The sequence below is a fragment of the Pongo abelii genome, chromosome 17, assembly GCF_028885655.2.
Source record: "Pongo abelii isolate AG06213 chromosome 17, NHGRI_mPonAbe1-v2.0_pri, whole genome shotgun sequence".
Classification (NCBI taxonomy): domain Eukaryota; kingdom Metazoa; phylum Chordata; class Mammalia; order Primates; family Hominidae; genus Pongo; species Pongo abelii.
The window spans coordinates 89,316,281-89,460,459 of record NC_072002.2 but is presented as its reverse complement, the minus strand read 5'-3'; the positions used below and the strand labels follow the sequence as shown (position 1 = coordinate 89,460,459).

The 144,179-nt window shown below is 41.3% G+C and overlaps 2 protein-coding genes and 1 long non-coding RNA gene across 6 annotated transcripts; 1 reads left to right on the top strand and 2 right to left on the bottom strand.

The window, feature by feature from the left end:
- Nucleotides 1-922: 922 nt before the first annotated feature.
- On the bottom strand, nucleotides 923-41,921 carry C17H18orf63 (chromosome 17 C18orf63 homolog). The gene is made up of 13 exons (XM_009252478.3): nucleotides 41,788-41,921; nucleotides 39,226-39,304; nucleotides 37,084-37,140; nucleotides 31,786-31,897; nucleotides 30,808-30,849; nucleotides 28,909-28,985; nucleotides 21,010-21,119; nucleotides 18,033-18,129; nucleotides 17,835-17,920; nucleotides 16,454-16,637; nucleotides 5,827-6,849; nucleotides 5,545-5,634; nucleotides 923-3,629 (listed from the first exon to the last, which is right to left on the bottom strand). Exons 1-12 carry the CDS (start codon nucleotides 41,919-41,921, stop codon nucleotides 5,578-5,580), a joined length of 2,058 nt encoding a protein of 685 aa, XP_009250753.3. The 3' UTR covers nucleotides 923-3,629; nucleotides 5,545-5,577.
- Nucleotides 41,922-61,551: 19,630 nt separating this feature from the next.
- Nucleotides 61,552-68,371, bottom strand: LOC129051634 (uncharacterized). 3 transcript variants are annotated; one of them, XR_008516030.2, is made up of 3 exons: nucleotides 67,234-68,358; nucleotides 65,607-65,776; nucleotides 61,552-61,881 (listed from the first exon to the last, which is right to left on the bottom strand). It is a non-coding gene; the product is annotated as an uncharacterized LOC129051634 (long non-coding RNA). The 3 variants fall into 3 exon arrangements; XR_010137629.1 differs by lacking the exon at nucleotides 65,607-65,776 and having other exon boundaries at nucleotides 67,234-68,371; XR_010137628.1 differs by lacking the exon at nucleotides 65,607-65,776 and having other exon boundaries at nucleotides 61,552-61,878; nucleotides 67,234-68,371.
- A 173-nt stretch (nucleotides 68,372-68,544) lies between these two features.
- Nucleotides 68,545-110,170, top strand: LOC100456800 (cytochrome b5). Of its 2 annotated transcripts, XM_009252476.4 has the most exons (5): nucleotides 68,545-68,823; nucleotides 99,892-100,020; nucleotides 102,420-102,449; nucleotides 107,671-107,705; nucleotides 109,801-110,170. In XM_009252476.4, the coding sequence occupies exons 1-5, from the start codon at nucleotides 68,695-68,697 to the stop codon at nucleotides 109,880-109,882; spliced, it is 405 nt and encodes a 134-aa protein (XP_009250751.2). In that variant the 5' UTR covers nucleotides 68,545-68,694; the 3' UTR covers nucleotides 109,883-110,170. The 2 variants fall into 2 exon arrangements, with proteins under 2 accessions (XP_009250751.2, XP_024091824.1); XM_024236056.3 differs by lacking the exons at nucleotides 107,671-107,705; nucleotides 109,801-110,170 and adding an exon at nucleotides 106,582-106,605 and having other exon boundaries at nucleotides 68,574-68,823.
- Nucleotides 110,171-144,179: the final 34,009 nt, after the last annotated feature.

Genomic DNA, 144,179 nt, shown 5'->3' with positions numbered 1-144,179 from the left:
GAGTGCAGTGGTGATGATCTTGGCTCACTGCAACCTCCGATTCCCGGGTTCAAGTGATTCTCCTGCCTCAGCCTCTCAAGTAGCTGGGATTAAAGGCATGTGCCACCACACCCAGATAATTTTTGTATTTTTAGTAGAGACGGGGTTTCACCGTGTTGGCCAGGATGGTCTCGATCTCCTGACCTTGTGATCCACCCACCTCGGCCTCCCAAAGTGCTGGGATTACAAGCGTGAGCCACCGCACCCAGCCACTTCTTGGATTCTTAACTGGTGTCCCTGTTTCTTCTCACACCCACACCCAGCCCAAGTCTATTCATAACACAGCAGCCAGAAAGGTCCTGTTGAAACCTAAGTCAGATCACTTCACTTCTTTGGCCTCAACCCCATTTCAGTCAGGGTAAAGCGAATCCTCCTCTCTGCTCCTTTTACTCTAGCCTGGGCTCCCCCTGAAACATTCTGCAAACACACAGGTTATTCCTTATGCCTGGGAAGCATATCCTTCAGATGACAACTCCATGTGCTCTCTTCGTTCAAGTCTCTGCTCAAGGAAGCCTACCCTTACTATTTCTCTTACCTTGCTCTGTTTATTTTTCCACTGTACTTGCCATTTTCTAATGTATTATATAATTACTTATACTTATCATCTGTCTGCCTGCTAGAATGTAATTTCAGTGTTCACAGACATATTTCAAGTATCTACAATAATGGTTACACATAGCAAATACTAAAATATGTGTCAAATGAAAGAATGAAGGACTTTTGAGAATAAAAGTTCTATGAAGCACTAAGGACCTAAGCTAGTTTACATGGGTCCAGCAGCAAATGTATGTGAAGAAATGGAACCACAGAGGGAAAGAAATTTGTAATTTATCTAAGCTTTTCCATTCCTATACAGTCACTCTGACAAATGAAAACTACATCTATTAGAAATACCTTTATTATTTTCAATTTTGAATAAGACACTATGTAGCGTACAACAACGTGAACATTTTAAACATCAAAACATACGGACCATGACATTCTTAAATATTTATAAATACTGACTATTCCTAAGTATCAATAAATACCCAATATATTAGCAGTTTCAGCATAATACACCATCATATGCAATTTGAAAACAGAGCAAAATTGGTCAACTGGTTAGTCAAATAAAAGCTAATCATTATCAAGTCCATTTTTTTTTTACCTTTTTACTACAGTAAGCAACAAATGCAAATAAAAATGTGTAATTATGATATATAATAAAAATAAAAACAAATATAGTAAGCAACCAATACTGTGAAACCTAATATATGAGTATATGAGAAGCACTTTTGCATTCTTGGAAATATGATTCTTGGCATTTATTTTGACATTGCCATAGATTTTTTAAAGTAATCGCTGATTTCTTCAGCTACTGGACATAGGCAAACATAAAATTATTTGCTTATGGTTTTAAAATTAAAATGGTTCTAAAACTAATGCACAATTGGAATATAAGAATAATTTCTGGGGTGAGGGTGGTCCATACTGCATATAAATCACCAATAACTTACACAAACAAGTAAAATGTAGGTTTCCCTAATTAGATTTGGAATATATCTTGGCTTTCAAAAATTGCAATGTTTAAAATAAACCAAAATCTTAATTGATTTCTCTGGTGATTCTGAACACAGAAATTTGATCTAGAACCTCTTCTTGGAACATGAAATATGAAATCAACAATCTATATACCTAACTATATTAAATCTCACATATACATATATGCATATATTTTTATAACTTTCATTAGGATAAATATTGTAAGATGAAAATAAAACCTACTTTATACAAAAAAATACACTAATATTAACATGGCAGGTTTTGCCATGTAGGTTAACATTGATCTAACTCAAGTACTATACTATATATTCTAAATTTTAGACACCAATGGAGTATAGGAGGGGCTATCAAGATTATTTATATAAAGAACTGGAAGATGTTAATACCACTTCAGCAGTGGATGTATGGTCTTCATTATTTTGCTCAGTGTAATAATAAAGTAAGGGTCCATTACCTGAGGCCTAGTGACTGGGCAGTAGCAGGAAGCTGGCCTGGGAATGTACGGAACAGTGGGGAAGGCTGGTTTGAAGAATGATTACATGCTGTGGATGACTGTGCTCATCAAAAATGCATATTTACTAACGTTATTTTCGCCATAGCCTCATAAACAAAATGACATACCACTCTTTATAACAGTCTACTAGATATCTATAATACAAACTTTGGAATGAGAAAAGCACACTCAAAATGGGCTTCAGACAAAATGCTTATCCTTATGAAAATGGTAAAATAATTGGGAAATAGAGATAATTCTGGAAAACAGAAATGCTTACAATAAAGGTATATAGCAAATTAATTAACTAAACACAATTTCAGGAGCAGGAGTTACATTTAATGTTTGAAGGAGAGTTTGTGTTTACTTTTGCTTTTAATTGCAATGGTTTAGTAAAGTGGACAATAAATCACATTTACAAAATCAGAGTTCAACTTATACTTGGATCTCTAGTGGCTATTTTTATGTAATTATTGTTTCAGTGGAATAGCCATTGAAGATTTTGGTTTCTTTTAAATATATTACAACAATTATATAATATTTTGTATATCAAACATATAAAATGTTTGAAAGCCAGAATAATATTGTCTGAGAAGCTCCACTTCTGTTTGTCTTTTTTTCAAATGTTAGATAATTTATTTGTAATATGGACTAGAAGATCATTCTGGACATATGCTTCAATACATACATATCCCTAAGTCTGTGCCAGGAACCCAGAATGAATTTGCTTGAGACTAGACCAACAGCACTCAAGGGCTCAGGCCATGGCTGTCTCATCCATTTCTGCAGTGGACACAGTGTTTTCCCCACTGCCTGGCACACAGAAGATGCTAATGAGTACTGGTGGACACAGAAATCTCCACCCCAATAAAGGCTCCAGTTTTGTTGAGAAACAGGTTTTACATTTATTCAGGGCTTCCTGTTAGTTTGCATATAAAAGCAAAAGTGAAATTTAGTGAGCCTGCAGAGATATAGTAGAGATCCCCAAAATGTAATATATACACACATTCTTTTTTCTTAAAAAATATACTATATCTTATGTTAGAAATATATACACTTTGGTGTTTATGGGTAAAATTATATGATGTCTTGAATTTGCTTTAAAAGATTATAGCAAAAAAAAGCATGTCTGTGAGGAACAGATGAAACAGTGACAAAATATTAATAACTGGTAGATCTGGGTGATAGGTACTTAGAGGTTCTTCATACTCTTATCTGTGCTTTATGTGGTTTGAAAATTTCAATAAGGGCAAAATAAAGATATTTTCAACTATGAAAACTACTGTATGAGACCATTGGATATTTTGCAAAGATCTGCAGGAGACTATTTACATGACATTGTAATAGTGAAAAGTTGGGAAGAACTGAAGTGTCTATCAATAGGGCACTAGTTAAATACAGAAACCCACATACAACAAAATGCTATGCAAACAATAAAAAGAAACTGTCGAGTGAAAAAGGAGGTTCCACAGCAGTAAGTAGAGCTGATTTCATGGTCACAGGAGTGTGAGAGACGTCTGGAAGAGTGTTCATCCTATATTCAGAATGGTCATCTCTGCAAAGAGAAATTACAGATGGTTTTTTACTTTTTTCTTGAAACTGCTCTGTACTACTCAAGTACAGGAGTATGTATTAATTTTATATCTAGGGGAAATTATTTTCTATAATGATTCCTGTTACTGGGAGCTAAATAATGTATACACGTGGACATAGAATGCAGAATGATAGACAGAAGAGTAGGGGGTGGGAGGAGAGTGAATGATGAGAAATTACTTAATCAGGTACAATGTACATTATTCCAATGATGAATACACTAAAAGCCCTGACTTTACCACTACAATACATGCATGTAACAAAGTTGCCCTTGTACCCCACAAATTTATACAAATAAAATATTAAAAATTTTATCATTCTTTCTACCTGATGAAATTATTTTTAAAATTTAATATTTACTGACTTTGAGACAGGGTCTCACTTTGTCATTCAGGCTGGAGTGCGGTGGCAAACACAGTTCACTGCAACCTCCACCTGCCAGGCTCAAGCAATCCTCCCACCTCAGCCCCCGAAGTAGCTGGGACTATAGGCATGCACCACCACACCCAGCTAATATTTCTGGCGGGGGACGGAGTCTCACTCTGTCACCCAGGCTGGAGTGCAATGGCATGATCTCAGCTCACTGCAACCTCCACTTCCCGGGTTCAAGTGATTCTTCCGCCTCAGCCTCCCGAGTAGCACGTCTGGCTAATTTTTTTTTTACTTTTAGTAGAGAAGGGGTTTTGCCATGTTGCCCAAGCTGGTATCAAACTCCTGATCTCAGGTGATCCACCTGCCTCAGCCTCCCAAAATGCTGGAATTACAGGCGTGAGCCACCGTGCCCAGCCCTAATTTTTTATATTTTTTGTGGAGACAGGGTCTCACCCATGTTGCCCAGGCTGATCTGGAACTCCTGAGCTCAAGCAATCCGCCTGCCTCAGCCTCCCAAAGTGTAGGAATTACAGGTGTAAGCCCCCACTCCTGGATGACTTTTTAATTTTAAAAATTGTGTCAGGACTTAAGTAGTTCAAAGTGGGAAAGTGCTATATTTCTAAAACAATATGAAACTCAGAATAGATTTCATTTATTTCTAAAAATGCAAGTAACATCTTAAAGGCACGTGCATTTTTCCCTCAATCACCTACTGAGTGCATTAAAATGTTAAGATGTCAAAAAGTACATAAAATACAACATCATAACGTATATAGGAATAGACTCAAATACTTTTTGGTTAATTAAAATCAGGCTGAAAATTCTATTAGTTATAGGAAGAAATAGCAGTTGGAAAAGAAAATGTTTTCTAGTTGGTTCTTAAAGAATCTGAATTGAAAGTATTCCAATAATTCTATGTAAAAAAATAACTTGTGGGTATTTTAGTAATATGTTTGTTCTTAGAACAGAACAGATGGCAGAACAAAATAAAATGTAATTTCCAGATGTATCATGTTGTAAATTCAGTGCCATGAACTCGGCATTATTAACTGAGTATCAAGTTTAAACATAGCCAGCACTGTAGCACTTTTGGAGTAAATTTTAACAAATGATTAACCTTCGAAACATCGTTTAAGGTTTATTATCTAGGGTAGGTATCCCAAAAAGTGGATATTGTAGTAGCTGTTCAAATCTTCTGTTTTTGGATAGTCTGCTGCTGCTGTGTGAGCTCTTCCTAGTCTGCAAGGATCTCCAGAACAGAGTGAGGGGGAGCCCACAGTGGACCATTTGCACCCATCCCTCTTTGAAGTCGTTACAAAACAGCTGCTGTGTATGGTCCTTATTCAAGGAGTGAACTGTTCCCACCATGTCCTATTTCTTTGCTGATTTTACGGTTTCAAGAATTTAAAAGTAGCTGCTTTTCACCAAGAGGTTGGGGACCCCTAAACTTGGCAATCCCAATTCAGCTAATGTAAAAACAAATCAAAAGCTATCACTTCAGTTACCTGGTAGACATTTCCTTCTTTCAGGTCCATGTTCTAAGCATTAGGAATGATGAGAGATTTCTTAGGTTTTGATTTATCCGAGTCAAGTATCTGTATTAGATTGAAGAATCACATTTTGTTACAAATTAACTGCATATACTTACAGTTGCTCTAGGGTAGATATTCTGTTTATTAATTAGTATGGTTCTAAATGATCTTGGGGAAATCATTTAAATCCTTATTTAGGGGTTTTAAAGGTCTAGCATATGATAAGTAGTGCCAGATTAATTTTTTTTTTTTTACCTGCTTCTTAGAAGAACTGGATTGGCCATAGTGCACAGTATTGGAATGATGCTTCTTTGAAGTTTTGGAAGACTCTGGACATAATTTTCTTTTAGACCTGTGGGCTATTTTGCTTACTATCAACCTGTGGTCACTTGTACCAACTTCTTTAGCTTGATTTTCTGATTGCTGCTGTAGCAGTCGGGGATCTTCGGTTTCTCCATCTGATTCAAAAATGTGTGGCTGTCTTTTCAGTTTTAGTGACCCATGGCTTTTCCCTAAAATTTGTGTTATACATTTGCCTGTTAAATTTTCTTTTCCTTTCATTTGGAAGTCAACAGCACTTTTTACCACCCCTAAATTGTTATTTGACACCACAAATACTGCACTATTAGATAGTTGCTTATTTTTGTTTAAACTCACAGTCGATTTTCCACGAGAAGAGGGAAATTTTGTCATATTTTCAGAAGACTCTGTATTTTTTTCTTGCAGAGGTCTGGAATTCTCCTGATTTAAATTGTTAGCAGCCTGCATCTGAATGTTACTATTATATCGGTTTTTTATAGCTGGACCTAAATTCAGTTTGTCATGCTGGATCATACTAGTTTTGAGTGAAAACGATTTAGATTGTGTCACAACATGCTGTTTTCTTTTTGGGCTGCCAAGTACTGAGGTATTTTTGTTCATTTGTAACAATCTATTTTTGAAAACTGGTACAAACTTAGGAGTGATGTTGCTTTGGGAGCTAAGATCTGTGTGCTGAACTTGAGTATTTCCTCTGTTGGGCGTTAATACTTCTGAATGTACTTGTGGAGCCCTGATAGACAGGGATTTCTTTCTACCCTGAACAGACTCTGGCTGGAGATGCAAAGCGGAGAAAATGCCTGATGTTGGCTGGCTGACTGAAAGCTCCACCTTGTGGTCCACTGCTACTGAACATGGTAGAAGACTTTGAGCACAGGCAGGCTTTCTGGAAGTGGCTTGAGTCAGAGATGCCCTAAACATTTTTTTAGTGGTCAAATTGGGTGGCTTGACTTTGTGTTCCTGAAAGGATAGAGATTTAAAAAAAATTAAAAATGTTAATAATGTCCTTAATGGGAAAGAAATAAAATATAAAGTATCATCCAAATAAGAATATAAAGCAACACTATGATTTACAGAACAGGTAAAGAAAAACAAAATAAAAATGAGCCTTCTGGTGGAAATGTATACATTTCTTATGGTTTGTATCCTCCTTCAGATGCTATCCAAGATACCATCTTAAGATAAAGGTATATACTACATTTCATATAAATCTACCATAAAAACCATTCACACAGCTACCCATTGTCCTCCAAACATGCTCATGCTGCTGCCTTGCTCACTGAACAAGGTATGGCCTCCTTCAGATACTCAAAGTCCCACCTTCTCCCACCCATCAATCTACCCTAGAGTGACTGTTTTTCTGTCAACTCTCCAAGGATCTGCTATCAATTAAATGATATTTGTCACAAAAAAATAGTACAAGGTAAGCTCTCTTATCTTTTAGTGCACATGTTCCATCTTCCTAAGTAGGTACCAGATTCTTGGAGGGTAAGAACCATGATTTATTTACTCTTACATCCTTCACAGTTACTAAAAATCCTTGTTGAAAGAAATTAATGAAGAGGTGGCTGCATCTATACTAGGCCTTTAGGAATAAGTGGGATTTTGACTACAGGGAAGGCGCTATCTGTGTCTTAATCATGTTTATTTTTTCACTGCCTACCACAGTGCCTGGTACCTGGTAGCAATTCAGCAAGTATTTGTCAAAGAAATTTGTCAGATACATTAAAAAGAGCCAAGCGTTTACAGTCTTTTAAAGATGAACTGTGGATACACACACATACACACACAAATAATATGAAATTTACCATTTTAACCATTTTTAAGTGAACAATTCAGTGGCTTTAAGTACATTTACCACTGTACTGTGTTATATAACCATCAATACTATTTCCAAAAATTTTTTTTCATTCCAGACAGAAACTTTGTACTCTGTAAATAGTAATTTCCTGTTTCCTCTTCCTTCTAGCCCCTGGTAACCTCTATTTTACTTTCTATTCTATGAATTGGCCCATTCTAGGTACCACATGTAAGTGGAATCATACAATATTTGTCTTTTTGTGTCTGGCTTATTTCATTTAGCATAATGTTTTCAAGGTTCATTTATATTGCAACATGAGTCAGGACTTATTCCTTTTAATGACTGACTATTCCACTGTACTTATATAGCATATTTTATCCACTCATCTCTTGGTGGAATTATTGTCTTTTAAAGTACATATCTTGTCCTGTTGTCTGTAAAAGAGTGATAGGTAGCAACAACCTGAAACACTGAACACCAAGTTCTTTTCTCACTTTCCCCATCAAAATACAGGTTCACAGCTTGAAATAAACATTTTAAAACTGCTAGGAATAATATGCAAACTTGAATGACTGGTTTTTCTCTCCACTACTGGAGGTTCCATTGTTGAATTAGGTTGAGAAGAGAATAGGAAAGATTTTGGGAAATGAGAGTTGGAAATAGGCACAAGTAAGAGACTAATCCAATTATCTATTAGGCATAAACAAATCACACCAACATTTAGTTGCTTCCAATAATAATTATGTTATCATCTCTCACTATTCTGGGGGTTGGCTTGGCTTAATTTGGCATCTCTCATGCTGTGTGGTTAGATACTCTGCAGCTGGAGTCACCTTGGAGTCACTTCCACTTTCACATGTGATGCGTGATGCTGGCTGTTGGCTGGAATGCTGACAGGCAGTCTCTTCCTGTGCTGGGGATCTCTCACAGATTGGGTTCCAAGAACAAATGTCCCCAGAAAGACCAGGTGGAAGCTGTTTCTCCTAAAGACCTAGCCTCAGGGTATGTTGCATCACTCTGTCATAGGGACATCCAGACCCAAGAGAAAGAGACCCATACCTCAATGGGAGGAGTACTGTCCCATGACCAAAATGATGTGGAGAAGGAAATTCCAGGAAACTTAGTTCCATAATACTTAAGTTGACATAATAGAAAGTCATTATAGAGAACATACCCCTCCTTCCATGCTGACTATTCTTGGGAAAAGTGGAAAGTCCCCAAGAAAATACTGAGTGAGATTTGGGGGCGATGCTGAAAATAGGTGATTGGGATTCATTTCTTATCTGGAGAATACTTCAGTTGGAGGCTTATCCATGCCACCAGGGCAAGAAGACATCCTGTCTTAGTTTGTTTTGGCTGCTATAACAAAGTAGGTAGTTTATAAGCAACAGTTTTGGAGGCTGGGAAGTCCAAGATCAAGGCAAATCTCTCTTGGGCCTTTTAAGTAAGAGCACTAATCCTGTTTAGCACAGCTCTACCCCTGTGACCTAATCACCTCTCAAAGACCCTACCTCCTAATATCATCACCTTGGGAGTTAGGGTTTCAACATTTAAATTCTGGAGAAACACATTCAGAGCATAGCACATCCTTCTTAATTTGCCCATTTTCAAGGGCTACAAAGAAAACCCAGCTAAGTTTCATGACCCTGAATGAAAAAATACAGAAGTTAACAAGGAAGAATTACTGGCTTACTGCCCCTTGACATTGCTCAGCTGAGTGAAAAAGCATGCATCAAGAGGGGGTTTGTATTAGTTTGCTAGGGCAACGTGGTACAAAGTGCTACACACTGGATGGCCTACACAACAGAAACATATAATCTCAGTTTTAGAGCCTTGAAGTCTGAAACCAAGGTGTTGGCAGGGCTGGTTCCTTCAGAGGGCCAGGAGGAAAGGATCTGTTCCGGGCCTGTTTTCTCAGCTTGTAGATGCCCATCTTCACCTTCACACGGTGTTCTTCCTCTATGTGTGTCTGTATCCAATTGCCCCTTTTCATAATAACACTAGTCATATTGGATTAAGGGCCCACCCTACTACAGTATAACTTCATTTTAACTAACTATATCTGCAGTGACCCTATGTCAAATAAGGTCACATCCTAAGGAACTGGGGATTAGGATTTCAGTGTATGTATCTGAGGGGTACACAATTCAACCTGTAACAGGGTTGGATATACACTTCTGGAGAGAATAGAGAGAGGAGGGAGCTGTTTTTCTGAAGACTCCCTGTGCAAGGGAGCTAGGGTAAAGCTAAAAAGTAACTGATAAAACCTCATATACTATCTCTGTTGAGATACCATATGAGCAGAGACCACCACCATCAAATCAACCCAGGTCAAGAAGTGAAGGTGTGAAGGCTTCCTACTTCCACACTCCCCACAGCCAATCTCTATGCTGTGACTGCAATGGATAGGATGGACTGGTGTTCAACCTCCATTCCACCCTCCTCCTAGTGCTCCTACACAGACTAAAGCCTGGAAATCTAAAATTTATATTTCATCTTTTGCAGCTAGGGTTTGGATGTGATTTAGAACCAGCCAATCAGATGCACTCATAAAATATTTGGAAGTAGAAGTAAGGTCAAGCCACACTTCTGCTGTTTTTGCAGAAACGCTTAACTATGAATGCCTTTGATTTTCAGTTACAGAGTTAGCAGCTTAAGTGTAGGGGAGCAGAATGTAGGGCACCATTCTCTTGCTATAGAGGAGTAGTCCTCAACCTTTTTGGCACCAGGGACCAGTTTTGTGGAAGACAATTTTTCCATGGACGGGGTGGTGGGGGGGATGGTTTCGAAATGAAACTGTTCCATCTCAGATCATCAGGCATTTGATTCTCATAAGGAGCATGCAACCTAGATCCCTCGTGTATGCAGTTCACAATAGGGTTCGTGCTCCTATAAGAATCTAATGCTGCTGCTGATCTGACAGGAGGCAGAGCTCAGGAGGTAATGCTCGCTCGCTCTCCTGCAACTCACCTCCTCCTGTGTGGCCTGGTTCCTAACAAGCCATGGACTGGTAGGTCCATGACCTGGGGGTTGGGGACCCCTGCTATAGAGCATACTAGGCAAACATACCAATGCACTTCACCACATACCACTGCCCTCATCCTATGCAAGGTTTCTCTGCTCAGATGCTATAGTGAGAAGAAGGCTCTTAAATTGGATTGAAGAACATTTCTACCTTAAAGAGATGTTTTGTCATAAGGGACTGAGTCACTTTGAAGTGTCCAGATTGAATTTTTTTCCGTTTGATGAAAAAAATGTTAAAGAATTAAGTTAAAATGAATTATAGAAAAGCAAAGAACACCCACTGTTTGAACCCTTCGGTTCTATAAACTGCAGTAACATTTAAACAACATATCTACTACTTGAGATAAAAGAAAACTCATAGGCAGATTCATATAAGTTATTTGTATTCGAACATAAACTGTACTAGAATATGTGTGTGGTATATGAAATATGTTTATATTCACACACTCTTTCTTCTTCAGCTGTCTTTTGGAAATATACATATGGTGAACATAATTTCCAGAAGTTTCTTTTGCTCGCTAGCCTAGACTGTCAATATATTATTTACTCATTCTTTCCATTTTTAAGATAAAGTAAATAGCTCAAAGGGGGAACCTCTAGGTTTATATTCAAATTTACAAAAAGACTACAAAAGAGCCTATGTAAACAGCAGATGAGATGATAAATAATTCACAGAACTTAAATATACTTAATAGTCAACAAACTACAGCTTTGTGAAGTCACAAGCCAACAAAAAAACATATGCTTTATTATATCATTATCATTATTCTGCCAAGTGTCATTGGCAAATGCAACTTGGTTGAATTTTAATTTCTAGAATTTATATACAACTTATGTAACTTTATACATTAACATAACATTATAGAAGAAGGCCAAAAGCTTGAACTTAGATATGAACGAATATTTCCACAGAAGCTTAACATTAAAGTAATAATTAAATGAAAATGAAACTTGAGAAATGACAAAGATGACTAATCAAAAGTGTTTTATCGATCGAAATTTGGTTCAGTGCATTGCACCACCTCAGTGTATTTCTTGCTTCAAGTTGAATCAGAATTCAGGCAAGCTTAGATATAACCACAGGTTTACAGGACATATGGGTTTTTGAAGAATATTTTCTTTAAGTGACATGACACAACAAGGAAGTAGTCAAATTCAGAGTATGGGACATTCTCCAGGGAAAACAATCTAGTTTTCTAGCAAATAACTGGCCTAAATAAAAGGGGAGAGAGTTTGAGATGTTACAGAATAAAGAGATTTAAGAGACATACATAAAATTATGTGGACCTTTTTTTGGATTCTGATTTAAATAAAACTCCTAAAAATAAGTCTGTGTGAGATAAATGGGGAACTTCAGTGTGAACCAGTACTTAATAGATATTAAGAAACTATTGTTAATTCTGTTAGGTGTAATAATAACATAAGGGTTATATAAAGATATTTTGAAATGAGAGAGAATGTACACCATAGTCTTTACAGGTAAAACACTATATCTGGGATTGGTTCTAAAATCCCCCAGTGTACTCCCTACCCAAAAATATGTCAAGGGGAAACTAGATGAGAAGGACATGAGAGGTGATTATACTAATTTCCTTTATGTATCTTTGACATTTTCTATATGTTAAAAAAAACAAGTTTGACTAAGGATTCCCAATTTTTTTAAGCTGGCTGAGTTTTATCAAGTAGTCTGATCAATTTATTTTCCATTTTTTAAATTTATGCCTTTTACACTGCATGAATCTTAGAGTTAACATGTATATGGTCTAGTAATTACAACTTACTGAGAGCTCACCAAGAAACTTTTCTATGTGTTATCTCATTTAGTCCTAAAAACCCCTCTGAAGTAAGTACTGCGAAAGACATGACCCCCTTCAAAGGAAGGACTTACTGCCTCTGGTGGAGTGCTGTCAGCAGAAATCCCTTTAGGGACTGCTTTGGTTACAGAGGGCCAATGCCCAAGGATATGCCTGTCTCAGGATGGCCCAAATCCAATGACAGATACAGAAAGGGTTATAAAGGCCTGGCTATCTGGACCAGTGCAGAACAACTCTGATGGGCCATTTTAGTCTCAGAGCTCCTCAGAAGAGTGGCCAGGGTCATCTGGTGTCTGCTTTGTTTTTGACTTCTCCCTTTCTCCACTCGTGCTTCCTCCCTGCCTTCCACAGGTATTGTTTCCAAGGGCAGTCCCTAACAAACATCATGTGCACTAGACCACCTCAGAATCAGCTCCTAGAGAACCCAATCTGTGACAGGTTTTATCATTACCACCGCTAACCTCTGCCTCATTTTACAACTGAGGAAACTGGGGCACACAGAGATCAAATAACTTGTCCCAAATTATACAATTAATAAGAGGTTCAAATTCAGGCAGCCTGTTTCTAGAGCTTGAGCTCTTAGCTACAAATATAAACTTTTTCCAATTACAGGACTAAGAATCTTGAGTTTCAATTCTAATTCTGCAATGCATTTAACTGTGTCGCTTTGGTTAAATTATTTGGATGTTCTGAGCTTCGGTCTCCTCTTCTGCAAAATTGAGTGAATTCTTTATCCAAAGATCAATTTTGATTATTAAATGAAATAATACACATAAAAGCAGCTGGCATGCAGAAAGCACTCAATAGAATTGAGTAGGATAAATTCTTATTGTAAGGAACAATATAAAACCATAACTTCCAATTAAGTGTTATTTTTTACACTTATGAAGCAAATTTTAACAAGCACATTGTTCTGATTAACTATTTTTAAAACAGACATGGGCTGGAAATCTTAAGTATTCCAGAAATATATTTGATAAACATGCATGATGTAACAACATATCTTCTTTCAGATTCTTTAGGTTCAGACTTGGCCAGCAACTTTAAAAAATATTATGTCTGGACAAAACTTTAATACTATTTTAAAGATGTCAATGGGCATTTACCCACTCACTCTCCCTTCTAAGAAGATGACCTCGCCTGTAGGCCTTTGTGTCTAGATTGTCAGGTTTTTGTACAATTTTTCTCTAACTAACAGTAGGAGGAGTTGACCCCTGACCAGGAAGATAAACAACTCTCAATTCTAAATGTACATGTATATAATATTGTGGTCTCAGAATACATAAAGCAAAATCTGAAAGTAGGAAAAGTGATAAATCCACATCATGTTGGGAGATTAGAACACACTTCTCAGCAACTGACTGACAGGTCATAACGTATTTAAGCCAGAAACACATAAGAAAAAGATAGCTAGAAAATTCCCATATCTTAGAAAGTTAATAAATACATTTTAAAATGTCATGTAATTAATACATTTTGAAGTAATTTATGTATAGGAAGTACAAAAGACTTCCCTATACATAAAGTTATAAACTATTATTGAGAGAAATTAAAGAATATATATTTAATATGTGGAGAAATATACAATATTCTTAGATTGTAAGACTCAATGAAATTCCCATCAAAATCCCAACATGCTCTCTCTGTCTCTATGTGTGTGTGCACGAGTGTGTCTGTGTCTATGTGTAAGTTGACAAGTTGAAACTCAATGTGTATGGAAATGCACAGATCAATAGATAAGATGCTTTATCAGATTTCAAAAATCTTATAAAATTTAAGATTAAAACACTATTTAAAATAAATATAAAATTTAAGATTACATAATTAAGATAATTCTAAAAGCATGGTGCTGGTGCTAGGATCAACAAACTGACCAGAGAAAGAGATTAAAGAGGCCTGAAACAATACCATACACACAAAGACACTGGATTTATGACAAAGGTAGTGCTGCAAAGTACTGAGGGGAGAAAAACTATTGGGGAAAAAGTACTGGGGTAAGAATTGTGTTTTTTATTTTTGTCTTAGACATATGGATATCCATATTAAAGAAATCTGACTCCCTACATCACATCATATTACAAAAATAAATTCCAACTGCATTGCAGATCTAAATGTGAATGCAAAACAACCTTTTACTGGATGATATTAGAGGAGAATACCTTCATGACTTTGGGTACAGAAAGATTTTTTAAACAGGGTACAAAAAGTAGCAACCATAAAGAAAAAGACTGATCATTTTGATTATAAATTAGGACCTGCTGCCAAAAGATACTATTAAGACACCAAGACACCTTTAAGAGAGAATGCATGTTATAGAATGAAAGAAAAGAATTATGTATAACTGATGAAAAACTCATATCTGGCTTATGTTAAAAATACGTATAAATCAATAAAAAAAACCACATAACACAGTAGAAAAATGAAAGAATGGCATTTCAAAAAAAAAATCCAAATGGCCAAAATACATATGAAAAGATGTTCAATTTCATTAATAATCAGGAAAACGCAAATTAAAAACACAGAGTAATAAATACACCTATCAGAAGGGCTGAAATTAAAAACCAACAATACCAAAAATGGGCAAGGATGTGAAGCAGCATAAATTCTCCTATACTACTTTGGGGCAGAGGGGAATACAGATTAGTTAGGGAAATAGTTTGGTGTAGCCAGCAAAGTAGGAAATACCCATACCAATTCTACTCCTGGAGGTTTCATGTACATGAGCACCAGCAGACATATACAAGAATGTTCATCACAGTATTACTAGTAATAGCCCCCAAAGAGAAACAATCCAAATATTCATCAATAATATTCTGAATAAATTGCAGCATAATCACATAATAAAATGCTACATATAAAGGAAAATAAACCGACTATAGCTAAGTGGAGCTACATGGATGAATGTCACAAACATGATGCTGAGCCTAAAAAGCCAAGCACAAAGGAATACATACTCCATGATTTATTTTATATGAAGTTCAAAAGCATGCAAAATGCAATATGATGTTTAAGGACACATACTTAGTTGATAAAAACAAAACAAGGAATAATTTCCATAGTAGTGGTCACCTTTTGGGAGGAGGAAAGGAGTTATGACTAGGAAGGTGTTAAGTAGGCGGCTCCTAAGTCCTGGCAAGGTTCTATGTTTTATCTGTGTGATAGTTACATGGACGTTTGATATTCATTAAGCTATACAGTATTACTTTTCTATATGTGTGCCATATGTCACCATAAGAATAGATTTTAAAAATGCAGAGGAGACAAACTGAGTAGAAAACACCCTCCCTCCCCGATAGTTTCCAGCCTCAGCAAAAATAAAAACCGTGAATCCGATTTCAGGTTAAGTCTTCAACAGCTTTGTTCTGACAAACTCTGAGATGTAGGCCAATCCCCATATGGCCATTTCATCTTTAACTTGTCCATTAGCAGACAGCCCATTATATTAATTTCTTAATGAAATCAGACAGGAGCTAGACACCAGCCCTCTGTTTTCCTTATACAGCAGGGATCATACTTCAGTCTCGAAGTGGTTCCATAGAAGCCCCAACTTACTTGATTTGGTGACGGGCAGGCATCTTACCTTCCATTTAACTGAACTTGTACTGACAGCACAGTATCTCCAAATAAATACTCTTCATAAAACTCTGTCTCTTTTATCTCCAATAACTCAACTCATTTATATCCTTGATGTAGGTGAAACATTTCAGTAAACAACTACTACTATAATACCGTGTTAAATATAATAATAATAACAAATGACTAAGTATAGTAATAATAATAACAAATAGTTTTAGGGAAACATTGAACTGAGAGAAAAGAATTACTGCACACTGGGTTGGGTATTCCGCCCCAGAAGACAAGAGATTCAAGTAAAATAGATGGATAGTATGTCTTGGAGAATTAGATAGGACAAGAGATCTCTTACCTGCATATTAGGTTTAGTTAGTTCTTGTGTGTAGTAGCACGGTTTACTTGTCATCTTTATGGGAAATCCACATATATGGGGCAGTTTAGATTTTAAATCTGAAAGAAAACCTTTGAACACAGCTTCCGAATCTACCCTTGGAAAGAACTGCATGGGCTGACTTCTGATGCAACTGAGAGGATATCTGAACAATGTTAAAGAACAATGTCTGATTTTATTACATAAGAGGCCGAAATTTATATGGGATTTTAAAAAGTATTAAAGTAGCAATGTTAAAAAGGCACACATAAATATATCTTAACTCTTTTATATTGCTTATCTGATACCATCCACAGCTGAAAGTATGTTTTCTCACAGGCATCTTCATTCCTTCTATTCTAACATTCCAAATCAAGACAATTCATAATATCTTACTATATGGCCTTCTAAATGGAAGGGCAACTATGATATTCCAAAAACAATTTATAAGGAAGATACTATAAGCCTTACCAATTACAAAATAAGTATTATAATGAGCAATGAACAGGTTGCACCTTCAAAAACAGTTAAAAACTCAGGACAGAGAAACAACACATATAGACTGTATTCAAGCTGCAAAAGCAGTTCTTTGAGAAAGCAGTTACTTTTTCTGATGAAACATATTCTGAAGATTTTGAATAATATGTTGGCATGGCATCTAATGAAATAAAATAACTGATACATGTTCACCTCAGTTTTACTGTTAAAATAAGCTTGGCTTAGGAAACATAGAATGCAAAAAGACAACACTGAGGCTCTTCCTTCTTCCATTTTTAAACTCCAGCAGGTCAGAAGATAGAAATGGTGAAATCAGTACTAAGATTTAAGAGTTTCGCCTGAGTACTTATGCTCTTCTCGTGTGTATATTTTGATTTTAAAAAATATTGTTTAAAATATATTTTCTTAAGTCAATGGGGTGCAATTAAGTATAAGTCAAATCATCGAAAATTTGCCTATAAAATTAGATAATCTCCTCAAAAGAAAAATCTTGTTTTTGTTTACAACCTAAACTTTTAATTCAACCCTTTCAATTGTATCTGAAATGCCACTGGAGGGAGCACTTGGCTAAGGAGAATCATGATTGCTTTCTTACTTTCTAAGTACACATTTTTTTCTAACTTTTCTAAATTGTTGAAATGGTGTTTAAGGAAAATATCCTTATTAAGCTCATCCTCAAATAAAAATAGAAAGATATTCTAAGCAAACCAAAAACACTTGTGCAGATAAGAAGTAGGAGGAAATGTACCATAGTTTCAGTTAGACACAGAGAAAGAAGGTTGAAGAGAATGACATGAGAGTGGGAGCAAAACTAGATTATAAGGTGGGCAGACAGCATCTGCTTCAGTTGGTGTGTAAAGGATATGTGAAGGTCCTTTCTCCAAGCATTTTGAAATAGATGTTGCAGTATATTTTAATTTTTCCACAATCATCTGGAAGTTTATAGCCATACTAAAAATTAAGCACAAAATTTTAAATATCTCGGAGAAAGCTAAACTTAGGTTAAGTTACAATAAACAAAAATCAAATAACTTCTAATGTAACATATATTTCCATTCCTTACCAGGGCATCCCAGTGTCTCTGGAAATCTCCATATGAGTGAAAAGGACAGTCAGGGGGGATGGCATGAAAAATATTTATAATTTGTCCCATTTTCATACTATGAAAAATGAGAGGAAGCTATTATGAGCCAATGCTTAAATATAGTTTAATAAGTCAACTACACGATTTAGAAAGTGTTCAAAAAAGATTTAACAACTATCTCACTAGCTATATATAGTAAACTAAACATCTCAAGTTTCAAACACATTGTACTAAATCTTTTTATTTTGCTTTAATTGACAAATAAAAATAGTATATATTATTTATCATGTATGACATATTTCAAAATATGTATACATTGTGGATTGCTAAGTCGAGCTAATTAACATGCATTTACTCACATACTTTTTTTTTGTGGTAGACCACTTAAAATGTACTCTTAGTGCTATTGTTTATTTTTTGAGACAGTGTCTCGCTCTGTTGCCCAGGCTGGAGGGCAGTGGTGCGATCTCAGCTCATGGCAACCTCTGCTTCCCGGGTTCAAGCCATCATTCAAGCGATTCTCCTGCCTTAGCCACCAGCTGGGATTACAAGCGTGCACCACTATGCTCAGCTAATTTTTGTATTTTTAGTAGAGACAGGGTTTTGCCATGTTGGCCAGGCTGGTCTCAATCCTGGCCTCAGGTGATCTGCCTGCCTTGGCCTCCCAAAGTGCTGTGATTACAGATGTGAGCCACCTCACCCCTTCTTAGTGATTTTTAATATGTATTTAAAAAAAGTAATTGCAATTTTTGCCATTACTTTCAATAGCAAAAACTGCAATGACTTTTGCACCAACCTAATACATTTTTATTAACTATAGTCACTATGTTGTACAATAGATCTTTTGAAGTTATCCTTCCTATATAACTGAAATTTTGTATCCTTTCACCAACATCTCCCCAATCCACCCCTTCACTCCCACCTACCCAGCCCCGGTAAGCACTATTCTACTCTCTGCTTCTGAAAGTTCAATTGTTTTAGAGTCCATAAGGAAGTGAGGTCATAAGGTATTTGTCTTTCTGTGCCTGGCTTATTTCATTTAACATAATATCCCTTAGATTCATCCATGTTGCAAATAACAGGATTTCCTTCTCTTTTAAGGGTGACTACTATTCTGTTTGTGTATGTACCACATATTTCTTTATCCATTCATCTGTTGCTGGGCACTTAGGTTGATTCCATATCTTGGCTGTTATGAATAATGCTGAAATGAACATGGGGGTGCAGATATCTCGTCAACATACTGATTTAATTTCTTTTGTATGTATCACCAGTAGTGGGATTGCTAGATCATAAGATAGTTCTACTTTTAATTTTTTGAGGAACCTCCATACTGTTTTCCATGATGGCTGAAATAATTTACATTCTCATCAACAGTGTGCAAGTGTTCCCTTTTCCCCACATCCTTGCCAGTATTTGTTATATTTTGTCATTTTGATAATAGCCATTCATCAGGTATGAGGTGATCTCTCATTGTGACTTTAATTTGCATTTCCCTGATGATTATGGTGTTGAGCATTTTTTCATACACCTGTTGGTCACTTAAATATCTTCTTTTGAGAAATGTTATTTGAGGGCTTTGCCCATTTTAAAATCAGGTTATTTGTTTTCTTGCTATTGAGTTATTTGAGTTCCTTATATACTTTGGATAGTAGCTCTTTATCAGATGTATGGTTTACAAATATTTTCTCTTATTCTGTAAGTTGTCTCTTCACTCTCTTGACTGTTTCCTTTGTCATATAGAAGCTTTCCAGTGATGTAACCACATTTGTCTATTTTTGCTTTTGTTGTCTGTGCTTTTTCACAGATACATAGTTTTCAGTGTACAGGTCTTTCACCTCCTCAGTTGTTAAATTTATTGCTAAGTATGTTTTTGGTAGCTATTACAGACAAAATTATTTTCATTGATTTCTTTTACAGATAGTTTGTTGTTAGTATATAGAAATGCTACTTTTTTGTGTGATTTTGTATTCTACAACTTTACTGAATCTGTTTATTAGTTCACAGTTTTTTGGTGGAGTCTTTAGGGTTTTCTATACATAAGATCATGTCACCTGCATACAGCAACAATTTAACTTCTTCCTTTACAAGTTGGATGCCTTTTATTTCTTTCTCTTGTCTAACTGCTCTAGCTAGGACTTCTAGTACTATGCTGAACAGAAGCGGAGAGAGTGGGCATCCTTGTCTTGTTCCTGATTTTAGAGAAAAAAGCTTTCAATTTTTCACTGTTGAGTATGATGTTAGCTACAGGTTTGTCATATATGGCCTTTATTTGTATTCTATTTTAACAACTAGAATTACTAGAAAAAACTAAATTAGATTGTTGTAAACAACGTGCCAATTGTAAACACAAAATAATGACTAATAAATTTTTCCACCCAAAGATATTGCTGGTAATTGTTAGACTTTAGGGAAAAGTCTGTAAGGGGGTGAATGAATTAGAGTCAAACCTATGTTTTCTACCTACCTCCTCCCAGCTTCAATGATTGAATTATTATGTGTATGCTACTGAAGTTCTTTTTCCTAAGCAATTTAAAATTTTATCCCAATAGTCCTGCTTATACTAGTAACAAATTTTTTCCTGAAAATAGTACAAACTTAAAACTCAGCTCATATCAAATTATAATGAATCATTATTAGATACAAGTTTATGAGGTTTTATTAATATTATTTTGATAGTTTTCATTTTATAATGAGAAATTTAGAAATATTACCATTTTTGAAACTAGATCTAATAAGATGTGAATATATAATAAAATTAGTAATTTGATAAAGAAAATTCATGGCTTTTGTAAATATGACAATATTGTTTCAATACCTTTGTGAAGTCATAATTCAGTATTTTAAAATTCACCAAAATAGTTTATATTTTTACACATATCAATGTTAAGACAGCAAAATAAGGGAAACCACCATATTTTGAACCCACCCTAGATACTACAAATTGAAATCTCACCTTGGCAAAACGTAGCACCAGTTGCTTAAAATGGAATGTCTATCAATGACAGCATGCTTGTTAGCATGAAAATCCTTTATAATACTCTGGGAAATCTCAAACTCCTTTAGCTTTTAATAGAAATAAGATTTGTAAGTCCTCAAATCATTTGGCAAAAAAGGAAACATTTTAAAAGATACATATTTGTTACATGCACACAGTAGGTTCAGTTTTAAAGACTTAAGTTACAGTGAATCATGCATAACCACTTTACATAAATAGTCAAAGTTGCAGCTCACCCTGCTTCTCCTTTATGCAATATATGAAGTATTTCATGCTTTCCCTCTTACCATCCAAACCCAAACTCCTATTTTGCAGTGATTTTAGCTGGTTTTCAGGTGTTTTTTTAAATTATGTTAATTTGCAGGAAGTTGAATCTCTTCCAAAGGAAGGTGTTCATATTTTAAAATAATAGCTTTCAACCTCAATTGTTTTTTTAAATGGAGGATGAGTAAGGGAATTATACCTCCATCTGGTCTTTTGGAGGAGAAAAGACAGAGCCAATGCTCCAGTCTCCTTTTATACCCCTCCCAGCTTCCTAGAACACTTTCTTCCCTGTTCCTCCAGTGTCCTCCCTGTAGGGCATTTTGGCTTGTATTTAACCTACAAGAGTTTGCCAATTACAGCTCTCTTACCCTGGAAAATCTCCCTGAGAGGCACTGTTCCAGTTAGCCAAAGATATAAAGAGACCTCAAGGAGGGTGAAAAAATAAAGTATTAATGGGTGAAAGGACACTATATTAAGATTAGACAGAATGATTCATAAACCCTTACCCCATTCTTAACCAACCACCTAACATCTTTTGGGAAACAATGTTCTAACCTCACTGCCTACTACTTTTCGAGGAAGTCCAACTAAACTGGACAACTTTTTATTGCCTGGACTCCTACCAATAAGGTCCTAATGCCTGGATCTAGACCCATCTTCTCCATGTCCAGTGAGTGATCCTTCTCTGAGTTCCTATGTCATTCATTAAGACTAATGGAAATGGAGGAGCAGGGAAGAGCAGAAAACATGAATGCAGGAAGAGGAAGATAAGATATGCTAGTTACGTTGTGCAGTAAAAGAGCAAGGACACGCAGAATGAATAAGGACACATATTTTCCTGTGCACAAGAGATAAATCTTGCACTGTGATGTACTGTGCTTAAGAGATCAGTTGCCTGAAATGTGTGATAAAAACATGGTTAGAGGAGACATGGTTATGAATGTCAGAAAAGACTGGTTGCAGAGGGAGGACTAAACTGAGAGAAAACAGAACTTAAAATTGAATTCACAGAAGGTAGGTATCAGGTTCAAATGTTTAAAGTTTACGGGTTCCCACATACACCTACTTATATAGCTTGAGTATATATCCTCTGGGTACTTTCTACAGTATTCAGAGACTCAAGTCAATTGCTGCAGGGACCTCAATAAGTACCAGTACTTATTGTTTACACTGGTCTTTCTCAACACAGATTAAAGACTGGCAAACCACCCAACTGTTCACCATATACTCCAAGAGACTGTGAATGCTAACCCTTTGTATTTCTTTATTTAGCAAATATTTATAAAGTGCCCTTATATGATGACAAAAACCATACTGAAAAGCAGGTATTCAATAAATATTATTTTCTCCTTATAGCGCCAATCTAAAGAATTTAGACTTAATTTTCTCTAGGCAATGTCGAAATACTAAAGATATTTAGGCTGGGGACCTTTGTTTTAGAAAGTGAACTCTGTTGACATTGTAAGGAAAAATTAGATAATAAACTTGAAGGAGAAAGGCTGGAAACAAGGCCCATATGGAGACTGGTTTAATAGTTCCAGTAAAAAAAAGGGAGTCTGAATTAGAGCAACAGAAATGGAGGCAGAGAGGAGTCCATTTCAGAGACCAGAGTAGGCTATTAAAGACTAACTGGAAAGAGAAAGTGAGAAAGAGGGAAAGACAAGGATGACTCTGAAGTCTTTAGGTAGGTAAATTATTGACTGCTGATGCCACTAATGAAAAGAATAATTACACAGGAGGAACAGATTTGGAGTTGAGGAAGGTGACAAATAAATACATTCAGTTTTAGACATAATTGGGTCTGACTGCCATTAGTACATTCATTTGAAAGTATCCAAGAGACGACAGAAAAGTTACAACTATACAAGAATATCTGGGAGGTACTGGTGTATAGGCTGAAGCCACTGAAATGGGTAAGCCTGCTAAGGAAAAGAGGGTTGAAAATGGAACCCTAAGAAACAGCAACATTTAAAATGATAAATGAATGAAGATAAATGAATTCCAGGAGATTCTAGAAAAATTAGTTTCAGAGAAATCAAGAGAGGAGATTATTTCAAGAAGAAAAGGGTGAAAAATAGTATAAGTGTTCCAAAGATTTCACATATGATTCCCTCAGACATTTTCTTTTTCTCTTAATTCCTGAAGTAACATAGTTCCTATAACACAAATTTTGATACTCCACTACCAAACATTGTTTTTTAATTGTACTTGTATTTAACATATATTAGGTTTCTATTTCTGTAAGGCTCTATGGGACATTCAAATTTGAACCAAAAAACCTAAGGCTAGGTGAAGGAAGCAAGGTACAGCAGAAAGAACAGAGTTGAAGAACAAACTCAGATCCTGAATCTCTTACTACCTTTATGATCTAGAGCAATTTACTTAACTGCTTTGTGTCTTAATTTACTTATTTATAAGATAATAACAACAGCTATCATTTTTTAACCTCTACTGCCAGGTACTATGCTAGGCCCTTAATGTACTTTACACCATAACCTCCTTACAACCCTAGAAGGGATATCATTATCTCCAATTTATAAGAAAAATGGAGATTCTGCGAGATTAACTAACATGCCAAAGAGGCACTGCTAATAAGTGCGGATCTGAGAATTTTAATGTGATTCTAGGCCTACACTGAATTTTCTGGGTATGTGAATATTAACCAGTACTCAGTGAATGTTCCCTTCTTTTGGTAAGTTTTATGTGTGCATGCTCTTCTTTCTTCTGACCTAGATAAAACATTCTGGGAGGAAAAGGTGTTTTCCATCAGCACTTGGCATATATACATAGTAGTACCCAGTAAATATCCATCTATGAAATAAATAGAAATTTGTTTCGAGGCACTCATTTCCCAAATTTTCCATATAATTAAATTTCAAGGCAAACAGTTTAATACTACATAATGCTTTTCTGAAATATATCCCTCATGTAACTGTGGATTCAATTATAATCTCAATGCACCAAACAGTAAAATGGCAACTTCTGCATACAAATTCCTTTAGAAACATTTAATTACTTCCAGGAAAGTATTATTTTAAAGTTTAGCACAGTCCAAAATTTGAGAAATGAGTAAATTACTGTTTCAATTACCTCTTAAATTTTTTGATCTCTATTTAAATTGTAAAGATAAGGGCTGAAATCCCATTTTTCATAATGAATTATAATAAACTGCTTTAAAATTTGTCTAAATAGGGTCAAAGGTCAGGATTTAGAAAACTACTCCAATCTCTAGCCCAGAGGAATTAAAAAAGAATTTAGAAACAAAAGTTACCTAGTTCAAAAAATAAATTAGTCTTTCACTCCAGTCAATGCTCCATTCATTCCATAAATCTTTACTAAAGTGAGTGACAGGCACTAGAGTAGGCTCCTATGATAGAAAGATTAATAAGACACAGACCCTTCCCTCTAGGACTTCTCAGTTTAATGAGACATTTGCATAGATAATATGTGATAAACAAGGCAGAGCGCACCAAGAGAGATGAGACTTAGGAGCTGGGGAATTCTTCAAAGGGGTGATGTCTGAGATAAGCCTTGAAAGATGAACAGAAGAAAGGGAATTACAGGCTTAGACAACTGTGTGATCAAAGACATGGAAGGATGAAAGACCATACTATCTTTGAGAAACAATTCATAGTCCGGTTACTTGGAGAGCAGTAATGGGAGATGAGGCTATAAGTAAGGTTGGTTTGGATCAGTTTGCTGAAGACCTTGTATATCATAGTAAACAGCTGAGATTTCACCTTATAGTCATTGGAGGCCATGGTAGATTTTTGAAAGGGGGAATGAAAGCAAACAAAATAAACTGGAGGGAAGAGAAACCAGAAACATCCTCCTTCTTACCTCTTCATTCTTATTTCTCCCCTCCCCACAACCTGACCTAATAACTATGAAAGAAAAAAACCAGAATCTCAGAACCCCAAACTCACTATGTCAAAGGGAACATTTAGCTTGGTAACTGAATCACACAAAAACAAAAAACAAACAAAAAACCCCTGCCTTCCTTTCGTTCCCAGACAGCTTAGTTTCAGATTATTACTGTAAATGTAGATTTAGTGAGTGAGAGAAATGCATAATTGACTTTTCTGCTACCCCTTTTCATGTGTATAATGTAGATTCACTCAGCTGTAATCAAAGCCTTACAAGAATGTAACCATTTGCCTCATTGCCTACCCTCCTCCTCTTTTCTCCCCTTCCTCTTTCCCCTTCTGCTTGTTCTTTCCCCTTTAAATACTGAAGTCCTCAAAACCCTCTTTGGAAAAAGCCTGGGGCACGGATCCTATTGTAACTTGTATTTCTTTTCCCTGGGCATGTCATCAACCTTGGCAAAATAAACCTGAGTCAACTGAGATCTGCCTCAGTCACTTTTTGGTTAACATAACCAATGCCAGATTTTAATAAAAGGAAAATTAAATGCAATTATCTTTTAGGCTCCATGGGGAATAAAAATGAATAACACAGGACCTAGAATCTCAAAAATATTACAATTTAGTGGGAACATAGGTATATATGAAACTAATTTTTGTAGCAGTCAGAATGTGTAAGACACCTTATCAAAAACATAAGTAAAAGTGAGATTCAGAGAAGCTGATGAACAATCATAATTTAGGGAACTGATTTAATTTAACAAGTACATGTTGAGTGTATAATGTTGAATAGAGGAGAGGAATGTGTTTGCCCCATTTTTGGTGTTTCCTTCCATGCCCAGAAAGCTCTACTAACACATATTCCTGGAATCATTCTGCTCTGTCATTCATTCCTCCCTAGGGCATATGGATGGTGATATGGTTTGGCTGCACCGCCACCCAAATCTCATCTTGAACTGTAGTTTCCATAATCCCCACATGTTGTGGGAGGGACCCAGTGGGAGGTAATTTACTCATGGGGGCAGTTACCCTCATGCAGTTCTTGTGATAGTGAGTTCTCAGGAGATCTGATGGTTTTATAAAGGGCCTTTCCCCCTTTGCTCTGCACTTTTCTTTCCTGCCACCTTGTGAAGAAGGACGTGCTTGCTTCCCCTTCCACCATGACTGTAAGTTTCCTAAGGCCTTCCCAGCCATGAGGAACTGTGAGTCAATTAAACCTCTTTCCTTTATAAATTATCTAGTCTTAGGTATTTCTTCAGAGCAGCATGAGAATGGAATAATACAGACAGTAAAATTGGGATGAATAACCAGGCATGCTGGCTCACCTCCTCCCCTTCCTCTTGGGAGTTGGCCTGCTGGCAGAGAGTGGTGTTCTGCATTCTCTTTGTCATATCAGAACCAGTGCCTGGTCTCCCAAGGGAGGCCTGTGGTTTTTCCACTACTGCAATAAATGGGTGGGTAAGTCTGCCTCATTCTGAGGTTCAGATAAACCATGTCCTCCAAGAGCTGTTTTTCCTTTCCAGTAATGAACAGCATGACTATATATCCCAGTTCATGCATGCTGGGCCAGTATCTCATCAGGTTAATGCCCCTTTCACTCTCAGAAGCATCCTATTTTGAGGATAAATTATAATCTCATCCTAGTAATACAGGTGACATTCTGATCTCTATTTATGTCTTACTTCTCTGTCAATCTCTAAACTGGTTCAAATTGAGGGGTAGAATACAGAAGTATCATCTGTAGAAAATTCAAAGGTAAATAAGCCACAATATTAGTCTTCATGATGCTTCTTATAAGGAAATCAGAGGTATAAAAATAGAAATAAGCATGTGAGTATAAACTACAATTTGACTATCTGTCCCCTCCAAAACTCATTTTGGAATTTAATCCCCAATGTGGCAGTATTGAGAGATGGAGCCTTTTTTTTTTTTTTCCTCTAAGATGGAGTCTTGCTCTTCTGTAGCCCAGGCTGGAGGGCAGTGGCATGATCTTGGCTCACTGCTACCTCTGCCTCCCGGGTCCCAGTTCCAGCAACTCTCCTGCCCCAGCCTCCCGAGTAGCTGGGATTACAGGAATGCACCACCATGCCCAGCTAATTTTTGTATTTTTAGTAGAGACGGGGTTACACCATGTTGGCCAGGCTGGTCTTATACTCCTAACCTCGTGATCCACCCACTCTGGCCTCCCAAAGTGCTGGGATTACAGGTGTGAGCCACCGTGCTGAGCCATTGTGGAGCCTTTAACAGGTGATTGGGTGATGAGGGCTTTGCCCTCATGAATGGATTAATCCATTCATGGATTAGTGGATTAGAAGGTTAATGAATTAATGGTTTATCATTGGAGTAGGACTCATGGCTTTATAAAAGGAAGAGAGACCTCAGCTTCCACACCCTGCCCTCCTGCTATGTGATGCCTTGCACCACCTCAGGACTCAGCAGAGAGACCCCAACAGCAAGAAGGTCCTCACTGGACATGGCCTCTATAACTTTAATAAATAAATTCATTTTCTTTACAAGTTACCCAATTTCAGGTATTCTAAGTGACAGAAAACAAAGACAGTATGGTACAGGAGAGTATGAGGGTTTAAATGAGGGTGGGAGATCACACAGGGTTTGGAACTTTGGGAAGGTTCCTCATCAGTCCAAGATATACATGTCATGTTACCCATTCCAGTTATTTATATGCAAGTCATCTTCCCTACTGGCTTAAGTGATTCTCCAGGGCAGAAAAGTAGATCCTATTCATCTTGGACTTATCCATTGTCCTTTGTTACTTATCCACATAAGACGTAATCAAAGAATTAAATGGAAATAAATGAATAGAGGAGTAGCATTTGAGTTGGCCCTTAAATGATGAGCAGGACACGTATAGCCAATCAGAGGGGCATTCTAAGCAAAGGAAGCATCATTTGTCCTATGCCTGGGGTTTCTCAACCTCCACACTATTGACACTTTGGGCTGGATAATTCTGTGGGTGGGGATAAGATGATTGTCCTGTGCAGGGGAAGATATTCATTAGCATCCCTTTTCTGGCCTCTACCCACTAGATGTCAGTAGCAACACCATCGTTCCTCCATTGTGATAACTAAAATTGTCTCTAGACATTGCCAAATGTCTCATAAGGAGCCAATCATTCATTTCCCTGCCCTCAACCGCTTCCATTGAGAACTACTGGCCTAGAGGAAAGACAATAACATTGAGTGACACTAGTGTGTAAGGTTCTACGCTAGGTGCTATGGGAATCCACAAAATAAAAGACATATCCTTCTACTAAGAAGACAGAAAGTGTTATGTGTAAAAAATAGATGCAAAAAAGTGCTACCAGAATATCAAGGGCAGGAGAATTAATATTAAATTTAGTAAGAGCTGAAATCATGCTTTTTATATTTGGAGGTGAAAGAAGAGGCAAGAAGTGGGTGCTAAGACAGGATAGGTTGTGGAGAGTAAGACAGGATAGGTTGTGGAGAGTCTCAGACACCATCTTAACAAAGTTTTTGAACAAAGGAATAATGTGAAGACCGGTGTTAAATGGACAGAACAATATTTTCTTTGGGGAAGCAGATTTAGAATGATATAAATATATCAAGCATTTAATAATAGACTTTGATAATAAAAGCCTTTCTAGCACGCTTCATGTTAAAAATTAAAACCTAATCACGTTAGTAACAATAATAAACATAAAAAGTATACAGTAAATATAATAAAGTATAGAAATCACAATATGTGGTACCTCAGGTGCTGGCAGTCTGATTGTGCAAGCTTCTATACTTAGACAAACTTGAGTTTCTGTTACATTGATGTTTAATACTGAAAATAAAATATTTAACTGTGAACTATCTGGAATTATTACTCTACTATTAAATTAAGTATTTTAGTAACAAAGGAAACTAACTTATTCAAGTCAAAAACAAGAACAGATTTTTTTCCGCACATGGTAAAATTCAAATAATAACCACTTAATATCTGATAGTTTACAGATGAGACATCTAAAAGAGGACAAAGGTATGAAAGAGCATGAATATGTGTGTGGGGTGCAGGTCATAGGCAAGGTTACAATAAAAAAAAGAGACTCCCCACAGTTAAGAGAAAAATCCAACAAATACCTTACACAAATCTGACATATGTTATATATATAAATATGGAGGTTGTCCTCTTCTGTAATCTAAAGAGGTATCACACCGTGTTTCTGACTTGAGTAGTCTTTTACTAACAAATATCCTCAAATATACTGGCAGACATATTCCAGATCTCCTAGAGCCTTGAAGTCTTTACCTTTCTTTTTCATAAAGAAAACTATTTCTGAAATGTCAGGATAGTGGTGACTTTGGGAAGGGTTAGTACATGAAAAAAGCATGAGGGGGATTCTGGGGTGCTCTTAATGTTGTTTCTTGATCTGAGAACTGGTTACAAGAATGTTTAGTTTGTTAAAATTCAATGAGCTAGACACTTAAAATTTGTGTATTACATTTCAATAAAAGTAAAAGAAAACAAATCCTAACACAAGAGTGAGGAATTTTCCTCTCCTAAACTGTTATTTTTAATCCCTACAGCTGTAGTCTCATGACAGTGTTTGGAGATGAAACTAGATGTAGGTAATGAACCCATTCACCCAGAGGTAGGGCACACTGACTGACATTACACAAATTAAACATACAACTAGTGCAAGGAGAGCAAACAGGCTTCAGCTGGAAAGTCAACCCAGCTCTAATAGCTGTAGATTACAGGTCAGGATTTTAAGGCTATGCCCAAATGATGTGAAAAGCTACCATGATTGATTAATAATGTCTACGGTGGTGACTCAGGATTCTCATCTATCTGCTATCTCTGGACTACTGTTTAGGAAAGTGTCTATCTGAAACACAACTGTGCAAATCAGTGAAAGAACTGGATTAGGCCATGTAGTAAACTGTATACTTTAGATCATCTGTGTCTCTTTTTCCAATTTTTTAAGGAGAAAATGAATCCTATTCTTATAAGAAATAAAGTTTTGACTTACATCAGTACTAAAGAATTTTTGACGATATGATTCTGGAAACTATACATTATAAATGCCTACAGAATTAAACTCCTTCACAGTCATTATTTTCTTTAAGTAGAGAGAATAAAAATATAGTTTTTTCCAATTAAGATGAATTTTTCTCCTACAGTCTAGAATGTACATTTTGAATAAGAAGTGATTTCCCAGGTGAAATTCTGATTACAATAATATCTAATTAAGGTCTTATACAACCTAATTAATCAATAATTATACAACCCAATGATATATGTTATTGGCTTTTTTTTTTTTTTTTTGAAATAGGGTCTTGCTCTGTCTCCCAGGCTGGAATGCAGTGGCACAATCATGGCTCACTGCAGCCTCAACCTCCTGTGCTCAACTGGCCCTCCACTTCAGCCTCCCAAGTAGATGGGGCTACAGGCATGGTGCCTGGCTAATAATTTTGTAGAGATGGGGTCTTACCATGTTGCCCAGGCTGGTCTTGAACTTGTGGGCTCAAACAATCTACCTACCTCAGCCTCCCAAAGTGTTGGGATTACAGGCGTGAGCCACCGTGCCCAGTATATGATACTGTTTTCTTTAGCAACTATGAATTATATTGTTTTATCTATTGACTTACGCATTTTTACTTACCAACAGCACTTTGTTTTCCCATCTGAGAAAGAAAATCTCTTCCTTAAAAAATTCATAGAATATGCCATATTATTACAACTCATAAATAATCATGCTTGATATTTATAACTATGCTTGATGTGAAATTATCAAAGCTAAAGAAAATACTTTAAAATGCAGTTGTTATATAAAGTAATACCTGATGACAGCTGAAAAAATATAATCACTCAAAAGGTATCTCTTCAATTAAAAGGATGGAAATACTCAATTCTTCCCCCAAATATCTATTTCCTGCTATAAAATATTTAGAAAACAGTCAGACTTCAAGAAAAATTCAGGTTAGCTTCTCAGTTTTAACAGTATTGTGTTCATTTTATCATACTGCTTTGTAACTTACATTTATTCCTAAGTATCAAGCATTATATACTAATTTTTTAAAGAAACATCAGGCCTCTGTATATAATCCCAAAGTAAAGAAATGACATTTATGTTGTCGTGGGCTTGCTTAAGATTGCTTAGTTGGGTCAGTTTTAAGAATTATTTTCTAAAAACTGTATATCTTAAAATTAAGAACAGATGCACATTGATATGGTTTAGCTGTGTCCCCACCTGAATCTTGAATTGTAGCTCCCATAATTCCCACATGTTGTGGGAAGGACCCGGTGGGAGATGATTGAATCATGGGGGTGGGGCTTCCATGTGCTGTTTTCATGATGGTGAATAAGTCTCATGGGATCTGATGGTTTTATAAAGGGGAGTTCCCATGAGCACGCTCTCTTGCCTGCTGCCAAGTTAAGATGTCCCTTTGCTTTTCCTTCATCTTCCGCCATGATTGTGAGGCCTCTCCAGCCATGTGGAACTGTGAATCCACTAAACCTTTCCTTTATAAATTATCCAGTCTCCAGTATGTCTTTATTAGCAGCATGAGAACAGACTAATACACACATAACAGAAGTAATCTAGTTCAGAAAGCCCCAATGACTAAAAAGATAAAGTTACCTTGTATCAAGAGATGGCCAGTTCTATTCCAGGCTGGAGCAAGTCTAGCCATGAATGAATATGAAAGGCAGTTCTGAAGAATTACAGGAATTACTCTTTGTGGAGCCTCCATCTAAAAATATTAAATGGCAAAATATTGGCCAATTTAGAACAATTGCTATGTATGTATATACTTATAGGAAATGACTGCCCATTTAGATCACCACCCAACAAACTCGGGTATTCTAGGTAAAACTTATAGCCATTGCTAGAGCTAATCCCATCTGGTTCTAAAGTTAAAGAAGTGTTAAAATATATTCACTTCAAAACCACTACTATTGTCATTCTATCATGGCCAAATACTACCTGCTTACCCTGGCCAGTAAGTCTAAATCTTGGGAGTTCTGTGCTAAAACCCTTGATCTTTACTTTGTATTCTGCTCCACAAAGAGAAATCCAAACAAGGACAAACTTGTAATAGTTCTCATTATTGTTCATTCTGTTCCTGGACCAAACTAAACATCGGGCTGCTATTTTTTGCAGCCCAATAACGAGATGCAAATGAACTGGGGAGGAAGAGAGTTTTTATTTTCTGCAACTGGTTACAGGGAGAAGGCCTGGAAATTATTGCCAGACCAACTCAAAATTACAAAGTTTTCCAGAGCTTATATACCTTCTAAGCTATATGTCTATGTGTAAGTGTGCATTTATCTAAAGACATAAGTGATTAACTTCTTTTAATCTATAACTAAGGTCTGAGTCCTGAAGACCTTCTTCTGGAGCCTCATTAAGTTTACTTAATCTAAATGGGTCTAGGTGCTGAAGTGATTACCCTTATCTTGTCTCCTGCTAAATCATAAAGGTTTGGGGAGTTCCTTTAGACCCCAATAAACTTGTTTGTGGAGGCCTGGGGAGTTTCTTCAGACTCACAATAAAACTTGTTTAATCCTAAAAGGGGCTGGTTAAGAATTCCTTCGTTATGTTGTCATGCTTCAAGGCCCAGGAAAAGCCTAGGGAAAACTCTTGGTGGGCTCTTTGTTACATTCCAGCCTTTGTATAAGGGCATGGGCTCAATTAGCTTTTAATGTTTAACCTTGCTACTCAGTCAGTGTTGTGACAGTTGTAATGGAGGCCTGAGTTAGTGAGACCTTGCCTGCCACAACTGTAGAAAACAATACATACTTACATGGGCACACGCAACCAAGAGAATATCTCTATTTGTATAATACAAAATTAATTTTAAAAATTAAGATTTTCACTTACAATTAAGACCAGTAAGTAATAGGAACCAGATTTATCCTCCCACTTGAAATGCCTAAAACACCAGGCAAGTTATATGAAATAACGGTTCACAACATATCGGACATCAGGCAACAAAGAAAAGTTATCCCCAAAAGATGGGAAATAAACAAGATAAGCCCTAGGATTTCCCCAGCTTCTTGATGATAGAGGGTTTCTAGGCTGCAGTACAGAGCAGGGGAACCTAGGAACGGGCCAGAAGTCTCCCTGAATTGAGGAGACAGAGCTGAGAGTCTACGAAGCTAGAGTTTTCAGTACAAAGTATGGGAGCTGCACAGAAAGCAAACTCTGGAGGTCAACAGAGAGTCTCTTTTGAGTAATCAGCTGAGTATGGATTAGCATACTCAGGAAGCTACCCAAGGCTGGAGAAAGAGCCAAGGCTGTTTGGTATATAAACATCCTTGAAAATACAGTCCAGAAAAAATTGCTGGCTTTGCCTCTGTGAAAAAGGACATGCAGAAGCATGAGAAAGCCGAGGAAAATTGTCTCCCAATATTATCCATCTCTAATTTTTGTACCATTTTGACTTCTGGTGAATGTTTCCAGGACATAACTGAATAATCTGTTGGCAGAGGATGGAACCAAATTTCTTCAGTTTGTCTCATACAAAATTTAATTAAGGACTATCATTAGGACTCCATAATGCTGACCTCAAACATGGCCCCAGGGGCCCAGACCCAAACAGCTGAACAAATCCCATAAACCACCAGGGTCTTCCTCAGAGAGCCAGGTGGATTTCTCTCAATTTCTGTATTGACTTTCTCTATGGCCCAAGGAATTAATCCAGATACAGCAAAATCTATCAGCACAGACTCAGCCTCGGCATGCAAAGAGGAAGTATGGGGCAATTCTGTCATTCATAACCATCCTGGTTGGTGACCTGGATGCCTTGCAGTGCAAAGATGGTGTGAGTTATCACTTCAGCTAAAGTCAAGGACAAATTCTCCACCACCTTTTCTATGTAAGTCACTCTCATTGCAGGGAAAACTGCTTTCAGGATGTGCATGAACAATGGATTGTTATCTCTCTAAGAAGCTCCTCCAAAATAACCAAGGGAAGCCTCATTTTGGAAAGTTTGCGGCAATTGTCTAAGGGCTACGAACAGAACTTCAAGGAGGAACAGACAAATTCATAATTACAGGTAAAGACTTCAATACTGCTCTCTTAATAACTGATACAAGTGAACAGAACATAAGTGAGAATATAGCAGACTTAAAAACACTATCAACCACTGTGACCCAATAAACATTTACAGAATACTTGATGACACATTTATAGAATACTCATTCTTCTCAAATGGACAAGGAACATTTACTAAGATAGACTATATTCTGGAGCATAAAATAATCTCAATTAATTTAAAAAGATTCAAGTTATAAAGAACGTATTCTCTAACAACAATTACATTGGAAATCAATAGCAAAAAGATCCCTGGAAAATCCTCAAATATTTGGAAACTACATAACACACTTCAGAATAACCCATAGATCAAAAAAGAAATCAAACAGGAATTAGAATGTGTTTTTTAACTGAAGAAAATCAAAACAAAACGTGTTTAGGAAGAAATGTATAGCATGAACGTGTTTAGGAAGAAATGTCTCTATATTACAAAACAAAGAAATTCTCAAATCAATGACCTCAGCTTCCACAATAAGAAACTAGAAAAATAAGACCTATAAGATTACCAAAGGCAGAGACTTTATCTGGTTCACAGCTTTATCCCCAGAATCAAGTAGAGTGCTTGACATATTACAGATGTTCAATAAATATCTGCTGATTATGATTATGTGAAAAGTATTCATATAAAGAAAAACTGAGCATAACCATAAAGGCTCAATGAGGGTAGAAAAACAAGTGATACTGAAAGAAAGTTTGTGAATAATAAAGAATTCAGGGTTGGAAAGTCTAGTGAAGGTAACAAAAATTTAGTTTATAGGAATAGAAACTGAGATACATGGAAAAAGGATAAGAGTGTAAACAGAAAAACCTTAAACATTTTGGAGATGTGACACCTTGTACTGATGAGGTCACAGGTGTGAATTAACAAGGTGGAAGAAAAATATAGGACAAAGCATTTTTATTATTGTATAAGGACTATGGGTGATATTTTCTTAATTTTTCATTTTTTCTTATAAAGTACACATAAAAATGATGATGCTTAGTATAAATGTTGCTTTATTAAATCAGTACAGTAAGTCCTCATTTAATGTCATTGATAAGTTCTTACAAACCATGACTTTAAGCAACGACATATAACAAAACCAATTTTGTTATATTGGTTTTGGCTATTGCTAAAACTATAGGCTGATATAAATAAAAGTTCCTATGGCATAGTTCTGGTCACCAAAAATCATTAAGCTTTTAAATAAAGACCAAAAACACTTGTAATATTAACATTGAAATAAATGTAAGCTATACATACATTTAAGACAGATTAATAAAAACAAGTAAGAATTATTTACCCAATTTCTGGTGAATCAGTGAATGGCAGTGGTAGTAGCGGCAGTGGGTAAAATCAAGGAATAAATGTTTGCAAAGCGAAAATTGTAAGGAGCACCTCCTACTACCACACAGTTCAAAACAGTCACAAATATGACAGGCTCCCTGAGTGCTTTTGTACTGCATCATTTACTGTAGTGCATCTGTATGATTATTGTATACTTTATGAACATTTATTTTATAATTTGTATTCATGCAGCAATTTATTCATTTATTTTCCAACTAGCTTATTCTAGTTCAGGGTGGTGGGTGGCCAGAGCCTATCCTGGCAGCTCCAGGTGCAAGGTGGGCACCAGCCCTGGACAGGACTCCATTCCATTGCAGGGCAAACACATCATACCCACACTTACTCAGCCTGGGACACTTTATACATGCCAATTCACTTAATGTGTGAATATTTGGGATGTGGGAGGAACCTGGAGTATCAAAAGAAAACCCATTCAGACAAGGGGAGAAGGTGCAAACCACACAGATAGTGGCCTTGGCTGGGAACTGAATTATTTTCCTTTCTCATTAATGTTATATTGAAACAATGTTTAACAAAATACTTAAGGATCTGCTATACTAAAATGTTACCTATTCTTAGGCCTTAATAAATAATAGAATATGGTAGAGATTGCTTAAAGACCCAAGTCCTAGTTCTAGGTGAATGACATACTGTAAATCTGGTTTTCATAGCTAGCTTGTAAATGGCCTTTCAAGATAACCAGAATCCTTAGATGACCAAAGACTTGTCTCAGCAAAAAGATGTAAACATATTCTTTCCTCATTGCTCCTGAATAATACTGTTTTCCCACAGATTGTAACCGATGGCCGGAACCAGCTTTCAGGTCATTCAAAGATTTCTCAGGGAACTGGAAAGTGTTACTGACATTTTACTTCCCTAGGACCTAAAGGCAACATCTCATTTTAAAGATGACTAGAAACCTCATTATTCCAAACTCTACTAGACTTAGGAACAGAGGCCAGCAATAACAGCTGGATGGGCTTCTGGGATAACCAATGACACAGTGTCTCAGAGTTACATGCAGAGGCATGAAAGGAGCTCTAGTTAAGGCTCCATGACTCAATTAACTGAGACACAGAGAGGTCTCAGTAAATGAATACTAACCACTGTATTCATCTCTCTCTTTGTGAAGATCCAGAAGCTCATCATCATGTAGAATACAATCTATAATGTTTTATTTCTCTACATATTAGCTATATAATGTGGACAATAATCTCATCTCTCTGGGTTTATCTGTGAAAATGAGGAGATTCACTTATTTGAAGATGTATATGGCAAATAAGATTATGCCACACAAAATGCCTGAAATAAAGCATCCAACAAAAAAGCCTCTTCTCCTCTTTCTGCACTAATTGTGAACATAATAATTGTTAGAAAAAATTTGTTGGGTTCTTTCATATGCATAACAATGGTCTATGAGAAAGATACTCCAGTTTTTGTTTGTTGACAAAAGGAGTGGAACATATAATCACTATAAACAACATATGGTATTAATATCATTTTTTAACACTTACCTTAGCTCCATATTTTTCAACATAGGCATTCAGTTTTCTTGCTTTATAAAATGGTATCTGTAACAAAAACCCACGTTTATAAAAAGGACTTAACATAAATATATAATTAAATAATGCAATAAAGAAAGATTTTAAGCATTATTCTGCAGAGGGCAAAGAATCAAGCCATCATCCAATTAGGGTTTGTGCCTTGGAGAAGAAGTGATGATCATTCTCTCCCTGAATTGGAATCTGTGGGCACATTTTCAAAGTGAGGAAAGCCTTTCTAGGAGTGAAATGACCCCAGTATCCATATAAAGGAAAAGGTCAATAAATTTTGTATAATAAATATTTAACACCTTTCTTCATATAGAATTCTTAAGCATGAATAAGGAAAATGGACATAAATGGAAGATCATGTTCAAAGGCCTAAGTGCTCCAACTCATTAATAAAAGGAATACAAATTAAAAGAAAATATTATTTGTAACCTAACAGACTGACAACTATTTAAAGGCATGAATATCTACAGTGTTCGTGAGGGTGTGGAAAAACAGGTTTTCTCCCAGACTATTTGTTAACATGCAATCTAGCAAAAAGCTTTTCAGACAGCAATTTAGCAGTATCTATATTATAGTTTAAAGTGTATTACAAGCTACCTCTAAAAATGTAACCAACAAACTATCAGACAAATAAAAGTGATACAATTTCAATGACGCTTTCTGAAACACTGTAACAGCACAGACTCAGATGTGCGCTGTAAAGTATTAAGTAAATTACTATACATCCATACAATGAAATATTTCACAGCCTTAAAAATGAGGAAGATATGTGTACTGACATGGAAAGACATCCAGGAAAGGTTGTTAAAGGGGAAATGAATGGCAAGTTTCAAAATAGTATGTATGTAATCCCATTTTCTACTTTTAAACATCAACTTTTTTTTTTTTTTTTTACAAAATACCTTTGTAAGAAAGCAATACATTTTTTAAAAACAGCTACTTTCCTCTTATCGCCCTTGCTTAAATTCACATATTTGAAATTACTGGTACTCTAAAATAATGTCCTTGTTCCATAAAGATGTTTAGGTAGAAAAAGATATGAATAAGATATTAATTTACTTGTTCACCAACAGCTTGCCTTTAAAAAAAACTATATTAAGAATAAGAAAATATGGCTGGGCACGGTGGCTCAAGCCTGTAATCTAAGCACTTGCAGAGCTCAGGAGTTCGAGACCAGCCTGGGAAACACGTGGAAACCCTTTCTCTACACAAAATACAAAACATTAGCTGCGCATGTTGGCATGCACCTGTAGTCCTAGCTACTCGAGAGGCTGATGCAGGAGGATTGCTTGAGCCTGGGAACTGGAAGTAGCAGTGAGTCGAGATGGAGCCACTGCACTCCAGCCTGGTCAAGAGAGCCATACCCTGTCTCAAAAAAAGGAAGGAAGGGAGGGAGAGAGGGAGGCAGGGAGGGAAAATACGAGATGGACATATAACCAAGACCTAGGAGAAAAATAAAAGAACTAAACTTTTAGATGATTTATCAGCATTGTCAATAAATGCTGATTTCACTGGATTCTGGGAATTAAAATATCAGAAAAACAGAATTTCCAGAAAGATTTTTGATAAAAATCTCAGGATAATATGATTTTTAGGAAGGTTTTTGGCACTTCACTATAATTCAGGGTTACATACAGAATTGGGAAATATGTTTCTAATACTAATTTCAAAATTTTAAGTGTAAAAATTTTTTTAAATAAAATGTTCCATTAGAAGAAATGTTGATCCAAGTTCTTCAAAAACAATTGGAGATTTGTTGAAATGAGAAACTTTTTCCTTTTAGTCTAAAGAATAAAATATAATAAAATGTATCAAGCCCATGCTATCTTAAAAATTATACTGTAGCATGTTTTATTCATTAATAGTCTTTATCTTAGCATTTATAATGAGAAAAATAAATGTTAAATTAGAACCACAAAAATGGATTTTAAACATCAGGCATTTCAATATTAGTTTGTTAATAATCCAATTAACCTGTAACACATTGTGATTAATCAATTAATCCTCATAAACATCTTAACTTTAGCTATAATACCTAAATTATTATTTATCAATATTGTTCTCAACTAGTAATAACATTTCACAAAATATTAAAATACTAACCGCCATAACCACCCAAATTTGGTTTAATATTCCAGACACAGGTGATGTAAGAATATCTTGATGCAAAAACAGCAATTGCCTGTGGAGATGAAATATATTACAAAGTGGACTGGTATGGTTTGGTTCTGTGTCCCCACCCAAATCTCATGTTGAATTATAATCCCCAGTGTTGGCAGAGGGACCTGGTGGGAAGTGATTGGATCGTGGGGGCGGATTTCCCCCCTGTTGCTCTAGTGATAGTGAGTTCTCATTAGATCTTGTTTAAAAGTGTGTAGCACTTCCTCCCCCCACCTCTCTCTCTTGCTGCCATTAGAAGAAGGTGCTCGCTTCCCCTTCACCCTTCTGACATGATTTTAAGTTTCCTGAGGCCTCCAATCATGCTTCCTGTTAAGCTCGCGGAACTGTGAGTCAATTAAACCTCTTTTCTTCATAAATTATCCAGTCTTAGGTAATTCTTTACAGCAATGTGAAAACAGACTAATATACTCACTATCCATTTTTACTTTATTGGAACACTTTAAACCTTTGCTTAGCTAAAATGTTAAGTTTCTCCTAGGCAACAATTGTGTTAGAGACTCTCTCCCCACACTTAGCATAGCACCTTGAACAGTGTAAGTGTAGGTACTCAGGCAATATTTGACTTAAGAGAATTAGGAAGTTTTAGATACTAATGCTAACTTGAGAACTTGTCCCTGCATCTGAATTTCCCAACCTCTTTCATCTGTGAACCTAAATTCAACTTTTACAACTCAATTTTTGCCCTATATACTTGAAGAAATCTACACACAGTGAAGAATCTGTCTCCTTTAACTCCTATTTCTTCCATTTTTCCTTTAAAATAAAAAAAAGGTGGTGGGCAGGGGGCACCAGAGGCAAGAGTCTAAAGATTCACCTATCAGTGAAGTTACCAACCACTTAAACATTTAGAACTACTGACTAAATCCTTTTCCTTCAGAAAGGAAATTCTTCCCTAGCCAGAAAGAACTGGGTAGTGGTTTCAACAGCCAAATGAACTTAAAACAAACATCATCAGAATCAAATTACCATTATTTCATTTCAAGGTTCAAGGGAAAGATAGGAAAAACACAAAAAGAATACAACTGGAAATCTGAAAATATTCAACATTACTAATCATCAAAGAAACAAAATAACCATTAGGATGTGTATGGGGTTACCTTAAAAAGCAACATGGGCCAATCTGTTTCTGGCAGCTTCATATTTGTTGGAACCAAGGTATATCAGGTACTTGCCTTGGCAAGGCCTGCCGTTACCTGACACAGCCAAATGCTAATAGAGAGAGCAGAGCTCTCTCTATTCAAGACTATCTGTCAATTACCGGGAGGGTGAGTTAAGATAACCCCACTCTGTGGGCATGGCTGCCTTCAATTTGAGGACAAGCAGAAGAAAAACCTCACTTTAGGTTTTCTACCTATTTTAGTATTTCCAAAAGGAGTCAGAGATTAAGTCCTTAACAGGTATCAAATTATACTTTAGCAGGAAGGGTACAGGCTCCCTGATGCCCTTGGGTGGGAAAATATGCAATGGAGAGAAGAAAAACTTTGTAAATAAGACAAAAATGAAGGACACCCCAAAAGTGGCTTCCTTATTTCTTGCCTCTGGGTATCTTCTAGTTGTTTGTTCTTCTCTAAGCAATTCATTTAAATATAGAATCTTCTCATGTATTCTATGCCTCCAACAATTTAAAGGAGGGTCCTCAGTAATCATGGAATTATACTTTAGGTTTCCTCTAAGCTGTTTTTATTTTTTATTTTTTTGAGACAGAGTCTCACTCTGTTGCCCAGGCTAGAGTGCAGTGGCACGGTCTTGGCTCACTGCAACCTCTACCTTCCGGGTTCAAGCGATTCTCCTGCCTCAGCCTCCTGAGTAGCTGGGACTACAGGTGCCTGCCGCCATGACCAGCTAATTTGTTTTATTTTTAGTAGAGATGGGGTTTCACCATGTTGGCCAGGCTGGTGTCGAACTCCTGACTTCGTGATCTGCCCACCTCAGCCTCCCAAAGTGCTGGAATTACAGGCGTGCGCCACCATGCCTGGCCCTCTTAAGCTGTTTTTCAACGACTATGTGGGATCAGATATTTTGAGACAGATCCTAGAGAAATACTCCTCAGTGTCTCATACTGACTTGAGAATTAAGAAACTACTAATCTAAGATGTTTATGGGATCTCTAAGTGCCCCACCTACTGGAAATACCTACTGGAAAACAGTAGGTATTCCATAAATATTGATTAATTAGGACCTCTAAGTTTCTGGGAGCCTGAATTTAATTCATGAATGTCTGTGGAGATTTTAAACTTTTAAAAAGCACATAAGAGGTCACAGATATAAAAACTCAACAGTGAGATAATTCTATTGCAAGTATTTTAAATCCCTCCTTAAATATAATCCAATATGCCTGGTCAAAACAAAATCTGACTTCCTTTATTTTAAAATTATAAACACAAATTGAGTGAATGAGTATTTTGCTTTATAGAAAATTCCTCTAAAACAACTTTTATAGGTCTTAAAGTTTTAAAAGTGTTAGTTATAAGATGTATTTTTTACCTGCACATCTTCATTTGTATAGTCCTAATCTCAGTATCTGCCACCTTATTACTCAGTATTATTCTGACAGCACAGAGTTTGTTTAAATCTGGAAGTGTGATGAAGAACAGAGACTGCTGCCTAGAATCATTCATACTTTCCTGACCGAGTGTCTCAGCAATCAGGCCTTTAAAAATAAACAGCAAAAAAAGGTAGTAAATTATCTCACCGATAGAGTTCCAATACCAAGTCAGCACACAATATTTGACATTGTTTTAGAATAGGATGATACAAACAAGTTAGTTTGCAAACTTCAGCAGTTAAGTATCACTGCCATTTACCTTTAAGGTCTTCTAATGATTTTTTAGGATTTTTGGTACAAGTTTTACTAAGATATAGTTCACATAACATAAAATTCACCCATTTAATGTGTACAATTCACTGTTTTTTACTGTATTCAGAGTTGTGTAACCATCACTGCAGTAAATTTTAGAATATTTTCATCACTCCTTTTTCTATAACAATAACTATTTTTTAAAAGTCAAAATGTATAGCAAAGTATTTTGTTGTTTCAGATTTTTCTGTAAAGCACTTCAAGGTTGAGGAATATATTATTTTTCATTGTACACGAAAGAAAATGTTTACTGAAGTCTCTAAATTGTTACCTAGTTTTTGTTTCCACTAAATTATCCAGCTTTCAAATTCTATTGGAGGCACAGTTTACAGTTGATAATTCATAAGGTACACCTTGGAGGTCTACATTACATTTTACTACAGTAACAAAAACTGGAATATAAAAGTAAAGCAACCCAGTGAAGCTTCAGTACACTAACATGCACAAATACATCAGGGAAAAGTAAGCTGGACTCTAGTACTTTCAACTTTTCAACATCAACATTTTTTTTTTTTTTTTTTTTAAGAAAGAATAACATACTGGCCCGGGAATGTGCAGTGTGACCAGCCTTCTGATCACAGTACTGAAATGAATTTGTGGTGTCATCTGAGGAATGCTGGCAATGCCCTTTGGCTCCAACACATCTCCCTCACTCTAGCATCACAGTGTTTGAAATTCTCATCACTAGAGAACCACTTGGTTCTTTTAAAAATAGAAGTACTCTTACAAAGGTTAACACAAATTCACACGAGGTGTTGATGAATTAAGATGATTCCTGGTATCATTGAAAATAAAAATATTCCCTTTCTGATTTGACGTTTTGAAAAGTTAAAAAAAAAGTACAAAGTTCCAAGGTAAACACCGCTGACTTCACAATTTTAATTCTCTTCACCTGAAGGTTTTTAGTAGAGAGCATCAATAATGATCAAGGTAAAATATATGGCAAAGGCTGATTAAGGCTTAGGCCCAGGACAAATACATATTTTAAAGAAAATAGGTCAAAGACATGGGTGAAAGTTTGCGATCTGTTACTTTCATTTCTAACGCACATTTCCCACTAAAATTACTTTCTTTTTTTCTCTTTTTGAGACCGAGCTTCGCTTGGTCGCCCAGGCTGGAGTGCAGTGGCTCGATTTAGGCTCATCGCAACCTCCGCTTTCCAGGTTCAAGCGATTCTCGTGCTTCAGCCTCCCAAGTAGCTGGGATTACAGATGTGTAACACCACGCCCACCTAATTTTTGTATTTTAGTAGAAATGGGATTTAGCCATGTTGGCCAGGCTGGTCTCAAACTCCTGGGCTCAAGCAATCCACCCACTTCCGCCTCCCAAAGTGCTGGGATTACAGGCGTGAGCCACTGCGCCCGGCCTAAAATTACTTTCTCTCTAATTTTTCCTCTAAATTACAGTAGGAATCTAAATTCCAGGTCACCAAAAAATTTCTGGGTGCAAGTCCTCCCGTTTTGCCAATCTTCAAATACTCACGGATTGCAACACTGTATGTAAACAAGAGTGATCTGTTCAGGGATAAGCATGAATTTATTAGAGTTATTACTATTGTTTAATTTTGTGAGTTCCTAGTTGGCAAAACTTGCAGATTCAAAAAGAATGTTGTTTTCTTTGGCTAGGCTGTAGAACTATATTGTGAAGCTCAAAACGTGGGCCAAGCCTTATGATCTACGGATGCGCTATTAATGATCTACGGATGCGCTAGTGTCCAGGGCTTTGTTCCCAATCCCCAGCAGGGCAAGGAACAAGTGCTAGGAGCAGGCAACAGGAACCTACACAATTCTACACGTGAGGGAGGACTCAGAGAACCCCAAATGACCAAAACTCTGGGAGCGCCCAGCTCGTGCAGTGCTGTGCGCGAAGCCTCGGGACCGCGGCTACGAGGGACCCTTCCTAAAAATCGGCCTGGGGGGCGGGGTTCAGGGCGGCCCCAGACCCGGCTTCCCGCTGCCCCCAGGCGAGCGCCCACCCCGCTTCCGGCCTGGCTTCTGTGAGAACAGTAACGGACGTGAGTGGAAACGAATCTAAGGTCTTTGTTCGGCTAAATCCATTTTAAAAGGTGATTCTATAAATTTCCAATATAATGCCCGAAAAGTTGGGACTCATGGGTCTTTGCAGATGAATACATTTTTTTTCCTGATCCAAACCAACGTCCTCAGGGCGCCGGCGCCAGCACCGGGATCCTGCCCTCAGAAAGGCCCTGACCTGCTCCTCCGCAACCGTGGGGAAGAGAATCAGGAAAATGGTCTTACAAACTGGAAAAGCAACGCTTCCAACGCCCACGGCCTCCTGCACTGCAGATGCGCCAGGCTTCTCCTCAGGAGGAGGAAAGGGCGGGTGGGCGGCAGGGCCTCCAGCGGTCTCCCTCGCTTCCGCTCTGCCTCCTTCAAGCAGCTGCCCCCCAGGCCAGGCCTCCTGGTCTCTGCGGGCGTCGACTGAGAGCCCGCGCGCCTCAGCTCCCTCCTCGCGGCCCTCGGGAGACGCTCCCGGCTCCCGGCTTGCCCGTTGTGCCCTGCCTTCCTCGGAGTGTCCCCTCGTGCCCTCCTCACGGCCCTCAGGAGCCAATCCCAGTATCTCCCGTGCTCTCCCAGCGTTCCCTGCGCTCTCCCAGCATGCCCTGCGCTCTCCCAGCATGCCCTGCAAGCCTTGCGCTCCTGGCACGCAATGCAGGTCAACTTTTCCCGCCAAGGCAGGAACCGACCAAAGCCGGTCATGGATGACCCAGTGAATCCCTGAGAGATTCTCTCAGCCCAAGCTGGTGTGGGTGGGGCTGGGACACAAGGTTCTGGCCGCCCTCGAAGGCGGGAAAGCTGGATCAGCGCAACACGTCCAACTGGGAGCTCCGGCGCTGAAGCCCCGGCTAACTGCGGGCTGCACAGGGGCTGCCCAGCCTCTTGCCTCGGCATGTTTCTCCTTAGATTCTCATGCCCGAATTTACAGCTTCTGCAGTTCCTTTAGTGGTGGGAATCTCCATGACTGGAACATTTCACGCCTGGTGTGGAGGGGAAGCGTGGTGCAAGCTCGTGGGAGTAAATGCGTGAAGCACCTACTGTGTGCAGATGCATTTTTAGGGGCTGCTGCTAGAGCACTAAGCAAACAGCATTCCCGGTCCTTGTGGGACGCACATTTTACTTGGGAGTTGGGGGAAAACAGATAAGCAAGATAAATGTGCAAAATCTTAGTGTGGCAGATGGTGATAGGTGCATTGGAGAAAAATTAAGTAGGGTAGGGAGGCGGGGAGTGCCGAGGAGAAGTCGTTAGGTTTAATAGCGTGGTCAGGAAGGCCTCGTGGAGAAGGGGACGTTTGAGAAAGACATGAAGGCGATGACAGTGGGCAGTCTCGTGCATGTCTCGTGCATGTCTCGGGGGAGAATGTTTGTTACGAGAGAGGGAATCCTACAAAAGGCCAGGGCAGGAGGGGCGCCAGCTGGCTGCAGTAGAGCAGGAAAGAAGTGGCTTAGTGAGGCCGGAGGAGTTACAGAGAGCCAGACAGGGTTAGGCCCAATAAGCCATGAAAGTATTAAAGGTGTATCCAGACTGCTGTGCTGGAATGGACTGAAGGGGACAGGGAAAGGAAGAAAAGCAGTTAGGTGGCAATGGCAGTAAGGAGAGAGGTGGCTTGGATCAGAGCAGTGGCAGTGGAGGGGATGGGATGGGATGGGATTGGATTCTGGATATACTTTGAAATTAGATTTAATAGGATTTGGATATGGATTGATGTGGGGTCTGAGAGAGAGGAAGAGGAATCAAGCATCACTCCAAGGTTTTTATACTAAGAATTCAGAAGGATTGGGTTGCCATTAATTACAAAGGGGAAGACTAAGAGGAGCAAGTTTGGGGCTGAAGATCAGGAGGGTTCATGTCAGTTTTGGACTTGTTGACATTGAGAAATGAAGAGGAACAATTAGAGTTCTGGGGAAAGATCTGCATATAATAGATGCTATTTAAAACCTGAGGCCAGATTGGATCTCCAAGAGAGTGCATGTAGGAAGAAAAGGAACCCTCACACTGGATCCTGGGACACCCCAATATGAGGTCAGGGAGATGACAAGGAACTTCATGGGTGGAATGTCAGGAAATTTTCATTAAGTCAGAGATTTGCTACTTTTCAATCCCACATCTTCCCAGCTTCCAGAAGTGGTATTGTGAAAGAATGAGATTTTATATTGTGTTTAATGTCTAATCAGTTAGAGTAATTTACCTATTTTATTTGCAAAATAATTTTTGGCAAAGAGGAATGTTTTTACATCTCTTCCTATCAATAAGAATGTGTTCAATGTCTACAATTGTTTGGTTACTTATGACCCCAGATGTGAAATCATAGTAAGTGATTATCACAAGGTTGTTGAGACAAATCAGCCTCCTAAGACAAATACACTTTACATTAATTGAACAAAACACAATCTTCTGAAATGGTCTAACAAATGTAATGTCTCAAATTTAACACCTGCAGTCTGAAGGTTTTATGTCACAGTCCTTGCAATTATTAAAACAAACCTTTCAATATTACAGAAAATCTCTTTGTCCTACTTGGTATATACACATGGGGAAAGAAACCCCTCTGTTTTATGAAGACAGGTAAAAAGTAAATATAGATTCAATTTAAATTTTGTGATAACTGTGGATATTCACTAGCCTTTCCTATCTGTCTAAACAAAGGGAAGCCAAGTGTTCTTTATTCTAAAAAGCACGTGTATCAACACTTTATGTTCTTAATATCTGTGCTATTGAACTTATGGCCTCTAGTTTCAACAATAATTTTAACCAAGGCAGAATTAAAGACATTTGAAGTTTGTTTGTTTGTTTGTTTGTTTTGAGATAGAGTCTCGCCCTGTCGCCTAGGCTGGAGTGCCGTGGCACAATCTCGACTCACTGCAACTTCTGCCTCACGGGTTCCCACATTTCTCCTGCCTCTGCCTCCCGAGTAGCTGGGACTACAGTCGCGTGCCACCACGCCTGGCTAATTTTTGTATTTTTTAGTAGAGACAGGGTTTCACCATATTGACCAGGCTGGTCTTGAACTCCTGACCTCGTGATCCGCCCGCCTCGGCCTTGCAAAGTGCTGGGATTACAGATGTGAGTCATAGTGCCTGGTCTGAAGTTTTAAATTATGTTCACATTACCAAATACCCAAATACCAAAAAGGCCATTTCTAATCATATAAAAAGTGCTTAACAAATATTTATTGAATGGATTCACAAGGAGATGTCTCCCAATCTTTTATATTATGCCTGTGAGAAACTGGTAACGATTTTATGTCATGAATTCTGAATCTTGCTACCATCTTTGATTTAGCCGATAAGCTCAAAACCAAATTTGAGATCCACTTGGAGCAATTGTGCAGGACTTGAGGAAATGCATCTTTATATATGCATGAGAGGAACTGTTGTTTAGTGGTTAAGAGCATGGTCTTTGGGGCCAGACTGCCTGGATTTGAATCCTGGTTCTGCCAGTTACTAGCTATGTAATGTTAAGGTAGGATACTTAACCTCTCTGTACTGCAGTTCATTACCTTAAAAACAGGGATTATAATAGTACTTTTTCAGGTGATAATATACCCCTTAACATAATAAAGGAGTTAATGCACATTAAATACATAAAATACTTACATCAGTGCTTGATATAAGGACAATTTAAGTGTCAGGTATATCAGGTATAGTTAATATTAAAACCATGGGGAAGAAATATAAAACAGGCTATGGAGGCTCTGGTATTAATACTAGTCACGTTTACTATGTGTCCTTTGGCCTGATATTTTGCTTCTGTAAGATACAATTTGACCATATGACATATAGGAATGACAGTCACTAGCTCAGAGTCTTATTGTTAGGATTAAATGGGATAATGTATATATGTATATAAAATGTTTAGAAATACTTCCACATAATAAACACTTACTGAATGTTAATTCATCTTCCTACCAACTTCACTCTTGTTTTATCTTACTTTACCACCTTGGTCTTCCTTTGCTTTGGTTTTTATCTGCTATAGATTGAGTCATGTGTCTCCCCCAATTCATATGTTGAAGCTTAACCCGCTTGCATGTGACTGTATTTGGAGACAGGGCCTACAAGGAGGTAATTAAGATTAATGAGATTATAAGGGTGGGGCTGAGCATATGTCAGGAGGACAAGCTAGAGGAGCTACCCACTCCAGGGCCTCCTCTCTGTGGAGAGCTGCAGAGACGTCAGGAGGACCTGTCTGCAGAGAGAAGCTACACACTCCAAGGCCTCCTCTGAGCTATTGTGTCACTCAATAAACCTTCTCTTTGCCTTGCTCACCCTTCTTGTGGCCACATACCTCATTCTTCCTGGACGCAGGAGAAGAGCTCAGGACCTACTGAATGGCAGGGCTGAAAAAGCTATAAGACACACAGGGTTGAAACACACCCCTTGCTTGCCACGTTGCAGGTGAAAAGGAAACAACTGTGGCCCTTTGGGGACCCCAGACATGGGAGCTCCCCAAGCCTGGGTTGTGACTCCCTCTTTGGGGCCCTGCAGTTCCTGGAGTCTCCAAGCTTCTGGGCAACACCACATTCCCTGGTGGCAGCCATGGAAGCTGCTTGCAGGGTGCCTGGTCCAGCTGCAGCCTTGCAGAGAACCGGCACGTGTGCCAGCACCTGGAGCTGCCCCGCCCTGCTGCAGCAGCCAGTGTGCCTGACTGTGTGCAGTGGCTGAACCCCATGCTTGCTCGCTCACACACCCCTTGTCCCTCCACACGTGGCTCACCCTTGGCAGGCATGGGATCCAGCCAGTAGCGTGAGCTGAGTGCCTCCTGCCAGGCCAAGTGGGTGGAATAAGCCCAGGGGTCCTGCAGGCAAAGGTGCCACCAGCCACAGAGGTTTCCTGCCAGGAAAGTGACACCCCAAAGATCCTGTAACAGAATCATTGTACTTTATGCATAATTCCTTTTTTGGTATCCTTTAGTGAAGTTCGTTTTAATATTCTAACAGTGCTATAAGAAAGCAAGGTAAAGGCTATGCATCCCCACTTGTGCCACAGTAAAAAGAAGAGAAGAGTAGTGGTGGGTGGCAAGGAGTGATATTGGTAATCACTGAGGGAATTGAGGGAAAGAAGGATCCAATGGATGCAGTTGCATACTTGGACACTAATGTCCAGGGTTTAGTTTTGTCTCGAATCAACCTTAGAGTTCCTAGACTATTTTTATCAAAGTAGATAGCTGTGTATCTGACATGTGACTCCCAGCAGCATAGGGTATGAAAATGCCGTTGCCCTCTCCATTGTTCCTGTTGTGTTACTTAGCAAGCACCTCAGACTTGGACTTAATCAAGTCCAAGTTGATTACAGCACACATTTTCATTTTAAACTATGTTCATGCTGCTGCTGACATTAGCCTCCCTTTCCCTCTGTTTTCTATACTGGAAAAGAAATAAAACAATATTTCAGCTTTAGCAGAAGTCATGGAAAAAATTTAAAACTTTGCTGGTACTCTTGCTAGTAACAGATAAGTAAGTAAATCCACATTTCTCAGTATGGTTACAATACAATTATGATTTTCCATGTACTTAAAATCTATCTTCTGGATCACATTTGTGCTCTTATTCATTCAAAAACACTTATTGAGCATCTGCTGAGTGCTAGGCACTGTGATAGTGCTGGAGATAGCAATGCAACTAACCATCATTGTCCCAAAGAACCCATGATGCAATGAGAGAGACAGCCATGTAGATAGACAATGTAGTTGGTGTGTGTGATATAACCGAAGAATCAAGGAAGCACTGAGAGGGCACCTAGTGGAAGGGAAGGATGTGGTCAGTACATGCCTCCTCCAGGAAGTGACTCCTAAGCTGAGTCATAAAGAGTCCTCAGTCCTTGTCCGGTACAGAGAAAGTGGGAGAAAGGAGGTAAAGAGAGTACTCTGGCAAGGGAGAGGACTTGAGCAAGGGTATGGAAGTTGGGAAAGTGTGCTGTGTGGAGGACTAAAAATAGCTAATTTTTGCTGGGTTCTAAGGTTTGAGGCAGAAATGACAAAGGATAAAGCTAGAGAGTTAGGCAGGTACCAGATTTTGAGTGATCTTTTATGTTGTGGTAAGCAATTTGAACTTTGGTTATCAGGAGACATGGGAAGGTCTTAGGCAAGTAGTGATATGATCAGATTTTAATTTTGAGTCCACTCCTGTATGGAGGATGGATCTGAAGAAGTCAGGTTACAGGTGAGAATAACCTGTTAGGAAGTTATTGAAAGCAGGGTATGCAGGTAATCCTGGAAGGAATATCTGGAGCAAAGATTGTAGGAATAAAGAGAAGAGCACTGATTGGAGAGATGTTTAACAGGTAAAATCTATAGGACTTGGTGATGAATTCAGTTTTGATGATGATGTGGATGATTCCCAAGCTTCTGACTTGGGTCACTGATAAGGTTAGCCTTTGTGTCCCCACCCAAATCTCATCTTGAATTGTAATCCCCAAGTGTTGAGGGAGAGACCTGGTGGGAGGTGATTGGATCATGGGGGCAGTTTCCCCATGCTGTTCTTATGATAGCGAGTGAGTTCTCAGGACATCTGATGTATTTATAAGTGTTTGATAGTTCCTCTCTTGCTTGCTTCTTCTCTCTCCTGCCATCCTGTGAAGAGGTGCCTTCTGTCATGATTGTAAGTTTCCCATGGCCTCCCCAGCCATGCAGAACTGAGTCAATTAAACCTTTGTTTCTTTATAAATTACCCAGTCTCAGGTAGTATCTTTATAGCAGTGTGAGAATGAATTAATATAGTGACCTTATGACAGTGGCAGCATCAACTATTTCATGGAACTGTCTAGAAACCTGGACACTTTACAAAGTTAAATATGATATCTGGAATTTCCTTTTTACCATTTTACCCTTGTTCAATTTATGCTGGAGACAAAAAGAGATTTAAAAAATAAATTTTATATTTCAACCATGTCCTACAATTAAACATTTACTGTCCTTATTGGCCTTCTCCTACTTAAAGATGGAACTACAAGAAAAATGTGCTTAAGGACATATTTACAGTAAGATGCCTGACATAATTAACTTGTCATCGAAGTTACTGAGGAAAATTCCACTATGTCAGCAATGAACTTCAGACATTTGTTTTGGGTTTATGGTGAGATATTATCTGTTGCGCTCTGCTCCTTGTTCTGCCTCGGCAATCCAAATGATCAGAGGCTCTCAGCAGACATGCTGGTGGGTTACAAAGGTACATGAGGGAAAAACAACTTCAAGTCATAAATGCTTTATTTTAAAAGGAATAAAAACTTTAAAAATTTAGCAGAGTTTGGGAATTACTGCTAATAGATAGGGAATTGTTTAGAAATCAACTAAATGCAGTGTATCTACTAGAAATAGAAATATTTTTGGAAGGAAAAAAGTAACCTGTGCTAACATGATATTTAAAAGACATGGATATACTACAGATGATTTGTGTAGATATTTGAAGATTTCATTTGCATAGAAGTGCTCATTTGCTGAGGGAACCAGCTCTCTATTGTTGATATAACTATTTGCCTATGGGCAGGAAAGATCTGCTCAAGTAGGTCTTGTGGATTGAGTGACAAAAGGAATTAGAAAAAATAATTTAAAAAGTAACAATACTACTTTTTGGTATTATAGTAGAAGAGAAGAATGAGTGCTTTTTACTTTATATTTTTACCTGAGGAACTTTAGGAGTAGGAGTGGTTTTCTAAATATGTATAAAACTGTCTTTACTGTAGGGAAAGTCAGGAGGAGTTTGTAAATATTTGTGTTGCTTTCTCTGTTGTTTGTCTTTAAATTTGCCTAGATTAACTTCACATCAGAGTAACTGCCAGATAGGATGCTTCTTCATCTTTGTTTTAGAATAAGGAAATCTTTTGAGTAATAATAATAATAGCACAAGCTAAAATTTATTTTTTTAATGTTTTATTTTTAATTTTGGAGGGTACATAGTAGATGTATATATTTATAGGTTCCATGAGATATTTTGATACAGGCTTACAATGCATAATAATCACATCTGGGTGAACGGGTATCTGTCCCCTCAAGTATTTACCTTTTGTGTTACAAATAATTCATTTACACTCTTTTAGTTATTTTAAAATGTACAATTAAATTATTTTTTACTATAGTCACTCTGTTGTGCTAATACATACTAGGTCTTATTCATTCTTTCTGTTGTTTTTGTACCCATTAACCATCCCCACTTTTCCCCTACTCCCTGTTATTACCCTTTCCAGCCTCTGGTAACCATCATTACACTATCTGTCTCCATGAATTCAGTTGTTCTAAATTTTTAGCTCCCACAAGTAAGTAAGAACATGTGAAGTTTGTCTTTCTGTGCCTGGCTTACTTCACTTAATGACCTCCATTTTCATCCATGTTGTTGCAAATGACAGGATCTCATTCTTTTTGTGGCTGAATAGTACTCCATTGTGTATATGCACCACATTTTCTTTATTCATCTGTTGATGGACATTTAGGTTTTGTTAGACCCTTATTAGTGGTTCTGCTTTTTGCCCTTTGAAGCATGTGATCTTTGTACCTACTCCCTGCTCTTACACCCCCTCCCCTTTTGAAACCCTTAATAAAAACTTGCTGGTTTGAGACTCAGGCCAGCAGCACGGTCCTACCGATATGTGATGTCACCCCTGGCGGCCCAGCTGTGAAATTCCTCTTTGTACTGTCTCTCTTTATTTCTCAGCCGGCTGACACGGAAAATAGAAAGAATGTATGTTGAAATATTGGGGGCGGGTTCCCCCAATATCTGGTGTGCCAACATGGTTTTCTTTTTCCTAAGTGCATGTGGAAACCCGATTCCCTTTGGTAGGTGCGTAGAAACGTTCATCCGTTTGGTCCACAGAAACGCTTGTTCGGCTCCCTGACGATTGGTGAGTTGTCTGTGTATTGTCCAGGGTAACTATGGGGCACATGGAGTCTAAATATTATGCCATCTCTGCTATATTAAACTCCTGTTAAAACAGGGAGGAGTTCGGGTGCCCATGGAAAATATGGTCACCCTATTCAGGGAAGTGGAAGAACACTGTCCTTGGTTTCCTGAAAAGGGAACGTTAGATGTGGAACTATGGGATCGTGTTGAAGAATCTCAAATCAATAATCTAAACTCCCACTTCAAGAAACTAGAAAAAAAGAGAAAAGTTTACCCAAAGCAAGCAGAAGGGAGGAAGTAATAAAGATAAAAGCAGAAAGTTAATGAAATTGAAGGAAGAAAAACAATAGAAAAAATCAGTGAAACAAAAAGCTTTCCCTTTTAAAAGATCAGTAAATCTCTGGAAATGTTGACAAATAAATAAAAAGACAAAAGTCACAAATTAGAAATATGAGGAATTAAACTGAAGATACCATTACAGACCCTGCAGACATGAAAAGGATAACAAAGGACTACTGCAAACAACTCCATACACATAGACTTGACAACTTCAATGAAGCAGACCAATTCTCTGAAAGAGTATAAACTGTGACAACACACCCCATATGAAATGGGTAATTTGAATAGTCCTATAACTATTAAAGAAACTTAATTGATAGCTTAAAATCTCAAAAAGAAATCTCTAGACCCATATGGTCTCACTGGAGAATTCTACCAAGCCTTTAAAGAAGTCTAATGTTAATTTCACAAAATCTTTTTCAGAAAAATAGAAAAAATAGAAAAGAAGGTCCCAATTTATTCTATGAAGTCACTATTAACCTAACATTGAAACCAGACTATTACATTACATAAAAAGAAAACTATACACCAATATCTCTCATAAGTATAGATATACAAATTATTAACAAAACATTAAAAATAGAATTCAGCAATACATAAAAAGAATTATACTCCACAAACGAGAGCTTTATTCCAGAGATGCAAGACTATTTGAATATTTGAAAATCAATAAATGTATTCCATCATATGAAAGTCTAGAAGAAAAATTACATTATCACATTAACTGATACAGAAAAATAATTAGATAAAATTCACACCCATTTATGATAAAAACTCTCAGAAAACTGAGTATAGTAGAGAGTTTCCTCAGTTTCATAAAGAGCATCTAGAAAGATATACAACATTATACTTACTGGTGATAGACTGAATGCTTTCTGTTTAAGAACAAGAATAAGACAAGGGTGTACATTCACCACTGCTATTTAACATAGTACTGGATGGTCTAGCCTGTGTGAAAAGACAAGGAAAGGAAACGAAAGGCACACATCATTTATAGGTGACATAATGATCTATGTAGAAAATGCCAAGAAATTTACAAAAAAACCGAGTTCAGCAAGGTTGCAGGGTATAAGACAAACATAAAAATCAATTGTATTTTTATATATTATCAGTGAACTCATAGAAACAAATAAAAACTACAATACCATTTACAGTTACTCAAAAAAAAGAGGAATGTTTAGCTGTAAATCTAACAAAACATGTACAGGACTTATATGCTGAAATTAAAGAATGCTGATAAAAATATTAAGAGAGATTTCTAAATAAGTAAAGAGATATTCTGTGTGCATGGATTGGAAAAGTCAACGTAGTAATGACAGCAGTTCTTCCCTGGCATACAAGTTTAAAGCAATTCCTATCCAAATCTCCAATGCATCAATAGATACAGACAAGATTATTCTAAAATGTATATGGAAAGACAAACAAACTAGAATAGCTAAAACAATTCTGGAAAAAAAAGTGGAAAGAATCATTCTACCTGATTTCAGGACTTATTGCCTAGTTACACTAATCAAGACTAGATGATATGGTGGAAGGATAGATATATAGATCAATGGAACAGAATAGAGAACTCAGAAATAGCTTCATACAAGTACAATGAACTAATTTTTGACAAAGGTGCAAAAGCAATTCAATGAAGGAAAGATAGTCTTTTTAAACAAATGGTGCTTGAGCAACTAGATACAAGAAAAATGAACCCCAGTGTAAGTGACTCAAAATAAATTATAGAATTAATGTAATACTATAAAATATTTAGAAGATAGCATATGAGAAAATATAAGGCTTGGTAAAGTTCTTAGACATGACACCAAAAACACGATGCATACAAGAAAAAAAGTGATAAATTGGACCTCTTTAAAATGAAAAACTTTTGCTTTGAGGAAGAGTAAGAGGATGAAAATACAAGCTACAAAGAGGGATAAAATGTTCCCAAACCACATATCTAACAATGGATTCATATCTAATGTATAAAAAGAACTCTCAAAACTCAACATTTAAAAAATTTTAAATGGGCAAATTTTAAAATGGGCAAAAGACATGAAAAGACCTTTTATTGAAGAGGATATCCAGGTGACAAATAAGTACAGGTATATGAAAAGATGTCCCAAATTAAAACTACAGTAAGATATCACTGCATACCTATTAGAAAATTGAAAATAAAAAATAGTGACAATACCAATGTTGGTGAGGATATGGAAAAATTGGATCTCTCATACACTGCTGGTAGGAATATAAGATGGTACAACTACTCTGGAAGACTGTTTAGCAGTTTCCAAAAAAACTAAACATACACTTAACCATATGTCCCAACAGTCACACTTCTGGGCATTTATCCTAGAGAAAATAAAAACTTATGTTCACATAAAAACCTATACACTAATTGTTCATAGCAGTTTTGCTGTAATAGCCAAACACTGGAAACAACAAAAATGTCCCTCAATAGGGGAATAGCTAAATAAACTGTGATACTCTTGTACATCCATACCATGCAATAATACTTAGTAATGAAAAGGCACTGACTATCGATACATTTAAAAACTTGGATGGATGTCAGAGGCATTATGTTAAGCGAAAGAAGCCAATCTAAAAGGTCATTTTGTATGGTTCCATTCATATAACATTTTTTAAATGACAAAATTATATAGATGGGAAACGTTGCTGGTTATGAGGGGTTAGGGGTGGTATGGGAAAGGCAGTGGGTATAACTATAAGGAGGTAGCAACAGGGAGACGTTTGTGGTGATAGAACAGTCTGTATCTTGTTTGTGGTGGTTGTCACAAATCTACAGAAGTCCTAAGACAGGATGGAACTAACATAGTCCTCCTTAACCACAGTTTCATTTTCCATGATTTCATTTACCAACTGTGAACCACAGTCCAAAAATATTAAGTAAAAAATCCTAGAAATAAATAATTCATAAGTTTTAAACTGTGCAGCATTCTGAGTAGCAGGATTAAATCTGGCACCTTCCTGTTTTGCCCTCACATTCCAGCATGTGAATCATCCCTTTATCCAGAATACCCACACTGTAGGCATTCCACGCTCATTAGTTAGCCACTTAGTGGCCTTCTTGGCTATCAGATTGACTGTTGTGGTATTACACTGTGTGTTCCAGTGAACTTTGTTTCACTTAATAATGACCCCAAAGTGCAAGAGTAGTGATGCTGGCAATTCAGATATGCCAATGAGAAGCTGTGAAGCGCTTCCTTTAAGTGAAAAAAAATGAAAGTTCTCAACTTAATAAGGAAAGAAAAAAAATAGGCTGAGACTGCTAAGATCTAAAGTAAGAATGATCTTCGACCTGTGCAATTGTGAAGAAAGAAAAATTCAGGTTAGTTTTGCTGTTGCACCTAAAACTGCAAAAGTTATGACCACAGTGTGTGATAACTGCTTAGTTAAGATGCAAAAGGCATTACATTTCTCAGTGGAAGACATGAACAGAAACATGTTTTTATTGATAATTTTGAAGTCAAAATATAGAGATGAATCTCTAAATTTAAAACACTTTATTTGGGAAGCAAGAATTGCAATTCTGGCCACACACAGAACATTTTATTTTAGTCTTCAGTCTTTAGTATGTCTGAAGAACAAAGAAGGTTGGAGGTTTTATAAAAAGGGGAAATGTTACGTGTTATTCTGAAAGTTCATTGGCACTAGAAAGTTTGGTGAGTGACAGTAGTGGGTAAAACCGGTCTTAAGGTTGCAGCAGGTTGTTTCAGTAGTGAGTAGCTAAAACTGATTTCAGATTACAACAGGCAATTTCTGAAGCCAGCCTTGCAGATAATTACATTCTTAGTGCAATGTTATTATATTATATGCTCTGAGTGCTTTTTCCCCCTGGACTCTCAACTTTGTTCTCGTTGAATATAAAAAATGACCCAATTTGTATGATCACCTTTCACATTTCCCTTTTCTGATCAGGATTTTTCTCTGAAAACATCAGGGACCAACCATTATGTAGTAAGGCTTAATTGTTCCTCAGTGACAGGATGAACCTATCTAATATGTCTAACATATTAGATTTCTGTGAATTTATGTAATTTTTGAAACGTGATTATCAACAACATACCCATAAATGTAACTAAAAGATCCAGTATCACTTATTTGACAATGTTTCCTACACAGTTTACCAAATAAGCCTAACTAATATCTCTACAAGATGACATATATCTTTTGAGGCTTTCCATGGGCTCAACTGAAAAATCCTAAAGTTAATTCTAGGTCAGAAAGACTTAATTTAGAATTTGATTTTAGGGAAGTTTTTCAAAGATGTTAAAAAGCTTGAAACACTTGATCAAAACAGAATAACAGGTCACTGTAAAATAACAGTCATTCATTTAAAAAGAATGATAGTCAAAAGACTCTAAAAGCAATCCAGAAAGTTACACAGATATAAAAACCTTAACCCTTTCAAAGCTTAGTTTTCCTAAGTAATAAAAAATCTAATAAAGGCAACATAGAAAGTAACCTTGACAAAGTGTAAAATCTTTGTTTCTTGGACCCGCTACCAAAAAGGTAGAAAAAAAATTTCTGCAGGGTGAGTGTTTCTCCTTATGGAACGTCATTTAGATAACCTGGAAGTCAAGCCTGATGCAGACATATGAAGACTATGTCCAAAGTTATGAGTGTAACAATTCATATACATCAAGAAAAGCTAAGAGTACAGAATCAGGTTATACTGAAGGAAAATATTGCTTTTCTATGCCTTTAAGATAAATATTTCAGTGTCAGGCCAAAAAAGCAGAGTTAGAACTGGAAAAAAAAATGTTTTAGGAGCTGATAACAAAGTTGGAGAAGAGCACTCTTACCCCAGGCCTTCACAACGGGAGAAAAAAGGTGAAGGCAGGGATGTCGGACCTACAAGTCACGTGTAGCGAGATATAGCAAAAGTTGAATCACTGAGATGTGAATCTGAGAAATTTCAAAAGGAAAACTTTACCTCAGGAAATGAAATTACCATTTTCAATGAAAAGGGCAGCATTTTAAACCTGAAACTAGAGAAATTAAATAGATCTCAGGAAGAAATGGCAGAAACAAAAATTGTGCAGTTCAGAACATGGCTGTTAAACAGATTTTAGAATTAAAAATCAAAACTTCTTGCAGTTTTATTAAGGACAGATCAGTACTTCAGGAAATATTTGTTATTTTAAATATAGAGGACTATACTCTGGTCTGGTATCAGCAACTCCTGACACCAGTGTTTAATTTTTAGAAAAACACATAAACAATTTCTTTCTAATCCCAGCCAATCTGATCACAAATAAAACTTCCTTCATAAAGCCCATCTTCTATAAATCCTCTTCAACTTGTTTAGAACTTTCATTATTTTCCCAAGCCCCCATTCTTAGTCCTATAGTTTTTCTTTTTTGTAAATTTTGGAATAACTAATTATTTAATCTCAGGACAAAAAGGTACCACTTAAGATTTTTTTCTCATACAAAATTATTTTTCCCTAAATTCATATTTTGATTAATAGACCTAAATATATTTAGTATTTTTATAAAATTTAAGAAGCCAAGAAAGAACTTTTATGTATTTACCAATTTGGCTCAATTTTGGATATAACTTGGTCATTTAATGAGTATTATTATTTAATATAACTTTAAAATTTTAAATTGCATAAAAGTTTCATTTATAAATGTTAATTTCATTTCCGATTACCTAATTTATTTTTTAGTAATTACACCTAGATTACTTACAAAAATTAAAATATTAGAGCAAGTCACTATTTTATTTTTTATTAACCAATTTCATAGCCTATTAATATCAAGTGTTTACCTAAGGTGAAACCTTAAAGTTTAATACATAGGTATCCTGTTCATAACTCAGAAAATACAGCCGTTTTTATTAAATCAACAATATTAAACCTTATCAATCAAAGAATTGCATACACAAACATTATTTTGTTTTAGGCTGGGTTTATAGCTTTATAACCTTAAGAACTCTAGCAGAGGCAAATATAAAACTGAACAGTAAACCCAGCCAAAAATGTTGACAATTTTAAAGACTTTTCTAATTTTATTTAATCAACAATTTAAAAACCAATTGATTTATCAAGGATTTGTTTAAGTAAGGCAAAGCAAAAATATTTGGGGTTGTTACATATTTTATATGAGTACATATTTTATCTAAATAGAATTCCTTAAGGGATTTCTGGCCGACTACACCAGGTTTTATCATGTAGATGCAACACATCACACAATACATGTATACATGCATAAATACATCTAAACACATACACATACATATAAATAAAGATCTTACAGATTTTATTTTAGAATTTTAGTCATGAGATAGTAAAACATACATACTGGTTTCTTAAAAAGCAGTTGAATTGAAATTATTTTCTGACAAACTGGGAGAAGGCTAAGCTTTTAACTTGTTGTCTGTAGTCCTGATATGGCTGTGAAACAAATTTTGAGTAAAGCAGTTTGAGGCAGTTACCAATATAGTGGATTGGACAAGGAGTAACTGTGGAAATGTGTCTGAATTACGTGAGGAGGGGTAGAAGATAAGAGTTACTCTAACAAGGTCTGTACAGTGTTTTCTTGTTCTCAATTATTTGTCCTCGAAGATAAAAATGCTGCCATTCCTTATAGTATAGTGTTTTACATGAGAATTTAATCTTTAGCTTTAAGAAACAGCACAAAGGTCAAAACAATTTTATTTTATATCTGCTGGTTTCAAGTGTTTTAGAATAATTAATATGCCAGAATAGCTTAGCTGTTTTAGAAAAAGAAAGTTTAGGTTACAAAAGAGTGAAGAGGAGGAATTGTAAGAAGGGGAGGGGAAGATCCAGAGAGAAAAGCCTCCCAGCTACCTTTGAGACAGTATTTTGTAGTTAGACAATCTTTGAGTGCTGATTTTTTTTTTTTTTTTTTTTTGCCTCAAGGTATCAATTGAAATCTAAGTCTTATTTGCAGTGTATGATTTTATAGCTGTGGTTTTTTAGTTTAGTTTTAAGAACAATAGTCTGTTTGAATGATCTCTGTAATGTTTAAACATGTTACCAGGTGGAGTTAAAAAAAAATTTTGCCATGCCTCTGAACTTTGAGAGCCCATTTGTAACTAAATTTATCTAGGTGATTAAGCACTTGCCAATTAGATGCAAGTGCTAATAAACAAAGGCCAAGTAAATGCAAGAACTGATAGAAAATAAAGTACATATTTACCAAAAAAGATGACAGTCTTCTCCAAATGAAGAGGAAAATTCCCTCATCCAAACCTCAAAGCCAAGATGAGTCAGCTTTGGAATCCCACTTCGGATACCAAGTATGTCCAAGTCAAATACAATACGTTTTACTTGGGAAGCAAGAACTGCAAGTCCAAGCATACACGAGTGGTCTTTGGTATGTCCAATGAACAAACAGAAAGTTTGAGGTTTTATAAAAAGGAGTCATATGTATTGTTCTGAAAGTTCATTAGCACTTGTAAAATTTTGGGGACCTGGCAAGTTCTGATTGGTGAGTGTTGGTGGTGGGTAAAAAGTCTTATAGTAGAAGCAGGTTGTTTCAATAGCTATTAGATATAACTGGTTTTAAGTTAACAATAACCAGTTTCTGTGGGTGGGGTTGCAGACAATTACATTCTTAGGGTAATATATGATGTTTCCTGAGTGCTTTTCTCCCCTGGCCTCTCGACTTTGTTTTAATTGGGCATGATAAGAATGACCCAATTTATATGATCAACTTTCACAGTGGCAATCAGGTTTGGTACTATTGGTGGGTTCAGACATCTACTGGAGTCTTAGAACTATTCCCTGAGGATAAGGGGGGCCTACTGTGGGCACATACATTATACAATGCCAATTTCCTGGTTTTGATACTGTACTACAGTTATAAAAAGATGTAACCATTGGGGGGAACTGGATGAAGGGTACACAGCACCTCTACTATATTTGCAACTTCTTGTGAACCTACAATTATTTCACAATTAAAGATTGGAAATCATTTCAACGTATTTTTGTTGGTTAACGTGAAATAAAATATTTCTATATTATATATGAACCATGACTGATTAGTATATAATAGTACAAATAATTTACCCTCTTAACACTACTTAGTACTTAGAAATATCTCTGAATAACAAAATGTTACACTTGGAAATGTCTGCTTGATATGAAAAAAATGTGATCATTTGGAATGCTTAAAAAATGTGTGTGTGCGTTGTCATATGTGTCCGTGTGAAGGGACTACCAACAGGCTTTGTGTGAGCAATAAAGCTTTTTAATTGTAGGTGGGCTGAGTCCGAAAAGAGAGTCAGCAAAGGGAGTTATAGGGCTGGGGCAGTTTTATAGGATTTAGGTAGGTAGTAGAAAATTACAGTTAAAGGGGGTTGTTCTCTTGCGGGCAGGGGTGGGGGTCACAAGGTGCTCAGTGGGGGAGCTTCTGAGCCAGAAGGAATTTCACAAGGTAATGTCATCAGTTAAGGCAGGAACCGGCCATTTTCACTTCTTTTGTGATTCTTCAGTAGCTTCATACCATCTGGATGTATATGTGCAGAGTTGGGCTCAGAGTCTTGACATTCTTGTCTTCTTATATTAATAAGAAAAACAAAACAAGATAGTGGTGAAGTGTTGGGGTGGGGAAAATTTTGGGGGTTCGTATGGAGAGATAATGGGCGATGTTTCTCAGGGCTGCTTCAAGCAGGATTAGGGGTGGCATGGGAACCTAGAGTGGGAGAGATTAAGAGGAAGGAAGATTTTGTGGTAAGGGGTGATATTCTGGGGTTGTTAGAAGGAGCATTTGTCATATAGGATGATTGGTGATGGACTGGATACAGTTTTGTATGAACTGAGAAACTAAATGGAAGACATAAGGTCCGAATAAGAGAAGGAGAAAAACAAGTATTAAAAGACTAAGAATTGGGAGGACCCAGGACTTCAAATTAGAGAGTGCCTAAGGGGGTTCAGCATGATTATTTGCTTGGCTGGCGAGTTTTTGGCCTCTATCCTTGAATTTTTTTATGTTGTCATATACCAGGCCAGACTGATTTAGGTAAAAACAACACTCTTCATTTAAAAATATGCAGAGTCCTCCTTTTTCAGCAGTGAATAAGTCAAGGCCTATTCCTGTCTTCTTATATTAATAATAAGAAAAAATAAAATAATAGTGAAGTGTTGGTGTCATGAGGGGAACAGGAAGCTGTTTGGTCTTATTTGCAAATTGATTTTTGGGGGTAAGGAAAACTAGTGTACATGTGCCTGTCTAACTAACAGGTAGACACATGTAGGTGGAGGAACCACAAAGGAGGAAGAGACCTTGCGTAAGGCAAAACTGGAAATGTAATGTGGGTGAAAGAATTGGAGTGTGCTTTTCCAGCAAAGGTCATTTATCCATTCCAAGAGGGAGTTAAGAGTGGCAGTTAGGGGCCAAGACCAGGACCAGCTATGATGGTTTGGAGGAAAAGTATAAGCTGGCAGTGTAGATAAGGGCAGGGCATTTATGGATAGGTGAAAACGAACAATAAGAGTACGACTAGACAGAAAATAGCAGGGATGAAAAGTTTTTGGGATGCAGTCTAAGTAGTGGGGATGACTGCATAAAGCCCTGTTGCAAAGAGTCTGGTAAGGAAGGACAGACCTAACAAAATGAAAGGATGTATTAGGCTCATAAGGGTTACTACTGTTCTTCAGAAATGTGGGTGAGTTTAAGGGAAGTAGGGGTGAGTACTCGTGACTTCTAGGAGGAAGAGGAGAGATCAGGCTGGCTGTCCAATGGACACGGCTTTATTTTGGAATGGTGAACCCAATGGGGAGGGTCCTGCAGGAGGACGGCAGTTGGGGTATTATAGATGACTAAGTAGGGTCCATTCCATCGAGGTTGTAGAGTTTGAGGGGTCAGATTCTTAACAAGAACTGATCGTCCAGCTAGGGTGTCTTTATAAGGCTAGGAATCTGGAATAGGCAAGAGAAGATTAGCAGCCTGGCCAATTTCCTGTCTAGCCTGCTGGAGGACTGGAAGATAGTCACCTAGGGGGCTGGTGTCTGGGATGAGGTTGGGGCCAAGCAAGAAAGGGTATCCATATAAAAGTTCAAATGGGCTGTACTCTGTAGCATCTCAAGGACAGGCTCTAATTCTGAGAAGGGCAAGAGGTAAAAGTACTATCTGGTCCTTTTTAAGTTGGAGGCTGAGCTTAGTGAGGTGTGTCTTTAAAAGACCATTAGTCTGTTCTACCTTTCCTGAAGATTGAGGACGATAAGGGGTATAACGTTTCCACTGAATACCAAGAGCCTGAGAAACTGCTTGGGTGATTTGACTAATAAAGGCCGGTCCGCTATTGGACTGTACAGAAGTGGGAAGTCCAAACCAAGGAATTATGTCTGACAGAGGGGAAGAAATGACCACGGTGGCCTTCTCAGACCCTGTGGGAAAGGCCTCTACCTATCTGGTGAAAGTGTCTTCCCAGACCAAGAGGTATGTATATTAGTTTCCTGACTCGGGGCATATGAGTAAAGTCAATTTGCCAGTCCTGGGCAGGGGCAAATCCCCGAGCTTGATGTGTAGGGAAGGGAGGGGGCCTCAACAATCCCTGAGGAGTAGAATAGCAGATGGAACACTGAGAAGCGATTTCCTTGAGAATAGATTTCCACAATGGAAAGGAAATGAGAGGTTCTAAGAGGCGGGCTAGCAGCTTGTAACATACATGGAAGAGGTTATGAAGTGACGACAGAACAGAATGGGCCTGCGAGGCTGGAAGGAGATATTTTCCTTGGTCTAAGAACCATTTACCTTGAGTGGGGAGGGACTGATAGGTGGAAACTTCAGTGGGAGAGTAAGTAGGAGTGACTGATGAGAAGGAGAAAAACTGGCCGTGAGGAACAGAAGTAGGAATGCTAGCTGCTTCTTTAGCTACCTTATCAGCATAAGCATTGCCCTGAGCGACGCGATCTGATGCCTTTTGATGGCCCTTGCGGTGAATGAATCCAGCTTCCTTTGGAAGTAAAGTGTCCTTGAGAAGAGTTTTTATTAAAGAGGCATTAATGATGGAGGACCCTTGTGTAGTGAGGAAACCTCTTTCAGCCCATATAACAGCATGGTGGTGCGGGATATGGAGGGCATATTTAGAGTCAGTATAAATACTGACATGCAGTCCTTTTGCAAGAGTGAGGGCCTGGGTTAAGACAATGAGTTTGGCTTGCTGAGAGGTAGTGGAGGGGGGCAGAGCGGTAGCCTCAGTGATAGATGTGGAAGACACTATAGCATAGCCTGCCTTTGCCAGTGATTGGCAATTGGGCCTGGAAGAACTATCATCAATAAACAAAGCGTGGTCTGGGTGGGGAACAGGAAAGAGGTAATATGGGGAAATGGGGAAAATGAATGGTTTCGTTAGGATGGCAAAACCAGGTATCTAAAGGCGAAAGTACCTAACCATGCCTAGGAAGGAAAGGAGTTGTTTTGTAGAAGGGGTTGGGGTTTGGGAGACTAGCTAGACACGATTAGCAGGGAGAGCACATGTATTTTTATGAAGAATTATGCCGAGATAGGTAATGAATGACGAAGAAATTTGGGCTTCACTGAAGTAATGGGTGCTGTCCCTGAAGCCTTGTGCCAGTACAGCCCAGGTAAGTTGCTGAGGCTGATGGGTGTCAGGGTCAGTCTAAGTGAAAGCGAAGAGAGGCTGGGATGAAAGGTGCAAAGGAATAGTAAAGAAAGCATGTTTGAGATCCAGAACAGAATAATGGGTTATGGAGGGGTAAAATGGGAGAATTGTAAGGAGAGTTTATAGGATTTATAAGGCCATGCTGTAACAAGTGAGTGATAATAGGCTTTAATTCTTTTAAAGTGTGCTGTGGGATGGGATATTGGTGTTGAGCAGGGTAAGGGTGATGAGGTTTTAATGGGATGGTAAGGGGTGCATGATCAGTTGCCAAGGAGGGAGTAGAGGTGTCTCATACTTGTGGATTAAGGCAAGGAGATACAAGGAGAAGATGTGAAGGAGGCTTTGAACTGGGGAAAAGGGTGACAATGAGTTGTGGCTGTAGCCTAGGAAGAGTCAGGGAAGCAGATAATTTAGTTAAAATGCCTTGACATAATAAGGGAACTGGGCAGGTGGGGATAACTAAAAAGGAGTGCATAAAAGAATACCGCCCCAGTTGGCATCAGAATTGGGGAGTTTTAAGAGGTTTGGAAGCCTGGCCATCAATACCCACAACTGTTATGGAGGCAAGGCAAAGAGGCCCTTGGAAAGAGGGTAATGTGGAGTGGGTAGCCTCTGTATTAAGAAGGGGGCGGACTTATCCTCCACTGTAAGAGTTACCTAAAGCATCTGTCATGGTCCAGGAGGCTTCCAAGGCGATCGGGCAGTGTCAGTCTTCAGCCACTAAGCCGAGAAGATCTGGGAAGGAGTCAGTGAGCCTTGCGCCAGAGTTCCAGAGACTCTAGGAATGGCTGCCAGGTGAGTTGGACACTCCAATTTCCAGTGGGGTCCTGCACAGATGGGACGTTGCTTAGGAGGAATCCCGGGCTGCAGGCATTCCTTGGCCCAGTGGCCAGATTTTCAGTACTTGAAGCAAGATCCTGGGGGAGGAGGTCTTGGAGGAATGCCTGGCCACTGCAGTTTAGGTGTTTTGAAATTCTTGTGTGCTGGAGATGTGGCTGAAGTTTCTCTCACAGCACAGGCAAGTAATTGCCACTCTTCTCTATTATTGTACACCTTGAAGGCAAGGTTAATTAAGTCCTGTTGTGGGGTTTGAGGGCTGGAATCCAATTTTTGGAGCTTTTTCTAATGTTGGGAGTGGGTTGGGTAATAAAATGCATACTGAGAATAAGACGGCCTTCTGGCCCCTCTGGGTCTAGGATGGTAAGGCGTTTAAGGGTTGTTGCCAAATGGGCCATGAACTGGGCTGGGGTTTTATACTTGATGAAAAAGAGCCTAACTGTTTTGGGAGAGGTCAGATAAAGAAAAAAGGAGCATCAACCTTGACTATGCCTTTAGCTCCAGCCACCTCTTTAAGAGGAAATTGTTGGGCAGGTGGGGTAGGGCTAGTCACAGAACGAAACCGTAAGCCAGACTAGGTGTGAGGAGGGGAAGTGATAGAAGGATTATAGGGTGGGGGAGCAGAGGCTGCGGAAGAATTGGGACCTGGCTCAGCCTGGCGAGGAGGGGAGAGGTCAGATGGGTCCATAGAAAAGGAGGATTCAAAGTACTCAGAGCTTGGGGTGGAGACCGAAGGAACACACAGAAGAGAAAGAAAAAAGATTTGGGATGAGTCACATTGGGAGCAGAGACTAGGGCGGGACTGATGTGTAGAAGAATGCCTGGATGTCAGGCACCTCAGACCATTTGCCCATTTTATGACGAGAATTATCTAGATCTTGTAGGGTGGAGAAACTGAAAGTGCCATTTTCTGGCTATTTGGAACCACTGTCAAGTTTGTATTGGGGTCAGGTGGTATTGCAGAAGAAAATAAGGTGTTTAGGTTTTAGGTCAGGCGAGAGTTGAAGAGGTTTTAAGTTCTTGAGAACAGAGGCTAAGGGAGAAGAAGGAGGAATGGAGGGTGGAAGGTTGCCCATAGTGAAGGAGGCAAGCCCAGAGAAAAGAGAGCACAGAGACACAGAGGGGGTCGGTACTTGCCACCAAGGTGAAGGATCAAGGCAGGTGTCCCTGTGGTGATCAGACACCTCTGAAATGTGGGTGAATAATCAGACAGGCATCCCTGCAGTGATTAAACACCAAGGGAAGACTGTCTTCTCGAGTCCGTGACCAGTGCTGGAGTTTTGGGTTCACGGATAAAACACGTCTCCTCTGTCTCTACCGGAAAAGGAAAGGAACTGAAATTAAGGGAAGGGATAGATTAAGGGAAAGTGGTGCCAAAATTGAAAGGAGAAAGAGGTTGAGGGATAGTGAGAGAGGTTGGAGAAAAGAGTAAAAGGAAGCTGCTTACCCAATTTAAAATTGGTGAGATGTTCCTGGAGCTGGTTGGTCTGAGGACCTGAGGTCGTAGGTAGATCTTTCTCACAGAGCAAAGAGCAGGAGGACAGGTGATTGTCTTATCAGTTAAGGCAGGAACCGGCCATTTTCACTTCTTTTGTGATTCTTCAGTTGCTTCAGCATTTTCACTTCTTTTGTGATTCTTCAGTTGCTTCAAGCCATCTGGATGTATATGTGCAGGCTTGGGCTCAGAGGCCTGACATGCGTGTGTTTTGTGTTTTCCTGGATAGGCATGCATTCCTATGGAGGAGGTAAGCCGGGAAAGGGAGCTCACATTCATCAGACACCTAGTATGTATAGGAACCTTCTGCGTCCCTGGAAGGATGGATGACCCCACATGTGAAACCTCTCGTGTGATTCTTTTTGGAATTGACTACCATTGCTGAAAAGGGCCCAAATAAAATATCAAATTTTAACATGCTGGAATTTTTCTTTTTTTTCTTCTCCTTCAAACATTTGTAGCTCTTTATATGTGGTATTTCCCCTGTGTCAGAAGGGAAAGAGGGTGCCCTTTGGGGAGGTTCTCTTCCAGACTCCTAGAAGAGAATCTGATTTACCTTAAATGCACAAACAAGGCCTTGCCATGTCCCTGGTCAACCGCAGACAAACTACTTCAGTCACAGAAATAATTTGGACACTTTTGCTTTTTAAGGAAAAGATGATTTCCCTGGATTTTTTTCCTGGGAGGACGAGGCATTCCAAAACCCCAGCGGGGTCAGGCACAGTTCGCCAACTTTATGTTTTGGCGGGGCAGCGCATTTGCTTCCCGAAGTGAGTTGCGAAACCGTTTTCTAGCGCGCACGGGGCTTTCATCTCTTCGGTGCATGCCAACGGCTTCCCGAGATGCCCCCTTTATGGACTTGGCCATCGCTACTTTTGTTACAAATTAACGTCTGGGACTCGGATTGCTGCCAATAGGAAACTCCCGCGATTCGCTGCCTAGGTCGCCGCCCTCACAAGACTGGACTCTGCACAGGCCATCCATGCCCGCTGGTGCACCTCGCTCTCTTGCACGCTAACCCCGCGGGGACGCCCCCGACCTCCCACCTCAGTCCTCGCCACAGTTAGTCCCGCCCTTCCGCGCAGACTCCTTGGAGTTCTGTCCCGCCCTCCGCGCGCTGCGGCAGCCGGGAGATTGTGAAGGGCACCTCCGGCAGCCAATTAACACCAGCACACTGGGCGGGACCACGCTTGGGCAGGCGGAGGGGGTGGACCAAAGGCGGGGACTTTTGAGTGACAAGGATGATGGCCAACCGTCGGAGGTCCCTCTACTGCGCCCCGCCCCTGAGCCGCCCGCCCAGCGCCCAGTGGGGTTCCCGGCGCGGGGAATGTCCCGGGTGGAGCTGGCTGAGTCGCGCGCTCTGCTCCACACGACGGGGCTGTGTGTGCTGGGCCTGGCTCGCGGCGAACCGAGATGGCAGAGCAGTCGGACGAGGCCGTGAAGTACTACACCCTGGAGGAGATTCAGAAGCACAACCACAACAAGAGCACCTGGCTGATCCTGCACCACAAGGTGTACGATTTAACCAAATTTCTGGAAGAGGTGAGTTGGGGATGAGCGGCTTGGGGCGCAGGGAGCGTGGGCCGGGTTTGGGGGTTCACTGGCATGACCTGTCTTTCGCGGCCGCGAGTCCGCATACCTACGCCTAGGCGCACCCCCCGAGTTCGCTCACCTGCGCGTGTACGCCTGGGCGCGCTTCCGAGTCCGCACACTTGCGCGTACACGCCTGGGCGCCCCCCACCGCCCCAAGTCCGCACACCTGCGCGCGCACACCTGGGAGCGCTCCCCGAGTCCGCACACCTGCTAGTGTACACCTGGGCGCTCTCCTCGAGTCCGCACACCTGCGCGTGCACACCTGGGAGCGCTCCCTGAGTCCGCACACCTGCGCGTGTACACCTGTGCGCGCTCCCCGAATCCGCACACCTGCTCGTGCACACCTGGGAGCGCCCGGCGCGGCGGCATCCTCGCTAGGTGGTGCTGGAGCACCCTTCCGGGGAGAGCGCGCAGCTATGCGGGGGATTTAAATGATCCCTTTCTCCCTTGAGTTTGAATAGAAGGGTGTCCTTCCAGGACCGGCGGCATCCCCGGAGTGGCCGGCTGGAGACCACCCACCCCGAGAGCTGCGGATCCCGCCGGAGGGGACCCCCAGTGCGGAGGTCGGGTGTGGTCCGGGCCTGCGCTTCCCGCGGCAGCCAGTGGCCGACCTTGCGGTCCACACCCACTCGCGTTCGCGTTCGCGTTCACCTGGAAGAGGCCCGGTGTTAATTAACCTTTTCTGGTCACGCCTTGGCAGCCAGGTGCCGTGCTTGACTCCTGAGACCGCGGTGTGTGGCTCGAGCAAGAACACAGAAAGAGGCCAGGCAAAGCAGCGGACGTTCTGCTGTGGGACTCGCCCCTAACAGCTTTGGAAGGTGTAATAGGAAACGTTGGTTAACTTGAAGACATTCCTTTGATAAGATTCTTTGCATTCGATTATAATTTTTGCCGCACACGCTAAGGGGCGCTTTTGGTGATTGTCTTAGATCCTCTGGAAGTGTTTTACCACTTTTGGGGAGTCTCAATCATCAATCTTAACGCATGCTCACGCCCCTCTCCCAATGAGAAGGTTTAGTGATGGGAATTTTTTACATAGTCAGGGAGCAGGGGACAAAAATAGATGCCTGGTCTGAGCTGGATCACAGTTTACATCAGAGGACTTTGGTTTTGCAGAAAATGTTAAAATCAAAAGGCCTGTTTTAAAAAATGAGGCTGGGCCAAAAGCGGTGGCTCACACATGTAATCCCAGCACTTTGGGAGGCTGAGGCGGGTGGATCACTTGAGTCTAGGAGTTCGAGACCAGCTTGACCAACATGGCGAAACCCCATCTCTAACCAAAATACCAAAATTAGCCAGGCCTGGCGGCGCATGCCTGTAGTCCCAGCTACTTGGGAGGCTGAGACAGGAGAATCTCTTAAACCTGGGAGGCAGAGGTTGCAGTGAGCCGAAATCGCACCACTTTACTCCAGCCTGGGGGACAGAGTGAGACTCTGTCTCTAAATAAAGAAATAAAATTAAATAATAAGGCTGGAGTTGATGTTTCTTGGTATTTCACTCTGGAGCAGGGCCCGAAGATAAAGTCGTGTTACCATTTAGTAAGGAGGGGTTTATGTTAGGAAATCAGAGCTCACCTGCCCTCTCCCTCCTGCCCGGCTGCAGATCTTGTCATATAACATCAATTCTCATTAACTCTAAATGTGGAATTTGAAGATACAGTGTGTGCTTTGTCTATTTGTGCTTATAGAAAAAGTAGCATAAGAGAATATTAGGATATTTTATATTATGAAGCATTTTCTTCTTTCCTTTTGTTTTCTCCTAAAGCGAGTTTTTTCAACCCTGGCACTGTTGACATTTTGGGCCAGCTGATCTTTGTTGTGGTGTCTGTCCTGGGCATTGTAGGATATTGAGCCACCTCCCTAAATTCTACCCACTAGATGATCGGTACCACCACCTCCCCTATTTTTTTTTTTTTTTTTTTTTTTTTTTGAGGCAGGGTTTTGCTCTTGTGGCCCAGGCTGGAGTGCAATGGTGTGATCTCGACTCACTGCAACCTCTGCCTCCTGGGTTCAACCAATTCTCCTGCCTCAGCCTCCCAAGTAGCTGGGATTACAGGCGCACACCACCACGCCCAGCTAATTTTTGTATTTTTAGTAGAGACAGGGTTTCGTCATGTTGGCCAAGTTGGTCTCGAACTGCTGACCTCAGGTGATCCACCCACCTTGGCCTCCCAAAGTGCTGGGATTACAGGCGTGAGCCACTGCTCCCAGCCCTACCTCCCCTATTTATAGCAACCCAAAATGTCTCCAGATATTGCCAGAGGTCCCCTAGGGCACATAATCTCTCCAACTTGAGAATTACTAAGGTTACTGTGCATGACTTTAGGGGTAGATTTTCAGAGACGATAATAAGGAAGTGAAGATTATTGTTAAAATGTACTCAAAACTATTTACTTTCACATTTCATTCCTGTGAGTCAGGAAAGGAGGGATTGTGCAAAAATTTTCCGAGAAAAACTGAGAGATGAGAGCAAGCTCTTGAGTGGGTGAATTAGCTGAAAACAAATTTCTTTATTTTTTCTCACTCAAAGTTTTTGTGGAGAATGCATCTCAAATAAAATGAACAAGAGGGTGGCTGACCCCAGGAACGGCTAGGAGGATGGCGTGAGTGAGGAGGCTGGGGTCTGGGAGAAACACAAGGAGTTTGGTTTTGGTCCTGTCGACTTTAAGGGGTTGGAGGGATCTTCAGGCATCGGGAGAACTGCATGCGTTTCTGCCTCCACTGTCTGCCAACATGTGGTTCTGGGAACAAGCAAGGCCACTTAGCCTTTCGCTGGATTGTGTCTGCCCTCTGGGCACCTCCCGATTTGACCTTTTATGGATGTGTTTTTCCATTTGCCGTCTTTATTATTTGCTTTGACTTTCTGTGACCATCTCTTGCTTATTGCATGTCCTGGTCATTGGCTTCCCAGCCCCCGGCAAAGCCTTTGGGAGCCTCTGTCTGGGTTCTATCTAAGATTCTAGCCAGGATTCCTTGCAGGTGACTTCCTGTACTCCTGGGGTTACATCTCAAATAAGCTAACTCGCTCAGAGCTCTTCAGCACGCTGCCCTGCCAGGTAGCTTTTTATGAGGCTAGTCTGTTTGTCTCAAATCTACTTTTAAAACAGAAATGAGTGCAGAATGTCTCTGTCTCTCTTCCCCGCTTGCCCAGTCCTCTTTCCTGTCTTCTATTGTTGAAAGGCTCCAGAATTCATGAAGCATTTGTGTGTTAACTAAAAAATATTTTATCTCACCTAATTTACTTAAATATGAAAGATTTATCTTCCCCTTCGAACTCTCAAATGAACTTTCAGTCATTATGGGCTAGACCTTTGTTTACTGTAGATCCCCCATCCATATGGACAAGATTTCTCATGGCTGAATATTTTCCCTTCTTTCAGAATGTCCTAGATTTATGTGCATGTCCGTGTTCGTGTTGAGAAGGTATGTGGTGAGATGGTGGAAGGATCCTGCTCTGCTGGCAGGTACAAGCCAAGAACACAGGTTGAAGCTCACAGGTGCAGCATGTGCTCCGACCTCCTGAAATAATGGCCTCTAAAGCTGTTTTTGTTGTTTAGGAGGAGGGGTAGAAACCTAAGAGGGAAGACTGGCTTATTATTAATGGCAGTCTACATAGCAGCAGGTGCTTAGTTACTGTCTGATATTTAAAAGATTTTGAACTTTATTGCCTACATATTTTGAACTAGATTTTTTTTTTTAATCCTGAGTTCCAGTTTTTGAGTTTATATTTGTGAAATTGAGTCTTTGCTTGATCATAGAACTTTAAGGGACAGTTCTTTGAAATGAAAACTTAGGCATTTAGGGCCGGGGGAGAAATGTTTGCATTTCCCTTTCTGTGATTTGGGCAGCAGCATCTATTCAGTTTTTAAAAGAGCTGTGGAAGGGAGAGAGAAAGGGATCCTGTAATAAACAACAGTTCCATTAGCTGTTGCTTTTGGTTCAAGTCAGTGGGTGTTTGATTTTTGAAATAGATATTGTCCTGGAAAATTTTATAAAGCAGAATGTCTTTTGTGAAGTTATCTCCTCTCCCTTTACATCATAAAAATGGAAACTTGTTTCTGTAGAACATTTTCTAGTGTTCCTGGGATTCTGATAGTCTTGGACCTGAGCCTTAAATGTTCTTTACAGCATTCTGCCTCATAGAAGCTATTGGCTCCTGACTCGCTTTGATTTTTGGAGTCTTAAGAGTGTCCTTTCTAGCACGTTTTGTTGTAGGGACTTGCTCTTTGTTATTTTCCGTTGAACATGGCTGCCTATGTTGCGTAGACCAGTGGTTCCAAGGCTTGGGGATCGAGGAAGAGAGTATGGGTGTTGGAATTCATTGCCCTTAATTGTGAAAAACATAGAACACATATCTTTACCCTTGTTAAAGCTACCATATTTAGGGCTAAAATACTAAATGCCTTTGCTTTTTGCAAGAAAATTTGATAGTATTCTGAATCTCATGCTACTAAAAGGCTGCAGTTGGCAAATATGCCTTTGATGCATGTAAAATGGGAACATTATTATTTAATATATACCGTTTGGTAAATAAAACTTAGAAATTACGGAGTCTGTAGAAGGGAAATATTAAGTTATTGTTGATAGTGTTGGTGGCTTAGGCATCTTGGGTAAAGTGGTAGCAAAACCACATCTTAGAAGGCTACCTGGGGAATGTGAACCCGTGAGGCTTTTGTGTGTTTCTGCATATATCTCTATATTTTTTGGTAACCTGTTGCTACTTTTGAAAAGAGGTTCCGAGAGGCAACTTTGTTTTGAAACAGTAAAGAAAACAGTAAAGAAACAGCAAATTAACTTTTGCTTTTTGATTATCTTAAAGGTTGATGAAAATTGTAAATAAGGAAGGGAAAACATATGCAAGCCAGCTTTGGTCAATCAAGGAATAAATAATATGCACAATTTTACTGAATGTGAATGTCTGGTATTCTGAAAAGTCCTCCTGGTGAAGATGGCTGATAAGTGCCTTTGTAGTTGAGTGGAGTCTGAACAACCCTGTCCCGCTGGGCATTTATGGGAAAGCATTGGGCCGGGGTTAGGAAAACTAGACCTGGTCTTAGACCTATCATGGAGGTGACTTTGGGCAAGTCAGGTATTTCTTTCAGTCACTTTCCTTGTTCTGAAGTGGGGACTATTCTGTCACTGGCATCTGCATTGGGAGAAATGATATGTGTGAGAACACTGGAAAAAATATGTAAAGAGAAGGCATTTAAGTGACTATATTTTGATTGAATTGAAATTTTAAAATAAATTGTTTTTATGTGGAAGGTCCATTTAGTAGGAACATATCTCAGGAATTATAGTGTTAACTAGTAAACAAAATGACTCAAAATACAAATATTCACTTGAAATATAATTGTTCACGAATGTGTGCTTTGCATGATTGGAAATCATCCCATTCTGCGAGCTTTTAAACATACAACTTTATTGTGTAAGGGGAAAATAATACATGATCATGTTAAGGAAGTGGACAGCATGGAAAGCTGCAAAGAAGAAACTCAAAGCTGCCTGGAGCTCTGCTCCCCGAAGGTGGCCAGCTTGAGCAGTTTGCACACTTGCTACTACAACACCTTGCTCATGGATGTGCTTTACATCCATGGAAATGTGCTCTGCATGCTGCTCTGTAATCTCCCTTTTTCCCCACTGAACTAGGTGTTGAGGGACCAGTCCTGAATTTCAGTAACTCCTGTTCCCAGGCTGCCTCCTGATTGTATAGAGGGATCCTAATATACGGAATCCTCTTTCCTTCCACGTTTTTAGGTTCCCACCTGCAATTACCTCCTTATGGTAGATCTGTGTAAGTGAGATTCTTGGGTGAAAGGATGTACACTTCTACTTTTTTTTTTTTGAGATGGGGTCTTGCTCTGTTGCCCAGGCTGTGGTGTGATCTCAGCTCACTGCAGCCTCGACCTCCTGGGCTCAAGTGATCCTCCCTCTGGAATAGCTGGGACCACAAGCATGAGCCACCATGCCCAGCTAACTTTTGTATTTTTTGTAGAGATGGAGTCTCTTGTTGCCCAGGCTGGTCTTGAACTCCTAGGCTCAAGTGATCTGCCCCCTTTGGCCTCCCAAAGTGCTGGGATTACAGGCATGAGCCACTCTAAATTTTGATGGATGTTACCAGAGCACCCTGGGGTGGCACAGCAGTGTGTGCATTTCTCAGTTCTTAGGAGTGGAGGAACTTGGTTGCACCTCATTCACCTCCCTTCCTGAATTATTTGGCTGTGTACTTCTGTTAAAAAGAGAAATGTATGGAATAATTTTTTGTCCCCTTTAGCTTATAAATTCTCTTAAAAGTGCAGCTGTGGCAAGTAATACCTTGTCTATTCTATGAAAGAATTTCATTGTCTGAAGGCTCAAAACATCAGAAAAGTGACCGGAGGCAGCAGCTGACTACATGGGAAGCTGAGTAGTGGGCTCAGAGCCATTTTTGGAGTCTCAAGAGTGTCCTTTCTAGCAGGTTTTGTTGTAGGGACTTGCTCTTTGTTATTTTCCATTGAACATGGCTGCCTACATTGCATAGACCAGTGCTTTCCAAGGCTTGGGGATAGAGGAAGAGAGTATGGGTGTTGAAATTCATTGCCCTTAATTCTGAAAAATGAACATTTTAATCAAGTGTGCTTTCTTCCCTATTACCCTTGGACCTAGTTTTCTTGGGAAAATAGTCTTAAGTGTATATAGTAACTGGGTATCTGTGCCTTTTACTGAGTTCCAACATGGGGACCGGGAGGGTGAGCTGAAGATTGGGTGGGGACAACTCAGTTCTTGCTGTTGAATAGAATCTGGCCTGTGTTGCCTGTTGGCTTAGAGCTGACGTCTCTGTGGATGATGGCAAGAAGTTACTTTCTTACATCCATGGAATTCCGCCTCTAGCAGGCCCACGCCAGAATGATGGCATCTGAACCAGCACTGATGCTGGGGAGGCTCTGGAGGGGGCGAGGGATAAGGGATGTGGACTTAAGGGAAGGGGTGGGGTGATTAACAGCCTCTAGGCTCAGTTAAAGGTGGTCTCTGCCTGGCTGGTGGGCACGGGAACCTCTTTGAAATGGAATCACTTGAACTCTTCTGTAGTTGAGGGCCTTGGGAGTGTCAGTTTGCAGCTTGTTTCTTTCACTGCCTGCTATTGTTTGTTCTTGGCAGACCTATTCATCAAGCTTTGTGCAGCTGTGTCCAGAATTAGCCAGGTCACAAAATATATTCAGACTTCTTTCCCTCGTCTTCCTCAGAAAGTGTTAAGTAAATGCCATCCATTAATCATCCCCAAGTAAATGCTATTCTTTAATCCTCCTCTCCCCAACAGTCCCTAGTGAGCTAATAAGAAAAGTGATAGCAGTGGACATTGGCTGAATGTTTATGGACATTCAGTATGTGCTAGGGAGTATGCCAAGTGCTTTTTCTGCATAAAACCTTCTTTGCGTTTGTGCTTTTAATCTCTCTTTTTTTTTTTTTTTTTTTGAGACGGAGTTTCACTCTTGTTGCCGAGGCTGGAGTGCAGTGGTGCAGTCTCGGCTCACTGCAACCTTCCACCTCCCAGGTTCAAGCAATTCTCTTGCCTCAGCCTCCCAAGTAGCTGGGATTACAGGCATGCACCACCACGCTGACTAATTTTGTATTTTCAGTAGAGACGACGTTTCACCATGTTGGTCAGGTTGGTCTCAAACTCCTGACCTCAGGTGATCCACTCGCCTCGGCCTCCCAAAGTGCTAAGATTACAGGTGTGAGCCACTGCGCCCGGCCTGTGCTTTTAATTTTCAAAACAACCCTATGGGGTCAGTGGTGATAGTGTTCTCCCTTTTAAAGGTAAGATGGTGTGTCTTAGGGAGATTTTGCAACTTGCTCAGCAAGTCCCACAGACGATAAGGAGCAAAGCCAGGGCTTCAGTCCAGGCTGCGGGCGCTGCGGCCCAGTGTCTTCAGTGCTGAGTCTGCTGCTAAGGCTTGAGACCCAAGGAGTATTAAAGAGAACCTAGTGTAGCTTTAAAAGCAAAAGTCCATCCCACTGATACAGAGTTGCTGTCATTTGCTGGAGACCTCGATCACTGGAGAGTTCTCTGGAGGAACCAGGGAGAAAGCAAAGGGAATTTGTGATGCAAAGATCTGAACAAAGCCAAAACCCTTGGAAGGTTAATGGGCAAAAATTTGCCTTTCTTTCCATCTGTTGTCAGTTTACTATGTTGCCTTCTAGGAGGTGAAGGAAACAGCCATTCCTGTTTCTTGTAGAGGAATTTTTAAATAGAGGGAGTTGGGGTGGAGTCTTTACGGCCTCAGTTTGTTCGTGACCCAGATGCTGCTCTCACCTGGCAGAGGCTGAATCATCGGTGTGGTTTTGGTTTGGAAAGAGATCGTTTACCCGTGTGGTGGGTATGTGTGAGGAGACATGTGTTGTTTGGTAAAAGGCCTCTTAAATGCCTGCCCTGGGAAGGATTGTTTAAATGGAAATCCAAAGAGGTTCCTGCTCTGATAAATGCCTCAGTGGGTCCAGCTCATCTCTCGCCCTCCCCTTCCGGGTCCATATCCCCTCTGCATCTGCCACGCGGTTGGTTGCAGGGTGGTTAGAACATCTTTCTCCTCTAAGCTGAGAGCAGATGCCCTGGCGTGGCCTCTCTTGTATCTTTGCCACCTCTCATGGTGCCCACTGGGCAGTCAGTTCTCAGGATTTCATTGGTTCCATCAAATGGGTGGTGGTTTTATGAGTTTTCAGCTTGAGTAATAAATGCTATTTATCGCATTAAAAAGTGTGATTTCTAGAAGAAGCACACACAAAAAACTTCGTCTTTTGGAAACAGATTGTCATTTCTCTGTTCAGTTCCTTTCAATGGCTTCCTGTTGCATTTAGAATAAGATCATATCTCTTTGCCCTGGTTTGGAAAGTTCTGAATGATCCGGCCCTTACCTACCTCCCCTACCTCAGCAAATAACACTGTGTCCTCCCTGCTAATGCCCACACCTGGTCACATTGACCCTTTCTCTCTGTTTCTCAAACAAGCCAAACTTGTTTTTACCTTAAAACCTTTGCCCTGGTTTCCCCTGTGTCAGCCTTGGCCCTGTTCAGGTCTCAGCATGGTGTCCCATCCCGTTTTGCGCCTTTGCTAGCAGTTAGACCCTCCCGGCTGTGATATGCTGCCTATCTGCTGCTTTCTTCACGCGATGAGGGCTCCTGCCTGCCTGGCTGCTGTGCACCTGGCCCATGTCCGGGTGCCGGGAAGTCACTCTTCCGGGGATGGAAGAGGAGAGCCTGGTGGAAGAACAGACACGAGCCCCTGCTCTGTGACTATCTTATTTTACCCCCTTTTTCCACACACGGCACATGCTAGTGTGATCTCTTCCTACTCTGTAGGCCTTGGCCTGGGATTTTGTCCCTGAGGATTGCGCAGTTAGAAACTAGTGGGACTCTATTGTGAAAGTCTGGATTGTGACATAGTCTCAGAGCATGGAACACAAGAACAGCATCGAGGGAGGCTCCCAGGCAGTCAGTAGAAGGGAAGAGGAGAATTAAAGGTGAGGGGAGTACTTTGGTCTGCATTTTCCAGTCTCTTCCTGCCCAGAGCCCGGGCCTCCACCTGTGCCTGAGATCCTGTTTCCCTTCGCACTCACAGACGTTCCCTAAGCCACCCGATGTTCCCCACTGTAAACCAGGCCCCTCCAGACTGCACCCCGCTGGGTTATTCTCATCAGTGTTCCTGCTGTTTTTTTCCCTTTCCTGCAAAACACACACACACACACACACCCTCCTCCCCTCCTCTCCTGCAAAAACACACATACTCTCTTCTCCCCTGAAACACACACACACACACGCAGCCTCTCTTGACTCTCCTGCCTGCTCCAGGATTTCCTCATTTTTCTGCTCCCCTGAATAATAGAACCCTCTGAAAGGGTTGTTAAGCCTGGTTTCCAATCCACCTCCTCCATTCCCTTTTAAACCACACCCATTCACCACAACTTCTCTTGCCAAGGTCTCCCAGGGTGCCTTGTGTCAGCTCTCAGTTCTCCAACGCAGTGGCTCAGCAGACTCTGACATAGATGCTCACCCTCCTGGGTTGCCATCCTCTCCTGATTCCCTCCTTCCTCCACCTCCTGTTTCCTTTTCCCACTTCTCTTCTGTCTGACCTCCTTATTGGAGGGCCCGCCTGGGGCCTGGGCTTTTCCACTTTGGCAGGCTCACACAGTAGCATGGCTTTAATGTGCTAATGAATCCTGGATTGTCACATCCTGGTCAGAAAGACCTCTGTCCTGAACTGGCTCTTGTATCCCTGAGGCTACATCACAGTTAGATGTCCAGTAGGCTTCTCACCCTAATGTGGGAAACACACCTGCTCCCTCTGCATGTCCCCATCTCAGCAGATGGCAGTTCCATTCTCCCAGCTGCTCAGGCCAAAAGCCTGGGGGTCGTACTCCTCTCTTCTCTTGCTCTCATACCCACATCCAGTCCACCAGGACATTCTGTGGGCTTAACTTTCATAATGTCAGAATCTCACCAATTTTTTACCATCTCTACTGCTGTTCACCTGGTTGGAGCCTCCATCCTCTCTCGCCTGGTCCCCTCCTGCCCCTGACAGCGTATTCTCACCATAATAGAGTGACATTTTAAAGTCAGATCGGGTCAGTCCATATACTCTGTTTAAACCCTTCAAGGGCTGATTACACTGCCCGATTTTAAGAGTTAGGATATGGCTGCAGTTGTCAGGAAAGTGTAGTTCTGGCAGAGGGACACATACATATGTCCATGTAGCAGAATAGAGAGGCCAGAGATAGGCTCACAAAAGATTTCCACCTCATTGTTGACAGAGATGGAAAAGCAATTTGATAGAGGAAGGGTAGCCTTTTCAGCACATAATTCTGGAACAATTAGACATCAATAAACAAAAATATAAACCTTGACTTAAACCTCACACCTTATGCCCAAATTAACTCAGAGTGGATCATAGATCTAAATATAAAATGTAAAACTTTTTTTTTTTTTTTTTTTTTTTGAGACAGGGTCTTACTCTGTCACTCAGGCTGGAGTGCAATGGCGTGATCACGGTTCACTGCAGCCTCCACCACCTGGATCAGGTGATTCTCCAACCTCAGCCTCCCAAGTAGCGAGGACTACAGGTGTGCACTACCACGCCTGGCTAATTTTCCTTTTTTTTTTTTTTTGTAGAGACAGGGTTTTGCCATGTTGCCCAGCTGCCAACTGGTCTCAAACTTCTGAGGCTCGAGTGGTCTACCTGCCTTGGCCTCCCAAAGTGCTGGGATTACGGCATGAGCCACTGCACCTGGCCGACATGTAAAACTTTTTAAAGTGACTTAGGATTAGGCAAAGAATTCTTTGATGTAGTAGAAATGTGATCCATTTTCAGTTCTTTGCACTGGAAGGTTATTCCCCCAAATAACATGTGGTTCCCTGCCTCACCTCCTTTGAGTACTCACTCACTGTCACCTCAACGAGGCATATCCTGACCACTGTATTTAAGCCTGGATATTGCCCCAGCCCCCTGCACTGCTGAGCCCAGTTATGCTGCTGAGTTTTCCCCTGTAGCATGTATTACCTTGTAACATACAGTATAATTTACTCATATATTAGTTTTTGCTTCTCTGTGTCCTTCCACTAGAAATGTATGCTCTGTGAATGCAGGACTTTTTCTTTCATTCACTGATAAATCCAGTTCTTAGAACAATGCTGGCACATAGAAAGGACTAAATAATTATTTATTGATTGAATAAGAATTAAAAGTTTATAAATATAAAATACTAGAAAGCTGATGTGGAATGGCTGTTGGGTGACATTGAATAATTTTCTGATACCTTATTTTATTTCTCCTTTGTCTCACCTGCATATTTCAACCCAGTTTATTATGATTAAACATGAAAGAGAGGCCTAGTTATTTGGTATTGAGAGAAAAAAAAGAGAGAGATGGGCACATGCCACTATCAATCCTGCTTTCTTTCCACCTCTGGGCTCAGCGTAGGCTATTCTATTATGTCGTCTTTTGTTTTTATTTATTTTTATTTATTATTTATTTATTTTTGAGATGGAGTCTCACTCTGTCGCCCAGGCTGGAGTGCAGTGGCACAATCTCAGCTCACTGCAACCTCTGCCTCCCGGGTTCAAGCAGTTCTCCCTGCCTTAGCTTCCTGAGTAGCTGGGATTACAGGTGACTGACACCATGCCTGGCTAATGTTTGTATTTTTTAGTAGAGATGGGGTTTTGCCTTGTTGGCCAGGCTGATCTCAAACTCCTGACCTCAGGTGATCCACCTGCCTTGGCCTCCCAAAGTGCTGGGGTTATAGGCGTGAGCCACTGTGCCCAGCCTCGTCTCATCTTTTGACCATTCCAGCTTAAGACAGATCGTAGTTAGAGTAACAGCCTGTCTTAGGTCATCACTCATCTACCACTAGGCCCCCAGTTTTGGTGGCTTGCATATTCCTCTGAGGACATCAGGTTGCATTGGGTTACAAAGCAGGAGGTAAGCTGTGGCAGCTCTGGGCCTGGCAGGACTGGTGCCACAGTGCCCTCCTGCTCTTGTCCCTCAGAAGCAGGCCTGTCCCTGGTCCTTCCCTGTACCCCAAGGCCATCATGTCAGAATTGGTGGCTTATGTACTCTTCAGAGATTAGAGGAAGAATTAGCACACCTGCTTTATTTTATCCAATGAGACAAGTGTAGTAATGGTAGAAGATGAAATACTGGTCAGGGCATAGTGACCAAAATTTGGTTCCCAGTACGTTTTAGACCAAACGTTTACTAATTCAGTTCTAAAAGTAATTAAGAAGAATTTTCTTTCTCTTTTTCAAGAAGAGGAAATTCTAACAGCATTCTGCAGGATGATTGCCAGCTCACAGGCTGTGTATAAGACCTGTCTGCCCTTGGCCTAACTAACCTTTAAGAACTATCTCATGTAGAAATGTCTATTATTTTTATCATAGGATGTTTCTGTGAATGTGTGCCATTTGGTTCTGTGGTTCAGTGGAATCCAGCCAGTTGATTAAATCCAGAGAAAACTTTTGAAGATGAAGGAGAGATGGTGAGAAGGGGGTCCCTTGGGTTTGGTGCTGGAATTGGCCTTCAGCAATTTACAAAGGCCAGGAACTGTGCCAGGGACTATACACAGTCTCTGTGGCAATATAAAATGGGGATGGGGAAGAAGGAAAAGTGAACTGGTCTTTCTCGAACATCTCTTACTTGCCAAGGAATCTACTAATTAATTCACTTAATCCTGCAGATGGGTAGCTGCTAGATAGACTGTGCCTGAGGGACTCAGGAATCATCTGGACTTAGACCCCTGTTAGCAGATCTCAGGGAAGTGGCTCTCCTCTCAGTACACACAGTGGTCAGGAGACCTGGCATGGAGTCAGGCGGCCTGCGTTCATTTCCAGGGCCTCCCCTAACTGGTTCCGTCACCTCTGTCTGTAAAGTGGGGATAGTAATGGTAATGCCTGCCTCTTGGGCTTGTGAGCTTTAGAAGGGTTCACACAAGTGCTCAGAACACTTCCCTATACACAGTGAGCATTTGTTAAATGTTACCCACTGATATTCATCATTATTTGTCCCTAGACTTTTTCCCTGGCTGCTAGAGTGGAAAGGAGAGAAATTGAAGGCATTTGTTCAGGCTGTGAAATGCGGAGATCTTTGGCAGGAACTCCAGGTGCTCTCTTCCAGTCTGGGCTTTCTGGGTTGCTTTCTCACTGGAGACCCAAGCCCTCACCTGAGCCATATAAAGTTACCCCTGTATCCTCCATGACACCATTGTGTTCTGCCTCAGGGCCTCTATGTGTCTGTGTCCCGGGCTTGGGATGCCTCCCCTTGGTCACCTGGTGAGCTCCTGCTGAAATGTTCACACAGAGTCTAAGCGTTGCCTCCTGAGTGACCCCTCCTGGGCCCTTTCTCTGCCTCACACTCCTGGGAGAGTTAATCCCTCCATCTTTTGTGCCATGACTCCCGCACCTGATGCTTGCCACATTTAGCTATTTGTTTACATGTCAGTTTCCTTACTAGACTCTAACTTCTTGAGGGTGGGGCCATGACTTTGCCATTTTGGTAGCAACAGAGCATGGCTTGGCATTCATCAGATGTTTGAATGAGTTTGTGGGTCCCATAGGCAAGCTGGTTGACTGCCAGAGGGCCTCTTTAGTTTCATGCCATGACCTTCAAGGTGAAATGGGAAGTAATTCCATCAAGGCTTGTGGGGATTCAGTGAGAGGGTGGATATGAAGCCCCGAGGTGGTGCCCCATGCAGATGCTGGCCCCTCCACAGAGTCCACAATGGAGCAGGACAGAAGTCTGATGAACTCAAACCAACTTTAAGTCCATCACCCTTTCCCGTCTTAGAAAAACAGCATCCAGAAATGATAGGCAACGTTTGGTCAGGGCATCTTGTTATCTTATTCTAAATCTTGCATCAATTGTTCATTCTCCAAACTCTTTTGAATTGTTTTCATTTTGGGCTTAACTATTGCAGATAAGCTCTTTAAATAAGGTTGTTTTTGCCTAGTCGTTGTTTATGGACAATCTCTGTACTCCGCCTTTTTTGGTATGTTAAGCATTTGGAATGAAAGATCCTGTTTAAAACTCCAGAATGGATGGACTTCAGTCACTTAGCATTGCATTTAGGTGAAAAGGGTTTTTTGTTGTGGTTGTCTTTCTCGAACATCTCTTACTTGCCAAGGAGTCTGCTAATTAATTATATGACTTAATCCTGCAGATGGGTAGCTGCCAGATAGACTGTGCTTGAGGGACACAGGAATCATCTGGACTTAGACCCCTGTTAAAGTGGCTCTCCTCTCAGTACATACAGTGGTTAGGAGACCTGGTGTGGAGTCAGGCGGCCTGCGTTCATTCCCCTGGGTTCGGTTCATTTTTGCTTGGTTATGCAAACCCTCCGAAGGCATGACTTTGACCTCCTGCAGATTGTCGTATTGTAGTGTTATTTTGCATACGCTTTTGACTGTTTAATAGGGACAACCTTGTAGTCAAGTGGAACCCTGACAGAAGGGGGTGTGTGTGTGTGTGTGTGTGTGTGTGTGTGTGTGTGTGTGTGTGTGTGTGCGTGTGCTGAATCTTTTGTACTTGGTAAGACCCAGAAAGGCAGGGCAGATGACAAAATTTCTTGAGGTTTAGAAGTCTGTGAAATTTTCTCCTAAATTCTCAAAAGGGAAATTTATGAAGAAACTTTATTTTTAAGACATCTTTTTATATTTAAAGATACTTTGTTCAGAAATGTAAAAATGGTCATTTTATTTGCATGTTCAGAAAAAAAGGTGGGGGGAACTGAACTCTCAAAGTCAGAAAGCAGGGTTCTCGTCCCACCTCCCTCGTGAGCTATTAGTGTGGCACTGGGCTTCATTCCTCTGCGTCCCATTTTCTGTGTCTGAAAATTTAGGATGTCCTTTGCACCTCTAAGCCTCTGGGATTTTTCACCTTCACCCCACCATTTTGAGTCAAGATCTCCAGCTCAGTTGCCTGGTTTTGATGCCGGGCTCACAGAGGAGGTGGAGGATAGCGGGCTGTGGAGGATAGTGGGCTGTGCAGGAAGCTGAGGGAGTTAAGTATTAAGGCTGGAGCTTGTGTTGGGTCGAGGGGGAGAAATGGGGTTGGAGAAGCCTCCAGGCTGGGTCAGATTCCGGTGCCGCACTGGTGTTGGGGTATCTGGTCTGCGCACCGCCGGGTCCTCCCTGGCCACCCTACTCGTTGGCGATGGCCCCTCTGGCATGTTCTTCAAGCCTCTCCTTTTCAGCTTCTTCATCTTTATTGATCTGCTCTATTGATCCACATCCTAACTATTCTAAAGGGGCTGAGGGTATTTTTTAATAGCTCCTGCTTTTCCAGACTCTGCTGTGTTCAGGCAACAATTCGGATGCCCCTTCATGTTCCTCTTATTGCTTGGTGCATGGCAAACCCTGATTGGTAGGAAGCTTCTCGAGGCTCGGGACTGTGTATTCGTGAGTTTCAGATGCTTCTGCATGTTTACACAGGTCACTTTTCTTGACTAAATGATTGATGTAGTAATTAGGATTAGGCTCAGGAGATCCTCTAATAACTGGCTTAAGCAGGACAGGAGTTTATTTGCCCTAAAGAAGTGATCTTTGCCACCAGAGCTGTGTGATAACTGCATCCCGCTCCCTTCTCGACCAGTCCTGGGGACAGCCTCATCCTGGTGCTCGGAGGCGGTATCTCAACTCCAGGCAGCAGGATGAAGGAAGAGAGGACACAGAGGATCCACCACTCCAGAGGGAAGACTTCTGGAAGGTTCTTCCATTCCATAAGCCAGAGTTTAACCACATGAGATATGTAGCTGCAAGGAGGCTGGGAAGTATCTCTAACATCTTTCTTTGTTGGCCATTCCCAGCTCAGAGTTTTAAGTGTTAGGGAGGAAAGGAGAAACAGACGTTGGAGCAATGAACAATTCTGCCCCCCTCCCCCTCACCTGATTTGTTCACCTGATTTGCTCAGCTAAGGGTACCTCCTGTGCTGCATAGGTGTTGACGTTCTCTTTGAGAAGTTCCAGAGGCATTTGATTTAGCTGCAGAAATTCACCACCGTAGGTTTTTGAGGAGGGTACAAGAAATGGTCAAAACAATATTTGAGGATGAAATCCCAGCAGCAATATATGCAAGGGACAAAAGTGGGGTAAGGATTGGAGTGAGGAAGACCAGCTGGCAGCTGCAGCCAGAGGCCCTCCCTGGTTTCCTTTACAGGAATGGAAGGCTCTGCTGTCAAGTGAGCCAGACTGTTAACCTTTGACTTTGAGATTTTATAACTTGTTTCTCCAAGGCCACTAAAATGTAGCAAATTTAGGAGTTAAGGGCAACATTAAACAAAAATATTATTATGTGTCAAGCTTAAGACAATCTCATTTGACCTAGTTATTTGAAGAATATAGCTGGCAAAGACAATTCCAAAAATATAGTTTATACCCATTTTTACTTTCTGGGTGGAGTATCTAAGGAACTATAAAATGGCCCTAGAAACAACAGGAATGAAGAATGGTCCTGGTAATTGTTTTCACTTAGTGACCAGCTTCTGAATAAGTAACAGTTATAGACTGCATATTTAAACCTAGAGTGACTGATTTTACCCACAACATTTTCTTTCTCCTTACGATTATTGCCTTCACACTAAGAATTTATTATTTATTGAAATCATCTGTATCAAGTAGTATCAAATTTATTTTATCTTGCCAGTTTTTATAGATCCACTTTTAGTGTACACTCTTAAGTAGAAAATAGAATTTTCTTGCAGTTTTAAAAATCCTTTATACTGTGGAATCTCTAATAATACATTTATTTAGCATTTCTCTTTGGCCTCATTCTAAAAAGAAGTGGAAACATCACTTGTTGTGTATATTTTCTCATTTTTGGCCTCTTAACATACAAACCCATCCCAAGATCATGTCTTTATTGATTGTACTTATTTTACAGCTGACTGTGACATATTCGCACTATTGTGCTATTATAAATCACCTTCTGCTATTTTACTCTGCTATTCATTTTTTCTTGTATGGGAAAGTGGACTTCTCATTTTCATTTCAGCCACTTGTGCGCTCTCTCACTGTTACTTATTACTGAAGTAGGGAGCATTTGGGAACTGGAGAATGGCGTGCAAATGAAGAAGGCCTTCTAGGGATTGGCTGTGCCATGTGAACAGTCCTGAGCTTGCCATCCATGGAGCATGCCAGTATTGCCCAGAAGGTTTGGGTAAGCTTTTTTGTGTGACCTTGGTGGAAACCACTGAGCTCCATGGCATTAAGTGGGCCACGTGTCTTCTCAGTGAGGTTCTTATGTAGATATGAAGGAAGGAAGCCCATTGTGATGGGAGGAGGTGTGAGTGTAGAGCTGGCCCTGAAAGCCTTGGCATCTCTCCTGCAGGAAGAATCCCAGGAGCAGGTGAATCCCACCTGCATTGAGCATTTTTTCAGTTTAAAGCAAATCCTTACTGCTAGAGTATGTTTAGAAAGAGGCAGGGCCAGGGCCATGGCTAGGCCAGCTTCGTAGGTGATGAGCTGTATGTTGGCCATCAGCCTTAAGTGTGTTGACTTTTCACAGCAGGTCACTCAGCAGTGTTTATCTGAAAATACTGGCTTGGTGCTATTAATTACGGATGAAATGAAAAGCTTGTTTCTGTGTGTTAGCATTGTCTAAAGGACTGTAAATAGTGATTAATTCATTATGGATATTTGGTGCCCAGTGAAGAATAATTTACCAAGTTTGTAAGAACAGTATTTTCTTCCTTTTTAAACTCTTTTATTTCTTAGGGAACCAGGGCTGTACCTCTTAGATCACTGAATAGTGCAGACATGCAGGAAGTGCCGTTTATTGGGATGACTGGTGTTGGGCAGAGGGGTGACCTTACCCTCCAGTCGGTCACTCAGCACACAGGGGCTTCTTCCCTTGACTGTCTTCCTAGCTGAGATGACCTAGTCTTTCCTTGAAGTTATTGACACCATTCAGCTAACACTTCATTTTCTGCCATATTTGCATTCCTTTCGTTTTTGTGTGTATGTATTTGGTGGACCGTTGACCTTGATAAATCCTCAGCTTTACAAGTACAATTACAACTGTGTTTCTCACATTACATGAAGTATAACTGAAAAGGTTAAGACACCAGATTTTTAGTGATAGTAAAAACAAGGACTAAAGCCATAAAACACTCTTTTTTTTTGGTTTTGTTTTTGAGATGGAATCTCGCTTTTGTCGCCCAGGCTGGAGTGCAGTGGCGCGATCTCAACTCACTGCAACCTCTGCCTCCTGGTTTCAAGCAATTCTCCTGCCTCAGCCTCCCAAGTAGCTGAGGATACAGGCGCCCACCACTATACCTGGCTAATATTTTTGTATTTTTAGTAGAGACGGGGTTTCACCATGTTGGCCAGGCTGGTCTTGAACTCCTGACCTCAGGTGATCTGCCAACCTTGGCCTCCCAAAGTGCTGGGATTACAGGCGTGAGGCACTGTGCCCGGCTGCCATAGAACCCTTAATTTATATTGAATTAGTGTAAATAAGAGAAACTCTGCTTGCAAGCATTCTTTGCCTTGTCATTATCCAGACAGGAACTTCTTCACTTTACCTCGTTAGAAATACCAGAATTGTTAGAAATAGATAATTGGTACCACGAGGAAACGTCAGTGTGGAGCTAAAACATCTCTCAGCAAAGCAATCTTTACTTTCTGCAGAAAGGGTGCTCAGTGGCAGCTGGAACAATGGCGAGAGCACACCTGAACAAAGGAAAAGCAGACATATTTATCCCTTACACATTTGGGTTGTCCTTACTGCTGTGTCCTGCATCCATTGGCTGGAGCAGGACCTCACACTCTTAAACTGATACCCAGTTTGCTAATTGCCTAAAACTTTCCTAAATAGGTAAGTGCAAAGAAGAACAAAGAAGTTGCTTAGGAAAGGTTTAAGGAAGCAATAACAATTCCAAATGAGAAAGGGGCATAGGCTGTGAGCTGGAATGTGTCTGTGAGCATGTCCAACAGTTACATAGGATAGGGCTTAACAAAGAGTTATTAGCACAAAGCAGGGAGGCTTGAAGAAAGTCTTTAAAATCATCTATTATTTCTAACACTTATGATTTATTCTTTAACAAGAAGGGGAGCTTTAAAGAGGAAAGTTTTTACTTTCTACATCTCTTTGTGCCTTAGGGTTGGCAAGATGCTGAAACAGGTCAGGCTTGATCCTAAAACCTGGCTCTACAGAGTCATAGGAGACTCATTTGGTCCTTGGCCATCTGCAGCTTTTATGTTGGCCTCTCCTTGCATGAGTCAGTTGACAGCAGCGTATTATGCCAGAGTAGTTTGGTTTGTGGCAAACTCTTGTTCTGGAGATAGTTTGCACACAAGGTAACTACAGTTAATGTTAATGTATTGTATAGTTGAAGATTGCTGGGAAAATACATCTTAAGTGATCTCACCACACACACACACACACACACACACACACACACACACGATAAGTACATGAGGTGATGGATATGGTAATTAGCTTGATTGAATCATTTCACAATGTAGATGTGTATCAAAGCATCACACTGTATTCCTTACATATATACAATTTTTATTTCTTAAGTATACCTTGATAAATCTGGGGAACATTTTGAAAAATTAAAAAAGATAAGATGAGAATCATCAAACTACACTGTGGGATGAGGGCTGGAGAGTCAGAGAGGTACCCATGGTAGCTATGGGGCTCGTTCATTCCTGCCCTCAGGGAAAGTCACTCAAATCCACACTTCAGTGATATCTCAGCTACTGCGAGTTTAGGACCCATTGAGTCACCTGTAGACAGTCAGAACTATCAGGCTGTCTCAGGGAAGCCCAGAAGTCTCTTCTGTGCTATTTCTTTATCCCCAAATGAACTGTATGCTTCTTCAAGATTGGATCATGTTGATTTCTCATGTATTTTTTCTGTCCCACACAATGCCTTGCACATAGTAGACAGTAAAATATTTCGATGAACTGAATCAGACAGCAGTTAAGTACAAAATCATATGATCTGAATGGGAAGAACTGTTAGAGCTCAGGAAAAGTAGAGTGCTATGAACTGGAGGAGTTGGAATGAGAGGGAAAGTTCCCATCAGCCACTGAAGTGGTTATATATAATAGTTACAAAACCAATGTGTAAGAATGATCTGTGCTTATCTCATTTATTTATCTAATGAATACTTATGGGTATTGAACTAAGAGTTAGAGAAACAGTGATGAACGAGACAGATTCATGAATCTTAGAAACAAATTGATATGAAATGTCACTGTCACTAGGTGTGCTCCAGGGAGTAGCTCTAGGACCTCCCTCAATACGAAACCCTAAAGGTGCTCAAGTCCCTGATATAGAAGGATGTAGTATTTGCATATAACCTATACGCATCCTCCTGAATATTTTAAATCTAGATTACTTATAATACCTAATGTAATGTAAATGTTAGATAAGCAGTTATACTGTATAGTTTAGAAAATATTTACAAGAAAAGCCTGTTCATGTTCAGTACTGAAGCAGTTTTTTTTCCTGGATATTTTCCATCCATGGTTGGTTGAATCTATGGGTAAGGAACCCATGGATATGAGGGCTGACAATAATTGTAGGTAGTGACAAGTACTGAGAGGGAAATACAGCAGTAAAGGATAAAGGCAATAGTGTGGGGACACAGGCAGGCTGCTTTAATTAATTATTTAACTTAATGAATGATGGGGTCTTGCTCTGTTGCCTAGGCTGGAGTACAATGATGCAGTCATAGCTCGCTGCAACATTGAACTTCTTGCCTCAAGCAATCCTCCCACATTGGTCTCCCAAAGTGTTGGGATTACAGGCGTGAGCCACCACACCCAGGCAGGCCGCTTTAGATGGGGAAATCAGGGGAGGGCTCTGAGGTGTTGACATTTGAGCAGAGCATAAGTGAGGTGACGGATGAAATCTTGTAAAGGTCTGGGACACCAGCATCCCAAGCAGAAGGCAGATGTTGGGTTCTGAGATGGGGACCGAGTGTGGCCAGCTTGAGGGCCTGCCAGAGGCCGTGCAGCCATGACCATGAGCAAGGGCCTTGTAGGACATGGCAAATACTGGATGTTTGTTAACAGCAGTGGGAACCTGTTACCGTTAGAATATTACTGAAGGCATCTGTTTCATCTCTGAAACTCCCCTACTTTATCTTATACCTCTGCATCACCATTACTGCCACCCCTCTAGACTACGCCAGCATGATTCTTTCCCAGGGTACCATAATCAGCTTCTAAAAGTCTTCATGGCATGGCAATCTCAGGGGAACTGATGCTAGGGAGGATGGGAGACCAGCTCAGTGACAATTGCTGTTGTCCCTGGGTGGTAGCAGGGGAAGTGGTGAGAGGTGGTTAGATTCTCAGTCTGTTTTGAAGGTTGCCAACTGGATTGGCTAATGGAATAGATGAAGAAAGAAAGAGGAATAAAGCTTGACTCCTAGGCTTTTGGCTGCAGCAACTGGGTGTGTGGTGGCAGCATTTCCCATGAATGAAAGACTGGAAGGAGTGTATTTTGGGGGGGAAAGTGAGACATGCCATTTGGTCCTGTTACACTGGGGTATGCGTTAGCTATGGAGTGGAAGTGCTGAGTAACTGCTGTGTGTGGAAGGGACCTGGGGCTCTTCCACTGCTTTCCTTGGCTGACAGATGATACTCTAAGTGGGGAGACTTGATAAGATCATCAGGAGAGCCAACGCAGATGGAGGAGGGGTGAGGGCCAGGGACTGAGCCCCAGGGTTCTCCTGTGTTTAGACACGTAGATGATCAGGAGAATGTGGTGGCCGAGAAGGTTGGGAGAACACGAGCAGAGCCTGTTCCCCTGGAAGTCAAATAAAGAAGGCAATTCAAGGAGAAGAGAACCACTGTGCAAAATTCTGCTGCGAACTTTTATGTGTGAGCTGTATAAAGCTATGGAGCGACAGGAGCTGGGAGCCGACATTACTGTTTACAATGCAGGGGTGTACTGTGTCTTCCTGAAAGTCACTTAGTATTGGGTAGGGGTGTGGCAGTTAATGTCTTCTGAATTTAGACTGTGCCGACCTTCAATCTTTTAAAGCATATTTCCTGTTTATTTTCCCATAGCTAACCTTTATAGATGTAAAAAGCAAAAGCCATTTCCAGTTATTGTATTGGTATTCCCTGGGTTGTATCTGGGGATTCTCATATGCTGTCGAGAACAAGGTATATTTGGGTAACTTACAAAGTGGAGATTTTGCAAAAGCATGTGGGAGGCATTAGGAGCTACAAGATATGTGGGCACGATGAGTGAGTTCCAGTAAGTGGTTTAGCCCTAAACCTGGTCTCTCTGCCTGACACCTGTTCTCAGCATTTGGCCCCGTCTTCCATTCAGTAGTGCAAACCAAACATTGGCTCCAGTGGCGCTTCCTGTCTCCCCTGCCATCCTTACTGTCCGGAAGCCCTCTCGTCCACTCTGCCTTACACCGTGCACACCCTTGCACCTGCAGCTGCCCCCACCCTACCCTCTGGAATGGCTGCAGAGAACAGCCTTCCCTCACCCTCTCTTGCCCTTTAGTCTGCTGTCCACTCTGAAGCCTGGGTTATATTTTAAAATTAAATCTGATTGTGTTACCTCCCCTACTTAGATCCTTACCATGGCCTCTCATTGCTCACAGGACAAAGATCAGAATCCTTGGAGAGGCCCAAAAGCAGCACACGGCCTGGGCCTTCTCCTACCCTGGGGCCCTGTGAGGCCTTCTCTCCCAGGTCCTGAACTCGCTGTTCCCTGCCCCTGCAACACCTTACCCGGACACCTCTTGGCCCTTGTTGACTGCAGCTCCCACCTTGTGGTACAGCTCAGCAGGGCCCGTCCTGACCCCTTTGTGTGGGTGGCATTCCTCTGTCATATTCTTCATGGCACTAAACTCTTTCATTTGAGGACATTTCCTTTCACTTGCAGTGGCATGGTCATAGTTATTCATGTTTCATCTCTCCGGCTGTGAACTCCCCGAGGTGGGAGCCGTCGCTGTCTTGGCTCTGACTGTGGCTGCCACATGGAGACCTTCATGTGTGTTTGTTGGGTGAATTAACTCAAGTGCATAATAACAAAAACAAATGGAAATCTTCCTCTGGAAAGACGGAAGACTGTTAGGGGGCAGCTCACGTGGAAACGGCTTTGCATCTCCATGCCCATCCTCACTTCCGGGTCCTCCTTACTGTCCCACGACATCCTCTCCTCACCTTTCTCCCTCTCTCTGGGCTCTACAGCTGGACACTTCCCACACATGGTCACATGAGTAGAGGTTTAGCAAGGAGTGCGTTATGTAGGACAGATTTCTGCTACCGACTTCACCAAAGTGGAACCACAGCTTCCATTTGGCTCAGGCCGTTTGGGAGAATTTCACCTCTTTTGTTACCTCTAATCTTACCTGTGTGTAACCACATATTTTGGTCTCTTTCTTAAATCTTTTAGATAATCATCAGATAATTTTACTTACCTGTTATTCTACTACTTTCTGCCTTGCCTTTTCTTCAGGCCACCCCCAAGTACTATAACCTGCCCAAAGGTTAGGACATACACGCTGCCACACGTTTATCTCTGGGCATAATCAAGATGGCATAAACACCAGCATTCCCAATTTTTCCTTGTCTCTTCGGAATGCTGACAGGCAAAGAAGAGCATTTTCTTTAGTCTCCAAATGTGTGGCTCACGCCTGTAATCCCAACACTTTGTGAGGCCGAGGCAGGTGGATTACCTGAGGTCAGGAGTTCAAGACCAGCCTGACCAATCTGGTGAAATCCCATCTCTACTAAAAATACAAAAATTAGCCGGGTGTGGTGGCAGGAGCCTGTAGTCCCAGCTATTCCAGAGGCTGAGACAGGAGAATTGCTTGAACCTGGGAGGCGGAGGTTGCAGTGAGCTGAAATTTTGCCACTGTACTCCAGCCTGGGTGACACAGCGAGACTCCGTCTCAAAAAAAAAAAAAAAAAAAAAAAAAAAGTGATGTGTGCTTATTAAAATTGCTGCATATCAATAAAAAATGATAAAGGGGATATCACCACTGATCCCACAGAAATACAAACTACCATCAGAAAATACTACAAACACCTCTATGCAAATAAACTAGAAAATCTAGAAGAAATGGATAAATTCCTCGACACATACACTCTCCCAAGACTAAACCAGGAAGAAGTTGAATCTCTGAATAGACCAATAACAGGAGCTGAAATTGTGGCAATAATCAATAGCTTACCAACCAAAAAGAGTCTAGGACCAGATGGATTCACAGCCGAATTCTACCAGAGGTACAAGGAGGAACTGGTACCATTCCTTCTGAACCTATTCCCATCAATAGAAAAAGAGGGAATCCTCCCTAACTCATTTTATGAGGCCAGCATCATCCTGATACCAAAGCCGGGCAGAGACACAACCAAAAAAGAGAATTTTTAGACCAATATCCTTGATGAACATTGATGCAAAAATCCTCAATAAAATACTGGCAAACCGAATCCAGCAGCACATCAAAAAGCTTATCCACCATGATCAAGTGGGCTTCATCCCTGGGATGCAAGGCTGGTTCAATATATGCAAATCAATAAATGTAATCCAGCATATAAACAGAACCAAAGACAAAAACCACATGATTATCTCAATAGATGCAGAAAAGGCCTTTGACAAAATTCAACAACCTTCATGCTAAAAACTCTCAATAAATTAGGTATTGATGGGACGTATCGCAAAATAATAAGAGCCGTCTATGACAAACCCACAGCCAATATCATACTGAATGGGCAAAAACTGGAAGCATTCCCTTTGAAAACTGGCACAAGACAGGGATGCCCTCTCTCACCACTCCTATTCAACATAGTGTTGGAAGTTCTGGCCAGGGCAATTAGGCAGGAGAGGGAAATAATGGGTATTCAATTAGGAAAAGAAGAAGTCAAATTGTCCCTGTTTGTAGACGACATGATTGTATATCTAGAAAACCCCATTGTCTCAGCCCAAAATCTCCTTAAGCTGATAAGCAACTTCAGCAAAGTCTCAGGATACAAAATCAATGTACAAAAATCACAAGCATTCTTATACACCAACAACAGACAAACAGAGAGCCAAATCATGAGTGGACTCCCATTCACAGTTGCTTCAAAGAGAATAAAATACTTAGGAATCCAACTTACAAGGGACATGAAGGACCTCTTCAAGGAGAACTACAAACCCCACTGCTCAAGGAAATAAAAGAGGATACAAACAAATGGAAGAACATGCCATGCTCATGGGTAGGAATAATCAATATCGTGAAAATGGCCATCCTTCCCAAGGTAATTTACAGATTCAATGCCATCCCCATCAAGCTACCAATGACTTTCTTCACAGAATTGGAAAAAACTACTTTAAAGTTCATATGGAACCAAAAAAGAGCCCGCATCGCCAAGTCAATCCTAAGCCAAAAGAACAAAGCTGGAAGCATCACGCTACCTGACTTCAAACTATACTACAAGGCTACAGTAACCAAAACAGCATGGTACTGGTACCAAAACAGAGATATAGATCAATGGAACAGAACAGAGCCCTCAGAAATAACACCGCATATCTACAACTATCTGTTCTTTGACAAACCTGAGAAAAACAAGCAATGGGGAAAGGATTCCCTATTTAATAAATGGTGCTGGGAAAACTGGCTAGCCATATGTAGAAAGCTGAAACTGGATCCCTTCCTTACACCTTATACAAAAATCAATTCAAGATGGATTAAAGACTTAAACGTTAGACCTAAAACCATAAAAACCCTAGAAGAAAACCTAGGCATTACCATTCAGGACATAGGCATGGGCAAGGACTTCATGTCTAAAACACCAAAAGCAATGGCAACAAAAGCCAAAATTGACAAATGGGATCTAATTAAACTAAAAAACTTCTGCACAGCAAAAGAAACTACCATCAGAGTGAACAGGCAACCTACAAAATGGGAGAAAATTTTCGCAACCTACTCATCTGACAAAGGGCTAATATCCAGAATCTACAATGAACTCAAACAAATTTACAAGAAAAAAACAAACAACCCCATCAAAAAGTGGGTGAAGGACATGAACAGACACTTCTCAAAAGAAGACATTTATGCAGCCAAAAAACACATGAAAAAATGCTCACCATCACTGGCCATCAGAGAAATGCAAATCAAAACCACAATGAGATACCATCTCACACCAGTTAGAATGGCAATCATTAAAAAGTCAGGAAACAACAGGTGCTGGAGAGGGTGTGGAGAAATAGGAACACTTTTACACTGTTGGTGGGACTGTAAACTAGTTCAACCATTGTGGAAGTCAGTGTGGCGAGTCCTCAGGGATCTAGAACTAGAAATACCATTTGACCCAGCCATCCCATTACTGGGTATATATCCAAAGGACTATAAATCATGCTGCTATAAAGACACATGCACACGTATGTTTATTGCGGCATTATTCACAATAGCAAAGACTTGGAACCAACCCAAATGTCCAACAATGATAGACTGGATTAAGAAAATGTGGCACATATACACCATAGAATACTATGCAGCCATAAAAAATGATGAGTTCATGTCCTTTGTAGGGACATGGATGAAATTGGAAATCATCATTCTCAGTAAACTATCGCAAGAACAAAAAACCAAACACCGCAAATTCTCACTCATAGGTGGGAATTGAACAATGAGAACACATGGACACAGGAAGGGGAACATCACACTCGGGACTGTTGTGGGGTGGGGGGAGGGGGGAGGGATAGCATTGGGAGATATACCTAATGCTAGATGACGAGTTAGTGGGTGCAGTGCACCAGCATGGTACATGTATACATATGTAACTAACCTGCACATTGCGCACATGTACCATAAAACCTAAAGTATAATAATAATAATTAATAAATAAATAAATAAAATTGCTGCATATATTTGCTAACAAGAGAAGATTGACAAGTTTCAAAACATGATTTAGATTCAGTTTACTTGGCAAAGTGTCTCTGTCTCTCTCTCCATAATACATATATTTCAAGGAAAATATTAGATATTACAAAAAGCCACCCTCATCTTTTACTGTCTTATCAAGATGAGTTTTTTTTTTCCAAAATATCAATTTTTAGGATTTGATCTTCCTACCAATTATTAAGATAGACCTTTAGGTGGAGTGAAAATATTTTAGTGTCAGTTTATTCTATTTTTTTTTTTTTTTAGTTTTTTAAATCTTTAAAATTTTACATGAGTTATCAGTGAAACCAATGTAATCCAAGATGTTTCTCTCTCTCTCTCTCTCTTTTTTTTTTTGTTAGAAAATTGCCCCACAAATGGTTTAGGCAAGGTAAAAACCAGAGGTCAATAGGTAGATTCATACATACCTATCCCTTGTTGCTGTTCTTGGTCAAAAATTAAGGTGAGGAGTTGCCCGTTGTACTTCTGTTTCAGATTAAGACTGTCGAATTACCCCATGAAATCAAATGTGTATTTTCTCTGTTTTAGCACTTTAAAGATCAGAATTCTGTATCTAAAAACTTGTCTAAGTCTGCGATTCTTTATAAAGGGCCAAGTCCATGTTTTTAACCTCACTTGAAGTCGTCCTTTGAACATCGGCTGTCCCTGGCAAATAATGATTGACTCTGGGAGATTTGTCTCCACTGACATATCCTTAACAGGAATCAAAAGTTACGGCAGCTCCTGAATTCAGCGGTCCCCATGCAAGTAACAGCAGTCTGTGAGTTTACATAGTTGTGGGTCCTGGCTGAGTCATTTTATATCTCACCATATGGCTTCTCTGTACTCAGTAGGTGAGTAGAAGTGTCCAACCTTAAGTAGACTTTTCCAGAATCAACAAAACCATGTTTTTATTGCTGCAGCCTTGGCGAGGAATCCAGAAGTTTCGGGTTGGCTTTGAGGTAGCCATTCTGTTGTTTGCACATCTAATGTGCATTCCCATGCCTGTTTAAGGTGGACTTTTAATAATCTAAATGGCCCCAGTAGAAGACATTCAGTAAATCGGGGAATGCCTATACAATGTAACAGCATGTAGCCATGTCAAAGTCCCGTTGAGGAAGAATACTTAGTGACTGACATGGTTTGCACCTGTTCCCTCCAAAGCTCGTGTTGAAATGTGGCCTCCAGGTTGGAGGTGGGCCTAGCAGGAATGTTTAGGTCATGGGGGCAGATCCCCTATAAATGGCTTTGTGCCATCCTCACAGTAGTGAGTGACTTCTCACTTCGTTAGTTCAGGCAGAGTTGGTTGTTTGAAAGAGACTGGGACCACCTCCTCTCTCGCCATGAGATGTGTGGGCTCCCCCGGGCCTTCCAGTGTGTGTAAAATCTTCCCGAGGCCTCACCAGAGCTGAGCAGATGATGGTGCCGTGCTCGTACAGGCTGCAGAACTGAGAGCCAGAGTAACCTGTATTTTCTTTGTAAATGATCCAGTCTCAGGTATTTCTTCATAGCAGTACAAAACAGACTAACATAGTGACACTGGAAAGTGTTTAATAAAAATGCTGGGTAATAGTTATTGAGCATAAATGATGTGCCAGACACATGTTAATACATTTAATCCTCAAAAACTATATACGTATTTTCACAAGTTCACAGAGTGAGTGGTAACCACTAGGCACCCCTGCCTCTGTACCATGTATCACCTCCTTTTTATTTTCTAAAACAATGCATAGGATAACAATCACAGTTTCTATCCAACATTACATACACATACGTGTGTGTGTATGTCCAGCTCTCTGGAGGCAAGATGATCGGTGATTTTAATTTTTTTCTTTGTGCTTCCCAATTTTTCTGCAGCATAGATGGATAAATGTTATAAAAAGAAAAAAAAAAGAGTGGATTTCCTTAGCACTAGGTATGTTTAGACAAAGTAGGAAGAGAAACAGTTTCAAAACAGAATAATGATCCACCTTCCTACAATGTTATGTGCCCTGATGTCTTCATTACTGGGAGAAATTAAGTACTGACCGCAGTCGACTCTTCAAGGGAGACCGTTTTTGTCCAGTTGTTGGACACTTGCAGGTGACTTGCTCAAGGTCAGGATGAATCTAAGATAACATTCAAGCTCAGTTAAAGAAGTTTTTTTTTTTTTTTCCCCTACAAAAGTACGTATTTAGGATGCTTTGCCCAAGCTCCACTTTCTTTTTTATTACTCTGAGAGCTGCTTCCCTTGCCTGAGAATCCCCAGACCTCCTTACCTCTGTCCTGTGACTAAGCCCCACTTGTCAATCATCTTGGAGAAAAAATTTCCCTCCCTGCATCATGACCATCCTTGTTTCACACATTAAAGCAGCTGAAAACACTAAAACTCTTTTATTCCACAAGAGGCTCTTCCCGCCTCTCCCCTCCCCAGTGTGGAGTCGAGCCCCTGCCTCCGTGCCTCCATTGTGTCCTGGCAGCACTGTGTCCTGGTGGCAGCATCTTCAGCAAGTTACTTGTTTTGTTTTGTTTCATTTTCTTTTTTCCTACCAGAAAGTGAGTTCTGCAAAGGCAGGGACTTATCTGACAGTCTGTGCTGCCTGTGCATTGCTGGCACGCAGGGTGCTTTCCAGAGGGAAGTGACACACACGTGCCTCTTGTGAATCGTCATCTCAGGCATGCCAGCTCTTGAGGCCACACTTAGACTAAGACGTCAGAGTAGTCAGTCTTAGGTGCAGGAGTCAAGAAAAAATAGATTGGGTAAAGAATAAGAGCAATTTTGAGAGCCTTATGGAAAAACAAAACACATTACCAAAGGATGAAGGACATGAGCCTCATGCTTTTATTAAGCTGTATGAATGACATGGGGAAGCAACTTATGCTATTAGTGAAAGGTTCTTTCTTTCTCTCTCTCTTTTTTTTTTTTTTTTTTTTTTTGAGACAGAGTCTCACTTTGTCACCTAGGCTGGAGTGCAGTGGCGCAATCTCGGCTCACTACAACCTCCACCTCCTGGACTCAAGCGATTCTCAAGACTCAGCCTCCTGAATAGCTGGGACTACAGGTGCCCGCCACCATGGCTGGCTAATTTTTGTATTTTCTGTAGAGATGGGGTTTCGCCATGTTGGCCAGGTTGGTCATGAACTCTTGAACTCAAGTGATCTGCCTGGGATTACAGGCGTGAGCTACCGTACCCGGCCGGGAAAAGTTGTTTTTAAATTTTTTTTATTTTTATTTTTATCTTTTTGAGGGTCTCCCTCTGTTACCCAGGCTGGAGTACAGTGGTGCAGTCACTGCTCACTGAAGCCTCAGCCCCTTGAGCTTATGCCATCCTCCCACCTCAGCCTCTCATGTAGCTGGGACTGCAGGGGCGTGCCACCATGCCCGGCTAATTTTTTAAAATTGTATTTTATAGTTATGGGGTCTCACAGTGTTGCCCAGGTTGGCCTTGAGCTTGGGCCCAAGCAATTCTGCTGCCTAGGCCTATTGTACTTGCATGATGGAAACTGAATATAAAGGCCTGTGTTGTTTTAATCCACGTTTATGGACAAGTTACAGTCTCCTGTTGTCATCTGTGTCTTCTGAAGGAGTCACCTGTTTGGTTAAATAAATTCTGGCCATTTTCTCTTAATTCATTTGCCTGAAAAAAAAATTTTTTATTCTACCTCTCCTTTGAACAGCATCCTGGTGGGGAAGAAGTTTTAAGGGAACAAGCTGGAGGTGACGCTACTGAGAACTTTGAGGATGTCGGGCACTCTACAGATGCCAGGGAAATGTCCAAAACATTCATCATTGGGGAGCTCCATCCAGTAAGTACATTTTGGGGGCCCTTTCTTATTTGTATTTAGGGCTATCAGATGACCTTACCCAAGTCTGTAAGCTTGCATGTATACACATTTTAAAAGGAGTAAAGCAAAAACAACTCCTGATTTTAGGACGCCATTTTTTGTTATAAATAAATTGACCAAAAATGTCTTTGCATTTCACTGTCGCTTTTTTTTTTTTTTTTTTTTGAGACAGGTCTTACTCTGTCACCCAGGCTGGAGTGCAGTGGCACGATCATGGTTCCCTGCAGCCTCAACCTCCTGGGCTCAAGCCATCCTCCTGCCTCAGCCTCTTGGTAGCTGGGACTACAGGCACACACCTCCACACCTGATAAATTTCATAGTTTTTGTAGAGATGGGGTTTCACTGTGTTGCCCAGGCTGGTCTCAAACTCCTGGACTCAAGCGATCCACCCACCTCGGCCTCTCAAAGTGTTGGGATTACAGGCGTGAGCCCCCACACCTGGCCTGATTGCATTGTTTACTGGCACTTCGTTTTAGTCAGCATGCTCCACCCCACAGCCACGCACTGGGGAGTCTGCTCAGTCCTAGAAATTCCATGGGGCAGCATGTTTTACAAGGTGGGGAGAATCAACCCAGCATTGCTTTCTTTCTTTTTCTGACCAAAATATTTTCATTAAGAACCCCCCTTCTACTTTCATTAGACCAAGGATATTTTAGTTCTAAAAAATGATTTAAAAAATATAAAAACGGAGCTACGTGAAATGAATAAGCTCTACCTTCTGTAGAACTAGCACATTGTCCATATTCCGCTCACTGTACCTCAGACCTTCGAGAATATCAGCTCTGGACCAATCCATTGACCAACTTTTAGAAAACACTGGCCTAATTTGGCTTTTTTTTTTTTTTTTTGAGACAGAGTCTCACTGTGTTGCCCAGGCTGGAGTACAATGGCGTGGTCTTGGCCCACTGCAACCTCCACCTCCTGGGTTCAAGCAATTCTCCTGCCTCAGCCTCTCAAGTAGCTGGGATTACAGGCACCGGCCACCACGCCTGGTCAGTTGTTTTGTATTTTTAGTAGAGATGGGGTTTCGCCATGTTGGCCAGGTTGGCCTCGAACTCCTGACCTCAGGTAATCCGCCTACCTAGGCCTCCCAGAGTGCTAGGATTACAGGTGTGAGTCACCGCACCTAGCCCTAATTTGGCTTTTCTATAAACACTGTGCTGTGTTATGGTTTTAGACCCCTCTGTGGCAGTTGTAAATGACCATGTTAAATGTTACTAGTCTATCAACCTAAGTTATCAGGAAAATCGCTGAAAACTTGGAAAGAAGTTGCCGAGCGCTCTGAGCTTCTGGAGTGGATCACGGGGCCGCACACTCAGCTGCCCTGTCCACCTCTGGGAGTGCCTGGCTCCGTCCTGCCTTCACACTTGTGGTGCATGGTTAGCAGCCCGCCAGAAGGGGACAGAGGCCTACTAGGAGCCCGCTCTGCTCTCATAAGAAAAAAATGGAGAGGCAAATAGCCTCATTCCAAGTGAGCAAACTGAGAAACTCTTAAAGAATATAGGAAAAGTCTTATCATATACCACTGATGCTTCCTGTAATGACTGTGAATGAAGAAGAGGTTACATTAGGTTCTTTGTAGAAGGCTCGAAAGTAGGAAATCCATTCGAGAACAACTTCATTGAGTGCGGAGGTTTGTTTGATTTTGTTTTTGGTGGTAGGAGATATGTACTTTGAGGGAGTAAGCTTCATTTATCTGACAAGTTTATTTGCCCCTATATTTTCATCCCATACTTCACAAAGGCAAAGTTGTTTCAGGGTCATCAGGGAGGCCTGCCCTTACACATGCCTGATCCCATCCTTGTTTCCAGCTGTGGGTCAGGTTTCAGGCCCTGACCGTGGCACTTCCGCTTCACCTGCCCGCTGGGCTTCCCCCTGGCCAGCCTTTAAACACACTGTATTTTTGACAGCTTCAGCCTGAAGTTGAAATAGTTTATGACTCTAAAACTGGGAGATGGCAGGGCTTAACTGAAGATATCACACACGTAAGAGATACATGCACAATCTCAAATGGAATTTGAGAGGACAGAAGGGAGGAATTAGTCTTCAGCTCCTCCCTGAGTTACGTGTCACAATCTGAGTCTAATAAATGTGTATGCACATCAACATGTACAGAGAGCTGTCATGGGTGCTGTTCTAAACTTTGGAACTCTAGATAGAAAATATCTCTTGGCACTTAATCTGCTACTAATTTTTGCTGTTAAATCAGATGGATCAAACTTTGTGTTTAATAGCTAAATGTTGAATCTGAAATGGTAATTACTGAATTGTAATTTAAAAAAATCTCAAAGTCAGCATTTTGGAAGTGGTGCTTTCGTAGATTTTTAAACTCCATAATGTGCCTTATTTTTTCATTGCAGGATGACAGACCAAAGTTAAACAAGCCTCCGGTAAGTGTGACCATCTCAAGTGTCTCTGGATGTTCTCATTGTCTTTAATACTTGTCAAACTGAAGGCAGAGGGTTTTTATTTACCTGACTGAGGCCAGCACAGGTCTTTCTAGATAAATGAATATGTAACCTACTGGCTCAGCAAATACTTTTTATTTACGGAAACCTGTCAGTATGATTTGTTAGGATGGCTTGTGTGTAATTTTTTTAAGGCTGTCAATAAACTACTTTTTTCATCATAATTATCAATATATACCCTTTGAAGAGCTACTTTTTATAGTAGCACATGCTTCTGATCTAAAAGATTTGACACAAGCCTTATTTTCAGAGAAGTTAAAATCTGAAAGGATAGTGGTTTTATTACTTAAATCTTTAAGGGTGCGTCTCATGTCTTCTTCATCTTTAAGTCTCTTGGGCATAATAGGTGTTCAATAAATATTTGTCAGATGAATTTAATGAAATTAAATAATACCCTTTTGACTTACTTTTCCTTGGGAAAGGAAAATAACTCTGGCAATACTAGTTTTATGTTCTGATTCACTAGCCTTTCTCTCTGAACTGACCATCTCACTTATATTTGAAGATAAATGTAGGGTGAGAATGGAAGAGCACAGCCTAAGTTCCTGAAAAGTACAAGTAGGCAAAATAGTTTCTAGTGTCTAATTAAAGGACTATGGGGGAAAGTTTTGCTTAGAACAAATGACAAAACAGAAAGTATAATTTTTCGTTTTGGTGTAAATTCTTGGTTTCATTAGAGAAAATGCAACAGCAAGACCCCACTGAGCTTGTGTCGAGAACTGGTGAGCTGATTTTTTGAGCTGTTGCTGCCAAGATATCTTCTTTAATCTATTAAAGGATCAAAGCAGTTAATCCAATAATATAAGCATAAAGGCCACATTTACCTCAACATCCCTGATAGTGCAATAAAAGTCTTGTGTAATACTGTTTAGTACAAAGCAATTTTATTTATATTCTCTCCTTATTCAAGAAAGACTTAAGTTCAATGTTAATGATATGAGTACTTCCAGAAGATAAAAAATTGACTTCAGAATTTCAATGGCCTCTGTGACAATTGCTTAGAATCCTTGCTGTGAGTTCATTTGACTTTAGCATCTTTTTTGAGGCTCCTTTTTGGACAGCTGAAATTCTGTGATGCATAAAGTTTTTCCTTTTTCTCTGAAGTCTCTTAAGGGAAGAATATATATATATATTTTAATCACGTGTTCAGCATGTTAATCATTGTGGTATAAGTCATTTAGCTATAGCAAAACAAAGGTTTAAGATTCATCAGATGAACTTAGATGACCGCAGGGCCAGCTGTTTCCCTAACCATAAAGACACAAGCAGAAAACACTTGTAGGTGTAAGATTGTACATGTGTCTCCTGCCATAACTACTTTCAGTTTGAAGGACAAAGACTTTCCTCCTTTATTTGCTTTCAGAACACGTGTATTACAACCTATACTCTGTTGGATTAATTGCCCGTTACTATTTATTGTTCTTATTAGATTAATTGCCCGTTGGATTAATTGCCCGTTACTATTTATTGTTCTTATTTTCTATTTTATTTATTGTTCTTATTTTCTATTTTAAAGTGGCAGTTACTTTGATACTGAGAATATTTTGGGAACAGAGCAAGTTTATGTGGTAAATTCCGGAACTTTAGCTTTTAGTATCAAAGAAAGCTTTCCTGACAACATTAAGTGACAGCCTTTTGTGCGTTAAGACATGACTTACTTCATTCCAGCATTAGCAGCTGATATTTGATCAGCTTGTTAGATGTAGAAGGTCTCACTGAAGTTAAAGTAGATTTTTGTTTGCTTGCTTGCTTGCTTGTTTTTGAGACGGAGTTTTGCTCTTGTCACCCAGGCTGGAGTGCAATGGTGTGATCTCGGCTCACTGCAACCTCCACCTGCTGGGTTCAAGCGATTCTCCTGCCTCAGCCTCCCGAGTAGCTGGGATTACCGGTGCCTGCCACCATGCCCAGCTAATTTTTGTATTTTTAGTAGAGATGGGGTTTCACCATGTTGGCCAGGCTTGTCTTGAACTCCTGACCTCAGGCATTCGCCCGCCTCAGCCTCCCAAAGTGCCGAGATTACAGGCGTAAGCCACGGCACCTCGCCTAAAGTAGATGTTTTTACTCTCTTCAGAGATTTTACAGATTAACTAACTTCTGAGTATTTTTTAAACAACTCTTCTTTATTGTGACTTTGCTTCAGTGAGAGCAGAACCGGAAGAACGTGGGACAAGAACTTGCTGGCCTTTTTGAGAGGCCATAAGCAGATGAAATGAAAGGAAATACATGAACACTTTTCTGGATATATCTTTCTTGTGCTTTTGGTTTAGCAGAAGTAAAGAGTGTCCTTAGAGATTTCTTTTGTCATGTGTCTGTATAACCATCCACCGATCTCCAGGTTGAAGAATGTACACTGTGGTCTGAAGTTTTGAAATGTTGCCTGCTTAAAATATCTAGTTGAATAGTGAAATAAAATGCAGTAAAGATTATTAGCTTGAACCTGCCCTATGGAAAGCGTAGTGTTAAGTTACCAAATTAAGATATTTGTAGACCTAGAAATCATGCATTTTAATCGAACATAAATGTTTCTATCACATTTGCTTACATAGAGAATATTAGTCGTAGCAATACCCCTTCTTGGTTATAGTTTTTAAAGCACTCTTGTAGAAATTATTTGGTTCTCACAGTATCTGCATGTTAGACCTGCCAAAGGAGGTAAGTACATTGCAGCTGGGAAGTGTTAAGCACCCGGCTCACAGACATGCTCCAGAACCATCTAGCACCCATCTCAGGCTGGTCAGTTGCAGTCCCTTAAGCTTCTCCTTTAGGTTCTGGGCTTGCCGTGTTAGACATCACTCTGTCAGTATTTTAAGGGAGCTAGGCTTCCCACTAAAGTTTACGTTAGATGAACTTACAAATGAGATGACTCTGATTCACAAAAGCTTGTTGGGCTTTGCATGCTTTTCGTAATTTATGGAGCTTACTGTAATTTACACCGATTCACATGACTTTTATAAGTCATTATACATGACATACTTATTTTACTTTTTTGAGACGGGGTCTCACTCTGTTGCCCAGGCTGGAGTACAGTGGCATGGATCTCGACTTAACGCAACATCCACCTCCCGGGGTCAAGCAATCCTCCCACCTCAGCCTCCTGAGTAGCTGGACCATAGGCACACAGCACTGTGCCCAGCTCATTTTTGTATTTTTCTGTAGAAACAGAGTTTCGCCATGTTGCCCAGACTGGTCTCAAACTGCTGGACTCAAGCAACCCGCCAGTCTCGGCCTCCCAAAGTGCTGGGATTATAGGCATGAGCCACCATGCCCAGACTTTGACACACTGATTTAATTGTTAATCTCTTTTTACTGAAGCTGAACCCTCGAAGTCATGGGGTGAACAGGTGACAGAGCCGATCATAAAAACCATATTCTTTCTCCTTGTTCATTGCTGACATTCTTTGATAGTCATGTCCCTAAACCCAAGTGAGGCCCTCAGGGCATTGACCACTAAAGACCAATTACTTTTTCATCAAAAGTGCAAAGTGGTAATTCAAACTTCCTTTAACTGTCAAGCATCCTGGGCTACAGAGCTAAGAAGATAATCAACAATCAAAAGGTGATATGATTATTTCAAGTTCCCCTCTTTAGAGTTCATGGCTGTTGCTGATGATGCTGGTGCGAGAGTAGTGTTTTAACCTTAGCGCCCACCCATGGTAACGACGAAGGCAGCAGGAGGACAGGTGGGAGGTTCCAGAGTTGTCAGCACGTTGGTGAAATGCCTGCGCTCATTTTAACGATGCCGTGGATGTTTGTGTTTGCCTTCCGTTGGCTGTTTCAAACTTAACTTTCTAGTTTGACAATCATATTTTACCTTCAGTGATTCTTTTGTTTCAGAACTGATTGTGTCCTCTAATAGCTAACTAATATCTTTGTATATTTTGATTATTTCTAGTAATCTTTGTTAATTTTATTCATATATACACAATTTGGAAAACCCTCTTGCTGTAGTTATGAATACTTTTTATAGATGCTAAGATTTTAAAATTGCTGGAATAGATAATAAATTTGCAATTTTCTTTTTAAATGACTTACCTTTTTTCCCCTACTGTGTCAGGAACCTTAAAGGCGATGTTTCAAGGTTGGTGGGTCTCATAACTGCTTTGCTTGCTTTTCCCTGAAAGGTGTCTGTCTTTTCACGGGAGTTTCTCTAACATGCTTTGCAGAGTGATGCTTTGCCTCACTGCAGGCCGCTGATTGTTTTGCTAATGCTTTTTATCTGTGCTTTAGGAAACTGCAGATCTGAAGCTGTCTTATTTATGGCAACTTCTCTTTGAGGCACTAATGCTGATGTTGGTGTGGAACATCAAAAGAATGCTTCTTAACTCATTTTCAAGCCCCGAAAAGTTTATATTTCACTAGACCTTAGCTTTTCAGCTGTTTGAAGAAGTATGCGTTTTTCGAGAATCATTGTCCATTCACTTTAGTGCTACTCAAAAGAGCTGCTCCCAGAAAGCCCTGGAGGATAAAAACAGGGCTTCCTTATTTGGGGATTTGCTGTTAGGCTGACAGTGACCAGCTGGTGACAAGTGTGATGCCAGGCACAGCAGTCCTGTGAGGCTGGTCTGATGTCTTGCTGGTACCGTCTGGTCAGAATTAAAGCAGCCCCCCGGGAAAGTTGGCCTAGAATGTAGAACTTAAAATGGCAGTCCTCTTTTTTCTTTTTGGTTCACATGTATTTAATGTAATTTAGGTACACTTTTTTACATCTGTCAGATTTGAATGAAATAACTGATTTTTTTATTGAACATTGTGTTCATGCTTTTGAAGAATTAAACTGCTTTTTCTAAAGGTGACGTGGGATTGTGTGTATGTGAACATGAATGTCTGTTTTCAGTTTCTGCATTAAAGTATTTAGATGCCTAGCGTGTGCAAGATATTTTATGTAGCATATTAATTTTGAATGTTTTTAAATTATTGAGGTTATGTCCTTAAATAAATATAGATAATGATTAAAATGTTTTATTCTGGAAAAAAACAAAGTTAGGCATTTTAGTGAAAAGAAGTTTATAATTTTCCCTTTCGACATCTTCCGAAGAATGCATTGCATAAAATATTGTGTTCTTATTTTCAAACAGGATTTTAGTCAATGGAATAAGTTCAGCATTCCCTTGAACTTACTTTACTTTTTCCTCTCGTGTTTCAGGAAACTCTTATCACTACTGTTGATTCTAGTTCCAGGTATGTGGTAGCTTTCTTTTAAAGCAGTGGTGGGTGGGAAGGCTCATGGGTCCAGGCTGGACAAGGTGCGTCCCCCACCTGCTGGGTTCCTGGGCCTGACACTGTGCTGTCTCAGCAACTTTCCACTGAAGGCCAGACTGTTCAGAGCACTCAGCCTTAAACTTTCAGGCAGCTGACTATGAACACCGTCCACAGCCACGTGATCTAGCCGGCTGGCTGCATCCACCCCAAGGAACAAACAGAACAATTGCATTTCCTTTTCCCCCAGGGCAGCATCTTAGGCGGCCAGTCCCACAGCGCCTCCCTGGCTCATGCAGGCAGACATTCCATTTCCTTCCTTTCAATCCATGTCTGTTTCTTAAACTCTAGCGATTACATTTCCCTAAGCATGGGTCAGTTTTCCTTTGTCATTTTTATTAGCTTTAAAATTGAAGCTGGTAATCTATGTGTAGCACGACTCAATTGTTCTAGGCACCAGATTTGTTTATGACAGACCAATTGCATATTAACATCTTTGGCAGCTCTACCATATTGACTTCTGTAGTAGCCACTTTTTTGGACCCAAGCTCAAAATCACACATTTGTATTTCATCCTGTCAAATTAACTGCCTCAGTCCGTTGGTGTTCTGGAATATTCCCTGCCTGCAAGCAGTATTTCACCTTACTCTTCATTAACAAGCCAGTTTCTTTCTAAAGTGAAATTGAAAAACCCCACCAAACCCCACTAAGACAAAAGTTACACTTATAATTCTTATGAAAGTTACACTTGTAATCCTTATGAAAGGATTATACTTATAGTCCCTATGAAACACATATGTATACCAAGCCTATTTCTAAAGCCTACACATTAATTTCCATTTTTCTAAGAAATTAAGTCAAAGATCAAAATCTAAAGATTCAAATCGAATTTAAAGATTCAAATAGAGGCCAGGCGCAGTGGCTCATGCCTGTAATCCCAGCACTTTGGGAGGCCGAGGCGGGCGGATCACGAGGTCAGGAGATCGAGACCATCCTGGGTAACACAGTGAAACCCTGTCTCTACTAAAAAATACAAAAAAATTAGCTGGGTGTGGTGGCAGGCGCCTGTAGTTCCAGCTACTCGGGAGGCTGAAGCAGGAGAATGGTGTGAACCCGGGAGGCGGAGCTTGCAGTGAGCCGAGATCGCGCCACTGCACTCCAGCCTGGGCAACAGAGCAAGACTCTGTCTCAAAAAAAAAAAAAAAAAAATTAAATAGAAATTATAGGTCATCCCTCCTTTGTCCCTGATTTGATTTGTAATCTATAATTTATAGATCGAAATTCTATGCATCAGGACTGTCAATTTAGGCTTTTTTTTTTTTTTTTTTTTTTTTTTGGTGAATTTAGACCTGTGGACCACACACCAAGTAGTCTGGCCATTCTGTTTCTTAACCCTTTAAATCCATTTCAGCACAGGTTGTAAAGGTTAGATTTTCCAAACCTAAGCTTAAAGCTGTGGTGTTAATGGCAGCCTTAATAATCACAGGGCCCATATTCTTCAATTTTACAACTGGTGGGGCATTCGTTTTTTGGTTTGTTTATTTTTGTTAGTTTGTTTTTGAGACAGTCTCCCTCCGCTCTATTGCACAGGCTGGAGTGCAGTGGCATGATCTCGGCTCACTGCAACCTCCGCCTCCCAGGTTCAAGTGATTCTCCTGCCCCAGCCTCCCCAGTAGCTGGGATTACAATTAGCTACCGCCACCACGCCCAGCTAATTTTTGTATTTTTTGGTAGAAGGTTTTTACCATGTTGGCCAGGCTGGTCTCAAACTCCTGACCTCAAGTGATCCGTCCGCCTTGGCCTCCCAAAGTGCTGGGATTACAGGCGTAAGCCACTGAGCCCAGCCAAGTGGGGCATGAGTTTTCTCATAAAGCCAGCAGGGCAGAGTGATTCCTAGTATAGCAGGGCATGTGTTACACTCATGTCACTTTTAGCAAATCCAGGTTGCCTTTTCAGCAAAATTCATTACAGAGTTAAGAAAAACAAGCCCTGGTAATTTTCTGTTAGAAGGGGAAAAGAGTTTGAGTTCACCACAGTGCACATCATGTCAGCATCATTGCTTTTTGTGTCTTTCTAGTTGGTGGACCAACTGGGTGATCCCTGCCATCTCTGCAGTGGCCGTCGCCTTGATGTATCGCCTGTACGTGGCGGAAGACTGAACACCTCCTCAGAAGTCAGTGCAGGAAAAGCCTGCTTTGGACACAGGAGAAAAGAAGCCATTGCTAACTACGTCAACTGACAGAAACCTTCACTTGAAAACAATGATTTTAATATATCTCTTTCTCTTTCTTCCGACATTAGAAACAAAACAAAAAGAACTGTCCTTTCTGAGCTCAAATTTTTCGAGTGTGCCTTTTTATTCATCTACTTTATTTTGATGTTTCCTTAATGTGTAATTTACTTATTATAAGCATGCTCTTTTAAAAATATATTTGGCTTTTAAAGTATGCACCGTGTTTGCCTGTTTGGTGTATAATTGTCTTTAATGTTTAGAATCTGATTATTTAGAGGAATCCTTCAAAGTGTTACTCATTCAGACCCAGGGAGGCCATATGACTGGAGGTGGGGGAAATAGATTTGAGTGTCTCCTTTCACATCGTCACATCTCATTGAGTAACCATGTATTGTATGCTTCCGATGTAGTTTATTTTTTCAAGGAAATTAAGAAAGGCCAGAAATTATAGTTTAAGGATTTCTAATAATTGTTCTACTTGAAATAGATCTTAAAAAGAAAGTAGCGGCTGGGCATCATGGCTCACACCTGTAATCCCAGCACTTTGGGAGGCTGAGGTGGGTGGATCACTTGAGGTCAGGAGTTCAAGACCAGCCTGACCAACATGGTGAAACCGTGTCTCTACTAAAAATACAAAATTAGCAGGACATAGTGGTGCATGCCTGTAATCCCGGCTACTTGGGAGGCTGAGGCAGGAGAATTGCTTGAACCCAGGAGACAGAGGTTGTAGTGAGCTGAGATCGCGCCATTGAACTCCAGCTGGGCAACAAGAGCGAAACTCCGTCTCAAAAAAAAAGAAAGTAGCCTACAGGGCCTATAAGAGAGACTTCTTATCTTCACTGATTGAAAAACATCAGCAACTTAAAAACACATGAACCATTGGAGGGCATCGCAACTGTCCATTCTCTCAGCTTACACGTATCATTGCAAAGACACTCCCAGCTTCATAGGTCCTAAAGTTTCAAGAATTCCTCATTCAGAGGATAGGATTGTTTATAAACTCTTCTAAAGAAAGGCTGGTTTTCTAATTTGTAAGGAGATTGTGGGACACTGGAATCTGATCTTTGAAGAAATTTAGCGGCTAGTGTCAAGCTCTGAAGAGTTCTGGTGTGGCTCTGTCTCCTCCTGGGAGCTCTAAGGGGCTGATTCAGTCATCTTACTTCCCATTTACTATTCTCTGCCTTATGTGTTATTGTTTTAAATGTGGAAACTTGAAAGCTGAATTTGTTAGACCCCAGTACATGTGTCATTGGCTGTGACTGCGTTTGCACTGGCATGAGCTGACAAACCACGAGGTTCTTCAGAAGTGACCGCGTGCAGTGGAAAGGAATTGTGTTGTTCTTACAGAGTACAACCTTTATAATCAAATAGCATGCACCGCCTTTGCCTTCTTTAGTCACTGAAAGTTGACAAGTAGTTTCTATTTCAAAATAAATTACAACACTTGTTAAGGGACCTGTATAAATATGTCAATATTTTTGGTTGTGATTTTTAGCTATAAAGCTTCACATTTTAGTAGTTTTTAAAACATTGCTCCTAAATCAACTATGAAGTGAATCGAAGTGGGTCTGTCATACCTTAGATGACATTAAAGGGTTAACTTGTAAATCATTTTTAAGATGTTGAGTAATAGCATCTGTGTATCGTTAAGAAACCTAACAGTTGAACTTTGACATTTTTATCAGTGACTCAGCAATTTGCTGCTGTGGCTGGCAATTTTTCTTGATGTGTTTTGGGAACAACATCTGGAGTAAAGGAGAGTTTACTTCCTAATTTTAACATTTACAGTTTGTGCAGCCAGACTCTCAAGGAAAGATATTTGACACTTTTTTCTCTATTGCTTTCCCTTCAGAGAGGTGAGAGACTTCAGAGGCTGCCCTTTCTCTTCATCTGCTGGTTGTGAAAGGAAAACATCTCGGGCCCCCAGAATCACTAAGGAAAACTTAAGCTGGAAACTGCTTAGGGCCAACCTGCCTCCCGTTCTACTCAGTCACCCTCTGCTCACTGAGAGAGAGGCATATCTGATTGCTTCCTTTGGAAAGGCTAACCAGAAACTCAGAAGAATGCAACCCTTTGTGTCTCACCTGTCTGACCTGGAAGCTCCCTCCCGCTTTGAGTCTTCCTGCCTTTGCTTCAAGACGTCCCGCCTTTCCAAACAGAACCAATGTACTTCTTACATATATTGATCAATGTCTCATGTCTCCCTAAAATGCATAAAACCAAGCTGTGCCCTGACCACCTTGGGTACATGTCATTAGGACCTCCTGATGCTTTGTCACGGGCATGTCCTCAACCTTGGCAAAATAAACTTTCTTTCTCACTCTGTCGCCCAGGCTGGAGTGCGGTGGTGCGATCTTGGCTCACTGCAACCTCCGACTTCTGGATTCAAGTGATTCTCCTGCCCCAGCCTCCCGAGTAGCTGGGACTACAGGCATACGCCACCATGCCCGGCTAATTTTTTTGTATTTTTAGTAGAGACAGAATTTCACCATGTTAGCCAGGCTGGTCTTGACCTCCTGACCTCAGGCAATCCACCCGCCTCAGGCTCGCAAAGTGCTGGAATTACAGGCGTGAGCCACTGCGCCGGGCCTATTCCTTGACTTTCTTAAGTTGTTTTCACTTTGCACTGCGGACTTGCCCTGAATTCTTTCATGAACCCTCTCCTGGGGTCTGGATTGGGACCCCTTTCCTGTAACACAGGGACTGTGTTGGGTGCACGTGTGTCAGTTGCTCACCTCCTGGGTTTGAGTTGATGATTAGGGCTCTGATTGGAACAGGCATCTCCCTTCCTCCGGAGGTGTCTAGATGAAGGCAAGTGTAAGTTCTGGAAGCAGATTCTCCTTTGCAGGGTAGCCTTTCTAAGGGGTGTGCAGACACAGATGGGGTCCGGATCCTCAGCTTCTACCTAGATTGTGGGAGTTTCCCTAGGCTGCTGTAACCAAGTACACCACAACTGGGTGGCTTAGAGCAACAGAAATGTCTTCTCATAATTTAGAGGCCAGACGTTGTAAATGAAGGTTTCAGCCGGGCCACTCGCCCTCCGACACTCTGGGTGGAATCCTTCCTCACCTCTTCCAGCTGCCACTGGTGGCCGGCAGTCCTCACCTGGCAGTCCCCACTTCACAGTCCTCACCTCACAGTCCTCACCTGGTGGTCCTCGATGTGGTCCTCACCTGGCAGTCCCCACCTTGTAGTCCTCATCTGGCAGTCCCCACCTCGTAGTCCTCACTTCGCAGTCCTTGGCTTGTGGCTGCATCGTGCAGGGCTCTGCCTCTATTGTCACTGACATTTTTCTCCCCTTGTGTCTCTGTCATAAGGACACATTGGATTACCTACCCCAGCATGACTTCATCTTAACTAATTACATCTTCAAGATCCTGTTTCCAAATAGTCACACTCTGAGGTGCTGGGGTTAGGACTTCAACATATGTTTTTGGGGGACGCAGGTCAACCCATAGCACGTTCTTTTCTAAAAGTGACCTGATGTTTATGCCTGCGCTTCTTCCTTTACTCTCTTTCAACTCAATTCCTCTTCTCCCACTTTTCAGGAAAGAGGCAATCTTAGCTCAGGCCACTCCAACAAAATACCTTGGACTGGGTGGCTTAAAAAGCGAATATTTGTTTCTCACAGTTCTAGAGGCTGGAGGTCCAAGATCAAGGTGCCAGCAGATTGGGTGTACTCACATGGTAGGGAGAGGAAGCAAGCTGTCTCGGGACTCTTACGATGACACGATACTACCCCACCTCCTCATACCCGCACATGAGGGGACAGGGTTTCCATATGGGAATTTAGGGGAGACATTCCATCCGTGACAGAGACCTATTTCTCATCCATCCTGAATTTTAATATTGGATGTGAAAGCTACTGTCAAACATGGTACATAGTAGGGTCTGTGAGTCTCTCTAATCGAGACACTTCTTTAATCAAGGTACCCCACCCCAAGTCAGGCTTTGTGCTTTCCTTGTCTGGTGTGTGCTCTGCTGACAGTGAATCACAGAGTAGGAACAGGGCGATTTAGCCTTCTGGAGGGTGGTTGGAATTCACATGGACAGTCAGCAGCAGGGGTGATGACATTGCATTGAGCAATATCTGTTCTACCATGCTTTCACTGTCTTTGATGAAGGCCTCCCTCCCTCAGGAGTGCCCTGGGAGACTGGTCAGATACATGAAATCATCTTGTGATATGGGTCCACAGAAAATCAAAATCAAATATTTAATTTCACTGGTATGTGTACATTTCTATTATGGACAATGTGATTGGGAGGTAAAAGACTGTCATAACAATATCTATCACTACGATAAAACTGGGGAGAAGAAATAGACCTATGAGGTCAAGGAGAAAAAGGAACAATGTACAATTTCTTTCTACGAGGAGTGTTTCTGCATCTTTTACAAAAGGGTAATGGCAAATTGCATTGATATTTAAATTCCACTTAGCAAATTTTAAAGAGTGATATTTCAGCTTTATTTTAAAATGTCAATATTTCAAATGTTGCATAATGATGCCCTTTGTAAATATCTAAACTCATTATGAAAATTTTAAAGGGCAACTGAAGGTGTTTTTCAACATTCTTGTAAGGGTAATTTAAGTAGAATGTGTGAAGAGCACTGGCTCGCGGCAGGAGCTCGTTCTCACTCGCTGCCTCTCCCCGCCACCGCCTCACACACCTGTCCCCACATCCTTTCTCCATGGCCTGGCCACACTGTGAAATCAAAACATAAGTTTCAAGCATTGATAGTGTATGTTGAGTGAGGTTATGCACTACATACTTAATTTTGACTTCAGGCTGCCTGAATGTTTTTCTTGCAAAATATTTTAAAAATTGGTTTTTATTTGTTAGCTCGTCAGTCCAAGACCTCAGCACATAGCCTCGCTCACAGAAACATTCAAGGTTTTGAGTTGAAACTAAATTGTGAATTGTTTTAATATTTTCCATGGCTTAGAAGTCTTTGATTTGATTTTTTAAGACTCTCTACTCCTGACTGTAAGTTGGAATCACTAAATCTGAAAGTATTGTTTTAAAATAAAGGTAAGGCATCTTTGATACTATAAAGCAGGGACAGAATGAAAAACACCTTCTCTTTCAGGAAGACATCTGTTGTACTGAAAATCTGAAGTCACTCTTGGGCAGAAAGGAAGGCTTGGGAGGCTTGGAGACCGCGGTTGGAAACCTGGCCCTCCTGCTTGCTAGCTGCATCGCTTTGAGTAATTACTTATCTTTGTGGAATCTTACTTTCCTATTGATATAATTCATGAACAATGCTTCCCTTAGGCCTTGACTAGAGGTCCTGCCCACTCGGAGGACCCCATCTGGTCCACTGGCTGTGGGCTTCCCCATGGTCAAGGATGTGCCCACCTGGAGCCTGTACCCCTCCAAACCCTAGTACCCCCCACACACAGCCCAATCCTGCCTGTAGGTCTGGGTCTCTCCAGCTCATCCTCCTGAGGGTCACCAGGCTGTGGGGGATGCACATCAGTGCCGAAAGAGTAGCCGAGGGCTGGTGGTCTTCAGAGAGGATGGACACCCTGGATGAGCCAGGTGGGGTCTGCAGGTAGGGTCTTCATGAGTGCACTTGGACTCTGCATGTGGGTGGACTGGCGCTGAGAAGGGAAGCGGGGAGCTGGGAGCTGACTTTTCCAATGCCACCACCATCTGGCACAGAACTTTGATGAATCTGAAAATCCTAACTTCAAATGTGACCTTTCTGGCCATTTGTCAAGGCAGGCGGATGGGGTGTATTTTAAGACTTGTCAGTGGCTGCGCAACATTAAAACCCTCGGACACACGAAGTGTGCTCCTCCTGCCCCACTGATGTGAGGGGATGGTGGCTCCTCAGCAGGTGAGGATTGAAATGACCACCGAGCAGCTGTCCACTGCTGGCCCACGCGTCTAATTTGTGTTTGCACTTTCCCATCTGGACCTCTTAAAGATTGCTTTATGTTAAGATGAGGTGTTTGGTGTATAAAATTTGAGCAAAACAAAGCTGATTGCAGTAATTGCAGCTAATAATCACATCCATGTATAGCAATCCCTAGAAGGCCAGGCTGACCCAGTGTATAAAGCTCCGCTTTCTCTCTCCTGTGATCCCTGTTGTCCACTCTGTCGCCTTATCTGAAGGCACCATTTGGTTTGGCTCCACATCAGGGTGGGGAGCACTGGCATTTGGGGTCGTGCTGTCACCCTGGAAGGTGAGTGTCACTCCTTGGTCATCAGCATTACCAAGGGCAAGGGAAGAGGAATGGCAGGGCCCCTGCTGAGAGCTCTGCCATCTCCTGGGAGGAGCGGACACAGAAGCTAGGAGACAATGGGAGGATGGGGAGATAGTGACGGGGTGGGGAGACAACGGGGAAGTGAGGAGACAGGTGGGGGGTGGGGAGATGACAATGATGACAATGAGGGGATGGGGAGATAGTGGGGGATGTGGAGATGGGGGTGGGAAAATAGTGGGGGATGGGGAGATAGTGGGGGATGGGGAGAGAGCGGGGGGATGGGGGGATAGTGGTGGGATGGGGAGATAGTGGAGGCTGGGGAGATAGCAGGGGATGGGGAGATAGCAGGGGGATGGGGAGATAACGGGGCAATGGGGAGATAGCGGGGGGATGGGGAGATAGTGGGGTGGTGGGGAAATGGGGTGTGGGGAGATGGGGAATGGGGAGATAGTGGGGGATGGGGAGATAACAGGGGGACACGGAGATAGCGGGAGGATGGGGAGATGGGGGTGTGGAGATAGTGGGGGATGGGGAGATAGTGGGGGTACAGGGAGACTATGAGGAGGTGGGAAGACAATGGGGGCACGGAATGATGTCAAGTCTGATGCTCAGCTGCTTAGCGGAGGCATGGCCGGCAGAGGCCAGCAGGAAGAAGCGTGCTGGGCACTCAGCACCTGCCAGGGAAGCTCAGAAACAATAGAAAAGGGCACAAGGTTGTCCAATAGGGATGGGGGTGTTGAAGGGGTTCTGTGAGGAGTCATATTTTGTAATCAATCAATAATGTCTGAATATTAAGAGATCACTAAGTCATTATGTAAATCCTGAAACATAAATCACAGTCTTCCTTGATTTTTGGCTGAAATGCGAATATTTTCATCAAGATGGAAAACACAACCCAAGTTGTGGGTGGGAAGGAGACATCTATCAGGAAAAGTCCTTAAAAACAAAAAAATAGTGAGTCTTCTTTCTCTACTCTTCTCTCTAGCCTCGGTTTCTGGTTACTCCTTCTTCCTACTGAAGGCACAGAGTCCAATAAGCCATGAAGTTGGACATGGACCACAGCCTCCATGAAGACCAGGAGTAGAATTTCTAGCTTGAGGGTGGGTGGGTGGTCCCGGCATGGTCTCCATTGCCATGCAGCCAGCTCTGCATGTGGTTGTATTTGGAATCTGTAGGACCAGGCTGAAGTTGACCAAGGGCTTCAGGATTGGCCTAGAAACAAACATACAACCAGAGGTGGGATGCCGTGGGCTCCCACATTTTCTCCACTCCTTTTAAAGAAGAAAGAAGCAAGTGAAACAAATTTGCTTTTTGAAAACCTTAGGTCTCCCGAAAAAAAAAATGCAAAATGTGCAATTGCAAGAATTTTACCTTTAGTCCAGATAATTTAAGAAACCATTAAAATGCCATGTTGTCATTTTTAGATTAGAAAGTTTGACTTGTTTTAATATTCTTATAGCCACGAGGGAATTCTGGAAATAAAGGAACACTTTGAAGTTGTAGTAGACAGAATTTGAAATTCTCATGATAATTTTAAGTAACATCATATGGAGAACCTTCACCAACTTTGAGAATTATTGTTTCATTATCTTAATATGCTATTGCTAAACTGAATTTATTTTACCGTTATGATTATGCTTGTCATTTTTATATGTCAATAGTTGTTTAAGGAGAGATCATTTGAGAATTGTCACATGGAAACATTTAACATCAGCCAGGACAGTGGCTCACGCCTGTAATCCTAGCACTTTGGGAGGCCAAGGCAGGTGGATCACCTGAGGTCAAGAGTTCAAGACCAGCCTGACCAATATGGTGAAACCCCATCTTTACTAAAAATATAAAAATTAGCCGGGTGTGGTGCTGCGTGCTGGTAATCCCAGCTACTCGGGAGGAGAATCGCTTGAACCTGGGAGGCGGAGGTTGCAGTGAGCCGAGATTGGGTAACTGCACTCCAATCTGGGCAACCGGTGAGATCCATCTCAAAAAAAAAGAAAAAGAAAAATTTAACCTTGTTATAAGTAATGGTAGCATTACTTCATATTTCTTTTCTTAGTTCACCAGTTCATGAACATGCACACAAAAATCCATATTTGTCTTGGAAGAAAACATAGGCATAAATCTTAATGACTTTGGATTAGGAAATGGTTTCTTAGATAACAAAAGCACACACAGCAAAAGAAGAAATAGATGAACTGAACTTCATCACAATTAAAAACTTTTGTTTCAAAGGACATCATCAAGTAACTGAAAAGATAACACAGGATGTGAGAAAATACTTACAAATCATGTATCCGAGGGACCTGTATCTAGAATATATAAAGAACCCTGACAACTCAACAAAAGACAACTCAAGTTAAAAATGGGCAAAAGATCTGAATGGATAGTTCTCCAGATGAAAATGCATGAATGGCTGATAAGCATGATTAGCATGCTCAGTATCATTAGTCATTAGGGAAATGCAAATCAAAACCACAAGATGCCACTTCACACCCACAGGGAAGGTTATAATCAAAAAGTCAGACACTAACAAGTTCTGACAAAGGTGGAGAAATTGTAACCCTTGTGCATTGCTGGTGAGAATGTAAAATGGTTCAACCTCTGTGGAAAAGAGTATAGCAGTTCCTCAAAAAGTTAAACAGAATTACTACATGACTTAGCAATTTCACTGCTAGGTATATATCGAAAAGAAGGAAAAACATGTGTTTAGACAAAAACTTGTTATGTGAATGCTCATAGCATTATTTATAATAGCCCCAAGCTGGAAACAACCCAGAAGTTCATCAGTAGATGAGTGGATAAACAAGTTGCATTATGCCTATACAGTGGAATATTACTCTGCAGTAAAAGTTACTATACATGCTAGAACATGGCTGAAACTTTGAAAACATTTGCTAAATGAAAGAAGCCATTCATAACAGGCTACATATGGTATGATTCAATTGATATGAAATGTTCAGAATAGGCAAATCCATAGAGACAGAAAGTGGTTACCTAGAGCTGGGAAGAAGGCTGAAGAAAACTGGGGAGTGGCTGATAACGGGTGCAGGATTTCTTTGGGGATTGATAAACATGTTCTGAAATGAATTATGGTGATGGTTGCATAACTCTAAATGTACTAAAAACCATCAAACTGTACACTTTCAATGGGTGAACTGTGTGGTATGGGAATTATATTTCAACAGAGCTATTGTATAAAAAAATTCAACATAGTCAAGGTGAACCCATTCTCTGTGCCCAAGAAATTGTCCCGTCCAGCATTTCTTTCTTTCTTTTTCTTTTTTTGAAATGGAATTTCACTCTTGTTGCCCAGGCTGGAGTGCAATGGTGCTATCTTGGCTCACTGAAACCTCTGCCTCCTGGGTTCAAGCGATTCTCCTGCCTCAGCCTCCCGAGTAGCTGGGATTACAGGTGTATGCCACCTGATCTGTCCACCTCAGCCTCCCAAAGTACTGGGATTACAGGTGTGAGCCATCGCTCCCGGCCTCAGTGTTTCTTATCTCAGGAGCATCCACCCAGGTCATGCCAGAAACAGGGTTTCTCCTTCACACTCCTCACCTTCGGCATTGCTTCCTACAATCACCACTCGGTTAAGAGTGGCCTCTTGTAAAGGGTGAGATGTGAAGCCAGAGGAGGGGCTTTTACTGTTTCACTCCATACTTTGTTCACTTACATATTGTTGGAATTAAATATATGACTTTTGCAGCTGAAGATAAACTGATTGCTGATGTGTACTGTTTGTTTCTAGATAGCCTCAGTTGCTGCTCTGTCTACTCTCTTGCTAGTGCCCATCCCTCCTCTCCACCTCCAGTGCCACGACCCTCGTCTAGGCTGCAGCTCGGCTGCTCTGAGTTACTGCTGCAAAAGCTCACTTCCTACTCACATCTGGATCTGCCTAGGCCATTATTTCTGTCCTGCACTGTATTCTCTGAATCTGCCTCATGCAGTTCCTGAGACAAAGGAGGTGTTTGTTAACTGAAGTCCCCTAACTGGTTTCCCACTTCCAGTCTCTATTTTCAATCTCTTGTGCCCATCATGATGAGACTATTCTCACTAAAACACTATTTTGATATCACTCTTGCCCCGCAGCCCCAGGTAGCTCTGAAGCACCCTACAAACTCAGCCTTTAGAGGCAGGGGGTTTTGAGAACTGCAGGATGTCCAGGCTGTGCATATTGGAGCACAGGAACGTTCAGACTCCAACAGTTTGTCAGCGTGGCAAGAGGCAGAGACAGATGTTATCTGACAAAGTTTGTCGTATTCTTAGTACACCAGATCCTGGAAGCTTGTGAAACACTCTAGAAGGTCAAGCTAGTGCCTAGATCTTGGTGTCAGCCCAAAAGACTGAGGGCGAGGGCGGGCGGAAGATTATCAACAGCAAACATGTAGGAGGGCAGGGCCAGCTCGTTCTCGGAGGTCAGGGGAGTTCTGTGCTCTTGGACCTGAGCTTGATAAACTCAGTTCCTCTTTATCTCTGCTGAGCTGCGGTATCTCATAACTTCAGCACGCTCGCCCCTACCCTGAGTCTGTAGACTTCGGTGCTGATGAAATTCACGTTCTTGGCACTATGGCCAGTGCCTAACAGCCTTTCCTTTTAACTAAGAATCTATTGGCTTTAGACGTCCCCAAGTGACACCCTCCTCCTGGGAAAATACTGATTATTTCAGCATCCAGGACTTACTACTGAGACCTAGCAATAACTAAAGAAAGCACTTTTCTCTCTCCCTTTGCGCTGGCTTGGTTACTGATTTACTCCTAGACTCGCAGTAACTTGCAGAATTCACAGATGTGATTTAGAGCAGCTAAATGTTTCTGGCTGAAGTTTTCATGTGTTAGGAAAAACAAAATCCTTTTAGGGAAACCATGGAGTAGATTTTTGCCCTTTTTCTCCAATGGTTCTTCATGTTTCCTTTAATATTTTTTCAGAGTTATCTCTCCTGAGAATCATACCCATTTGTGGCTGCTTCCCTGTATGTTTCGAGTTCAAACTGGATTCCATAACTTTCATTTCTGTCCTCGTGAAACCCTTCTTACCCAAGCAAACCTGTAGGACATGCCTCTCTCCCTGTGTTCCTCTACAGCTTTAAAGCTCTCTTCTCTTTGGGATTACAAAGGATCTAGTATTTGTCAGTTTCCTGAGCCATGACTTTGCAAAGAAAAAACAATACAGCTCTGATGGCATTACAACTTCATAAAAAATTAATTTAGCAGTGTTCATAGATTGCCTTAATTTCTTTCATGATTTCGGGTTGGCTGTCTCCTCTCCCTATTTTTAGAATGTAGTAGATAGAATGCCCTTAACTATATGGGTGGGTGGTTGATTACTCAAAGTCAGGTAAAGTGGAAAATGATTATATTTTAACTCATTTTAAGTTCATTTGCCAAGAGCTTTTTTGATTTATCTTTTGGGTCTGGATCCTCTGATAGGAGTTCTGTAACCACGATGCATCTGAAATGTCCCTTTCTCTTACTTTAATGTGGAATGAGAACATAAAAAGCTTCCAAAGTTATCTCCATACCGTAGAACTCCTAGAGTTTTAGAATTTTTCTTCCTGATCTTTTACAGCTGCCTTGCACATGCCTAATAAGTCATTTTAACAATCCCTTTATCAAAGCTTTTAACAGCATCCAACATAGTCTTTATAGGGACATCTCTCCTTTTGAACTTGTATTTTTCCTCAGGTTACATCATATTCAATTAGTGTAATTGTAAATACATTTAAAGCTAATATAATGCCGGGCACAGTGGCTCACACCTGTAACCCTAGCACTTTGGGAGGCCAAGGCAGGCGGATAACCTGAGGTCAGGAGTTCGAGACCAGCCTGGCCAACATGGCAAAACCCCGTCTCTACTAAAAATACAAAAATTAGCTGGCCATGGTGGCGGGTGCCTGTAATCCCAGCTACGTGGGAGGCTAAGGCAGGAGAATTGCTTGAACTCAGGAGGTGGAGGTTGCAGTGAGCCGAGATCGTGCCACTGCACTCCAGCCTGGGTGACAGAGTGATACTCCATCTCTAAAAAAATAAGAAAGAAAGCTAAAATAAGCAGAGTGGGAACAAGTACACTGATACACGAGTTGGAGCAGGAGTGTGCAGGCAGTCAAGAAGGCAGGCAACTGTGCAGGTCCGTACGCCGTGGGCATTGATTATTTGCGTTTCAGAGGACGTGGAGAGAGACAGGTAAGCTGGCGAGTAAGCTGAGCTGAACTGATGGAGCTTCTTCTAAAGTTTATACTGCTGAATCTAGACTATTGCTTTGTTCTCCCCTATCTCGAGCTCACATTATAAATTTCCATTTATAATTCTTGGTTCTCTGTGTATTCTCTCAGAAACAACTGCCATTGTATGAGTAGGAGTTACCTGTCTCTCAGTGAGACAAACCCAAAGCAAAGGTCTTTCTAGTAGCTTCTGGCCCAGCCGAATAACAATTAGGCTTAAATGAGCGGCACCCGAAATTCAGAGCGGCTGATCTCTGCTTCAAAAAGCAGCTCCAGGGAGTCCTTAGACCTCCAGAAATTACATGAAGCATTCTGTTCATACGTGCATCTTTCTGAGAAGAAATAACTTTTCCAGAATCCTTAAGGGGTCTGTGATCCCCTAAAGATCAAGAATCATACTTACAAGTGGCTTTGTCCACTCAGGGGAAGAAAAGTACTTGGTGATCTCAGTGAATGAGGTCTTCAACTGCTAAGCTGCTTTTTCCAACTGGCAGAAGCCCTTGAGAAGAGTTTATTAAGAATGAAGGAAAAAAATAATCCCTGTGTAGTTTACACAAATGTCCCTAAAATTCATCCCCCACCCATACATTGAGCAGTACCACGTGCCTGGGGGTACAGCCCTGAACAAGTGCCCACCATCCTGGCCCTTGGGAAGCTGCATTCCATGGGGACATCTGCAAACCACAGGTAAGTAAAGAGACATGCGTGGAACGCCAGTCAGTGAAAAAGTGTTATGGAAAGAGGAAAGTGGAGAGGCTTGGAAAGCCATGTGATTTTAATTAGGGTGATTAGCAGCTCATCTGTGAATTGGGAACATCTGGGTGGCAACCTGCATGAAGTGTAGGAATGAGCTTGAAAATATTTGATGAAAGCATCCCCGAGAGAGGGAAATAAGTGTGCAAAGGCTCTGAGGCAGCAGTGTGCCTGGCATATTTGAAGAACAAGGAGGCCAGCATGGCTGCAACAGACAGGATCTGATTTACATTTGGAGAAATGCATCAGAGACTATAGACTGCGGGTGGCCAAGAGCAGGCACAGGGAGGCCTCTGGGTCTCTTTATAAATATGTGAATTTATTGATAGGTTTAGGAAGGCCACTTCCTAAGCCTATCAAAATGCATGTATTTATAAAGAAGTTTGTTTTTCAGGCGTTTAAATTATTTAAATGGAATTTCCATTTAATTAATAATTAATAATTATTACTTATATATATTCATTTAAAAAACAAAAGAGGACATACAAATCAGAAATGTGTAAAAATAAATTTATATCATAACAATTGCTTGGTGGCCACCTAAAAATAATGACAATAGCATTTTTTTAAAATTTTTTATTTCAATAGTTTTTGGGGTACAGGTGGTTTTTGGTTACATGGATAAGTTCTTTAGTGGTAATTTCTGAGATTTTGGTGCTCCTTTCACCCAAACAGTGTACACTACACCCAGTGTGTAGTCTTTTATCCCTCGCCCCCCTCCCAACCTTCCCCCGGAGTCTCCAAAGTCCATTATTTCATTCTTATGCCTTTGCATCCTCATAGTTTAGTTCCCACTTATAAGTGAGAATGCACAGCGTTTGCTTTTCCATTCCAGAGTTACTTCACTTAGAATAAGGGCCTCTAGCTCCAGCCAGGGAGCAGCAAAGGCCATTGTTTTCTTCCATTTTACGGCTGAGTAGTATTTCATGGTGTATATATACCACATTTTCTTTATCTACTCATTGGTTGATGGGCACTTAGGTTGGTTCTGTATCTTTGCAATTGCGAGCTGTGCTGCTGTAAACACGTGTGTGCAAGTGTCTTTTTCATATAATGCCTTCTTTTCCTCTGGGTAGATACGTAGCAGTGGGATTGCTGGATCAAATGGTAGTTCTACTTGTCATTCTTTAAGGAATCTCCACACTGTTTCCCACAGTTGTTGTACTAGTTTACATTCCCACTAGTGGCGTAAAAGTGTTCCCTTTTCACCACATCCATGGCAACAGCTATTATTTTTTGACTTTTTAATTATGGCCATTCTTGCAGGAGTAAGGTGGTATTTCATTGTGTTCTTAATTTGCAATTTTCTCATGAATAGTGATGTTGAACATTTTTTCATATGTTTGTTGGATGTCTGTGTATCTTCTTTTGAGAATTGTCTATTCATGTCCTTTGGCCACTTTTTGATGGGGTTGTTTTTTCTTGCTGATTCGTTTGAGTTCCTTGTAGATTCTGGATATTAGTCCTTTGTCAGATGCATGGTTTGCAAATATTTTCTCCCACTCTGTGGGCTGTCTGTTTACTCTGCTGATTCTTTCTTTGGCTGTGCAGAAGCTTTTTAGTTTAAATAGGTCCCATTTATTTGTTTTTGTTTTGGGGCAACTAGCATTTTAATGTATATCCTTTCAGAATTATTTCTCATATTCCCTTATAAAAATGGAATCCTATTGGAAAGACTGTTTTTCACTTAATAGTTTATTGAAGAAATCCATCCATATCAACAAGCAAAGGGTTACATTATTATTAAAAGTAATCCATATGTACCATTATTTTTTTTATTGCGATAAAATATACATGCATTTATTTTTAAGGGGAATTAGCGACCTCTAAACCCCGGCTCCTCAGTGTGTCCTGGGAGACCCACAGCAGTGAGATCTCCAGCAGCTTTTAAGGGACGGAGAATCGTGGGCCCTGCCCTGAAGGAGGAGGAGCCCTGCCCCACCCAGAGTTTTCAGGAGGCCTGCGAGGTGGGAGGGCTGTTCCTTCCACCCCCCTGCTCAGGCTGCTCCCCAAGCCTCTGTCTTATCTTGTGCCATCTGCTTTTCTCCATTCACATTCCTTGGCCAAAATCGACTCCTGTTACAACTTCAAGCGTGATAGTGTGACGCTCTGCTTTCATTCCGAATCTCTTATCCATCCAGTCACTCAGGAGTGGGAAATACTTCCCTGTGTCAGTTTCTGTAGAAAGCACTGGGGACACATGATGATGAAGGTGCTGTGTCTTCCAGAGAGAACGTTCTGGAAGGGGACGAGGATGTCTGGGTGGGAGATAGGGCTGGAGGGTCATCAGCTCATGGAAGTCACTGAGGCCACCTGGGTGCTGCAGTCCTTGGGAAGAGTATGTGGGATGAGATCAGAGAGCTGGGGATGGGAGCCCATGGGAGACGCAGCCACAGATGGCAGCAGCGTGCTGGGCAGTGCCCTGGGCTGCAGGGCCAGGGAGAGCAAGGCCACCGTGACAGCATGTGTGCAGGGCTCACCAGGGCCCAGGCACCCTCAGAGGGTGTGACGTGGATGACTTTATCTCATCCTCAAGGCACACAGAGGAGTAGAAAGTGATTAGTATCTCCATTTTAAAAATGCAGCAGCCAAGGTCCCAGAAAAGTGGGTGCTGGAGCGAGATTCAGCTCCTGTTGTTGGTCTCTAAGGCCCCTGTGCTCACCTAGTTATGCTGAGATTAGGAAGGAACATGTCTTCTGGGGGAGCAACAGCAGCCACCACCCACGGGCAGATCCAGGGCAGCCTCCATGGCAGAGGAAGGCTAGGAGGTGCGCAGTGGACGAGAAGAGCGGGGACTGCCATTTCAGGAACCCTGGCTGTGATCTGGGGGAAAGAGATGGGCAGGCAGTGGTGGCTTTTAATTTCATTTTTGTTTTAAAGGTGGAAGATACTAATGGGTGTTTCAATGCTGCAAGAGCTGTGTATGGGCAGAGGCTGTTGGGGACGGGGCTAACAGACAGCCAAGATCCTGGGAGTCTCGGAAGGAGACTTCCTAGAAGGACCGAGGAAGCAAGAATGTCCCTGACATTGGGAGTAGGGGAAGGGGAGGAAAAAGGGAAATTTAAATTTCATGCCTATTGTCCCCTATTCCTGAAGCCACCCACTGAGAGGGAGAGGAAGGTGGTGGAGAGAAAGAAGAGGTTTGCAACAAGTGCCATAAGAACAAAATAGGGAGTGACCAGGCCTATGGAAGGATATGGAATAGCACTGTGAGGCTGCCTGGCTCTGAGACCACTGTGTGGGCATGTGCTTGGCCTCTGAAGCTTGGGCACAAATGCCCTTATCCAGTGTCCATTCAAAGACCAGCTCGAGGCCCTGCATGCCCCATCAGCAGGAGGTTAGGTCCTTTGGTCCCTTAAGATTCCTTCTTGAGGAAATCTAGCCCTGGGGGGCTCACTAAGTTTAAATGCTTGTTCAGTTGACACCTGTCTTTGTACTTGGAGTGAGAAGTAGGCATTTTTTTTTTTTTTTTTTTTTTGCCACTGAATATCCACTCTCCTTCTGGTAACAGCACCCAGATTTAACTCTGGGGAGATCTGCTTCCCTCGTTTTCAGCTATGGGACATAGGTGGGATTGACCCCTCACCTAACTCCAGGCTGAGTTAGGATTCACTTGAGCTTAAAGAACATCCCATCCCTGGCCTAGTGGGAAATGATTCCACTCTATCAGAACCAAGGAAGCAGATGGAATTTCGCCAGTGTTCCTCGGAACGTGGACCTGCTTCCCTGCTGTGTGTGTGTTCAGGAGAGACTGCTTTCCTCCCCTGGCGGTGGGATGTAAAGGCACGTGTCTGGAGCTGCCATGGCCATGTTGACATCATGAAGTATCTTGGGTCCTTCTGGGGTGGGGACTCACAGAGATTGAGGCTGAGCCTGTCAACATGGAAGGTGGGTTAGAAAGACTGGGAAACTCTGAGTCCTTGGACATGCTGGCTGAGCTGCTGGATCATGCCTCTCTCAAAGCCATGCCTATTGTGGACTTCTAATAAGAAGGTTGGAAGCATATGATATTGCTGATAATTTGGCAAGTGCTGACCTACAAGAATGGAAATCTCTTTCAACTTGAATGTTGAAACTCATAAATTCCCTTGATTTTCTAAGACAATTTTAGGTGGGTGGGTTTTTCAACAACTCAAAGACTTCTAGCAAATATAACACAGAACTTAGAATCCTGTCTCTGAGGAAGGAGTGTGCACCCCTAGGTCCCAGGAACTGGTTGCTCCAGAACCTGTCTTTGTGCAGCTGCTGCCACCCCTCACTCCTCCTGCTGCAAAGCTCGGGTGATGCACAGAGATATAAAAGTTTGCTGCTGCCGAGACCACTGCCGGCTCCTATGGCCCTGCCCGAGGGTCAGATCAACTGGCCTCAGGTTTCCAACAGAACTGGTCCTGACAGTCCCTGGTGATTCTTCCCCAGCCTGAATAAACTATAATTCTGAGCAAAATCCAGCTGAGTTCAGCAAATGGAAGTGGGTTAGCCCTCAGAGCCCCACTTCATGTGGGGTATGACAGCAGTCTCAGCTGTCAGCTGCATCCAAGGTGGACATTCTCTCACCTCAAACATCGGCATGGCCTAAAATTGATGCCTTCCCATACATTTGTTAGAGAATAGATTGAAGGGACTTCAAGTTGCAAAGAGCAACTTTTAAAAACCTCAAGCTAGTGTTTGGAAATGGCCAGCAAGGATTTGGACATGGTGAGGTAAGTCAGACCAGTGCCAATTTCATAGGCTGAAGGGAGGTTTTCTAGGTTAGAATGCACAAGATGTAAACAGTTGATTTTTCTGCTCATGTTGTTCAACTGGTTTCTTTTTCTGTAAAGCAACTACGGCCTGAACTTGAAGCCATATCTGTTTTTTTTTTTTTTTTTTTCGAGATGGAGTCTCACTCTGTCGCTCAGACTGGAGTGCACTGGCACCATCTCAGCTCACTGCAACCTCTGCCTCCCCAGTCCAAGAGATTCTCCTACCTCAGCCTCCTGAGTAGCTGGGATTACGTAGCTGTGCCACGACACTGAGCTCATTTTTGTATTTTTAGTTGAGACAGGATTTCACCATGTTGGCCAGGCTGGTCTAGAACTCCTGACCTCAAGTGATCCACCTGCCTTGGCCTCCCTTGGCTTACAGGCGTGAACAACTGCACCCGGCCTTGAAGTCATAATTAAGTAGTATTAACACATCATGTCTCATCAGGTAATAGGCTTTTGCTTTTTTTTGGAGGAGTCATACCAGAGTTTGCCTACAAACTCTTCCTGTGTGTAATGTATCTATTTATTCATCCATATTGACTGAGAGTCTCCGACGTGTCACTGCATAGCCAGTGTGACTTCCCTAGTCAGATGACTTCCCCTATGCTTGTGTCTTTACTTCCCTGTACCCCTCGCCAGCCCTTGCTGGAACAGGCACTAGTTCCCAGGCAGAGCAAGGACTTGCTTCATAAGCCATCAAAGAAGAAACTCTGGCTTTTCTCAGTCTGTCAAAAGTCAGTGGAGGCCTCCAAGCATTTCTCGTTTTCCCAATCATCGAATAATAACTTCAACACCATGATATGACTCAACCCATTGCTGACAAATGCTCAGAGCCCAAGCCTTTCAAAGCAAAGGACCTTGCATGGTTCCCCTGTCAAGGCAGGAGATTGAGTTCAGCTCAGTTTATTGGTTAAAGATTGTCACCCTCTGTTCCTCCCACTGGTTTGTCTGTTCCAAATGCTGACCCCAGAAAAAAGTTCACATGCTCTTTCCTTAGCCAAAACATATAAAGAACAGCCTCACTTGTTGATATGTACCCTGTTATGCAATCACTTTCCTTGCAAGGGCCGAAGTTCAAGGAGCTGTTAAAGTTGATGCACTTTTTTTTTTCTCAAGGGTGAAACATAAAGAATTGCATGGAATTTTACCGTGAGAGTCAGATGGTGAGAATTCCTTAGCATTTGACTTTCTGAAGTGGAAATTGGGTTCCCCAGAATTGTGACTGTTTGATACGCAGTTGAAGAAATTATTTTTATTGTAACCTCTTCCCCTTGGAGATTAAGGGCTGGATGAACACTTTGTTTAGCACTGCTTTTGATTCTTGTGTGGGTGTGGAAGAAAGATGATCTGTTTAATGCCATGTGGCCCCCCGTGTGCCTGCCTCAAGAGCTGTCCTTAAGTATAGCCAAAGGATTATATAATAAGCAAGATTTATATAATAATTTTGTACATGTTGCCACCAGAATATCACTATGATTTCCTATGACATAAAGCTTTCATCTGTTGCTATCAGGAAAGAATCGACTAAGCTTTTTCTGGGGGGGGGAATGTGCTAGAAAGCCCTTCTGGAAACCATTCCTCAAAATCATGCAAGCTGGAATGGCAACCTAGAACTAATGCTTTCACAACCACCAGTCATCAGTAAAATAAAACATACAATACTAAAATAGCTAATAAACAACAGAGGCTATATGCCAAATGGATTCAGTAAGATATTTGGGGAACTGATGTGAGACAGACTCATGTCATCGTCAACCTGCTCTGGAAAGTCCAAGAGCAGAGGAAAAGAGAAAAAATCTTCTGATATCATATTCATTGATTTGGACACCATGGAGTTAAATGGCAATTATTGTAGTCTACTGTTTATATTGGGCCAGAGTCGAAGGGTTATTTCTTACAGCAGAAGTGCAGCTGGGTGGCCTTTCCATTGTATCTGTTTAAAACCCACTGAATGGGCATATTTGGGGTGCCAGGGAAATGACTAGAAAAGAATCAGGTTGTGATGAGCAGGCATGTGGTGGCGTTTCTGATAGACAATACTTTCCTCTTCCTCTTAAATACAAACTATAAGCATTGTGACGAGAAAGGACCCTCATTATGAATTTTATGTATTAAACACTAATAGTTTGTTACAGTTTATTACATGGTCAATGTTTAAATTAAAAGCTCTATTCAAATAAATGTATTAGTTTGCTAGGACTGCCGTAATAAAGTAGCACAAACTGGGTGGCTTAAACAACAGAGATTTATTTTCTCACAATTCTGAAGAGAGCTGGCTGGGATCAAGGTGCAGTCAGGGTTGTTTCCTCCTGAGGGCAGTAAGGGAGTAGCGTCCCAGGCCTCGCTCCCAGCGTCTGGGGGTTGCTGGTGATCTGTGGTGTTCTGTAGCTTGTAGCAGCACCCTGTTCTCTGCCTTCATCTACACAGGGTGTGCCTGTGTCCAAATGCCCCTTTTTAATTTTTTTAATTAATTAATTAATTTTTTTGAGACAGAGTTTCACTCTTGCCCCCCAGGGCAGAGTTCAGTGGCGCGATCTTAGCTCACTGCAACCTCTGCCTCCCGGGCTCAAGCAGTTTTTCTGCCTCAGCCTCCCAAGTAGCTGGGATTACAGGCACACACCACCAAGCCCAGCTAATTTTTGTATTTTTAGTAGATACAGGGTTTCACCATGTTGGCCATGCTGGTCTGGAACTCCTGACCTCAAATGATCTGCCAGCCTCGGCCTCCCAAAATGTTGGGATTACAGGCATGAGCCACCACGCCTGGCCACCCCTTTTTTTAAATAGGGACACCAGCCATATTGAATTAGGGCCTGTCCTACTCCAGTATGACCTCATCTTAACTAATAACATCTGCAAGGACCCTATTTCTTTTTTCTTTTTCTTTCTTGCTTGCTTTCTTTTTTATTTTTAATTTTTTTGACAGGGTCTTGGTCTGTCACCCAGGCTGGAGTGCAGTGGCATGATAACAGCTCACTGCAGCCTTGACCTCCCAACCTCAAGTGATCCTCCTACTTCGGCCTTCCAAGTAGTTGGGATTACAATCATGCACCATCACACCTAGTTAACACCTGGCTAATTTTTGTATTTTTTGTAGAAATTGGGTCTCGTGATGTTGCCCAGGCTGGTCTTGAACTCCAGGGCTTATGTGATCCTCCCACCTCAGCCTCCCAAAGTGCTGGGACTACAGGCATAAGCACCTGTGCCTGGCTGAGGACCCTATTTCTAAATCAGGTCACCTTCTGAGATACTAAGGGTTAAGGCTTCAACATATGAATTGGTTGGGCACAGTTCAAGCCATAACAATAAGTAAACCTAATGTTGGACCAGATATTTAGGGGCAATGTGTCCTGGGCCCATTTTTAAATTAATTAATTGTTTAAAGCAGAAAGGTGCTGCACCAGAAATTGGTTCTACCACTCATAGTGGGGGAAGCAAAACAGTGAGAAGGAAACATGCCCAAATCCAGACTGTGGCTTCTGTTCTGGCAAAGTTGCATCTTGATGACAGTTTGGATCTGCTCGCTGCAGAGGGTCAGAGGGTGCGGCCCGAGTGGCACCCACATCCTGGTTGCCTTGGAGGATGCAGGATGGAGCTGCTCAAGGGCAGGGCACTCTGGAGCCCACCAGCTCCTTGAGCTCTGTCTGGCCCTACAATGTTGTCCTCACAAAAAATGAAAACAAACAAAAAACCCAGGAAAACAGAGAGGGAGCAGGTATAAAGGTGAAGCGAGTAAAAGGCAACCTCAGCAGCATTGCAAGAGTGGGTGCCCTGTTCCACAGGTTGAAGAGCACTAGAACTTGGCAGAATGACACCCAGAACAGGACCCCATTCCTCCACATTGTTAAACCTTGCACCATGGTTCAGGCCAGAGGTGGCTTCACCTGGCTCTGCTGTTTCTAAATTGAAAACCCTGCACCTACTTGGCAGTCCCATGCAGGTGACTCAGCAGTTAGCTGGGAGCAGAGCATTGCCAGAAACGTACCATGTGGCTAACAGGCAAAAAGCAAGCCAGGCCTGTGGGAGGCACTTTCTCTGTGCAGGTGGGCATGTAGATTGGGATTAAGTAGCTCCTATCCCTGGGGTCACTAGTTGTCACCTGAATTCAGACATTCAGTCTTTAATTGGGGGAAGGGACATTTGCAATGGATGGAATGTTACATACGTTTGCCTGTATTGAGTTTGTGACAGGCAAAGAATTAAAAATGACAGCTCTGGGATGGTTGTGGTGGCTCACACCTGTAATCCCCCAGTGTTTTGAGAGGCCAAGGTGGGAGGATCACTTGAGCCCAGGAGTTTGAGACTAGCCTGGGCAACATAGCAAGACCCCATCTCTACAAAAGATTTAAAAATTAGCCCTATGTGGTGGTGCATGACTGTAGTCCCAGTTAGGAGGCTGAGGCGGGAGGATTGCTCGAGTCCAGGAGTTCAAGCCTGCAGTAAGCCATGATTGCACCACTGTACTCCAGCCTGGGCAATAGAGCAAGACCCTGTCTCTAAAAAAAGAAAAAGAAAATTACAACTCTCCACAACTAGTGCTCACTTCCCCCAAGACAGTGATGGGGTGAGCTTTCTAACAGTTTAAAGAGAAACTCTTCAAAAATTCCTTTTCACTCCAATATTTTTATTTTTATGGGTTTTTTTTTTTTTTTGAGATGGAGTCTCACTTTGTCGACCAGGCTGGGGTGCAGTGGCGCAATCTCAGCTCACTGCAACCTATGCCTCCCGGGTTCAAGCGATTCTCCTGCCTCAGCCTCCTGAGTAGCTGGGATTATAGGCGTGCACCACCATGCCTGGCTAATTTTTATATTTTTAGTAGAGATGGAGTTTCACCATGTTGGTCAGGCTGGTCTTGAACTTCTGACCTCGTGATCCTCCTGCCTTAGCCTCCCAAAGTTCTAGGATTACAGGTGTGAGCCACTGCACCCGGCCTATTTTTATGTTTTTAAAGAGCCGGGATCTCACTATATTGCCCAGGCTGGTCTTGAACTCCTGGGCTCAAGGGATCCTCCCGATTTGGCCTTCCAAATTGCTGGAATTACAAGTGTGAGTCATTGTGCCCAACCTCACTCCAAAATTTTGACCATGTTGATTTTAAAGCACAGAACTGGACTCAGTACATCTTAAAGAAAAAGCAGAGAAGCAGACAGTGCATGGGGTCGAAGCTGGAAGCAGGAGCAGAGCCGTCTCCAGGCACTGGGTCTCCCTATTTCTGTACCGTGCTCTGCCTCCCGTACTTCCTCAGTGAGGTGGCTTTTCCCCTCCTTCCTTCTGACCAGCCAGTAGGCTTGGCATTGTCCAGCACAGATGCCGGCAGGGCTGGTCTTTTCGGCTTGGCGAATTAGCTACTGGAGACTTCGTGCCTCCAAGTTGTGCCGTCCTGGTCGGGTGATCTCTGAGGTGCAGTCAGTGGACCTGTCACAGAGCCAGCCCAGTGAGGGTGACACTGTCTTCCGAAAACAGGGCTGATTTGGAAATGTGTGGCAACCTTTTGTCTTCTGGCATAATTCTGCCCAAGCATTTACAGATTGAAACAAATAGCGTTAGTTAATTATAAATTGCTTTCACTTTATTTTCTCCTTATATTAGGTTTAGTCATTATGACAATTATTTTGATAATCTATATCATCTATGAAACTTATTTCTGATTAAGATGGTATTATATTAGTCTTTTTTTGAGACAGGGTTTCATTCTGTTGCCTGGCTGGAATGCAGTAACCCCTAGATTTTTCTTTTTTTTCATTTTTTTTTTTTTGAGACGGAATTTTGCTCTTGTTGCCCAGGCTGGAGTGTGACGGCACGATCTCGGCTCACTGCAACCTCCACCTCCCGGGCTCAAGTGATTCTCCTGCCTCAGCCTCCCGAGTAGCTGGAATTACAGGCATGCGCCACCATGCTCAGCTAATTTTTTGTATTTTTAGTAGAGATGGGGTTTCACCATGTTGGTAAAGCTGGTCTATAACTCCTGACCTCAGGTGATCCACCCGCCTCGGCCTCCCAAAGTGCTGGGATTATAGGCATGAGCCACTGCGCCCAGCCAGCCTCTAACTTTTTAAAAATATACAGCATTTGGAGGAGACTCTTCCGCTAGAATCTATGAGAAGCCTGTAAGTCACAGGTGCTGAATGCAAGGTGAAACCCATTAAGCCGCTGAGCAAAACCTAGCTAGTGAAGTCGCATGTGTCTAAGTGTGTGTTGGAGTGGGTCAGGCATGGCTGGTGGAAGGCATCTGGCCATGAATGTTTTCTTGTTATTTCTTATCTGTGTCCTGGTTATTTATTTGCTCTTGATTCTTGCACTGGAATTTAGACCTTTGATACAACGGTTGGTCACACTTTGTCACAAACTCTAGTTCAGAGTGAGTCCAATATTTTGGGTGGGGAAATAGACTGTGAAACATTTGCATGCATGATCTTTTTTTTTTTTTTTTTTTTTTTTTTGAGACGGAGTCTGTCACTCTTGTCTCCCAGGCTGGAGTGCAGTGGCACAATCTTGGCTCACTGCAACCTCCGCCTCCTGGATTCAAGTGATTCTCCTGCCTCAGCCTCCCGAGTGGCTGGGATTACAGGTGCCCGCCAGCGCACCCAGCTAATTTTTGTATTTTTAGTAGAGGCAGGGTTTCACCGTGTTGACCAGGCTGGTCTCGAACTCCTGAACTCAGGTGATCCTCCCGCCTCGGCCTCCCAAAATGCTGGGATTACAGGCATGAGCCACTGCATCCAGCTGCTTGCTCATTTTTGCATGCATTTAGGGCAATTGCTGTATGAGTTAACATACTTTTGTGCCCCAATATATTCAGAAAGGTCTCCCCTTTCTAACATCCTTTATGTTGCACTCATGGCCAACCACCTTGTCTCTATGTCCTCATACACAGGAAGTATTAGTAGAGTCTTCTAGACTTTCTTATTTCAGGTGATGAGGCACTTCACCTTTCACAGACATCTTACACACACACTGGCTGATTATCTCACCCTGGCTGTGAATGCCACAGGTATGTCCTCTGGTCGTTGCTCCCATAGCTATCCAGCAGAGCAGAGTTTACATCCACAGTTGGCTCCATGGGCCCCTGACGGAGGCAGAGTTTAAATCCATGGGATGGAGGTGATTAGGTCCACCAAGGCTCTCATATGCTGGTCTTCAGTTCACACAAACCACATGATGATTGCTTCTCCGTGCTACCTGTGACCCACCTGCAGCTGGGCTGAATGAGGCTGCTCTCCTGTTCATCCGCTCTGCCCATGAACAGGAACAGCGTCCCTGCTAAGCTTGTATCTAGTGTGCACTCACCACCTCAGTGCACCCCAAAAAGCCTGGCAGGAAGTGGGGGAGCAGACATTCCCCCAGGGAATGTATCCCCTGTGGATTGGGTTCCAACCATCCCTATGTGCCTGTCTGGGATGGACCCAAGGTGGGTAACAAGCCCTGCCATTTCCTGAGCACTACGTGCTAAGTAAGCATCATTCATTCATCACGTCACTTAATCCTGACAGCAGCCCTGCCAGGCTCCTGTGGTTGCCTCATTGTTACAGATAAGGAAATGGAACCTCTGAAGAGTTAAGTAACTCGGTGAAGGTTACTCAGCAGGACATGTTAGCGTGTTGGCCCAGGTATCTCTAATTCTTACCTCTTCACTCTTGTCACCTTCCTGCTGCTGCTGCTGCTGCTACTTCTTCTTTTTTCTTTTGGAGACAGAATCTCATTATCTTGCCCAGGCTGGAGTGCATTAGCTATTCACAGACGCAATCCCACTACTGATCAGTGTGGGAGTTTTCACCTGCTCTGTTTCTGACCTGCGCCGATTCACCCCTCCTTAGGCAACCTAGTGGTCCCCTGCTCCTGGGAGGTCAACATGTTGATGCTGAATATAGTGCAGATGCCCCAGCTGCATAGTGCACTACAGCCCAGGACTCCTGGGCTTAATTGGTCCTCCCACCACAGCCTCCTAGTAGCTGGGACTACTGGAACGGGCCTGCATGCCTAGCCTCCTAGCTTCTCAAAGGTGCAGGTTTTCAGGGAGCCTGGCTTTGCTTTCTGAGCTCATTTTTTTTCCCTCCAGCACCAAGCAGCTTTATACTCTTTCCTTGACCACTTGTCCTGGAGCCTTTTAAACCTGGCATATAGGAAGGGAGCTCAGATGTTCACACTGTGCAGGTGGATGGCTTAATGTTGACATGCTGCTTTCCATGAGGGGGGCATCGTACAACACCTCAAAACATTGGTAGCCTGTAGAATTGCATATGTGAGTCTGGACAAGGCAGATACATCACTGTAAGGGGAGAGGGAGTTTGATGGTCTACATTTTATTTGGAGCTACAGCTGCATGCTTAAGTCATATTAAGCTCGCTTATGAAAGGGGGATGATATGGGTGGAATTATGTCTACATTGAAGTCCTAACCCCTAGTACGTGGCAATGTGACCTTACTTGGAACTAGGGTCACTGCAGGTGAAATTCATAAGGTGAGGTTATACTAGGGTAGGGTGAGCCCCGCATCCAATATGACTGGTGCCCTTATAAGAAGACAGAGACATACAGAGAATTCCACATGACAAGGCAGAAATTGGAGTGACCTGCAAGCTGAGGAATGCCAAGGATTGACTGCAAATGCTGGAAGCCGGGAGGCAAGAAGGATTCTCCCCTACAGGCTTCAGAGGGAGCACGGCCCCACGACACCTGGATTTCAGACTTCGGGCCGTTGAACTATGAGAGAACCCATGTCTGTGGTTTCAAGCCACCCCATTTGTGGTATTTTCTAATGGCAGCCCTATGACATGAATCTAGAAAAGAGATGGGTGTGTCCTCTTTGGGACACCTGGTCTGGGAGGGTTGGAATTGTCCTTATCATCCTGCACGGTCACTGGGTCTTTAGCCACTTTGTGCCTGTTCTCGTGGATCTTGGCCTCGTACCATATCCAGATACTGAAAACAAGATTAAGGTAAAGGTGTAAATTAAATAAAAATGAACACAAAAAGACAAGTGGTTTTAAGATGGGTTTTGTTTGTTTGAAAGTCTGTAAAGGTAAGCTGAGGAATTTTCTTTCCATGGTAAGGATGATTCCAATACAGATACTTCCTGGTAACATGAGCCACGTCAGAGAGAATGATGACCAGACTGAATGCTGGCCAAGATCAACCATGGAAGCCTGTAGAAAGCCTGACCTCCTTCCACAACCTTCACAGGAAGGACTTCGATTTTCCTTTTTTTTTTTTTTTTTAGGACTTTGATTTTCTTGTAATCAATGTGCGCCGGCCCATTGGTGCCCGGCCATCAGCTACCAGCTTTCTTTCAGCAGACCCTTGTATCATGGTTCCTAGAGGCTTTTCCTTGGTCAGAAATGCAGACTGCCTCTCTCCTTCCTTTCTTCCCATTGCCATGGATTTTTATCACCATGCTTCTTGTCACCGCATCACCCAACAGGTTCACCATTCATTTATTCAGGTTCGCCACTGGCCAATTTTTCCTGACCTAAACATCCCTTATATATGAAGAGCTACTTGACAACCAGCCATGTCAAGGCTGTGGGAAATTTGATAAGGCCCCCCCAGTCTCTTCAACAAATAAATGGCTCTACGTAAAAGGGAAACTACTATGGATTGAAATACTCAAGCTGTGTATCCATCCAGTGTTATGTATATGTCTTGTTTGTTTAGATTCCAATTTAAACAAAGTGTAAAAAGACATTTTTTGAGATAATTGAAGAACATTAAGCATGGGCTGGACACTACGAACTAAAAATTAAATCCTAACTCACCTAACTGAATGGACTCCCTCTTGGCCAAGGGGACCCCAGAAAAAACTTTAAAACATGTCCAGCCATGACTACAGGACAAGGCAGACATGCCTTGTTATAACCCCTTTCTTTTGCAGTTTAGACACAACAGCCAATCAGCATTAATGCTAAAATGGAGATCAGAAAGACTGATAGGACAGCATGCAGTAAGATAACAAATTAGAAACAGGACCTAGGGCCCTGCCAGGCAAGGGTTAAGTCGCACTCCTTACGCTGAAAGAATAAACTATGTTCTCACTGCCACAAGGTTTTTCTCTTTCTCTAGCAGCCAAACAAGCACTGGCCTTGAGATAAGCACTGTTAAATCAATTGCACCAGATGCTGACTAATTGATCCCTGTTCCACCAGTCACAGCTACAGCTCTGGTTGGACAAGAGACTGATTTCAGTAACTTTCTCCTGATAAGTTTACAGAGGCTGCACACCTGAGAACCTTTGGTCCTGAACAGCCCTTTTCACACATACGGCCTAATTGTAATAAATGTGAATGTTACATCTCCAGCCCAAAGTGAACATGGGCCATATGTTGATACATGTTACATATGCATGTGTCAGGACCGCCTTCATGAATATTCATAGCTCTTCCTATATCCTGCTGAATATGTATGTCTAGTTAACCCTAAACATAAAGCTCCTACCCCAAACCCTCCTGGAAGTGCTTGTCTCTGGTCTTGGCTGGAGGCGTCTTCCCAGCCGGAAGAATGGCCACCTTGCAGGCTGAAACCCTTTATAAAAAAAAAAAAAAAAATTCTCCTTTTCTAAATGTATGTATTATAGGTTTTCTTTTAAAGTTAACAGTACTATAATTAGATAATTATATTAGATAATTAGACTATTACTTTACATTTTGTGGGCTATAAGGACAGTATTGTCCTTATTGTTAGATGCAAATGGATGTGTGTTTACAATTTTCATTAACGTTTTCTTGCCGTAAGCATGGGTGAGGATAGGGGTGGTAGATGAAATAAGAATGGCAGGTGAGGCCACATGTTCTTCCCCATGTTCTTCCATGATGTAAATTGTTCACAATAAAATGTTTTTTAAAACAGGACAGACTGTGTGCTCTTTGGTGCCAGTGCAGATCCAGATTCGTGCCTGGGAATACATGTGGGGCATGAGGCATCCTGGAGTGTCACTGAATTCTTGTAATTGTCACGACAGCAAATGGAGGATTCATGAGGATCCCCTGATTCCACTAGCGTCCCAGAAAGTGCACTGCTCTGTTTTCTAGTTAAAGCAACGTGGTGGCTTGCTGTCCAAAACCACGACAAAGATGAAAGCCAAGTGGGCAGAGCTAGGGAACAGTCCTTGGAGCCTCTGTCCCGAGTGGGGCCTTCTCATTGGCTTCCTCCATGGAGGCCATGCTCATCAGCGCCTGTGCAGGGAACCCCCAGCCTGTATCGCAGATGCTGGTCAACTTTCTCCTGTTCTCCCAACCTCTAGGACTCTGTTCCCAAGAGAGAACGTACTCTTGTTTCATAGTGCTGGTTCAGACAAAATGAGCTCTTGGTAAGGACATCTCAATAAGATGCACGCCTTTGCTCATGCATTCCAGCAATTGTTGAGCACGATGTCCCCTGAAAGGGCCCAGAAGCAAACGCCCCTCAGCAACTATGAGCACACCCAGTGCCCGCACCTTGGTCTGCAGTGCTATTCCCCACTAACAGGAGCCAGGGGTCCGTCAGAGAATGGCTGATTTTATGGCTACGACAGGGTAGAGACGGTGTGAATATGGAGTCCCTTATGCCACAACATAAGGAGTGATATAAAAAGCTGGGGCCTATCAGAAGGATACACTGGTGGGCAGGGGGACAACTTGAAGGTCTCCCATTGACCGAGTCAGACACAATTTGAGCACTCAAACAATGAAGTCCAGGAATGCCTGAGAAGCCACTGGAAAAATAGGAATCCTCAGGTACACAACGATAATAAAAGGAAAAATAAAGAGGGGAGAGAGGAGGGCTCTTGCGCCTAGGAATGGCAAGTGCTGATGGTAAACATGGAGTGGTGTGGGAGATGGAAAATCATTTCCATCATCATTTTCATCATCACCATGAAGGCTGGCTCAGGCAGGAATCGTGGGTGGATGCTGAGTCTAAGGGGAAATTTTTATGAGCATCAGGGTATGTGTGTGGCCTCCTAGTGTCTCTCCATAGACTGGTTTCTCATTGCAAGGAAACCCATAGTAAGTATGCAGAGGAGAAATGCCTTGACTTGTGCTATGAATAAGCATCACCAAGGAGGGACGATGGATGGCAAACATCTCCAGGTAGGATGCCCCAGAAAGATGCAGCACCACTTATGTCATTCACTGGCCAGAAATGCATCAGACAAACTCCACATGAAAGCAATTCTACTTAAAATGGGAGGAGGAGGCTGTTCTTCAGAAATGCAATGTCATAAAAGATAAAGGCTGTGCAAGTGTCTCAGATTAAAGATGACTAAGGAGACATGAAAATGGATGCAGGACCAGATCCAGGGTAGTATCCTGCCCTGGAGGCCAAAATTCTGTAAAGAACGTCAGTGGAACAATTACAAAATTGGAAGAATTGCAAAACAAGATTGTTTTATCATCATGCAAGACTGTCTCTGCTCTGAGGAAATGCAGTTTAGGGGGAAAGGGCCATGACGTGTGCAATATATTCTCAAATAGTTCAGAAAAATTATATACACAGTAATAGCAAGTGAGAAAGCAAATGGGATACAATGTGAATCATAAGAAATCTGGGTAATGGGTGTGGGGGTGTTTTTTGAGCAATTGTTTTTCTTGAGACTCTTCTGTAAGTTTGAAATTATTTGCAAAGAAAAAGTTAAAAAAAATGAACACCTACTATGTGCTATCCTATTTTTCTTGGTATTGGACCCATCGAGGTCATTTTAGACAATAGCCTAAATTTCCTTTTTTTTTTTTTTTTTGTATGCACTTAAAACTTGTATAAATGGATTGGCTTGATTTCCCTGACTCTGTTTTCTGTTCCTGGAGGTCGATGAATGGCCACATGTTTCAGTAGATTAGAAAAAGTATAGGACCTCATTTACAGATGAGCCCCTAGGTGGTTAAGAATATGTAACACATCACATTGCAATTAAATAGGTGCATTCTGAGCCCCACAAGGGTGGCATCGTCTGACTTGTTTAGGTTTCCATCAGCAGGATCCAGCATGTGCCTATCATATGGTATGCATTCAAATATTTGTTGAATGACTCAATTAATTATTCTAAAGTAAGATTTGAACGTGTAAAATAACCTTTCACCAAGGTTCCAAGTCCTTCATAAAAACAAGTGAAAATGAATCTTTGATATTTGAGATATGCTTTCTAATAAGAAAACTGATACCCTAAGGAAGAGATTTTCATTAGGTTTCCTTCCTGGGCTTATCAGAACCTCTCTGTCTGGAGCCAATAAAGGCCTATAATTAAAAAAAGAAAAAAAGAAAAAGAAAAAACTTGGCAGAAAGCTCATATCTGTACTTTTCTTTTTCTTTTCTAAATATTTCCATAAATTATTTAACTTCCCTGAGTCTTTTGCTCTCTGAATGAAGTAGAGTCCTATTTACATTCTTACCACAGAAAAGACGAGAATAACCAAATAGTGTTTTGGAATACATTTTCAGAAGAAGGAGATTTACTGCTGTTTTGATTCTCTAGAAATTGAGAGGCCACTTCTTTAAACTGTTAGGAGTGAGTTTGTTATGCGAGAGAGAACACACAAACAAAATGCCAGCATAAGAGGCCCAGTGATGACACGGATATAAGCATGAAGCAAAAACGCCTGAGGAGGGGATGGGGTTCCCACCTGGGGTCTAGTGAGTCCCCTGCATTGCGCACTGAATTCCCGTCTTCACAACCAGTCTTAGATGAAAGTCCTAAATGAAAAGGTTGCAAGTGGGGAGAACAGGATCTAAAGCCATCTGATCCTGATGGGGGCCTACAAAGTGTATTTTTGGTCTAATTTCCAAAAGGGCACCAAGTGGGGAAGAGGGGAGAGCCCCAGGAGGAGCTGGGGGTCTCAGGCCCAGCATGGGGGAGGAAGGGGAGCTTGCTGACTGCATGACGCTGACAGGAAGGGGGCCCAGGAAGCCCAGGGCCTTATAGGGATGTTCACCACAGCACAGACCAAACTGAAAGCTGTCCATAAAGCAGGAAACCCACATGTTCAGGTAAGCACAATATTCCTGTAGGCCATTTGTGAAAATGTCTGTGAATGCACAAAACAAAAATACCTCTGAGCGCCTGAAAATAGCTGCTGTACACAGGCTCCCTTCTCAGTAAAACTTGCCTTACTTCCCAACTCAGGCAGCACTCCCTGCCCGCAGCCTGTGTGAAGATGGAAAGGGACTGGCACTGGTCCTCACGTGAGCCCAGGTAGTGCTATTGGGCTACTTCCCCTCCCTGCCCCACTCGGGCCCCTCCATCTCTCCTTCTCACCTCAGCAGGGAAGGCCAGCTGTATTAGTCCATGTTCATGCTGCTGATAAAAAAAGGTTGAATGGACTTACAGTTCCACATGGCTGGAGACATCTCACAATCATGGCGGAAGGTGAAAGGCCACCTTCACCTTCCTGTCTCCTTCACCTTCCTGTCACCTTCCTGTTTCATGTGGTGGCAGACAGGAGATGAGAGATTGTGCAGGGAGACTTTTTTAAAATGATGTTTTTTTAAAACCATCAGATCTCGTGAGAATTATTCACTATCATGAGAACAGCATGGGAAAGACCCGCCCCCATGATTCAATTACCTCCCACAGGGTCCCTTCCACAACGTGTAAAATTCAAGATGAGATTTGGGTAGGGACACAGCCAAACCATATTACCAGCATTTCTTTCTCCTTTTTGATTTCCCTGAAGTGCCAAAAGGGGCAAACTGGTAATTCTTAGTAGGTAGGCAGCCAGTGGTTGAGCTAAAGTATATTTTTTCTTTATTTTTTTTTTGAGACGGAGTCTTGCTCCCTCGCCCAGGCTGGAGTGCAGTGGCGCAATCTCGGCTCACTGTAACCTCTGCCTCCCAAGTTCAAGCAATTCTGCCTCAGCCTCCTGAGTAGCTGAGATTACAGGCATGTGCCACCACACCTGGCTAATTTTTAGTAGAGATGGGGTTTCACCATGTTGGTCAGGCTGGTCTCAAACTCCTGACCTCGTGATCTGCCCACCTTGGCCTCCCAAAGTGCTGGGATTACAGGTGTGAGCCACCACACCCGGCCTAAAGGATATTTTTTTCTAGTACAATTGTCATTATTTGAATAGTTCATTATATTAAGTATATTAGATAATAAGCAGCTTTTCCTGTTTTGGTTTTGAAGCGTGAGCCTGTTCTTTCGGTCTCTTGGATTTTTCATATTTGTTTCCAAAATGGCATTCTAATAAAGAAGTATAGATCACTGGAATGCATGGTTTTCATTAATTATAATATAGCAGAAAACACTGTCATCATGAGACCATGCACCTCACTTCACTTTGGGTGGCCAGAGCCATTGAGGGAAGCTGGGGCCCTTTCAAGTTCTAGGGGAGAATAACTCTGTGGTCCTGGAGTTCTAGAAAATAACTAAAAGGGATGATGATACCTAAGTATGTGTAGCTGCTCCAGTGTTCCCAAGCCTGGCTCGGTATCCCAACCAGGTCCTCTCCCTACCAGGAAATCACCTTGGGGCATTCCCTTTGGGGCTGTTGGCTTCCTGCATCTCTCTCCCTGAGGGAGGGCACTCCCTGGCTCTGCCATGAAATGATCACTGGCAGGTGCAGAGGGCCAGGGAGGTGATGCCCCCAGGAGTGATCTCAGTCAACAAGGGCAGGAATTGGTGGGTAAATACCCTGGCTTCCTCCCTTCCGCCAGGGACAATGCCCGGGCTCCATGCCCTCTCTGGAGCCCCTGCTAGGGTGAGCCCCAGCTGTCTGTGGCACTGTCCCAGGCTCCATTGCCTCTCTTCCCTCCCCTGTTTCACGTCCCCGCTCTGGGGTCACCTCCCAAATAAACGATTTGCACTTGCAGACTTGTCCCAGGGTCTACTTTCAGGGGGTGATGAGTTTGAAAGGCTTGTATTTGTCTGGCAACAACGCAACCTCATTAATTTAGACTCCATCAAAAATTGGTATTAGTGCTAATGCTCTCATTGGAGTTCATCTTTTCATTGTTCTATTTAAGAATAATTTTCTAAATGAATCGCTCAATTAAGCCTTAATAAATTAAAAACAGAATATCAAAGGCAACGTTAAAACACTTAAGACAAATTTCTGAATTAAAATTAGTCATTTTCATATTATCACTTTATATGGAGTTAATACAGTAGCCCCCCTATCACCAGGGTATATGTTCCAAGACCCACAGCAGATGCTTGAAACCTTGGCTGAATCCTATCTATACCATGTTTTCTTCAGTCTCATAACCAAGGCAGCTACAAAATGACAAATGAGGGCAGGGAGTGTATACAGCACGGATGTGCTGGACAAAGGGTGATTCACATCCCGGGCAGGACAGAGTGGGATGCTGAGAGATTTCATCACACTACTCAGAATGG

Bases quoted from the DNA above. Each gene is read 5' to 3' on its own strand.
- C17H18orf63 (XM_009252478.3), bottom strand. From the start codon at position 41,921: ATGAATGATTCTAGGCAGCAGTCTCTGTTCTTCATCACACTTCCAGAT. The intron at 39,305-41,787 runs GTAAAAAATACA...TCATCTCCACAG, and splicing joins ATACAAATGAAGATGTGCAG to GCAATTGCTGTTTTTGCATC. The intron at 16,638-17,834 runs ATATCCTTTACA...AACATTGTTCAG, and splicing joins CTTGGAGAAAGGACCTTCAC to ATATCCTCTCAGTTGCATCA.
- LOC100456800 (XM_009252476.4), top strand. From the start codon at position 68,695: ATGGCAGAGCAGTCGGACGAGGCCGTGAAGTACTACACCCTGGAGGAG. The intron at 68,824-99,891 runs GTGAGTTGGGGA...TCCTTTGAACAG, and splicing joins TAACCAAATTTCTGGAAGAG to CATCCTGGTGGGGAAGAAGT. The intron at 100,021-102,419 runs GTAAGTACATTT...TTTTCATTGCAG, and splicing joins TCATTGGGGAGCTCCATCCA to GATGACAGACCAAAGTTAAA.